General features: G+C 39.0%; 2 protein-coding genes and 2 long non-coding RNA genes across 11 annotated transcripts; 3 read left to right on the top strand and 1 right to left on the bottom strand.

Moving 5' to 3' along the window:
* Window positions 1-38629: 38629 nt before the first annotated feature.
* On the top strand, window positions 38630-57848 carry LOC124381559. The gene is made up of 2 exons (XR_006924868.1): window positions 38630-38825; window positions 57637-57848. It is a non-coding gene; the product is annotated as an uncharacterized LOC124381559 (long non-coding RNA).
* A 731-nt stretch (window positions 57849-58579) lies between these two features.
* tp53bp2a (tumor protein p53 binding protein, 2a) lies at window positions 58580-84447 on the bottom strand. Of its 7 annotated transcripts, none has more exons than XM_046842910.1 (20): window positions 83908-84447; window positions 76534-76681; window positions 74814-74927; window positions 73422-73492; window positions 73225-73326; window positions 72930-73104; window positions 72672-72853; window positions 71896-72060; window positions 69152-69199; window positions 67667-67868; window positions 66167-66217; window positions 65673-65792; window positions 65361-65497; window positions 64359-64728; window positions 63520-64268; window positions 61732-61869; window positions 61467-61600; window positions 61198-61364; window positions 60434-60633; window positions 58580-59475 (listed from the first exon to the last, which is right to left on the bottom strand). In XM_046842910.1, the coding sequence occupies exons 1-20, from the start codon at window positions 83932-83934 to the stop codon at window positions 59434-59436; spliced, it is 3342 nt and encodes a 1113-aa protein (XP_046698866.1). In that variant the 5' UTR covers window positions 83935-84447; the 3' UTR covers window positions 58580-59433. The 7 variants fall into 7 exon arrangements, with proteins under 7 accessions (XP_046698866.1, XP_046698865.1, XP_046698869.1 ...); XM_046842909.1 differs by lacking the exon at window positions 83908-84447 and adding an exon at window positions 83189-83345; XM_046842913.1 differs by lacking the exon at window positions 66167-66217 and having other exon boundaries at window positions 83908-84444.
* Window positions 84448-87905: 3458 nt separating this feature from the next.
* On the top strand, window positions 87906-109725 carry LOC124381563 (exportin-5). 2 transcript variants are annotated; one of them, XM_046843315.1, is made up of 33 exons: window positions 87906-88121; window positions 88831-88952; window positions 89037-89109; window positions 89365-89502; window positions 89626-89808; window positions 91162-91188; window positions 91273-91458; window positions 91997-92073; window positions 92948-93044; window positions 93128-93211; window positions 93286-93411; window positions 93502-93592; window positions 94216-94344; window positions 94805-94920; window positions 95530-95685; window positions 95810-95851; window positions 97026-97115; window positions 97280-97479; window positions 98367-98466; window positions 98715-98896; window positions 100060-100160; window positions 100249-100345; window positions 101248-101384; window positions 101734-101831; window positions 102852-102898; window positions 103631-103734; window positions 103813-103872; window positions 105613-105710; window positions 106543-106650; window positions 106742-106879; window positions 107508-107672; window positions 107802-107867; window positions 109452-109725. In XM_046843315.1, exons 1-33 carry the CDS (start codon window positions 88020-88022, stop codon window positions 109470-109472), a joined length of 3561 nt encoding a protein of 1186 aa, XP_046699271.1. In that variant the 5' UTR covers window positions 87906-88019; the 3' UTR covers window positions 109473-109725. The 2 variants fall into 2 exon arrangements, with proteins under 2 accessions (XP_046699271.1, XP_046699270.1); XM_046843314.1 differs by lacking the exon at window positions 109452-109725 and having other exon boundaries at window positions 87907-88121; window positions 107802-108281.
* A 6949-nt stretch (window positions 109726-116674) lies between these two features.
* Window positions 116675-126435, top strand: LOC124381260. The gene is made up of 3 exons (XR_006924821.1): window positions 116675-116753; window positions 124572-124657; window positions 126052-126435. It is a non-coding gene; the product is annotated as an uncharacterized LOC124381260 (long non-coding RNA).
* Window positions 126436-132421: the final 5986 nt, after the last annotated feature.

The following is a 132421-nucleotide window of genomic DNA, read 5'->3' as shown; positions in this document are numbered from 1 at the left end:
CAACATAAAACGTGCCAAATCAAATATGTTGATCACAAAAGAGAAATTCATACCGGATCGGTCGAGGCCCACACACACCACACGGTTCTGATTCTGATTTTCTAAATGTATCTTTCCCAAGCCAATGTTTTTTAAAAAATGTAACCAATTATTTGATACGAGTTTGCGAGTACAGAAAAACCACAGAACCAGCTAATCAGATAGCCTTTACTTGACCTTCCTATCTCTGCCATGTAATTCCCGGCTGATAGGGTTCCATTTTCTATGGCATAACATTATTAAAACCAGTGCCCGAAAAACGCAAGCCTGGATTCTGCCTTTCAGTAACAGCTGTTGAGATGAGAAAACAAAGTATTTGCATCCAGTATTACATTCACATGGATCATGGAGCTCCATGTGTTGCAAGTGACTAGTTGGCAGAATGCCCAGAAAAATACTTTTTTTGCCTCTACAGGCTGGCTTTTAATGAACAGAGTTAATGTGTTTATCCACCACCTGAAACCAGGCCTCCTCTAGACATAAGAGAGAACTGTTGAACCATGTCTAACAAAATAGGAAAGCGAATGGGTAGGGAAAAGAATTACTTAATTATTCCAGTGGATTAATATGCTATGATTATCACTACAACAGGACACTTTATAATGATTTGCAGGCAATTTATACATACAAACATGCATGTTGTAGCAATCTGAAATACACTATATGGACAAAAGTTTGTGAATACCTGAGCATAAGATTGGTCTGGGTTTATTTGTTGTTTTATTTTATTAGCTGTTATAATAACCTTAACTTAAGATGTTCCACAAATGTTTTGGAGTGTGCTTATTGAAAGTTGTGCTCATTCAGCTAGAATATTAATAGAAATCAAGTACTGATGTAGGGTGAGGAGGCCTGTATAGCTGTATAAGCAGGTCACTCAAGATCTTCCACTCTAATCCATGAAAAGCACAGCTTCATGGAGTTTCTGCAGAGGGACATTGTCATTCGGGAACAGGTTCCTGGTTTAAGTAAAGGGAAAATTTTTCCCACAATGTGGTAACAGTTTGAGGAAGAACCAAATATATATACACAATGTATTATTTCATTGCATCTTCCATATAATAATAATCACTATAAACACACTATTTCTTCAAAAATAGAAACATACTATTTTTTGTTATTTTAGAATAGTTTATTTATCCCACAGATAAATTATTTATTGCATATCTGAGCAATGTTGGAAGCTGTCAGTTTTAATTCTCTGTGCAATAAAAATGAGGACATCAAGATTTTTTTAATTTTATCCATTATGGCAATTAAGAAAGCAAGCAGACTAGCTATACAACTATCGTCTGTGACAGTGCTAATATTGCTGCATAAGTGCAACATATGAATCCAAATATTCACTAAAGAACTGTACAAACAGAATTAGCTAAATCAACTGGTAGACATTTTCAGTAAATGCCTGTGACATCCATAATGATGTACAGTATCAGAATAAATTGTCAGCCAAACCCAAAATGCCCGAGCACCTCCACCCAACAAAACCCCCACATTCAGCCACATTTAAAAACACATATAAAATCAACAAAAATTCAAATCCCTTTTATTGATTTTTTTCTAACGAAACAAGAAAATTGACATTTCACCTTAAGCAAGTTTCTTACTTGACTGATTAACTTTTGCTTTTGGAAAAATATCTTTAAGGAGGTCAAGATAACAAAAAACCGAGTGATAGAAATACTCTATATAGACAAAAGTATTGGAATACCTGCCTTTTCCAGCGATATGTGGTTCTTTCCCAAACTGCAAACAACATTCCTCCAGAACCCAGGTGCTACATACAACAACATAGTGCAACAGTCACAGAAACAGAAAAAACACAGGGCGAAGAACTAGTAGAAAGATCCTCACCACATAAAGTGCATATGTGCAACTGGTGCAAACAGTGCAAAAAGACAGTGCAGGACAGTACAGGACAGTACAGGACAATACACAAAACACAAAATAGCTCCGCCAGTAAACCTGTCCTAACAAAATAAGGTGCACAGTAGCAGAAGAATGTAAACAATATTGTGCAATTAAACATATAGCAGCAACAAAAATAAAGTGAACAGTGGCAAAAATATGTGGACAGAATATTGTGCGAAAGAACAAGTAGCAGTAATCTTTAAAGATGTGCAAAAACGGCATGTAAACATTTTCTGTGGTAATGATCAGTGTGAGTGGTACTGAATGATGGGTGTGCGAAGTGTATGATGTGTGTTGAGACCGGTTTGTGCAGATCAGTCACACAGCTGTGTGTGTGAGTGTGTGCGAGAATTCAGTTTAGTTCTTTGTTGAGGAGCCTGATGGCTTGAGGAAAGAAACTATTGCACAGTCTGGATGTGGCGGCCCGAATGCTTCGGAACCGCTTCCCTGATGGTAGGAGAGTGAAAAGTGTGTGTGAAGGGTATGCGTGCTCGTCCACAATGCTGTTTGCTTTTCGGATGCAGCGTGTGATGTAAATGTATATGATAGAGGGAAGAGAGACTCCGATGATATTCTCAGCTGTCCTCACGATCCTCTGTAGGGTCTTGCGATCCGAGACGGTGCAATTCCCAAACTAGGCAGTGATGCAGCTACTCAGGATGCTCTCAATGGTCCCTCTGTAGAACATGGTCAGGATGGGGGGAGGGAGATGGGCTTTCCTCAGCGTTCTCAGAAAGTAAAGACGCTGCTGGGCTTTTTTGGTGATTGAGCTGGTGTTGAGTGACCAGGTGAGGTTATCCACCAAGTAAACACCAAGGAATTTGGTACTCTTGATGATCTCCACTGAGGATCCATCGATGATCAGTGGCGAATGGTCGCTCTGTGTTCTCCTGAAGTCAACAACCATTTCTTTAGTTTTGTTGATGTTCAGAGACAGATTGTTGGCTCTACACCAGGCTGTTAACCGTTGCACCTCCTCTCTGTATGCTGACTCGTCGTTCTTGCTGATGAGACCCACCACGGTTGTGTCATCGGCGAACTTGATATGATTCGAGCTGTGCATTGCTACACAGTCGTGAGACATCAGAGTGAACAGCAGTGGACTGAGCACACAGCCCTAAGGGGCTCCAGTGCTCAGTGTGGTGGTGCTGGAGATGCTGTTTCCGATCCGGACTGACTGAGGTCTCCCAGTCAGGAAGTCCAGGATCCAGTTACAGAGGGAGGTGTTTAGGCCCAATATGCTCAGCTTCTCAATCGGGTGCTGAGGGACAATCTTGTTAAATGCTGAACTGAAGTCTATGAACAGCATCCTTACATAAGAGTCCTTGTTGACCAGGTGGTTGAGGGCCAGATAAAGGGTTGTAGAGAGAGCATTATCCGTGGAGTGGTTTGGACGATACGCGAACTGCATGTAGTCCAGTGCGGGTGGAAGCTGGGTCTTGATGTGCCTCATGACGAGCCTCTTGAAGCACTTCATCACGATGGGTATGAGTGCAACGGGACGATAGTCATTAAGGCAGGAGACAGTAGACTTCTTCGGCACGGGAATGATGGTCGTTGTCTTGAGTCACGTAGGAACAGTGGCGCTGCTCAGGGAGATGTTGTTCTGCTAGCTGTTGTGCACATTACCTGAGCACTCTGCCAGGAACGTTGTCTGGTCCAGCAGACTTCCGTGGGTTAACTCTGCATAGAGTTTTCCTCACTTCAGCTGCGGTTAGACAGAGCACCTGCTCACTGGGAGGAGGGATGGTCTTCCTCGCCACCATGTTGTTCTGATGGCACGGCACAGTTTGGCCCTTGCTGTTTTCAAGGCCGCCTTGTCCCCTGCTCTGAAGGCGTAGTCTCTTGTTTTTATCAGCGCACGCACCTTGGCGGTCATTCACTACTTCTGGCTGGAGCGTGTAGTGATGGTCTTGGAGATGGTCACGTCATCAATGCACTTGCTGATGTAGCTGGTCACTGTTGACATGTACTCCTCCAAGTTAATGAAATCACCATTGGTTGCAGCTTCCCTGAACATGTCCCAGTCATTGCATTCAAAACAGTCCTGGAGAGCAGACATGGATCCTGCTGGCCAGGTTCTCACTTGTTTTCGAGCTGGTCTTGAACGCCTGCTGAGTGGTCTGTATGTACACTACGAGACAAAACATCAGGATAAGCTTAAAAACCTAAAATATTGAGCAGAAGATACAGAAAGTGGAAGAGTTAAAGATGAAGCTGACATTTCAGCAGACGATTTTTTCACTGGAGCAAAATCACAAAGTAAAGTTGCTTCACCCAACATGCTGCTACAAATTTTAAGGGGCACTCTGGGTTGACACTTGGACAAACCAGTCAAATATATGAGGTATAATGCTCTTGTACAGTCAGATCTGGAAGTGGTTACATGTACAACTTCGGAAGCTCTTATTTAACTTCTAAAGATTTTAAGAGAATCCAGCCAGTCATAAAAGAAAATTAAGCAGACCTCCCAATGCTCACAGCGGATTAATTCTATTAAACTCTAACACATCATAAATTGTAAATGCCCGCAAGCATCATCTGTAACCGGAATAGCACAAGTAAAATTTTCTATTTCTTCCTCATCTCTGGTAGGAAGTGAAATCTGCTGCAGTATCTGGCAGTAAGATCAATGGGGTTGAACACCTGTTCATGTGCTCAGAGTGTAATCAGAGTCGTGATTGCACCAAGGCAGCAGCAGTCCTTGCAAAATCGTGTGTGCCATCCTTTTACCGGACCAGTGGCAAGGAGCTTTTCCTGTTGCAACGAAGTCTGTGTAAATGCTGATGTGTTGGAGCACAAATAAATAGGCTAAGCATTTTCCATTTCTTAATTTGTACATAGAATTTTCAAGCAATTTAAACATTTTTGCAAAGATTTGTTCTTACAACATGCCAGACACAACAATTTGGTACAAAAAAAAGGATCCCAATCACCCCTAGTTCTCCATTCATTGTTGTTAATGTTCTTAGAGAATATTGATGAAAAGCTCTATAATTAAAATAAATTGGATTGTGTATATTAGAGAGGGAGCGAGATCGAGAGAACTGACTGTTGCGCCGGATGGCAAAACTGTCTGTTAGATCTTGTAATCGATACAAATATATGTAAATGTAGTCTCATCACTTTCATTCATGTGAAACATGTCCCAATTCAGCACTGGGGTTCAGAGTGAATTGCTAATCTATTTTGCGAACTCGAGCAGGCTCCTCACCCCCAAGGGTTCCATCTGTCCTTTTGAATGCTCCACCAACCCCTGGGTTTTGCTTATAATCTGACACAACCAGGTGCTCACAAAGACCTTAGTGGAAAAAAAAAGGTTGATAAAATAGGTCTTTAGCAATATATTGTTGGAAGAAGTTACTAAAGGCTTTAGGGCTGTTCTAGTTTGGTTTAATGTTGTATTGCTGTTGTGTGGGATTAATTTCTTTATTTTTACACAGAATTCAATCTGAACAGATCGCCCAATAGTTTAAGCTTTTCTTTTCCCCAAAATTGAATATCCAGTATAACAGAATTTTCATGAGTATATTTACATAGTGGGAAATTGATGTCCCATGTGTCCTCATTTATTTATTCATACCCCAACCACCAGTCTACAGATTTCACGTTACCATACATCTCCAGTGTGTAGTCAGTTTCCATTTCCATAATGAGATTTTTTTTTTTATAATCATTTCTACAATATAGAACTACTTCACTAGTGGACAAACCCTGGAAAAAACCCTGAGTAAAATATGATCTGGATGACTGAAACGGTCAGTGAAAAAAATCACTCAGACCATTTTATTTTCCAAATGCCCTGAGCTGATACCTGCTATGGCCATAAATTTCTGTTCTTGGTTGACAAAAGAGGAACGTGACATGGTGATTGGTTGTGCATTCTGAAATGCTTTTATTCTCATCTTGGTTATAAAAAGTGATAATTTCACTCATCCCATCCCAGAACTAGCCCTCATTTTACTGTTCATGTTTTAGAAAAGGTTTCTGAAACTCTCAAACCATCTCACCTGCTATCAGCAACAATGCCATGGTTAAATTTACTTAGATCACACTTTCTGATGTCTAATGTGAATGTTAACTGAAGTGGCATGATTTTTTTTCTTCATTGCTTTGCTTCCACACAATTAGCTGGTAAGACGATTGCCTGAATCTGCAGATGTGTTTCTAATACAGTAGTAGAGTAGGAGTCAAGTTTTGGATGCTTTTCCCCCATGAAATCACTTAAAAAAAAAAAAAAAAAAAAAAAAAAAAAATATGAATTAACAGATTTCACCTTTGTTTTAAATGTACAAATGAATTATAAAACCAGAAGGCATGCACACAACTTTCTTTTCAAAATTCTATTTCGAAAGATGTACACACATCATAACATCATCATCATCAAGTTGTTGGCCATCTAGATTGTCTCTCTTCCTGATCACAATGCAATCATGATCTTCTGGATGATCTTTAAAAGCTTTAATAATAATTTGGAAAAAAAAAATTATCCATAATAATAAAATAAAAAATCATCACCATCATAATGTAATTCAAAAACCACTACAACAGAGTGAATATAACTTTGTTAATGACACAGATATTACAGATATCTCACTATTGGGGATTTGGCATTAGTAAAAGCCTTGGTGTGCATTATTGTGCTTTTCTGCTAATGGTTATAAACAGTGGTTAGTGAACTTACCTTCATAGCTTTTTTTTGTACTGTGTGCGTATTAGCTGTAGCTTTCATGCCTAAAATCTGATACTGAAGTGAATGTATTCTATGAATTCCATCTTTCTGTACAATTTGATCTGAACTTGCCTCTGACTGAAGTGCACAAAAGTTTGTGGCCTGACCATTGGTATGTGCTTTTAGAACATCTCTTTCCACATTAGTCCTTATTTGCTGTTATATATATTTTCCACTCTACAAAACAAAGAAGAATAAGTGATTAGTGACATGATGCAGTGGCTGATGAGCAGCTGTTCTTCTTTTTGTAATATTAAAAATGTTTTTGAAACTTTGCTATATGTCCCACTACTGCAGTTTCTTATAGTTGTTAGCAGTGCTCAATGACACAATGTGTCTCCATATGGGAAATAGCATTAAATTTTTCCTTGAATGATTAGCGGTATTAATGTTCCCAAGTCTATCTATGTTTCCTTTTAAATTAATTCCTATTTAGTAAACTTTCCTGCTAAAGAGTATCTATAAAGTTTTATCAAATTTACAATCTCATTTGTTATATTTTGAAAATAAATGCTCTATATACTGATAAAAAAAAAATCATTATAATTCAGTTCTTACATTATATGGCTAAACTATGTTAATAAGCTTGTATTTGTTTCTCCATCTGAATAAATAGTCAGTGTAATAATAGGCTATGAGCACTGATTTGCTGTCTTGTCCAGACTTTTCTTTTGTGCCATGCATTTAATGGTGTGCTTGAGAAATAGGTATGGATTTACATTGCTGGTCTGAAAGCAGTATGTGATTGGGAATTAAAGCTGGATTTAATTTATTGCAGAGATCACTCCTTTAAAATATTTGAAATGAGAATAGATTTGAGGTTACCCCTGGCAAGAATGAAAATCACGGTGATTAGTTCAAAATAAAACTGTCTAAGCTCCAAAACACCAGGAGTAATTTGGCTTTTATGTGGAATTCTACATTTATTAAGAATGTGCGTTTGATAAAAGTGCACAAAAAAAGAACATCACTGAGGTTTAAATAAATAATAAATCAGAATCCTATATGCTGTTTAATCAGAAAGGAATTGATGGAGAGGTGTACTCAAGATTTGTTATTTCCTGTAGTAAAATGTTAAATGAATTCAAACTGGACGTGAGTTGCAGACCTAATGCTTTCATCTAGAATCATTTGACCAATTATTCTGTAGATTTTTCAGTCAGAAATCTTGTCATTCAACAATTCAAATTTCTTTGTACACTGTATGGATGGGTCCATTTCAATCAAGTATTGTAGTAGTTCTTTGGATTTTGGTATAAAGTAAAAAATTATTTTTTTTACATATTGCCATGTGTAAGGTGCTGGACAGATGCACTTATAGGTTTAGGCTGGTTTAATTAACATGATGGCAAAATGGCATAAAGGCCACTTTGACCTCCATAAAGATGGAGGTCAAAGTGGCAAATGCAGTGTGTGTGTGTGTGTGTGTGTGTGTGTGTGTGTGTGTGTGTGTGTGTGTGTGTGTGTGAGTGAGTGAGAGAGAGCCCCTGGTGGCCATGTTTGAAGGCTGAAGTGTCTGCTGGGAGACGTCAGATTTGGGATTGCATAGAATACACTTCTATATATTCTCAATTCTGGCCAGTGCTAAATCTTAGCCAGTCTATAATGATTACCATCCTTTAAAGGAATAGGCAAAATTATTATTGTAATATAAAAATGACAGTTTTTGGCAGCTGCAGGAACATTTAAAATCCTTTTACACATTTCCAGATCAATCCCCATTAAAAAATAAAAAAAAATAAATAAAAAAAAACCTTGTAAGAGCAATACATCTCTACAACATTTCTTCATTCACAGATGGAGCAAGCCTGCGTAATGAGATTTGAATGCACTGTATATTGAAAGAAAAAAAAAAGAAGGGAATCCCCATTGAGAATGATGAGCGCTTACAAGGTTATTGTGCTGCATTGAACAAGAGGCCAAGCTGTGATGAGGCAGTCTGTGTGTACGGATGAAGAGATGAAACAGCTGGTGTTGTGAATGAGCCGGCCAGCGGGCTATAAAGAGATGAGAAATTATAAATGTTTGGATAAAAACCCGGCAGTTTTCATTTAGGGATGTCCATTTTTCCTTTTCACTCACACAGCTCATTGAAAGGTAGAGCTTAAATGGCCATTCTGCCACCCTGTCACTTAAAGGAGGTTGAGAAACCAGAGACCAATTTAGATCCCAAGAAGATAAAAATGTCACTCACCGTGGGGCTGCTGGAGCATTTAGAAGAAGAAAAAAAAGGAATTTGAAAAGGTAACAGACAAATGATAGCATGTAGGGGATATAATGACATTTTCTTCACAAGGTATGTTCAATGGCATTCGCTTTGAGACAACCTCCATAATGTCACTATTGTTAATAATCTACATTTAGATTACTGATGGAGAAATAGTCATAAACACCCTTTCCATCCTTTTTTTCAAAAATATAAAATTACAAATAGAGAGTAAACAAGAATCATAATACTTTATTGATCCCATAGGGAAACTGTTGAAATTGTTTAATAAAAACTAATGAAAAATCTAATGAGAGTGAAGCTCTATAAATTTGGGGAGATGGGATTTTAGTGGTTAAGGCATTGGGCTCTGGGTTGGTCAAAGGTTGTGAGTTCCAACCCAAACCACACAAAGCTGCCATTCCTGGCCCCCTGAGTAAGACCCTGAACTCCATAGCTGTTTAACTGTATGAATGAGACAACAATGTCTATAATGTCTAGTAGACTGATACGGGAAGTAGACTGACTGATTTATTTATTTATTTATTTATTTATCTCTTTATTCATTATCAAAAGATCCATTTCCACCAAGTCATATATAAACCAGGTTTATATTTCATGGTACTTTATCATTCACAATTCCATCAATCTTTGGAAGAATCCCCAGACCCCAACAATCCCAACTTGTCATTCATATTTCAATACGATCAACATTGTGTAGTAATGCTTTGCCTTGTGTTCAGTTCATATGTTTTCCTGTTGATTTTGTTGTACTATGTCAACTGATTACATTCACATGACAATTTCAATTTCCTTCTTGTACTATCAATGGCATGCACAGCAATCATTATGGGTGGATGAGTCATTTTGAAAACTTTTTGGCCAATGAACATCTTTTTTTTATAGCAAGGTAGAAAAAAAAATCTGTCTCACACCTGCCTAGATCAGGTTGAACTTTGAGGCCGAGTGCATAAGACCCATCCAGCTATAATCATATATACGGAAAAATAATGATTAGAATCCCCAGTGAGACTGCTGAAAGGGTGTTGTGCTGCACTGAAAAAAGTAGTGATCAGCTAGTCTGTGTCTAGAGCAGTAGAGATTAGGGAATATTTATCTCATTATGGAGGTGAAAAGCAAATGTGCTTTGCAGTAGTGAGAGATAAGAGCAAGTGAGTTTAACTAACTAGTTGTATGATGGGCATGTCACTCAAAATTACACAGTAATTTAGATCCCATGACTTAGTAGTGTAGAGTGTGGAGTCTCCATGGAAAACAAGTGGCTTCACACCTGCATTTCTCTGGCTGCCATGGTTACTTCGAATATTTTTAAGTATCATATTCACAGACTGAAGAAAAATCTTTAAAAAATGCAAAAGAAAACTGGACAGTCACTGAGCTCAAATCATCTCTTTATAAGAATCTACATTAGTTTATACACTGCGTTGCTGCTTACTTACCAAATATATATAATATATTATGGATGTACAGAAATACAATTACATTTACACCCTTTTCCAGAGCGAATGACAGTTAAGAGGCCTTGCTTAAGGGCCCAGCAGGGGGTGGCCCAGAGTCTGAATCGGAAACATTAGCCACTTTACACAGACAGACAGACAGACAGACAGACAGACAGACAGACAGATAGATAGACTTTTTTGTGTGTGTAAATCTAGGGTGTATATATATATATATATATATATATATATATATATATATATATATATATATATATATATATAATACACATACAGGGTTGGACCCAGTGCCTTCAGAACTGCCTTAATCCTTCGTGGCATAGATTCAACAAGGTACTGGAAACATTCCTCAGAGATTTTGGTCCATATTGACGTGATAGCAGTTGCTGCAGATTTGTCGGCTGCACATCCATGATGGGAATCTCCCGTTTCACCACATCCCAAAGGTGCTCTATTGGATTGAGATCTGGTGACTGTGGAGGCAATTTGAGTACAGTGAGCTCATTGTCATGTTTAAGAAACCAGTCTGAGATGATTGGCGCTTTATGACGGCGCGTTATCCTGCTGGAAGTAGCCATCAGAAGATGGCTACTGTGGTACACTGTGGTCATGAAGGGATGGACATGGTCAGCAACAATACTCAGGCAGGCTGTGGCATTGACACGATGCTCAATTGGTACTAATGGGCCCTAAGTGTGCCAAGAAAATATCCCCCACACCTTTACACCACCAACACCAGCCTGAACCGTTGATACAAGGCAGGATGGATCCATGCTTTCATGTTGTTGATGCCAAATTCTGACCCTACCATCCGAATGTCGCAGCAGAAATCGAGACTTGCCAGACCAGCCAACGTTTTTCCAATCTTTTATTATCCAATTTTGTTGAGCCTGTGCAAATTTTAGCCTTAGTTTCCTGTTTTTAGCTGTCGGGGGTGGCACCCGGTGTGGTCTTCTGCTGCTGTAGTCGTGTTGTGCTTTCAGAGATGCTCTTTTGCATACCTTGGTTGTAACGAGTGGTTATTTAAGTTACTGTTGCCTTTCTATCAGCTCGAACCAGTCTGGCCATTCTCCTCTGACCTCTGGCATCAACAAGGCATTTGCACCCACAGAACTGCCGCTGACTGGATATTTTCTCTTTTTCGGACCATTCTCTGTAAACCCTAGAGATGGTTGTGCGTGAAAATCCCAGTAAATCAGCAGTTTCTGAAATACTCAGACCAGCCCGTCTGGCAACAACAACCATGCCGCGTTCAAAATCACTTAAATCACCTTTTTTCCCCATTCTGATGCACAGTTTGAACTGCAGCAGATTGTCTTGACCATGTCTACATGCCTAAATGCATTAAGTTGCTGCCATGTGATTGGCTGATGAGAAATTTGCGTTAACGAGCAGTTGGACAGGTGTACCTAATAAAGTGGCCGGTGAGTATATATAGACACAAACAAACACCTATGGACACCTAACCATAAGATTCGTATGTGCTTCTTGAACATCCCATTTCACATTTAGTTCTCATTTGCTGTTATAATAACCTCCTCTCTTCTGGGAAGATTTTTCAGAGATTTTTGGATTGATTTTGTGGAGATTTAAGCTCATTTAGCCACAAGAGTATTAATCAAGGCAGGCACTGATGTTGAGTGAGGGGGTCTGGGGTGACGAGGTGTGGTGAGAAGGCCTGAGGTGGCAGCATCATAATGTTATTTTTTGTTTATTCCCCTGAAGCAGAGACTGGGCATCTGATTTGGGTTGAGAGAAAGCTGAATGGAGCAAGGTGCAGAGATAGCCTCAATAAAAACCTGTTCCACAGTGCTCAGGACTTCAGTCTGGGCAGAAGGTTGAAATTATTTATATATATGTAAATTTTATATACACATATATATATATATATATATATATATATATACATATATACATATAAATATATATATATATATATATATATATATATATATATATATATATATATATACATACAGTGGAACCGGTTATGTCGATGTCCTAGGGGTCGCCAAAAGCATCGAGGTAACCGATGATCGAGATAAACGAAAATCAAAATGGCGGCAATATATTAACGTGCTTGAAATTTCTTTATGTACATGATGTGCGTTAATAAATGAGAATGTGCATGCACGTTTTTTTGAAGGGTTTTTTACACAACAGCGTTGCCGCGATTTGTTTGATGAAAGCATGCTATAAAAATACATACAGTAAATGTTTATCTGTCAGGAATCCACCTGCCACGCCCCCTTCGGCCCCCTTCGGCGTAGCAGGTGCTTTCTCGGCCGCTTTCTCTGAAGCTCCCGGCTTCAATCGCGCACATATGGTGCTCGTTTAGCATCATCACCAGCTCCTATTTAAACTTCCACACTCTCACTGTCCGTTATTGTTGGTATATGTTGGTTCACGGCGGTCGTTGTTATCGCGCATGCGTATCCCGGTACGTACGACATAACCGATAAAAAATGCTTAGAAAAAGCGAGAATTTGGCGGTTCCACTTCAAAAACGTTGACTTAATAGGGTTGTCGAGTTAACCGAGGGCGAGATAACCGGGTTCCACTGTGTGTATATATATATATATATATATATATATATATATATATATATATATATATATATATATATTCTGTATATAAAATGTATGTACGTATGCACACTCCTGAACAAAATCTTAAGACCAAGGGAAACGTTTTAATATTTGCATTTTGCGCTGGTGGATCATAACCAGGTTGTAAGGACTTCTTTAAATGTCAAAAAAGAGAAAGGAGACAAAAAACAACAAAAAAAAAAAACCAGAGATTGGCAATTTATTGAAAACTGCATTTGAACTCAAACAGGCTGATCAAAAAAGTTAAAGACCATAGCCCAAAAATCCCCACAACACAACTTCTTCTTCTTCTTCTTTCGGCTGCTTCCATTAGGGGTCGCCACAGCGGATCATCCGTCTCCATACCACCCTGTCCTCTACATCTGCCTCTTTCACACCAACTACCTGCATGTCTTCCCTCACCACATCCATGAACCTCCTCCTTGGCCTTCCTCTTTTCCTCCTACCTGGTGGCTCCATCTTCAGCATTCTTCTACCAATATAATTCATGTCCCTTCTCTGCACATGTCCAAACCATCTCAATCTCGCCTCCCTCACCTTGTCACCAAAACATCCTACATGCGCTGTCCCTCTAATAAACTCATTTCTAATCTTGTCCATCCTCGTCACTCCCAACGAAAACCTTAACATCTTCAGTTCTGCTACCTCCAGCTCTGCCTTTTACTCAATGCCACTGTCTCTAATCCATACAACATCGCAGGTCTCACCACAGTCCTATAAACTTTCCCTTTCATTCTTGCAGATACCCTACTATCACAAATCACTCCTGTCACTCTTCTCCACCCACTCCACCCTGCCTGCACTCTTTTCTTTACTTCTCTAACACACTCTCCATTACTTTGCACTGTTGACCCCAGGTACCTGAACTCCTCCACCTTCTTCACCTCTTTTCCTGCAACCGCATCACCCACTGCCCTCCCTCTCATTCACACACATGTACTCTGTCTTACTCCTACTGACTTTCATTCCCCTTCTCTCCAGCGCATATCTCCACCTCTCCAGGCTCTTCTCAACCTGCTCTCTACTCTCACCACAAATCACAATATCATCTGCAAACATCATAGTCCAGGGAGACTCCTGTCTGACCTCGTCCGTCAACCTGTCCATCACCACTGCAAACAGGAAAGGGCTCAGGGCCGATCCTTGATGCAGTCCAACCTTCACCCTGAACCAGTCTGTCGTACCTACTGCACACTTCACTGCCGTCACACTGTCCTCATACATGTCCTGCACCACCCTCACATACTTCTCTGACACACCTGACTTCCTCATACAATACCACAACTCCTCTCTTGGCACTCTGTCGACGCTTTCTAAATCCACAAATCCACAATGCAATTCCTTCTGTCCTTCTCTATACTTCTCCATCAACATCCTCAAAGCAAATAAGGCATCTGTGGTGCTCTTCCTCGGCATGAAACCATACTGTTGCTCACAGATGGTCACCTCTTCTCTCAGCCTGGCTTCCACTACTCTTTCCCATAACTTCATGGTGTGACTGATCAACTTAATTCCCCTGTAGTTACTGCAGGTCTGCACATCTCCTTATGCTTAAAGATCGGTACCAGCACACTCCTTCTCCATTCCTCAGGCATCCTCTCCTTCCAGAATCCTGTTAAACAATCTGGTTAAAAACCCACTGCCATCTCTCCTAAACATCTCCACGCTTCTACCGGTATGTCATCTGGTCCAACCGACTTTCCATTCTTCATCCTCTTAATCGCTGCTCTCACTTCCTCCTTACTAATCCTATCTACATCCTGCTTCACCAACTCCACATCATCCAACCTTCTCTCTGTGATTTTCCTCATTCATCAGCTGCTCAAAATACTCCTCCACCTTCTCAACACACTCTCCTCACTAGTCAACACATTTCCTCTCCATCCTTTATTGCTCTAACTTGCAGTACATCCTTCCCAGCTCGGTCCCTCTGCCTGGCCAATCGGTATAAATCCTTTTCTCCTTCCTTAGTGTCCAACCTCTTATACAGCTCCTCATATGCCTTTTCCTTGGCTTTCGCCACATCCCTTTTACCTGCTGCCTACTTTTCACATCACTCTGTCGATCCCACTTCTGTTTTGCCAACCTCTTTCCCTAATGCTCTCCTGCACTTCCTCATTCCACCACCACGTCTCCTTGTCTTGCTTTCTATTTCCAGATGTCACACCAAGTACTTTTCTAGCTGCCTCCTCATCACTCCTGCAGTAGTTGCCCAATCATCCGCACCTCTTCACCACCACCAAGCCCCTGTCTGACCTCTTCCCTGAACCTCACACTACACTCTTCCTCCTTCAGTTTCCACCATCTTATTCTTCCTTCAATCCTTACTTTCCTCCTCTTCTTCTTCGCCTCCAAAACCATCCTACAGACCACCATCCGATGCTGTCTAGCTACACTGTCCCCGCCAACACCTTACAGTCTCCAATCTCCTTCAGGTTGCATCTCCTGCATAGCACATAGTCCACCTGTGTGCACCTTCCTCCACTCTTATACGCCACCCTATGATCCTCCTTCTTCTTAAAATACGTGTTCACCACTGCCATTTCCATCCTTTTAGCAAAATCTACCACCATCTGCCCTTCCACATTCCTCTCCTTAAAACCATACCTACCCATCACCTCCTCATCACCTCTGTTCCTTCACCTACATGCCCATTAAAGTCTGCCCCAATCACCAATCGTTCTTTCCTAGGTACACCATCTACCACTTCATCTAATTCACTCCAGAATCTTTCCTTTTCCTCCATCTCACAGCCAACTTGTGGAGCATAGGCACTGATGACATTTATCATCATCCTTCAACTTCCACCTTCACGATCATCACCCTATCAGAAACTCTCTTCACCTCCACTACACTCTTACTGTACTCTTCCTTCAGAATCACCCCTACACCATTTCTCTTCCATCCACACCATGATAAAACAGTTTAAACCCACCTCCAATGTTCCTGGCCTTACTCCCTTTCCACTTGGTCTCCTGAACACACAGCATATCTACCTTTCTCCTCTCCATCATATCAGCTATCTCTCTCCCTTTACCCGTCATAGTACCAACATTTAAAGTACCAACCCGAAACTCTACTCTCCTACACTGCTCCTTTTCCTGCCGTCTTTGTAGATGGCTTCCTCCTCTCCTTCTCCTCCTTCGGCCAACAGTAGCCCAATTTCCACCGGTACCCTGTCGGCTAACGATACCTGTGGCGGTCGTTGTTAACCCGGGCCTCGACCGATCCGGTATGAAATTCTCCTTTGTGATCCGCATATTTGATTTGGCACATGTTTTACGCTGGATGCCCTTCCTAACGCAACCCTCCCCATTTACCCGGGCTTGGGACCGGCACTAAGAGTGCACTGGCTTGTGCCCCCCTAATGGCTGGGTTCCCCACAACACAACTAAAAGTATCAAAAAAGGATTCAGTATTAAGTAGCCCCACCGTTCTTGTTCATAACTTAAAACACTCGTTTCGGCATGCTTGCGTTGTGAACTGCAGCATTGTCCTGTTGAAAGTCATTACCACACAGACGAGGGCCCTCAGTCAAGACATAGCCAGCCACCATTTGACACCCCTGTACAACCTGAAGCTACATTTTCCCCATTAATGGAAAACACACCCCAGATCATGATGGAGCCTCCTCCACTCTGCCATGTAGAAAACATCTGCAGTGGGATCTCCTTGTAATGCCAGTGTCAGTGGAAGCAATCAGGACCATCCAGGTTACATTATTTCTCAACCGAGAATAAAACTTTCTTTTATCTTTCAATGTCCCTTGTTTGGTGCTCCCTTGCGAATTCTAAATGGTCAGGTTTGTGGTGTGAAAGAATACATGGCTTTCGAAGACGTTTTTTCTTCTTTAAGTCCTTATTGTGAAAAGAGCAGGAGTGTGTGTAAAAACCCTCCTCAAATTCTCTCTCTAAGCATGAACTTTGCCCCTAAACAGCTTCAGTTAGCAATGGAGTCACGACAAGAAGTTAACAACTCTGCCACAAATCATCAGCAAAGCTATGAATCACAGGACTCTTGCCCAATATCACTGCCAAATCCAACCACGCACCTGTGCATGACACCGGCATCAAGAACTGATAATTACTGCAAAAAAAATATATTAAAATGTTCTACTACGTGTTTGTAGCTCTGCTGTGCTGCTAGGAGTCTTTAACAAATATATTATTTGTCATTGCAAGAGAATACCACTTAATAGATATTGTAATAGATATATGCTAATAGAAACTTGTATCTAAACTCAGCAAACTATTGTTTTATAATCATATTCATAATAAAGTAGTTCCATCAAGAGATTTAAATTAGACCAGAAATAACCCTGTAAATCTCATAATGAACTGCTGGTTGTCAAACTGGAGAGTGAATAAATAAATAACCAAAAAGCAAGGCTTTTTATTGCTAATTAAAAGACCAAGTGGCACCCATCAATATTAAAAGAAGAAACAAAAAGAGCTGTTTAAGGCCATAGAGAATCTGGAGCCCATCCCTGAAACACCCTGCAACAGTTCCCTCAAACCATCAGGCATTTCAACGCACAAAAATGAACTGTACCAAACTCTCTTTCTCACACACACACACACACACACACACACACACACACACACACACACACACACACACACACACACATTTAATCTTTTGTTTTTGATAAAATATTATAAAACATTATCTTATATAATTTAACCAAGCAGGCATTTTATTTAAAATTGTTTTAAAAATGTAAACATTTTCAAATGCTGATCACAAATGTTAATAATAATAAACTGCATTAATAAAAAAATGACAAGCAATTGAATCTTTTGCATATCCTCCCTCTAACTGTACCGAAAGTGAACCGAACCGTGGCTTAAAGACCAAGGTGGCACAATGGCAGAAAGTCCCCCAGTCCAGACGTGCAAATGCTTGTTGCCCCGTGCATGAATACTTATGGACATGATATTTTAAATTTACATTTTTATGATTATGGGGTACTAAGTGTAGATGAATGAGGAAAAAAAAAATTATTTGAACAATTGTAGTGTAAGGCTGCAACATAAAATTGAATATAGTGAAGGTCTGTGCACTTTTTCCTTTTTTTGTGCATTTGTGTGTGTACAAATAATATATATATATATATATATATATATATATATATATATATATATATATATATATATATATATATATATATATACGTATATATATATATATATATATATATATATATATATATATATATATATATATATATATACACACACACACGTATATATATGAGAGAGATGTAAAACACACAAAAAAAAAAGGCAATTCTGACCTCCTTAATAACTATTAAAAGCAAGCAAACTACTAGGAACAGGTAAAACTAACACTGATGAGAAGCAAGTATATTGCTTTCATTTTCTCCCCATGCTAATGATACTTGCTGAACTGCTTAAGGCTTAAAGTGTATAGGATATGTGATTGTCTTATATTGAGTCCGCGAGTTTTGGTGCAAATCTTATTTATCTTTTTTGACAGCACAGAATGCAACAATTCACAAATCTCTTAAATATATATTCTATTCACAATAAGGCAAATAAGCATATCAGATGTTCAATGTGACAATATGTAACATTTTAAAGGGGAAGGAAGTCATTTATCAGATTTACAATTCATTGCATTCTGTTTTTATTTACGTTACACAGTGTACTAACTTTTTTTGGAAATGGGGTTGTACATGTTAATTCATGTGCCTCCAGCATTTATAGCCCATAAACTTATATAAATCTAAACAATAAAAATCTATTTAACATTAAATGTATAAATAAATGTACATAATCAAAATATGAAATATGGCTCTTGGATGGTGTTGGATGTGTGTTGTTAAATGACTGCCATTTACACACAATGTAAACTTAAGGCCCTGTAAACCAAGTGCAGAAATAGAGCCAATTGATTAAGGCAAGTCAAATGACAGTAAAAAAAAAAAAAAAATGTTCACAGTGAAACTATGGGCCAGGTCTATTTAGTGTTTTATTTTAGAATATTGTATTTTGGTTTGTGGAATAATGTCGAAGTTTGACCAAAAAATACCGTCAAAATTTCTGATTCGTATAACAGCATGGGCTGGTTCATTCGAGACAAACTGCAGCTTGTTTGTACAACTACTGGAACATGGTGATAGCAATTCATGGCCAAACCTCAATCATCCCAACAAGGGTTTTTCACTTCTGCACATGATGTAACTGAAAGGCAATCATAAGTTACTACATAATCAGAAAGCTCCGAAGTGCTTCTGCTTTTTAGGAAAAAAGTCAGAGAAAGAAACTCAGCATCTAGTGTCAAAGACATTTTTATATCCTTCAACATCATTAAGCTTATTTGTCATCGGATATGATGACAGACAGCTGTATGGTTTAGTGCTAGAACTTGACAGATGACAAATAATGCAAATATAACAGTTTTTCACAACTGCTAATCATGATTTAAATATAAACGTTTATTTGGCATCTATAATGCAGCTAACATACAACTCTGTGTCATCAGCAAAGCAGAAATGATGCTGATGCAATGTTAAGTCTATCTTAATCCAGTGGTAGCACATATAGGTGTGGCTCTAGAAAAAAAGTGTGGCTCTAGAAAAGAAGATAGTGGAGAACCAGACTTTACTTTTATATGCAGAGACAAATCACTATTAACACCGTTAACATTCTAGTCTTTTCTAGTTTAGAACTGACTCAGTTTATTTAACTTTCTACCTTAATGCAATATTGTAATGATTAGTATGCAAGAGCGCCTCTAAAGTTAAATAATACAAGCAAAGACTTGCCATTTAGATTACTTTAACTATTACTGTTTTAGTCCTGTGATGCGGCCTTTATGAGGAATGGATGTAAATCATGCAGATAAGCAGCTACGTTCAACTTTTAATTTATCTACTACAATTGTTTAAATTGATTTTTTTTTTTATTAATCTACACTTAGTATCCCATAACGGCATTGTATAAACAGAAGGGAATATATGGTCAGGTGTCCACGAGCTTTGTCAGCATATAGATGTTTTTGGTAGGGCTAGCATTTATAGCTAAATATTTGGTTGATTCAATGTCTCAAGTAAACTAAATACACAATAGTTTCATTTATAACATGACATTTTGGCATAAGTATAATCAGATTTTATTTTTTTTTGTCCAACAGAACTATTATCTTCTATAATTCCTCAATAAACATAAGACATTCTATGTAACATGTTTTTTTATCACATAATTTTGATATCAGATAGGTATACGGATTTGTCAGTCAAGTAGGTCGCACAAACCCGAGGTGCACACCTCTGAGGTAGCATTGTGACAGTGTCTGGAATGTAAATGTGCCACTGGCATTCTCCAGCTTATTCCAGAAAGTGATTTAGTGCCTGCATCTACCAGTGGAACCTAATAAGCCAATAATGATGACTGACTGGGCTGCACAGATTCTATTAATAGTGCCTGCTCCCTGAGCGACTATGTGCTTCCACGCTTGGCTGAGCAGGCGAAAAGCTCTGGCTCTGTGACATCACTTTAAACACAAAAAGAATGCCATGCATGTTGCTGAAGATATTGTAAATACTGGCTCAATGGAACAATATAAAATAGAAGCAATGTATGCAGCCCTTTGTATTAAAAAAATAACAAAAAACAGTGCAATCTGGGCTTTTATGGGCTTTTATGAGCTTTTATGAATCCCATTTAAATATAATTAGCACATGTGTATAGCTTCAACTTGCACTATACTCTGTGTATCACCTTAAATACTTGTATATTTGTGTTGTCCTGCATAGTGTGATCATGAGAAGTAAAATTCTTAAAAAAAAAAAAAAAGATATATATATTTTACTGCTATATATATATATATATATATATATATATATATATATATATAAGAATTTTACTGCTTCTATTTTGCCGGTTCCGGTTCCATCATCTAAGCGGAGGGTCGCATCAGCCGCTTAGATGATGACGTATCACTCGGTCGCTCTCGTTGTTCAGTGCAGCAACAACTTAACTTTTTTTTGTAGTTTTATATTTTTATTTCACTAGAAATCTTGAAAAATGTCTCCCATGAAAATCAGTGATGATGCTATGAAAACGAAAGTAAAAAGAATTACCATGGAAACCGAGGAGGTTACGAGCGTGGTGCGTGTCTCACACTCACAATCAACCACTACCACATGAGTAAGCGTTAAATTATGTTTACATTATGGTAATTTGCGGTGTATTTGTTTGTTAAAATAGGCTACAAATACTTTTTAAGTGCAGAAATAAGCAATTGAATGAGATCTCGGAACGCATTAAATCGCTTTTACATTCATTCTTATGAATTATGCTCGTACAATGGGGTTTTACTGTGTATATATATATATATATATATATATATATATATATATATATATATATATATATATATATATATACATATAAAACAAATTCATAAATTATACATATTTATAAAATAACATTTATTCACGACGTCCCTTTACAGTTGTGTTCAAAATTATTCAACCCCCAATGCTGTAAATGGTTTTAGGGAATTTAGTGTACATTTGTAATTGTATTCAGAATGAAATCCTACAAGGACTTCTTAAAGAACCATATGGAACTAAAATGACATCAATTAGTTTTGTAATACAGTAGTAAATGTTTCTTTTGTGAATTCTTCATTGACATAATTATTCAAACCCTTAAAGACTACCACTCTGAAGAACAGAGGTTCAATGAAGTGTTTTCAATCAGGTATTGAAAACACCTGTGGATATCAGGGAGCAGCAATAAAGCCTAATAAGCACCAATTAGGCAGCTTTAAAATGACTGTGATACTCAGCTCCTTCTAGACATTTACTGGTGTGGTTACAAACATGGTCAAGAAAATGGTCCAGGAAGACAAGAGAACAGGTGATTACTCTTCACAGGAAGGGCAATGGCTATAAGAAGATTGCAAAGATGTTAAACATACCAAGAGACACCATAGGAAGCATCATTCGCAAATTCAAGGCAAAGGGCACTGTTGTAACGCTACCTGGTCGTGGCAGAAAGAAGATGCTGACTTCGACTGCTGTGCGCTACCCGAAGCGTAGAGTGGAGAAAAGTCCCCGTGTGACTGCTGAGGAACTGAGAAAAGATTTGTCAGATGTGGGTACTGAAGTTTCTGCTCAGACAATACGGCGCACCCTGCGTAATGAAGGCCTCCATGCCAGAACTCCCAGGCGCACCCCCTTGCTGTCCACAAAGAATAAGAAGAGTCGACTGCAGTATGCCAAAAGTCATGTGGACAAACCACAGAAGTTTTGGGATAGTGTTCTGTGGACTGATGAAACAAAATTAGAACTGTTTGGGCCCATGGATCAACACTATGTTTGGAGGAGGAAGAACAAGGCCTATGAAGAAAAGAACACCTTGCCTACTGTGAAGCATGGCGGGGGGTCAATCATGCTTTGGGGCTGTTTTGCTTCTGCAGGTACTGGGAAGCTTCAGCGTGTGCAAGGTACCATGAATTCTCTTCAGTACCAGGAGATATTGGATGACAATGTGATGCAGTCCGTCACAAACCTGAGGCTTGGAAGTCGTTGGACCTTTCAACAGGACAATGATCCCAAGCATACCTCCAAGTCCACTAGAGCATGGTTGCAGATTAAAGGCTGGAACATTTTGAAGTGGCCATCGCAGTCACCAGACTTAAATCCGATTGAGAACCTCTGGTGGGACTTAAAGAAAGCAGTTGCAGTGCGCAAGCCTAAGAATGTGACTGAACTGGAGGCTTTTGCCCATGATGAATGGGCGAAGATACCCGTAGATCGCTGCAAGACACTTGTGTCAAGCTATGCTTCACGTTTAAAAGCTGTTATAACTGTAAAAGGATGTTGTACTAAGTACTAAGATTGAATGTCACTTGGGGGTTGAATAAAACTGATAATGATGTGAGCTCAGAAAAGACATTTGTGGTTATTTCATTATAAATGTTATGTTATATTTGTCTGACCTACACGTGCCTCTTTGATTTAATTGTAAGCAGGATGACTGAATGATCATAATCAATGTCAAACCGACCAAAACAATCAATTTCAGTGGGGGTTGAATAATTTTGAACACAACTATATATATATATATATATATATATATATATATATATATATATATATATATATATATATATATATACAGGAGTGCAGAATTATTAGGCAAATGAGTATTTTGACCACATCATCCTCGTTATGCATGTTGTCTTACTCCAAGCTGTATAGGCTGGAAAGCCTACTACCAATTAAGCATATTAGGTGATGTGCATCTCTGTAATGAGAAGGTGTGGTCTAATGACATCAACACCCTATATCAGGTGTGCATAATTATTAGGCAACTTCCTTTCCTTTGGCAAAATGGGTCAAAAGAAGGACTTGACAGGCTCAGAAAAGTCAAAAATAGTGAGATATATTGCAGAGGGATGCAGCAGTCTTAAAATAGCCAAGCTTCTGAAGCGTGATCATCGAACAATCAAGCGTTTCATTCAAAATAGTCGACAGGGTCGCAAGAAGCGTGTGGAAAAACCAAGGCGCAAAATAACTGCCCGTGAACTGAGAAAAGTCAAGCGTGCAGCTGCCAAGATGCCACTTGCCACCAGTTTGGCCATATTTCAGAGCTGCAACATCACTGGAGTGCCCAAAAGCACAAGGTGTGCAATACTCAGAGACATGGCCAAGGTAAGAAAGGCAGAAAGTCGACCACCACTGAACAAGACACACAAGCTGAAACGTCAAGACTGGGCCAAGAAATATCTCAAGACTGATTTTTCTAAGGTTTTATGGACTGATGAAATGAGAGTGAGTCTTGATGGGCCAGATGGATGGGCCCGTGGCTGGATTGGTAAAGGGCAGAGAGCTCCAGTCCGACTCAGACGCCAGCAAGGTGGAGGTGGAGTACTGGTTTGGGCTGGTATCATCAAAGATGAGCTTGTGGGGCCTTTTCGGGTTGAGGATGGAGTCAAGCTGAACTCCCAGTCCTACTGCCAGTTTCTGGAAGACACCTTCTTCAAGCAGTGGTACAGGAAGAAGTCTGCATCCTTCAAGAAAAACATGATTTTCATGCAGGACAATGCTCCATCACACACGTCCAAGTACTCCACAGCGTGGCTGGCAAGAAAGGGTATAAAAGAAGAAAATCTAATGATATGGCCTCCTTGTTCACCTGATCTGAACCCCATTGAGAACCTGTGGTCCATCATCAAATGTGCGATTTACAAGGAGGAAAACAGTACACCTCTCTGAACAGTGTCTGGGAGGCTGTGGTTGCTGCTGCACGCAATGTTGATGGTGAACAGATCAAAACACTGACAGAATCCATGGATGGCAGGCTTTTGAGTGTCCTTGCAAAGAAAGGTGGCTATATTGGTCACTGATTTGTTTTTGTTTGGTTTTGAATGTCAGAAATGTATATTTGTGAATGTTGAGATGTTATATTGGTTTCACTGGTAAAAATAAATAATTGAAATGGGTATGAATTTGTTTTTTGTTAAGTTGCCTAATAATTATGCACAGTAATAGTCACCTGCACACACAGATATCCCCCTAAAATAGCTAAAACTAAAAACTACTTCCAAAAATATTCAGCTTTGATATTAATGAGTTTTTTGTGTTCATTGAGAACATGGTTGTTGTTCAAATTAAATCCTCAAATAAAATTAATCCTCAAAAATACAACTTGCCTAATAATTCTGCACTCCCTGTATATATATATATACAGTGGAACCTCGGTTACGAACGCCCCGGCATACGTATAATTCAGGTTATGAATCGCAGTTCATCAAAATTTTTGCCCCTGGTTACGAACAATATATCGGGATACGAACGTCGCTCACCAAAAAATCGCAGGCAAGTTGGTTGTTTTTGCTCTATCCACGCAGCTCGTCACATCAGTTAGCGTCCTGTGTCCCTAGCGAGAGCATCGTGTTACAGAATCGCCTTCTTTCACCTTAGAAATATTGCTAAGATTAGAAATATGATGTCGTTACAGGATGCAGAAAAACTAGTTCATGCTTTTGTTACTTCTAGATTAGACTACTGTAACGCTTTACTGTCTGGGTGTGCGAGTAAGTGCATAAATAAGCTTCAGTTAGTCCAGAATGCAGCAGCAAGGGTCCTCACTAGATCTAGGAAATACGACCACATCACCCCTGTTTTAATTAGTCTACACTGGCTCCCAATCAAATCTCGCATTGATTATAAAATATTACTACTGACGTATAAAGCACTTAACGGTTTCGCACCGCAGTATCTGAGTGAACTTCTGTACCAGTATGATCCTCCACGCCTACTTAGATCAAAAGGTGCTGGCTATCTGTTGGTTCCTCAAATAATGAAGACTACAGCAGGGGGCAGATCTTTCTCTTATAAAGCCCCACAGTTATGGAACAGCCTTCCAATCAGTGTTCGGGACTCAGACACAGTCTCAGTGTTCAAGTCGAGGTTGAAAACTTATTTATTTAGTCAAGCCTTTTATCAGTAGATTTTTCTTAGGTAAAGGAGCAGATCTGGGGGGAGCATGGATATGGAGTGTTTGGTGAACTGGTATATTTGTATGCTGTCGTCCCCTCACATTCACACGTTCACTCAGGTTTGTTGACGGTGGTGTGGTGGGTCGTCTCTTATCCCAGAGATCCCTCATGTCTGTGTTACCTTCTGGTTCTCCCTTTTAGTTATGCTGCCATAGCGAGTCTTGCCGGAGTCCAAACTGCACAGTGACATTAACTTTCATACACCAATAGTTACACTTAATAATCCATATCCTTCTCTTCCCGTCACCCTCTTCTATCTCTCTCTCTCTCTCTCTCTCTCTTTCGGTCGAGTTAAACATGCTCCTGAGGCTCCAGTGACCACTGTTCCTGCCCCTCTCCCCTCCTTGGATCTTCACACTTCTGTGCAGCTCGGGACGGTCTCTCATCAACACCTTGGGTGGTTCCATTTAATTCCGGAGTAGAACGGGTGCTTTGAGGACGGATTGGACTGTAGTTGGTGTCGGTGGTCTGCTGCACTGACTCGGGAGTGCAGTTTGCTTCTGATCGTCATCACTGTACCCCACAACATTGTATATCTGCTTCAAATGGACATTTGGTGCAACCCAGATGAGGATGGGTTCCCTCTTGAGTCTGGTTCCTCTCAAGGTTTCTTCCTTATGCCATCTCGGGGAGTTTTTCCTTGCCACAGTTGCTCATCAGGGACAAACATACTTACAAAGAACATATTTATGTTTAATCACCACATTATCTGTGTAAAGCTGCTTTGAGACAATGTTCATTGTTAAAAGCGCTATACAAATAAAAATGAATTGAATTGAATTGAACTTATCCGCTTGAACTTTTCCCGGCGGCAGCGTAACAACTCGTTAGTTGATGCTCGTGGAATGATGAGATGGCCAACATTAGCCGATGCATAACCACTTTACTTGTTTTTATGAAGATAGATTAGCAGGGTTACAGTCTTTTCCGAAGTACAATACCCATAATGAATTTCACTCTGGACTTCAATACCAACTGATAGTAGCCTTAAAGAAACAGCTCTCATTTTCCCTCTAATGCAACAATTGTCTCAGCGTTCGTGTTAATAACACTGTCTTTAATATTCTATAATATAATATATAATAAGATTTTCCTTCCAAACAATAACTCCTCCCCCTTCTACGAACGTCGTCTCCTGCAGCGAGTCTTCTCAAAGGGAAAGTACCCGGTAAAGATGTTTTCCTCTTTTGTATGTTTTTATGTGGTATGATTTTAATATAACATGTTAAAAGTAAATAATATTAGTGAATATTGGCTTTATTTTTATTTAAGTAATATTTTTGGTTGTCCAGAACGAATTACCGAAGTTTCTGTTCATTATTATGGGGAAATTTCATTGAAAAACCTTTTCAGGTTACGAATAAAGTACCGGAACGAATTAAATTCGTAACCCGAGGTTCCACTGTATATATATATATATATATATATATATATATATATATATATATATATATATATATATATATATATATATATATATATATATATAACTCCACTGAGAAATTATTTTTAATCACTAAACATTTGTTTTACTGATGCGCCAAGTCTCAAATCAAGCACCAAAATCTGCCAAAGTACACATCCAGCAATTAAAACCATCCATGTAGGAACATAGCAAAAGTTCCATTTGGTGTCCTGATGATTTACGTCATTTAAAACACCATAATTACTTTAAAACATTTTGTAAGAGTATTTTGTCTTCATGCTCTATTTTGAGATTGGTTTCACTAATAATAAAAAAAAAAACATTTGCATAAAGCATCCATATTTGCAGATGCCCATGTTGATTAGATTATTAAACACGTGAAAGGTATTAATTTAAGGTACATTTAGAAGGGATAAAAATGTGCAATTAAGTTGCGATTAATCATAAGTTAACTCATGACAATCATGCGATTAATCACGATTAAATATTTTAATCGATTAACAGCCCTAATATATATATACAGTGGTGTAAAAAAGTGTTCGCCCCCTTCCTGATTTCTTATGTTTTTGCATGTTTGTCACACTTTGATATTTTAGATCATCAAACTAATTTAAGTATTAGTAAAAGATAATGCAAGTGAACACAACATGCAGTTTTTAATGAAGGTTTTTATTATTGAGGGAAAACAAAATCCAAAACTACATGTCCCTGTGTGAAAAAAATGTTTGCCCCTAAACCTAATAACTGGTTGGGCCACCCTTAGCAGCAAAAACTGCAATCAAACCTTTGCGATAACTTGCAAAAAGTCTGTTACAGCACTGTGCTTTGGGGGTTTTTCGAGCATGAACCACCTTTTAAGGTCATGCCACAGCATCTCAATAGGATTCAGGTCAGGACTTTGACTAGGCCACTTGCTGGTGTGTTTTGGATCATTGTCCTGCTACAGAACCCAAGTTCGCTTCAGTTGAGGTCAGTTGTCTCGTCAATCCACAGAGTATTTTTGCAAATGTCTTGGTGATCATAAAGGCTTGTTTTAGTTTTGCCAGAAAACATCTTGATGTTCTTTTTGTTCAGCAGCGGTTTACATCTTTGTACTCTGCCAAGCATATCAGTTTTGCCCAGTCTCTTTCTTATGGTGGAGTCATGAACACTGACCTTAACTGAGGCAAGTGAGGCCTGCAGTTCTTTGGATGTTGTTGTGGGGTCTTTTGTGACCTCTTGGATGAGTCATCACTGTGCTCTTGGGGTCATTTTGGTCGGCTGGCCACTTCTGGGAAGGTTCTTTACTGTTCCATGTTTTTGCCATCATAAATAATGGCTCTGTGGTTGGTTTGGAGACCCAAAGTTTTAGAAATGGCTTTATAACTTTTTCCAGACTGATAGATCTCAATTATTTTGTTTCATTTGTTTCTGAATTTCTTTGGATCTCAGCATGATGTCTAGCTTTTGAGGGTCTTTTTGTCTACTTCACTTTGTCAGGCAGATCCTATTTAAAAGATTTCTTGATTGCGAACAGATGTGTTAGTAATCAGGCCTGGGTGTGGCAAGAAAAAATTGAACTCAGGTATGATTAAACCACTTTTTGTGTTAATAAATAAATAATAATAATAATAATAATAATAATAATAAATAAATAAATAATAAATAAATAAATAATAATAATTAATAATACAAACCTTCATTTAAAAACTGCATCTTGTGTTCTTGTGTTATCTTTTACTAATATTTAAATTAGTTTGATGATCTAAAACATTAAAGTGTGACAAACATGCAAAAAAAAAAATAAGGAATTAAAACACTTTTCACACCACTGTGATACACACACACACACACACACAGTGGTGTGAAAAGTGTTTTGATTTCTTATTTTTATATATATATATACATGCATACATATATATGTGTGTGTATATATATATATACACACACACATACACACCACAGTTTTAATTGCATACATATTTCAAGCTAGGACAAGTTATCAGAAATAATGCTTATAAATGATTTAACAAATGACTTTCTCCAACTTCTCAACTGACTACATCACTCACTTGGAACAGAAGCTCCACAAAAAACACCACCTACAGAAATCATTAAACAATGTGTCTGCTTCAAAATCCATTAATCCACCTCATGTGCTCCAGCTACAGGCAGAGCTGTCAACTTGACAAATAGCTATGTGTATAGTTCATAAGGCATGATCTCAGCCTTGAGTGCAGAAGGGAAACACTTCTTCTCTTTAAGAGTGGGCCCTGCATTGGTGGACAGTAATTTGCTCAAAAGGAAACAAATGAATCTTTTGTCTTTTGCTATTTTCAATGCCTGTGATAAAGTGAAGGCAGCTAGATTTTCAGATCTGTTTACTTGAGTATTGTTACCATTTCGGATCGATTTTATTAAATTGTATTAAGGTAATGTATAGTTGTTGGAAAAAGATAAGAAAAGTAAAAAAACATTACCAGATGATACAACCACTATTTTGGCTGTTTCATGTCAGGTCATAGACAATGGGCTGTCTCATTAATTGTCTTTTTTTTTCAGACTGAAAAGGGCACAAGACACAGTACCTTGTAAAAATGAAAGTTAATTACCAGTTAGTGTCTCATGATTCAGATTTCATATAAACAAGAAACTCTAAGTAACAATTCATAAAAATTTGAACTAGATTGGGCAATTGTTGAATCCAAATAAACTTCTTGTTGTTGTTGCCAAAACGATTTACTACTAATAACTTTAACAAGACATATCACCAGCTTTTTAGTATATAATAGATCAACTATTGACAATTTGGCATTATCATTATTAGACATTATATTGATGTATTATTCACAGTGTTCATAAATATGCACAGTCACATCTTGTTACATCCAGAATGAAACACTAAAGAGTATGCAATGGACTAAGACTTTGTTATTCTACGATTCTAAGAGCAGGGAAAGTAGATTCCAGACTCCAAAACCAATGCAAAAAAAAAACATTTTCAACAAGATTTACACAGCCTTTTTTTTTTTTTTTTTTTTTTTACTCTTAATTATGATGTGGAGGTACATGTTCACAGGCTACCTGCTACCAGGGCTTTGATTAAGCAACCAGGACTGCAAAGTAAAGTGTGCATCCGGTGTGATGGCAAATGCCCACTAGACAATGAAAGGCAAGCTTGTCTGTGATATAATCAAAGCAAAATCAGCAGGCAACAGGGAGTTCATGGAAGAGCTAGAAGCAGCATACAATAGCATAGTAATGAGCAGAGATTAGTGGAGCTTATAAGTGAACAATTTTTAATTCCCCGAATATTTTGTAAAAATTAGGTTATGAACAAGAACCTAAAAATGAGCTCATGAGACCAAAAAGTAACCAATGCTAACACTAGGAACATGTTCTGTGTTTGCTGGGTTGGTACATCTGCAACCATGTAACTTAAATTGAAAAGAATTTTATTTCGGAATATTTGAATAATCCTAAGGTTACAGTTAGGTAACAGTGATCTTGTCACTCTCTTTTTTTTCCAGGCCTGCCTGATTGATTGTGCTTCTGATTCACATCATATTAATTGATGGAGTTGTTTCATGTGATAACACTCACTGCTGTTAAAGATGGCTTAACATGCACAGCTTAAAGATTCATGGAGTTGCTAACGACGATGACGATGATGCTATTCATATTCTCACTATTAAAAATGTAAAAAAAAAAAGTGAAGGATAAAGAGGTTAGTGAAGTTTAAAACAATTGATTTTAATCATAATTTATTAATTCAGAGATACAGTAAATAAAACCTCAGAAAATCTCAGGAGTTCACATATGAGTGAAATGATTATTCAGAGGAAAGAAAATTACTTTCACCTGGCAGGGGAGGAGGGTCTTAATTAAAATGGTGAGGAAAGCCATGGCATTTTCCTTTAGTACCAGCTAGAGGGGAAAATCCTGTTTGATATAAGGCAGTCCCACTCAATGTGACCCAGATAGATACATTAAGACCATCTGATTTGCTGTCAGATACATGGCTGTAGATCATAATGAGCTTTGGTTATTTGATTTAACTAAAAATAACAAACTGGCATCAAACCGGATGAAAAGAAGCAATGGATGAAAACAGCGATTGTGCTTCAACATGGGACATTCAAAGTTGCAGCAGACAGTATTTGATTTTCTAATGATATTTTTTTTCTTGAGGCCACCTATCCATTCCCAACCAACCATTTTCACAAAGCTTTTTTTCATCCTATTAATATACTTGAACTTTTTTTTTTTTTTTTAACATGTTCAGCATATTCTTCAAGTAATAGTAACTATTGCACCTTTAAGAGTAACAAGTATAACAACACTTTAGGTCCACAGCCAGCTCATCCCTATACAGTTGTTTATGTTTTTAATTAGTGCTTTTTTAAATTGTTTTTTTTTTTTTTTATATATATATATATATAATTGTTATTTATTTAATGTAACACAAGGACCAGGTGATACAAATGCACAAAACATAAAATAACTTGAAACATGAACAAAGAAACCAAAAACTATATACACAAGTGCTAATCATGGTGAGTGTGAGTGATCAGTGACATGTGACAAAACAAGGCAATAGCTGTGTAACATAGCTGGGTAACATAATCATGAATACTGTTGTCTTTTGAAATGTATTAATTTCCTTATTTATTATTTATGTGCCTGATTTGACTATTTCTTTGGCAGTTATTCATTCATTCATTCATTCCTCATCATTATACAGAATATCTGAAAAAATATTTGACATCCCATTCCATGTTATAATAACCTACTCTCTTGTCGGACAATTTGTGTTCTATAAGCCACAAGGGTGTTACAGGCCTCCTTACATCACCTACACCAGCCTGGGGTGCACACAGTGTTTACACAGTGTCTTCCCAAATGTGTTCACTAGGGATAAGGTCAGAGCTCTATAGCAGACCACTTAATATCTTACACTCCGACCCATGAATATACTGCACACTCACAAGCCTGGACTTTTTTTTTTTAATCTTCCAGTTGTGGTGGAGCCTAGTGTGCCCTCAGATTCTGAATGACAGGAGTGGAACATGATGTAAGTCTTCTACTTTTGTCAGCCATCATCCTGTATCTTTATCTTGTGCATCCTGAAACACATTTTCAGGTCAAAATGTAATTGTTTAAATTATCGTTGCCTTCCTGTCCGCTTCACAGCCATTCTCCTCAAACTGCGCTCAGTTTCCACTCTTAGCATTTACTGCCATTTACAGAATGTTTTGTTTTTTTGTTTGTGTTGAGCACAATTCTATAGTCTATTGTGTGTGAAAATCTCAGGAGATCAGCATTTTCTAAAATCCTCAAACCAGCTCCTCTGGCTCCAACCACCATGTCCCCAGTCACACTTTTCCAAGCTATTGAATTGTAACTGCACAATTTTATGCTTTGTCCTACTGCCACCAGATTGACTAAACCTTTCAAATTTTTATTATAGAGACATAAATTAGAAAGAGAGAGGGGGTGAAAACTGTTAAAAAAAAAAAAAACCTTTGGACCATTTGTTATTTTTGATAGCTCTTGATAGCTCTTTTATATTTAATCACTGGAGGAAGGATGTTTTTCCATTTTAGTGTGATGAAGCATAGAGGACTCCATTTGCCACCTATTTGCAGGTTGAACCTATGAAAAGAAGGAAAAGGAGCAAGAAGAGTTAAAAGCTAGAATCAAGTTTAAGTGAAAGATTTTTTCTTAGCGCATTAACATCTTATCTTTCCGATAATGCATTGGCCATAATGACAGCTAGAAGTAGGATAACAGGGACAGAATTACAATGTTGACATGTTTTCACTTTTTTTCTTTCATTCTCTTGGTTTTGCATGCTAAGACTTCAGTACGATCGGGGGTGGTGGGATTCTTTCTTTTTAAACGAAAGAATACAAAAAACATTTTTTTTTTTTTAGAAGATAGACAGGGTGAAAGTAGAGCTAGTGAGAGAACTATTACAAAAGGGATGCTGACAAATTTTGACAGCATGTTATTACAGCTAAGTGCCAATCAAGAATTAATGGCGCAAGCAAATATGTGCGTGTGCCACTGGTCCTGTTTTTTTTTTTTTCTTTTGCCAGAAGTGGGCCTTCCCAGGTATGTGTAAGAGAAAAACAAAAGAATGTCACCTTGCCGGTGAGAATACAATGAGTAGATTTCAGCATTGCAGCACTGTGAATGCAGATGGTGACAGCCGTTGAAAAACTCCTTTAGCTAATGGCAACAGTGGCAATTATACTCGCATTCATCATTTTCATGGCAAATTGCAAAACATTTCTTCGTCTTCCCTAGTGTTTAAAATACATCATAAATAATATGTCTAATTAATAAACCATTTCAAATGGTCATCATATTCCCAAATAAATATCTAAAATAATAATAAGGCCAGTCATAATTGTGCCAACACTTTATGCATTCGCAGGACAGTTTGACTTATTACTTACTGACTATTGCGAATACACATGATAATGGTGGCGGATGCAAGTGCTGAGTAAGAAGGTTTTAATAACAATAAGGCAAACAAATCCAAAACAGCAGGCAGACATAAAAAAAACGGCCCAAAAATTTTGCGATTGGCAAACAGCGTAGACTACAGCAAATAAGGAACAACAAGGAAGAAATTAGTCAATAAACAAATATAAATTCTATGCATTACTATGCAAACGCATGCACAGATGTGTATATATACAGGCATGAATCAAAAAAGTTAATCTTTCAATCCATCTGACTTTCTACTTATATCATTCTGCCATCTATCTTTTCAAAGTAACTGTTGGTCTTTCTTTGTCTTTTGACTATTCAAACTAACCCCAAGCATATAAAACCTTTTCATACCTTCAGGCCTTCGTCGAGCAAACGTTCAAGTTTGTCATGACAAACTTTTCCTTTTTATTTTATGAATTTTGAACATGACTAATAGTGTCAATCTAGCTTACAGTTTAGTGAAGAACAATGAAGACCAGATTAACTAAATGGAAACACATATGGATTTCGACCCAAACAGTATAACATATGTACAGTATCATAATTCTGCAACCTAATATAATTACAGTAAATTAACAAATTTGTGGACATCTGAACATATGTTCATATGTGATTTTTGAACATCCCATTCCACATATAGTCCCCAATAGCTGCTATAAAAGATGGCACACTTCTGATAATATACCCACCAAAAGTGTTAACAAAATTATATCCTGATGAAAGTGAGGTGAGGAGGTCTGGGGTGCAGTCAGCATTTCAATTCATCCCAGAGGTGTACAATTGGTTTGAGGTCAGAGCCCCTAAGATCTTCCACTCAAACTTATTGCTTTGTGCACAGTGGCAATGACATGGAACAGGTTCAGGTCTCTTAGTTCAAGTGAAGGGAAAAAATTTATATAGAGACACATATAGAGCCTCATCACAGACGACTCTCTGTCTAGCTTTCATGGTCACCAATCTTGTTCTTGGTTAACGCTGTATCTTGTCTGTGCTTCGGTTTTGATTTCCTCTTGTTCATGCTTCCTGTTATTTTGTCTTTGTTTCGGATATTTATACCGTAATTAAAAACATCTGCCCTTGCATTGCCGATCCTCGTTTTGCATGACAGTTAACAAGAGAGTTTGGAGAAGACTCACAAGACTGACACATTCAAGTGGACAGGAAGGCTATAGGTAACACATATAGCCAGTTTTTATACCCATAGTAAGCAAAAAAAAACATGTCAGAATGTACAACATGTAAAAGAGCAAGAGTTACAATGGGCACTGGCTCAACAAACAACCAGTTATATTAAATTTTTTTAACTTAACGTTCGGGGGTTTAGGCCCCTGTATCGCCAAACTGCCACTGTTGGGTCCTTAAGCAAAGCCCTTATCCCTCTCTGGTCCTCGTCCGTCCGTCCTTTCTTTCTTTCTTTGATCCATCGAATGAAAATACCAATTCTTAATATTAAAATATCCAGCAACTGCATCCATGCGTATCCATAGCATGGAACCTTACAACCGCCAACCGTATTAAAATAAATGTACCAGTACAGTGAAACCTGGGGAAAAAAATGGAAAGCTCTGCAATTCATCTACCTTCCCTTATTCAACAGCCTGTACTTATTTCTATTTACAGTGAAATGTATGCAGGAGTCGGAAAGAAAGCAGTGGGTGAACGTACCTTTAAAAAGAAAAATAGGCCGACGTTTGGGTACAAAGAGAGACATTGTGCAACAAGGAGAGACAAAGCTAGTTGAGCTGTCAAATGCAAAGTGGTATTTAAGGTTTTTTTTTTTTTTTTTTTTTTAGATTTAACCGAACATAATCTCCTGTGTGCTCCTGACACCTGTGTAGGTTGGATACAGCAGCGCTGGCACACTATAGTTATCACAGAGCAGAAAAAAAAATGGCTTACATGTTCGGCAAATGAATTTGTATCACACTTTCTTGAACTTAAACAGAAGTCTGGATGTCATCCGTAACAATAGTTTCTATGGTAGGTAAAGAAACTTTTCTAGACATATTTCGAAACGATACGTAAACGCTGCGAAAAAGGGAAGAGGAGCAGGCAGGAGAGAACTAGTGATTGTTGTGCATAAACTATTAGTCCGTTCTGAATGAGTCTTTAATGTGACTCAGAAGAACAAGTCGTCTCATAGAGTGATTTGTTCATTTTTTTCTGGACGCATATAAAATTACGCACAAAATCTTCATAGGTTCTGTACAGGGAATAGAACTGAGTAGTTTCTACGCAGATTGAGAACTAACATGAGCACTGGAATGTAAGATTATGAGTAATGTTCTTTCTACAGTCTTTTACAGTCATTTGTGATTATAAAACTAGGAGTACTGAGCAAATTATAAAATAGCTCAACATTTGCGATCATCATAGATACAACACCAGCTTCTCCATGCCAGAGCCCTAAAACACTCAAGGAGGTCCAGTGTCCAAACTCCACATGAAGTGGGATCCAATTGGCACTGGTACGTCTCTAGATAGTTGGGGATGTTTGCGGAGTCGGCATCTACTTCTTTAAAGGTCCACAATCTTCATAAGGTTGGGATGTGACTGGGGCTGGAGCAACCTCAGGATGCCTCAGGATGGGTAGAGAAAGAGAAGCAGTGGAGAGGATTTAGTGTAGCTGCTGTTCATGATATTAACAGCACAAGTTGATAATGTGCATTTGATCAGATGTACTGGAGCACAAAGTTATAATGTGATGTGTGTTATGTGTAGGCTTTGCTAAAAAGATAAGTTTGTAATCTGCACTTAAACTGGGAGAGTGTGTCTGAGCCACGAATACTGTCGGGAAGACTATTCCAAAGTTTAGGAGCTACATGTGAGAATGCTCTACCACCTTTAGTGGACTTTGCTATTCTAGGAACTACTAGAAGTCTGGAGTTTTAAGATCTCAGGTAGCGTGACGGATTGCAGCGTGTTAGAACACCGGATAGATGATTGGGAGCTAAACCATTTAGTGTTTTGTAGATAAGCAGCGGTATTTTGTAGTCGATTCGAAACTTAACAGGTAGCCAGTGTAGGGATGATAAGATTGGGGATATATGGTCATATGTTCTTGGCCTTGTGAGAACTCTGGCTGCTGCATTCTGGACTAACTGAAGCTTGTAATTTTATTTATTAATTACAACCGCAGACTAAATGTGGATTGTGATTTTCAAAATACACATATGAATCTTATGTTTAGGTGTCTTTAAGCATTTGTATACAATAGAGGTGTCTTTAAGCATTATATAAAATATTTTGTATGTAAAACATAAAGACGCTCTGTAAGTGTTAAAGAGTAAACCTTCTGCTGGAGTGTTAGCTATCATGAAATATCCTGCCCAGTTACTGAAAATAAATCATATTGAACTGCTCTGGATGAACTGGATCACAAGGTCAGAAAGAAATCTCCAACTAGTGAAGATCATCTTCAGCAAGTTCTACAGAGGCATGGCAAAGTATTTCAGCTGAATGTTTAAAGAAACTAACTGTCCGTATGCCAACAATGTGTAAAGGAGTGTTAGACATGCTAAGGGAGGATTTTTTAATGAAAAATAAATGAGAAAATCTGTAAATGTATATATTTGTTTGGTCAAAGTAAATCTTCATACCATTTAATGACCTAGTTTGTCTCAAGTAAACAAAGGAACATGTATGTGTCTCAAAAACACAGACATTGGGGTATGTTTGAGATCTTTATATTTTCAATTAAAATGTAGGTTTTAAAGGATACCCAGTCCAGCTCATTGTTAAATTTTGTGTGCTTGTGGTATGAAATGTTATTTTCTCCCACCGATGTTGTGTGTATCTGTAGGGCATACAAGCTTCTGCAGTTCATATTCACCAATTAGTGTAGTACAGGTCAGCCCTGCAACACCACACAGACCTCCTACACAAAGGCTTGCATACACACACAAACACACACACACACACACACACACCAAAAAAAATCATCAGTTAACCTTTACTTTAACTGTTATCTTTCTGTAGTGAGGGAACTGTTATCTTTCTGTAATGAGGGAAGTGGTTGCATTTCCTGCCAAAATTCATATGCATTTGTATTTATGGATGAAAATGTTTTACTCTTATGGTTTCGTTATCTCAAACAGTAATTAAAAAAATACTAACACTAATCACAAGCAATGCAACGATGTAAGGTTGTTGTAGCTTTCCAAAAAAACACCACCAAACTTTTAGGATTTTGTGGGTAAATAGTTCTAAACAGAAATCCACGGAAACGGTAACAAAATGTTTGTGGTATTTAATAAACCATGAAATGTATAGAACAGAGCATCTAACTATTCTCTATTTAATAGCACATTGTCTAATTGCAGTGGTGGACAGTAACAAAGTAATTGGTTACTCTACTTAAGTAGCCTTTTCAAGCGCATGTCCTTTACTGGAGTATTTCCATTTGGGGAGACTTTAACTTCACTAAATTTTACAGTCAAATATCGTGCTTTTTACTTAGCTACATTTTGCAAAATCAGTATTTCTTTTCATTTATGAGTGGATAAAAACTTAACTGGTAAAACACACAGCAATCTACCAATCAGGGTAAGCAAAAAAAAAAAAAAGATTTAAAAAGTCTCAGAGGGGGAAGTATGTTAAGATATCTTTGATAAATTTAGCTTAGAACAACTTTACTCAGCATTCAAACAGATTTTGCCAATATCATCTAGCATTATTTATAAAGGTTTAATATGTGGTATCTATTTTGGTGGAAGCACAAACATACAGTTCAGCGTCGGTTCAACAGCAAGCAGAATATTTAGAAAGAAACGTCTGATTCTTGCCCATGGCCTTATTTGTGCATTAAGCATTTGTAATTAAGTTGAAAAGAAGGTTTTGGGCTCATGATAATTGTAATAGATATCAATCAGTGTTTGACTCATTATTATAATTCTATTAATAGATCTGTGTGCTGAGAGTAACATTAAAGTCTTTTCACATAAACTGAAATGATAAGGCAAAGAGTCTTGTGACAAAAATTATAATAGGAACATTATAGCTGTAAGAAATCGGACTACTTTGGATACTTAAGGACATCTGAAGGCAAATACTTTTGTACTTTTACTCAAGAAAGTTTTAAAGGGAGCACTTTTACTTTTAGTGGAGCCATATTTTACAGAGCGGATCTCACATTTACTTAAGTACATGGTTTGTATACTTCTTCCACCACAGTCTAAATTTGTTGCAGAGGGGGCATGGTCAAAGAGGGAGCTGGAGGAAACGAGTGGTATGGATCACACACCTGAGGGTAGTTTTACTAATGAGTGTTCTCTGTGGCAGTGAGAAGCAAAGATGAAAATACAAAGGGATCGAAGCCAAGAGAGAGAGTGAGAGAGAAAGAGATGGAAATACAAAGCAGTGTGTATGACTGTGTGTCTATGTGCTTAAAACACTGAGAAATGTAAGTACAAAACCCGGCCTGAGACTATAACAAATGATCAGTGATAGTATTCGGAGTTCTCCATCTCAATTACTGCACACTTTATAAGTTGTTTATTCATTTAATACCACAGCAATTGCCCATATCTGCTGGATTCTTATTTATTATCCTGCAATATAATGTTTATCCATTTATCCGTCAGCCTCTGTTTTTACTCTCTTGATGCTAATAAGTGCAAAAAGTGCATAAAAACAAATGGACACAGAGCATAACCTAAAGCTTTAATATGTAAGTCATAAAAATATGTAAGGGATGATCCACAGATATGAAAACAGAGAATGAAATGGCAAGTGAACTAGCATAGCATATATATATATATGTGTGTGTGTATATGTGTATATGTACACAAGGGATTATTTCGAGACTAGCTCTGTTTACAAAAAAAGTACTGTATATACCTTTATTTACGTATCTATGTTTACACAATATTCCTGCCACTTTTGGAATGTGTCTTGGAAGTCTTCTTTTTGAAGCTCCCCGTGCTCCCTGTGACTGTGATCTGTTGGTGTGTTACTAAACTAGTCTGGAACCTTTTTGATACCACTGCGTGCGTGCGTGTGTGTGCGTGTGTGTCTGTGTGTGTGTATTCATTAAATTTTGCCATGCTAACAGGTAAAGACATGCCACTCTGCATGTTACTTTGTTAAGGGTCAAACTACACAATGTGAAATGAAATGAGGAAACAATTTTGCAAGTATAAAGAGAGAGAGAGAAAGAGAGAGAGAAATGACTTATGCACAATTGAAGTCCTCATTAGGCTATAGTCAGCTTCTCCTGTTTGTCCTCAGATGACCCTAAGAGAGCTGGAAAAGGATGAGATTCCACAATGTGACTCACAGCACAGCAAGGATTGACCACACAGTAATGTACAGGCAGGCAAGACTATAATAAGTTGATTTTTGTTTTGGATCATGCAGAAAAATGCTTTTTTTCTTCTTCTTCTTCTTTCGGCTGCTAGCATTAGGAGTCGCCACAGCAGATCATCCGTCTCCATACCACCCTGTCCTCTACATCTGCCTCTTTCATACCAACTACCTGCATGTCTTCCCTCACCACATCCATGAACCTCCTCCTTGGCCTTCCTCTTTTCATTCTACCTTGTGGCTCCATCCTCAGCATTCTTCTACCAATATAATTCATGTCCCTCCTTTGCACATGTCCAAACCATCTCAATCTCGCCTCCCTCAACTTGTTTCTAAACTCATTTCTAATCTTGTCCATCCTCGTCACTCCCAACGAAAACCTTAACATCTTCAGCTCTGCTACCTCCAGCTCCATCTCCTGTCTTTTACTCAATGCCACTGTCTCTAATCCATACAACATCTCAGGTCTCACCACAGTCCTATAAACTTTCCCTTTCATTCTTGCAGATACCCTACTATCACAAATCACTCCTGTCACTCTTCTCCACCCTCTCCACCCTGCCTGCACTCTTTTCTTTACTTCTCTAACACACTCTCCATTACTTTGCACTGTTGACCCCAGGTACCTGCACTCCTCCACCTTTTCCACCTCTTCTCCCTGCAACCGCACCACTCCACTGCCTCCTCCCTCTCATTCACACACATGTACTCTGTCTTACTCCTACTGACTCTCATTCCCCTCCTCTCCAGGCTCTTCTCAACCTGCTCCCTACTCTCACCACAAATCACAATATCATCTGCAAACATCATAGTCCAGGGAGACTCCTGTCTGACCTCGTCCATCAACCTGTCCATCACCACTGCAAACAGGAAATGCCTCAGGGCCGATCCTTGATGCAGTCCAACCTTCACCCTGAACCAGTCATGCAGAAAAATGCTTTCAGCATCTTAAAATAGAAAGGAGATACATTTAATTTAAATAGGTATAAGAATAAAGAGTAGAAATAATTAAAAAAAAACTAGAAAAATAAGAGTGAAATAGAAATGCAATAAAATAACCAATATATATATATATTTTTACAATAAAAAAAAAAAAAAAATAATCACTTGCACCTATGCACAAACTCAGCTCCATGACGATATGTTTACCATGGGTTCGAGAGAAAGATCTTCAGTAACCTGCTTTATAGCTTCAACCTCATCCCTACAGAACATCTTTGGCATTAACTAGAATGCTGACTGCACTCCAAGCCTTCTCACCCTGACTTTACTAACGTTCTTGTTTTAGAAAAGAGCACAAATCTCCACAAGCACACTCCAAACTTAAGTGGAACATCTACCCAGAAGGGTGGAGGTTATTAGAAATACAAATGAGGACAAATGGTGCATATTGTGTATATACATTTCACCAGCACTCAAAGTCTCACATTTGCCATTCATGGTTGTTGTTATTGTTCATTTTCATTATGTTCATGCTAAGGTTACAGTTTATTAAAATGGTCCCCACATCTCCTCGTATTACCATTATCAATAATGTCAATGGCACAAAAAGGTTGCTTTACATATTTAGCACATTCAAACACCAGAGAAAGAGGATTAAACCTGCACAGCATGAGAGGAGATCATTCACAACTTCACACAGACAGCAACCCGAACACGCGATCAAACAAGGACCCTGTTGGATATCTATGACATATTTATTGCACAACATTGCTTGACCGATTTGCATAATATGACGTGTCTCTGTGCTCAAGTGCCATGACACATCATCCTTCTGTGTCAAGTAGAGCAGAACCAGAGAGGCACTATAAAGAAGAAACAGCAAGAATTTTTTTTTCTCCATTATGTTTTAACAGTTTAAATGATTTATCATTTGGATTTGGACAGTATTAAAATTGCAAAGCAATTCTTCTTGATATAGGTTGTCTCACAAGGTACAACATCACCATGTCTCTCTGATTATGAATCAAGGGTCATGGCCCTTAACTTTATCCGAATGGGGTTCTGTTTCCTTGTCAGGTTATTTTAAATTTTTTACTTTAATATTTAAGATTAAAATAAAAGATGATCTGCACTTGCATCCACCACATATGTAAACAGCATAAACAATTTCATTCACACCCTTATTTACACCTATAGGTAATTAAGAGTATTTGAACCATCTGTTTTTGAAAGGTTGGGGGAAACCAGAGAACCCCATGGAAACCCACCTGGGCAGTAATGCCAGAATGATATAAAATTGGTCACCCTGGATCTGTGATGCTCCACCATGGTGCCCTTTTTTATGATTATCATAATTATTAAAGAGAACAGAGGAAAAAATCTGTCCTGACGATTCTTATATACAGTGATGGGTTTTATTTTTATAGTGAAAAGAAGGTTTTTAAAAGGGGAATCTAACAAGCTAAACATCCAACAAGCAATTTCTTTTCCACTTCTGGAGAGCTTGCAGCTTTTCCTTCGATTTCTTTTGTCAAGCCGTTATTAGTCTAATATATATATATACCAGTGGCAGGCCATGCATTTGGTACCTGGGCCTTCAGTGGGGACTCACCCGACTTAATCCACCTCTTAATACCACCACTATCACGTTGTGATTATAGAAACCATCAATACAATACAAAAATTTCACATATGGAGGGTAAATACCATTTTACTAAAGCAAGAAACCCATTTAACAGACAGCTCCAAACCTCTACACTACAACCGCAAATGTGCCACCTACATTATCTGGAGCAGTTCAGAATCAATATTTGTCTAATAATATGACAAAAACATGAAAAATGTCAGTAAAATCCAAACTACTCACCAGAGATGCATACACATAATTTGCACCACTCCTCAGAGGCGGTAAGCCAATGGTGCCGCTCTTTTACACTGGTCTAGAAGTGGCGAACAAACCCTTTCCCGGGATGAGAAAAGCTAGCTAGCTTCAGTTTCCTCTGTAGGCATAAAAAAAGTCTAACTCAGATTTATTAATGTGTGCAGAGCGCTACACATGTATTCTGGCAAATCGAACTTGGCTGTAACAGTTTCCCTCTTGAAATTGCTAATAGAGACTAAAGTAAAAAAAAAAGCCAGCAGGACAGACTTTGCAGGCCCTGGGCAGATTAGATTGACATGGCAGCACAAATAGGCTGAAATCTGATTTGACAAAAAATTTAACATACACGTACTGGAAGCAGTGCAGCCAAAAGAAACGCTATGAAATAAAGAGAATAAAAACTGTTGGAAATAAATTAATAAAATTTAATAGAACAAATATTAGAATTTATGTTGTAAATGTAGGTCAGTTCTTCTGCCCGCCACTGATAAATACCATTCATTACAAGAGTGAGCTTTCCACTTGACACTTTGCTCCAAATTACTTTTAATTCGTCTCATTTACTAAATATAAATCTGAGAAACAGAGCTGCATCAAACGACTCTGTTAGCACTTCATTACACTGCCATGCACACATTCTCCTGTCTAAAATATTTTAATGTATTTATTTATTAATAAGTGGAAATGTGTCTGACCATTATACTAATGTAAGTGATCCATCGACAACAAAAATTTCAATAATTTGTTTACAGTTCTATTGAATAAACAAAAGTAAAACCCAAGTGATTTCATTCAGCTCTCCCTTTGTCACTAGCTCTATTGGCACTTACCTTCGATCCTTGGCTCCCTCCATAAAGCCCTGTGTAAGGAATTTGGGAGTAATATGTTATAGCAACATTACTTTAGACACAGATTACCTCAGTCATTAAAAACATTATTATTTCATCTGTGATTACATTCCAAAGTGAAGCCTTTTCTATCCTTTTCAGATCTTCAAAAAGGCATCCATTTATTAGCTCCAGGTTAGACTGCTGTAATGCATTGTACATTGGTCTTCCACAATAATCCCTGAACAGGTTTCAATTGGTACAAAATGCTGCTGATTATCTGTTCACTAATACAAGTAGGCCAGAATATATAAACCCGGATTTCACGTCTCTGCACCTGCATCCAGTTAGTTTCAGAATTAATTTTAAAGTTGTTTGTGTATAAGGATTAAAATAATTAAACTTCCAAATACCTTGTTGACTTATTACAGCTCCATTCCTCATCATGCTCCCGAAGATCCTCCCATCAGCTTCTTTCACGTGTACCAAAGACTAAGTACAAAAACAGGCATAATATTATGACCAGCTGCCTAATATTGTGTTGCTCCCCCTTTTGACGCCAAAACAGTTGTGACCCATCGAGCATTACAGCATGAACTTCTTGAGCAGTTTGAGCTACAGGAGCTCGTCTGTTGAATCGGACCACATGGACCAGCCTTCGCTCCCCATGTGCATCAGCATCATTTAGAACAAACCCAAAAAAATTTATTAATAATGACCTTGTCTTCCAGTTTTCAGGTCTCCAAATTCTTGTTTTTCTGTGACAGAAGTAGAAGTAGTATGAGGTCTTTCTGCTGTTGTAACCCATTTGCCTAAAGGTTTAACTTGTTTTCCATTTGGAGATGCTTGTCTGCATACCATGATTGTAAAGAGTGCTTATTTCAGTAACCTTTTTCACATACCAGTCTGGCCATTTTTAAACCAGTCTCTAAATTACTTGTCCTGTGTCATCAATCAAGCATTTTTTTCAGAGCAGCTGGATGTTTTTTTCCCCATAACATTCTGTCTTAACTTTAGATACTGTTGTGTGTGAAAATCCCAGGAGTTTAGCAGCTTTTGAAATACTCAAATCCAACCTGTCTGGCCATTGTCAATCTATATACTAAAGAAATTATTGGCTGACTGGATGATTGCATTAATGAGCAGGTGTAGAGTGCTCATATATATTTTATATTATTGACATTTTCTACATGAAAATCAATAGAAAGGAAACAGGCCTATGAGCCATTCCACCAGTGTATAGGGAGATTATGGATAGTGCTAAGTAATGGCAGCTTTAAGGCAGCCATTGGTGTTTGTTTCCAATCTGTTTATTATTTTTATGCTGGCTTAGCACCATGAGCCATGCGCATTGATCGGAAGAAGAAGCCAGTGATAAAATCAAAAGAGGTGTGGCTATAATCGAGTGAGGAGAAAAAAAGAAAGTACTCATAACAAAGCTGTCAACTATGTTAAAATTCCAGCAAGTCATCCAGCTATGTTTTTCCCCCAAGGATTTATGTCTATCCAGCTCCTGTCTGTGTTGTGTGTGTTTGACTTGAGGCGGTTGTGTTAGTAAGCACCTTAGTCTTCACAGACCATTGAGACAACTTGTTTCAAAGGATTTCATGGATAGTGATAATATTATTCAATATCTATCAAGAAACTGAAGGAAAAAACCTCTCAACAATGAAACTATCAGTTATTTCCCATCCACCTCAGAAGTGCCACCCCCACACACACACACACACACACACACACACACACATATATATTCATTCTGAGTAAACTCTAACTTTTTGTATATGAAAAATCCTGGAAGATCAGAAGTTTCCCGAACTATGAACATGATGTGAACATGATCTACACATTGTCCTTTATCTGCATCTACAAATATGCACTTGTTCCTCTGGTCACAATACATCTCTCTCTCTCACGCTCAGTCTTTATCTTTCTTATACAACATTCTTCTGTGTGCCTGACAATCCTAGTGAAGAAGACATGGATGACAGGGGACAGATTGCCTTCTGCAGCCGACCATGAAATCCCTTTCTGCCGTTCACCCCACCATGGAACCTCAAAGAGATTCTGAACCCCCTGGGTCCTCCAGCACACAACATCCAATTAGAAAAGAAGGCTTTGCTATGCTTTATACAATTTTTCTTTCTTGGCCCTTGTCTTGACTTGCTTTAAGCCCTGTGTTTTGGGAGCAGCAGAGCAAACAGTAATATCTTTTTCTGGTTTAGAAGAAAGGACCAAAGGCTGGTAAACAAGGCTCTCTAACAAAAACACAATTGTCTCATTTCTATGATGTTCAACTAATATCTATATCACAATATACTCAGGCATGTGCCACTGAAAGGTTCTGTACTGTAAACAGCCTGAACATGAAATATAAATTTTTTACTCCACATGTTGCCACAATTACTTGCAGCATTAAAATTTCCCATCATTGAAACTAAGAAGCCCAAACCTGTTTCAGCATGACAAGAAGAATTTAAATTTTCTGCTTAGAACCCTGACCTCAACTCTAGGGAACACCTCTGGGATGAACTAGAGCTCTGACTGAACCCCAGACTAAACCCTCAGTGCACGATCTCAGGCACTATTGCACTCCTATACCAACAAAGATGCAGGTTTTTGAACTAAGTGTTGTTGGTATGCAGGCCGGATGGTCCCTCTCCTCTTTAGTCTGGAGGACACAGCATGGATTTAAAAAACAATTGCAAATTTTCATTCATCTGAGTACAGAACTGCATATCATTGTATGCAGTGATTTAAAAAAAGAATCATACCTGTTTTTAATGCAGTGCCACTTGAGGGCCCAAAGATCTCAAGCATCCAATATCGATTTTCACCACTGTCCCTTGCACACAGAAGTTTTCTTCAGATTCTCTCAATCTTTTTTTGATATTACATAATGTTGATAATGAGATATTTAAAGATATTTAAAATTCTTAGTAATTTCATGTTGAGGAACATTTATTCTAAAATTGTTTCACAATTTGTAGATGCAGTTTTTCACAGATTGGTGAAGCTCTGTCTCTCTACGATACTTAAGATATTTTTTCTTCATGTTCCTGACCTGTTGCTAATTAAGCTAATTAGTTACAAAATGTTCTTTTCTACTTAAAAAACTTTCTTTTCAAGTAACACCTACTTTTTCAGCCTGTTGTTCCCCCTTTCCAAATTTTCCCGATATGTTGCGACTATCAAATTCAAAAGTTTTTTATTTTTTCCAAATTTAAACTTAAAATTAGATTTTTTTTTTTTTTTTTTTTTTTAATGAGATAACTGACTTGTGAGAAGTTATTACATTCCATTTTTATTTAAATGTTACACAGCGTTCCAGCTTTTTGGAATTAGGGCTGCAGTTGGAACTGTTCAGAGATGGTTTGATTTATATGTGGTGCCTAACATAAGAACTGCAGGCCACAAAAAGAGGCTTAAGTACTAAAGGAGTGGGACCATGTACCACTTCAGTGTCATCTCTAAGGGAGAAAATTGTGGCTAATTTTCATGAGAGTTCCTGGCAAAGGATTTATCTCTGGTAATGGCAACTCCAGAAATGATGGAAGAGGCAGAACCTACAGTATACATTTACTGAGCCATGGCTTTTTCTGTTCACATATTGTTAATTACTTTGTGTTCTGTGCAAATTGGTCCTTTCCAGACTCCAGTGTAGACTTTCCTGTCCTATTTAGCTCCAGACTAATAATGCTGCTTCTACTTAAAGGATGGCATAATTAATGGGTGACAGTATTTATTCATGATGAAAGCCAGTGCTGGGAACTGCTTGTTACATTTACAATGACATTTATGGCATGCAGCAGAAGACCTTGTCCAGAGCGATGTTCATGAGCCAGAGTACTTTGAGTCTCAATCAATTAATAAATTTACACTGGTACGCTAGATCACAACTTAAGATAAATCAGTTTACAACTCTGTTGAGAGGATTATTAATATTATTTTATATAATAGCCAGGGACTCTGCAGTTCGGACATCTAGGGGAAGTTAGGGGAACTGAGAGAAGGTGGTACCAGTCGAGCAGTGCTAGAAGATCTCAGGCAACATGATGCAGTGCGAGGAGTAATGAGGTCTCTGAGGTAATCTTCCATCCAAGATTACTTGCGTGCTTGTGAGTTTCTGATCTGTATTATGTGATATATTGTTCATGCCTTGGATATTCACTGGTTTAAAGAAGAAGAAGAAAAAGAAGACAAAGAAGAAGAAGAAAAAGATTACCGGACTCCTGGTTATATGTTGTGTCTCTTCAACTCTTGTCACTGTGAAAAACCTCGGGGGCAGTCAGCATTCCAATTCATCCCAAAGGTTTAGTAAGGTTGATGTCAGAGCTCAATAGCAGGAGATCTTCCACTCCAACCCATGTAAAGCAGATCTTAATGGAGCTGACTTTGTGTAAAGAGCGAATTGATGGAACAGGTTTGCGACTCCTAGTTCAAGTAAAGGGAAAATTTTATTCTTCGACATCCATCAGTTTGGGGAAGAGCCATAAATGGCTGAAAAAGTCAGGTATCCCAATACTTTTGTCCATATAGTGTAGCTGGGGGAATTATGTTGTGCAATCATATTCATGATATTCATACTTTTTTCTTTGGCTCCTCTGAGTGGAGGTAGATGAATGGAGAAATTTTCTCCATGTTTATTTGCTCACTTCTACACCAGTGCAGTTTTGCCATGGTGCCAAAAAACATGTACAGTGTTCCAATTCATCTTAAAGGTGCTCAATAATATTGAGTTCAGAGCTCTATAGCAGGTAATTCAAGATCTTTCACTTTAACCAATGTAAATCATTTGTTCAAAGAGTTTGCTTTTTCACAGGAACATTGTCATGCTGCAACAGGTTTAGGTCTCCAAGTACAGGTGAAAGGAAAAATTAATGTTTATTGTGTATATTTATCTCTGTGGTTTTGGGAATATGCCTGGAAAAGTCAGGTGTCTCAATACTTTAGACCAAAAAGTGTACAACTTTTTCCCTTTAAAAATAAACTGCTATTGGACTTATTGTAGGCATGTGAAGGAAAAAGAATGACATATTAATAGGACATTAAAACATGTTTGAATATTATTACTTTATTATTAAATAACATTCTGCCCACATGATCAAAGTAAAAAATTAGGCAATGTTTTCTGATCGTCCAATGACAGATGCGGCTTAACGGTCAGAACAAAGAAGTCTCTAAACACTAACAGACCTGATTCCTAAATTCTGTATCTTATCCCTCAATCAATGAAGTCCAGGAACCTGTCTGAGGATTAAACCCTGCTCTGAGTGTTGGCCTGACATCAAAAAGTACAAACCGCACCACTGTGGATCTTAATTCTGCAAAGACGGTCAGCATTTTCAGCTTCTTTTACTTTTTATTTTATTGAATTCATGTGCTACAGATTTCTTATGTTGCACTCATTATTTTGCTATTGGCTTCCATTTGTTTCACTATTTATACTTTAGATCTTACACTTTATTCATTGTACAGATCTCTTTACTCCTTTGGATTGTATGACAATGCAAACTTAAATGTACTTAAATGGCCTGCTCAGGAATATATAGAAACCTGGACTGATTTGTTCATTTATTTATATATTTTATATACAATCAGAGACTCCTCACTAATAACAGTTACTGTCAGACTAAGACAAAAAGCTTGGCATAACATGGTAAAACAGACTCAGACTATCTCTAATACCCCTTACCCTCACTCAGTAGCATAAAATATTGAAAGAAATGCATGCTCTTTTTCCCATTTTTTTTGCTGTCCTAAAAGGGAAAAAACAACAGAAACTGTATCATCTTCCACATTGAAGAACACAGGAATCTCTAACCTGACCGTTTAATACTCCAGAATAAAAAGTCCAATCATAACCATATTATATAAAAGTAAAGAAGAGACATGTCACTGGTCATGTTATCAGACTTGGTTTTGTTTGTGTGTATGGGCAGACAGCATAGAAATATATCACATGGCTTTAGCACACAGGTCGGTCATGTTATGATTGTACTAAGTGTCCTCTTGAGCTTGATTGTGAAACAATTTCCAGTGTAAATGTAAAGAGCAGCATGCCCTACAGTACCTGTTAAGTTTGGAAATACCTAGTCATTTGATAAATTTTGAGAGACATATACGTACATGTCCTGTTTGTTTCTATTTAACAAATTAGGTCATTTAACAGCCTGAATATGTACTTTGCCCAAACAAATATATAAATGTACAGAATTTGCACTTTATTTTCCATTGAAAAATCTTTGTTTGGCATGAATAACACAAAAAAAAAAAATAATAAAATTGTTTCGCCAAAAACATTCAGCTGAAATACTTTGCTATGCCTCTTGTACAACTTGACAAAGTTGATCTCCACTAGTTGGAGTTTTCATGTGTTATCTATTTAATCTCAGAGCAGTTCAATAGGATTTAGGTACAGTGACTGGGCAGAATATTAAATGAGAGATTACACTCCAGCTGACTGTTTACTCTCTAAATAACACAGAGCTCAGATGTACGCTTCGGGTTATTGTCTTGTTTATGGTGAAGTCACTCCCAATGAGCCGCAGTCCAGGTGAAATTGCTTGGTGTTGAAGTATGGAATAGTAGCCATATTGGTTCAGTTTTCCTTTAACCTGGAATAAGTCTTCAATCTTCCCTGCTCCAAAACAACCCCAAGTGTCCACCTCCATGTTTGACTGTGGGGGTGAGACAGTCTGCTATCATCTCTCCTGTTATCTGTCTTAAAGAAGTTCTTCTGTTTGAATCAAAAATTTTACATTTGGACTTATCTGTCTATAGAACTTCCACTGTCCAATACTTGTGTGTTTTTGCCTTTTACATAGTTTGTCAGTTTTTTAAGTTGGAAACTTTGTCTCTTATGTGTTTTTAAAATACACATGCATGTTCCTTTCTTAAAATGCAACAAACACTGTAATTGAGAGCCCTATAGGTACATTTCACACTGTTCACGTAATGTAAAAAAAACAAAAACAAGCAGGACATAGTTAATGTTTGTGTGAGCAAAGTGGCACTGAACATTGAAAGATTTTCACTTGGCTAGAAAATGCGTCTGGAGATCGGGGGTGTGATTTCATTGACATAAAATAAAGTAAAACACTCTTTCTTTGTATTTAAGAAACTGCTAATCTTCGCATACAGTATAATGTAGAAACATCTTGTTGATGACAGAAATCAGAGGAGTGACCAGACTGATTCTGTCAGGATTTGGATCCTGTTTTTATCCACTAGAGGCCTCAATGTCCCCCTTTGCTGCTTTCCCTTAATTATAATTAGCATACATTGTTATTACTGCCATCTGTATCCAACTTTCCTGATAAAAATAAGCATACAATTATGTATACTCAGGGACAAACTTATAGTGAGAAACTGGTAGGGACAAATTCATGAATTTAACAGGAGCATCTTAGAGATGCAGAATGTCTGAAATAAAGATGCTCAGAGGCTAAAAACTGCAAAAAACTGCATCTACAAATTGCGGAACAATTTCAGAATAATGTTCCTCAACATAGAATTGCGAACTCTTTCACAACATCTATTACAACATCTACAGTACATAATATCATTAAAAGATATGGAGAAATATCTGTGCACACCGGGACAAGGGCAAAAATCTATTTTGGATGCTTATGATCTTCGGGCCTTTAGGTAGCACTTCATTAAAAACAGGCATGATGAGAAACCCCTCCAGAAACCATTGTCTATAAACACAGTCTGTCATGTCATCCACAACCACCCAGCTAGAACCAATCCTGTCTCTCTTTTTAACAAGGTGTTTCCACCCACAGATCTTTAGGTAGCATTTTGCAACCTTCAACCTTCAGTGCACTTATGTAACTATGAAATGTCTGGGTTTTTTGCTCGAATTGTTTAATGGTTTATATGTTTCACTAGAGTTTTGTGAAGATTTGTGCTCATTTTTTATATATAACGCATGTAATTATGCATCTTTATGTAGTTGGCTTTGTGCACAGGGGCATTGTCATGCTGGAACAGGTTTGGATCTCCTAGTTCTCCTGAGGGGAAACTGTCTTGCTAGCACATCCAAAGACATCTTATACAATTGTGTGTCTTCAACTTTGTGCTAACAGTTTGGGAAAGCACCAAATACGGCTGGAAAAGTCAGGTCCCAATACTTTATTCCACAGGATATTGTGTATAATCAAGAAAGTGATGACTCCTTAGCACTTTCAGTGTACAACAGATTTTTGACTGTAGATACTTTGTAGACATGTATAGATGTGAGTTGAGAGATTTAAAAAACATTTGCAGGACCACTGAACGTTTGGTTTACTCCTAAAAAAAACAACTCGTGTCAGTTATTTTATATTGTGGATCGGCAGCAGCGCATGATTGGACATTGGCTAATTAATATTTGTGCACACAGCAACAAGATACAACTTTTGATGTATTGCCTAAGAGTGTGAACATTTGAATATTTAACAGGACCGCCCTCATTGAGAGGCAACTCCATGTTTCGCTGTCGTCGTTGTTAATAAGCTGTCTGAACGCCTACCCGGCGGTTAGCTAGCTGCAGGAAATAATGCAACATCCCATTAATTTGCTTGCTCAGTCCTCATTAAAGAGAACAGGCATACAGATGGGAGAAAGCCAGCGAAAAAAGGTCCAGTGCCACATTTTCATTAGTTCCTGAGGGCAGTGATGAGAAATACATCGTGTGCAGTTTATTGAGTCGTGCTGAATTGTTTATGTCCGGTTTCTTATTAACAGTGGTGAAAAACTTTATCAGCACTTTCTTATTTTTGGATTGAAAAATGATTAGGACAAGAAATCAAACTTTTAGTCGAGATTCACTGGAATTGTCTATTCTGATTGGTCAGAAGGGTTTTTAAAATTTGCATAGAACGTTTCTTATGTTTATATTTACATTGACATTAACATTTGTTTTTATATAATACAAGTAATTGATTTGAATTCCCAATTTTTTTGTTACACATTAAGACACACACACACACACACACACACACACATTGTGATGTGCAGTGACAGAAAAAAAGAAATCTGCTTTCACTTGCATATACACTACATAGGCAAAAGTTTGTGGACGGTTCGTATGTGATTTCTAATCATCCCATTCTACGTAGGGGTAGAAAAGTCTGGTGTCCCAATACTTTTGTCCTTATACAAAAAAATGGAAAGCAAAAAAATGTAAAATAGTACCACACTGCTGACTTGTGGATCAAACCAGTAATGCATTTCTTTCCCATGAAAAGTGTCGCAAGGCAATGAATTTGGTTTATAGAATGATTATCCACTTACAGACACGTTCAGATCAAAAATCAACAATTAAAATTAACTACTGATCGACTGTAATTGATATAAACAGTCTACTACAATGGCTTAGGACTGCAATTGCTTGAACAATTATGCATTTAAAGACCCATCACTGAACACTAAACCTCAACAATAATGCAACTAATTAATAGGCATTCAGGGCTACCCAGATGAGGATGAGTTCCCTTTTACATCTGGTTCCTCTGTGTGTGTATGTATGTATATATATATATATATATATATATATATATATATATATATATATATATATATATATATAAATAATGAGAAGAACTTTAATGTTATTTAGTGTTTTCACCTGAACAAAACATCATTAGATAGATAGATAGATAGATAGATAGATAGATAGATAGATAGATAGATAGATAGATATAAAAATAACTACTTCCAATATTATTGGATCCTACAAGAAGTCAAAAACAAAGAAGGGGAAATTTCCATGTCCAAGGTATGAAAACTTCCAATTCTCAGAACGTCTCTTTTTAAGTAGTCTACAATTTAAAAGTGACAATTATTTAAGTTATATTTGTATACAAATCGTACTTATTCGATAACAATGCTCCCTGTTTTATCACTGTGTCAATGTAATTGCAGTAAGGTGTGAATTATTTCCCCAGCAGGGGGCGTCAAACTCCTCCTCGTTTCCATCGCAATGCAGCACCTAAACACATTCATGATACTTTACATACGGAAACCCAATCGTGTTCTGCTTTATCTTATAACAGATTAGCAGCGATAAATCAGAGAGCAAGTATGTGAAAAGCATGACCACAAAATAGAGTGAATTGTTCTCTCACCTTTTTCCTTTTTTTTGACAATCAGACAAAAATGCAGCTGGACCAGTCAGCATGAAAGAGACATTCCAATACCTGTGAGTGTTACCAAGAGCTGACACTGGAGACTGAAATCTTAAAGAATGATTAGAACGCCGCTTTTGAATCTGTTTCTAAGTTTCTGGCTTTATTACAAGAGGCACATTAACATTATCCTGTAATTTATCTTCTAGCCTCGACTATGGCTCTGCTCATTAATCAACACCTTCTGATCAATCAGAATTGAGAACTCTGCAGCACTGGGGTATGAGGAGATTCAAGTACGTGAGACCTACATATCGATTCACAAAGGAGGGCTGCTAGGAGAGAGAACATTGTGTAATGAGAGTGCGAGGAAGCACATAAAACACGATTGAAAGAGATGAAAATGAATTGCTGGAAGGTAAAATGACGAGGCATTACCCTGACCTACGGCCTGCATCCTCGACCTACGTTAAAAACGGCGGGCCGTTTATGAGTAAACAACCAAGGTGTTCGCTCATTAGTGCGTTTTAACCCGGGTGTTTATTTAAGACACAGCTTACAGGCAACGTTGATTCCATCAAGAAAGTCAAGAAGCTTTTATTGTCATTTTAACCATATATACAGTTGTGTTCAAAATTATTCAACCCCCACTGAAATTGATTGTTTTGGTCGGTTTGACATTGATTATGATCATTCAGTCATCCTGCTTACAATTAAATCAAAGAGGCACGTGTAGGTCAGACAAATATAACAACATTTATAATGAAATAAACACAAATGTCTTTTCTGAGCTCACATCATTATCAGTTTTATTCAACCCCCAAGTGACATTCAATCTTATAACTGTAAAAGGATGTTGTACTAAGTACTAACAGCTTTTAAACGTGAAGCATAGCTTGACACAAGTGTCTTGCAGCGATCTACGGGTATCTTCGCCCATTCATCATGGGCAAAAGCCTCCAGTTCAGTCACATTCTTAGGCTTGCGCACTGCAACTGCTTTCTTTAAGTCCCACCAGAGGTTCTCAATCGGATTTAAGTCTGGTGACTGCGATGGCCACTTCAAAATGTTCCAGCCTTTAATCTGCAACCATGCTCTAGTGGACTTGGAGGTATGCTTGGGATCATTGTCCTGTTGAAAGGTCCAACGTCTTCCAAGCCTCAGGTTTGTGACGGACTGCATCACATTGTCATCCAATATCTCCTGGTACTGAAGAGAATTCATGGTACCTTGCACACGCTGAAGCTTCCCAGTACCTGCAGAAGCAAAACAGCCCCAAAGCATGATTGACCCCCCGCCATGCTTCACAGTAGGCAAGGTGTTCTTTTCTTCATAGGCCTTGTTCTTCCTCCTCCAAACATAGCGTTGATCCATGGGCCCAAACAGTTCTAATTTTGTTTCATCAGTCCACAGAACACTATCCCAAAACTTCTGTGGTTTGTCCACATGACTTTTGGCATACTGCAGTCGACTCTTCTTATTCTTTGGGGACAGCAAGGGGGTGCGCCTGGGAGTTCTGGCATGGAGGCCTTCATTACGCAGGGTGCGCCGTGTCGTCTGAGCAGAAACTTCAGTACCCACATCTGACAAATCTTTTCTCAGTTCCTCAGCAGTCACACGGGACTTTTCTCCACTCTACGCTTCAGGTAGCGCACAGCAGTCGAAGTCAGCATCTTCTTTCTGCCACGACCAGGTAGCGTTTCAACAGTGCCCTTTGCCTTGAATTTGCGAATGATGCTTCCTATGGTGTCTCTTGGTATGTTTAACATCTTTGCAATCTTCTTATAGCCATTGCCCTTCCTGTGAAGAGTAATCACCTGTTCTCTTGTCTTCCTGGACCATTCTCTTGACCTCACCATGTTTGTAACCACACCAGTAAATGTCTAGAAGGAGCTGAGTATCACAGTCATTTTAAAGCTGCCTAATTGGTGCTTATTAGGCTTTATTGCTGCTCCCTGATATCCACAGGTGTTTTCAATACCTGATTGAAAACACTTCATTGAACCTCTGTTCTTCAGAGTGGTAGTCTTTAAGGGGTTGAATAATTATGTCAATGAAGAATTCACAAAAGAAACATTTACTACTGTATTACAAAACTAATTGATGTCATTTTAGTTGCATATGGTTCTTTAAGAAGTCCTTGTAGGATTTCATTCTGAATACAATTACAAATGTACACTAAATTCCCTAAAACCATTTACAGCATTGGGGGTTGAATAATTTTGAACACAACTGTAGCTGACGAAGTACACACTGAAATTAGTTTCTCCAGAACCCTGGTGCTACACAAAACAACGTAGAACATCATAACAGAACACAGAGCTAAGGACTAAAGTAAGTTGTCCTCACCACATAAATTGCATCGTGTGCAACTTGGTGCAAACAGTGCAAGACAAATCTCTCTGTGGCAGATTTCCTACATTGTACATATGGTTAATACTATCTTCTTCTCCTTCTTTTGGCTTCTCCCATTAGGGGTCGCCACAGCGGATCATCCGTCTCCATACCCCCCTGTCCTCTACATCTGCCTCTTTCAACCCAACTACCTGCATGTCTTCCCTCACATCCATAAACCTTCTCCTTGGTCTTCCTCTTTTCCTCCTTCCTGGTGGCTCCATCCTCAGCATTCTCCTACCGATATACCCCATGTCCCTCCTCTGCACATGTCCAAACCATCTCAATCGCTTCTCTCTCACTTTGTTCCCAAAACGTCCTACATGCGCTGTCCCTCTAATAAGCTTGTTTCTAATCCTGTCCATCGTCTTCACTCCCAACGAAAACCTCAACATCTTCAGCTCTGCTACCTCTAGCTCCACCTCCTTTCTTCTCAATGCCACTGTCTCTAAACCATACAACATCTCAGGTCTCACCACAGTCCTATAAACTGTCCATTTAACTCATGCAGATACTCTTCTATCACAAATCACTCCTGCTATCACTCTTCTCCACCCACTCCACCCTGCCTGCACTCTTTTCTTCACTTCTCTAACACACTCTCCATTACAATATGGTTAATAATATAAAATAATAATACTAAGTTATATGTTTTCTTCAACATTGCACAACATGCTTTTCTGCTTACCATGCTGGTAAAGAGTGGTTGTTGGACTCGACAATAGCTTTCAGTCCTCTTTAACGGGCTCTTCCCCCCTGCGGTACTGCTGCTCAGCGGATGTTTTTTGTTTTCCGCACCATTCCGTGCTAACTTCAGTGACAGCCGTGTGAAAACTCACAGCCATGACTGAATTACTCAAACCAACCCACAACCATGCACATTTTTGTATCGTTCTGGTCTGCATAATGTTATATATTGTGCTGCTGCCACATGACTGGCTGGTGTACAGGTTCTGCATATGATCAATCAGATGTTAAATAATAATGATCTCTAAATGTGTTCTGCAAGAGCACATCCTTGTCAGGGACATTTATTATAAAGAACGTTTAGCTTTCCTGCCATCTGGTTCATATTTTAGAGCTGTGGTCTGTTACTGCCAGATGGTTGAGTCCGGTTCCTTTCAAGGTTTCTTTCTCAGCCCACCTAAGAGTTTTTCCACCTTATCCAATGTACGATATATTTGGTTGCACTTTGTGGCGGGGACTTGCTTTGATCCTTAGCTCTGTGTTCTTGTAGCTCTATTTTGATTAATGTAGTGCACCAGGGTTCTAAAGAAACGTCATCTCGTACTGCGTCAGCTACTGTATATATGGTTAAAATGACAAGAAAAGCTTCTTGACTTGAATTTATCTGAAATGGTTTTATACTACCTGCATTATTTATCTTTCAGAACACATTTCAATAAGGAAGACCTCACATGTATAAGAAATCTGTATTTCATTTAGTGTCCGCTTCATTTCTTTATTCATTCTTATTTTTTAATTTCTTGCAGTCATCATTTTTTCTGCCCTCCACTCGAAACCCGGCGCTCATCCATGCACACGCTGCCGCATACATACATTATGTACTAAACAAGGTGGTATTAAAACTAGTTTGTAACAAGCCAACAGATGGCAGCACAAAGCTGCACACACAATTACAGGGAGCACCGACCTTCATAAGTCACTGTGCCAAGAATATTGTCCTTAAAACGATGAGTTTCTAGCAGGAAACAACCTAATCTCACCCGCACCCATTCTACTCGGCAGATTTGGCTCCTGCGGACTTCACCCTCCTCCTGAAGATAAAGATCCAGTTTAAATCGCAGAAGGCACCTGACACACTTAGAAAAGAAGACTTCCAGGACACATTCCAGAAGTGGCAGGAACGCTGGGAGCGCTGTATTACTATGCAATGGGGACTATTTTAAACGTGATGGTATAAAAACGTAGATAAATAAAAAACTTTCTTGTAAACAGAACTAGTCTCGAAACTTTTGATATCACCTTGTATAGTTTATACAGTACGATACTGTAAATTGTGCTGTTTTGCTATATTATGTACTGTAATTTGTTGAATTATTGACTACCCCAATACTGATCACCATTCTTTAAGACCCCTGGGTAGACTAGACCATGTTTTAGACTTACCATATTTTTAAGTTACAATGGGGGCAGCATAACCTCTGTACTATACATGTACATATTACATACTTTTCTATTACTCATTACATCTGCACTATTTTTATCTATGTATCTTTATATCATTACTGTACATTCTGCCCAACATTTCATTCATTTGTGTATATAACCTGTGTGTATATTTATTTATATAGACTGTTTATTCGACTTGCTAACTTCTAATTACTCTTCAATGCCATAGCCTTAAGAACCATTTCTGTACTTCTTAATGATGTCCACACATCTCTGCACTGTTACTGCCTTTATATTTATTCACTGTACATATGCTTACATATTTCTCACTTGCTGTAAATATGCCATATGTTTATCTGCACTTTTGCACGATAGCTACATTTTGCACTTCTGGTAGATGCCAAACTGCATTTCGTTGCTGTGTACCTGTACAATGCAATGATCTATCACGCATCCCCATCGTACCTGTAATTTAAACCTATAGATGGCGCACTTTCATATACAAAAAAACAAAAACAAACACCAAACAAGCTCTTAAATGATGAGAATTAGAAGGGTGTAGTGTTTAAAGTGTTGTAATTGTTGAAGTTACACATGACATGGAGATGAAAAATTAGGCACAATAAATACAGTTGCTTTGACATATGTAACATTTTGGAATATATATATAACTGATATGCAAAAACGTTTGAGACAGTTGAAGAAAAATGCTGATTAAGTAACTGAAGAACAATGTGTTCAAAACCTAAAGAGCAAATTCGGATTACATGTTGTACAAAAGAGGATTTTTAACAGAATGGGCAGAATTATTGTGTCACATTTGCTTCAACTTGAGGCCAAAAAAAAAAAGAACCAAAAAAATACTGACATGCGGTAATAGCACTCCCTCTGAGTTCTTATTAACCAAAGTTGAAGAGCTTCAGTGAACAAACCTAGAGCCCTTGGAAGTGAACTCACGTCTCCATTGATGTGGAGATTTTTTTCATTAACTACTCTATTTAATCACTGTTACACGGAGGAGGACAAAAAAAAAACCTAGGAAGCTTATCCACAGCACTTACACAGTGTATTGATTTGGTAAATGAAAAGGATTCTGAGCCCTGTGTGTGTGTGTGTGCGTGCATGTATGTATATATAAAACTATATTTCAAACAATGTAGTGAAAAAGATTCCACAAGATCTACACACAAAAAAAAGAAAAAGATGAAAACCACAGAATAGAAAAAGTGCAGTGTCTGCAGCGAGGGAAAAAAAAAATCCTTCATGGTTTTGGTCTCTTCATTCGATTCGGAGTCTTGAACCAGCATCTGTGTTGTGTGTGTGTGTGTGTGTGAGCGCTCATGTGTTTGTTAGTATGTTTCCCCACTGATGTCCTACAGATTCATGCAGGTTCCTCCTCCATTCCTGGGCCAATTACGCCAAACTCCTTTGTCGTGGCTTTATTCTTGGATATAGCTGTTGAAGGAAGGGGGGGGGATACTTTGTTACTGAGGAAACACCTATACAGTGGACATTGTCTTAAAGCAGCTTTACACAGAACAGAACAGGAATAGTGATGCCTCTGACAACAATTGTTTACAGTAAAGAAAAAAGGCTGGGAAAGGTTAGAAAAATAATAAAAACAGGTTAGAAAGCCAGGTTTTAGTTATACAAATATAAAACTAAGAAGAAGTGTCACAGTTCAGCAAAAATATGTTTCGTGGAAATTGGATTGCATTTTCTCCTGATAATAAAAATGTATGAGTTTTGAATGTCCCATCCGGCATCATGTATAAATAACTTGATCCCAGTGATGATGTTTTTATTTCAAATAGTGAGGTGTTTCCCTTTATTTCCTGTTTTTCCCTTTTAAGAATGAATCTCATTTACATAATGGTCAAGACATTCAAACTTAAATCCTTAAATCGTTACCCAATTGTGGTTATTTCGCTTTTCTTGGTTCTACATTATATTGTCAGAGACGTTTAAAGTCGACCAATTTGAGACCAAAGACAGTCTGCAAAACTTATCAGAAATGTACAATGACCAACTCACAGTGCGACAATAACAAATGCGACCTTAAATGATGACATGTATCTGGGATTACAATAAGGAAGAAAATCATGGGGCATTAGAGGCCTTGCTTCTTTTATTTGTGTGTTTCTCAAGCTTCTCTTTTCCCTTGCTGTGACCGAGTTCATGTTAAGTTTTTATTCGCTCGTAAATAAATAGATTTCACAAAATGTAGTTGAGTAAAAAGTAAGTAAAAAAACATATTTCTCTTAAAAATGTTACAGAAAGTTACAGTAAAATGGGGAAAAAAAAGCTTTCTATATCATTGTCGTACAGTCGTGTGTGTTTGATACATGATCTGTAATGAACGTATAAGTTTGCTACACCAAGTAGATTTTGGTGGTTGCCTTTGGAGACTCACCCCGAGTAAGTTCCTGGGAATGTATCCTTCCTTGTCTCCCATGCGTGCCCACCACCACTCGATCTCGTCCTCGTCCTCTCTCCTCACCACAGTCATGCAGTCTCCCTCTTTAAACTGCAGCTCGTCGTCTTCGCCGCTCGCGTAGTCCCACAGCGCGTACACCACACCACGGTTCATGATGCCCATTTTCTCCTGCACTCCTGTAGAACCGGATTCAGGCATAACATTATGAACACCTGCCTAATACTGTGTTGGACCCCCTTTTGCTGCTAAAACAGTTCAGACCCATTGAGCATTAACAGCATGAACTTCTTGAGCAGTTTGAGCTACAGGAGTTCATCTGTTGGATCGGACCACACGGACCAGCCTTCGCTCCCCATATGAATCAGCCTCGGCTGCTCATGACCCTTTTGCCGGTTCACCACTGTTCCTTCTTTAGAGCACTTTTGAGAGATACTGACCACTGCAGACCAGAAACATCCCACAAGAGCTGCAGTTTTGGAGATGCTCTGACCCGGTCGTCTATACGTCTCACAATTTGTCAAACTCGGGTAAATCCTTACATCCATTTTTCCTGCTACTAAAACGTCAACTTTGAGGACAAAATGTTCACTCGCTGCCTAATAAATATATTCACCCACTAACATGTGCCATGATTAAAAGGTAATAAGTGTTCTTCAATTTACCGCTCATAAAGTTATAAGTCAGTGTGTGTGTGTATATATATATATATATATATATTATATATGCTCTGGCATACACACCATAGAGGAACTGCGAGCACTGGGTGTAGCCTTCCTCCAACTCCTCGCACTTATCCGCGGCCGTCTGGAGGTCGCTGTAGGTGGCGGCAAACACGGCTGCTCCGGACTCCACCAGGAACTTGCACACCTGGACGTTATTACAGGACGCGGCGCAGTGCAGCGGAGTCCTGGTGCAGGGACACAGCATTGATAAAAGGTTAGATCTGTTTACTGAATGCATAAATGTACAAGTCCTGCATATTAGAAGAAGTTCTTGCTCCTGAACTCACCAGCCGTCGCTGTCAGCAGCGTTGACGTTGACTCCGAACTGTACGAGGAATTTGACGATCTCTGTGTGACCGGCGCAGACGGCGTTGTGTAGGGCTGTGATCCCTTCGTCATTGGGCAGACTGGGGTCTTCCACCTGCACGCCAAAACCCCACAAACCCCCCTCCGGTTTTACTTTTTATTTATATATATTTATAAAAAACTAACTCCGTAATAAACCCGGTGTCATTTGAAGTTTATTGAAGCAAGAAAAAGACCGTAACGAACCTCGTAGATGATTCGCTGCACCAGATCGTACTCTCCCTCCAGAGAAGAGTCCAGAAGCAAAGCCAAGGGGTTGAATTTCACCCTCATGCTATGGTCGATGCGTTCCGATCCATCCTTGCGCAAATTTGTCCGCTTGCCCTATTAAAAAAAAAAAAAAAAAAAAAGCAGCCGTTTAGCTGATGTTTATCGCACTGGAACATCTGACATTTTGCTGGAAGTACTCGGTTTCTCTGCGAGGATATCCATCAGTGTATAAACCGGTTTGGTTCCTGCATCTCGTGATGACTGATTTCGCTTTAATGAGATTGCACAAGCCGATTAGACCTTTTTTTCCTCCCTACTCGAATAAAGAACTCTTTGAGTAATGAATACAGAAGCACAATAAGAACTGGGCCATTATTTTTTTTTATTTGCTTCAGATCTTATTTGAACTTAAGCGAGCTTAATTTAAGGAGCTTCTGCAGCAGAACGCAGCTCTTGTGATTTATACGCATGAACAAGGCCGCTTACGCAAATTCGGCACGAGTGCAGCAGATTAAAGGGCAATAAATAGAACGTTCTCTATTTTTGAACAAAACAGACTCTGTGCTGGGATTACATCTGTAGCCAAGGGCAAGGTTAGTCACCCTTACTTACAGTGAGGCCAAAAGGGGGAAATCAGATTCCATGTGGGGTGTTTTTGCAAAACCTTAATGCCATGCAAGAAGAAGAAAAAACTAATATTTCTCTTACAGCTGAAAATGAAAAACACAAACTTTTTCCATCTTTTCACTAATTAAGGAGATGACTGAACTGATGCTGATGTCAGCTGAAACATAGCAAATCGCACCATTAAAGGATACTGGATGACTCATTAACAGGATGTTTGGTTGAAAAAGTCCGATTCCAAGGTCACGTGTACAGCCAGCATTTCACAAAGCTCTCTACATTTAACCTACTGGTCACCTCGGTTGAACTCAGAACTGATACTTATCGATAGCGTTATCGATATTTTGGTGCAAAAATAAATGATGTGAAATGATGGTCAAATGTTGAAAATGTCAAGATATTTTATTACTGCTGAACTTAAGTACCGCAGTTGACAAACGCCGCTAAGAAACAGAAAAAGGCACATTTTAAAAAGTATAAAAAAGCCCTCCAAATAAATAAGAATAAAAAATTCAAAAAGAGAGAGAGAGATTTCCTCAGCATACCCCAGCACGAACATATCTGAATGTAAAGTTTGACCAGATAGCAATAACTAACTGTACTTTCTTAAAATGTTTTTTAAATAGATGCTGGATCAAAACAAACAACACTTAAAATAACACTGAACTTTATGTTTAGAAAAAGTTAAAAATAAAAAATTATAAATAATAAAAAACGGTACTGATTTATGAAAATCCCAAGGGTTTTAATCCCTATTTTTATATTTATAGTTATACTTTATACTTTTATTATACTTTTTATACTTAATAAGAATACATTAATATTCTATTTCTATTTACATGTTAGACAGTTGCCAAAAGCATTTCACTACATGTTTTACATTCTGTATGAATGTGTGTGACATAAAAAAAAAAATTATTTAAAAAATGTAATAAATATAAATGTCAATTATATTAATAAATATAATTACATAATAAAGTTTAAATAATAAATAATATAACGCTCTCCGTGCAGCGTGCTGTCTTGCATGTTAAAACAAACAGCCTGTGGCATCAGTGATTCCCCTCTAGCGGACCAGAAGGCAACTTTATTTTAAAATCAATGCATTCAAAAAGCATTCTGGGACTTATGTGTACTCACTGGTGGTAGAGGAACCTGTCCCATGACCTCTGGTGGCTTCATGTTTAATGTGTCATCCCCCAGAGCTTCCTGCTCAGCACCGCTTGGATAAGGAGGAGGAGGATAGGGAGGGAACTCCTCTACATAACTTTCAGCAGGCAACGGGAGCTGCTCTTCGACCTCAGGAGGAGGAGGCGGTGGGATTAGGAGAGCGTCTTCGGGGCGAGGAGCAGGGTGAGACGGCGGCGGGGGCGGTATGAAGTCCTCGCCGTCGATTTTCAGGACGTGTATAGGTGGCAGCGGGTCAGTAAGCGGCTGCTCGGGGGATTCGGGTTCTGATGGCTCTGTGTTGACCGGATCGGGTGATGCGCTCTTTTCTTCTGCAGGTCTGGGAGGACTGACTGTGGTTTCCATGGCAGCCAGCGTGGTTTTCTGGTAGAGAAGTTTCTGCATGTTAGGACCCGCAGGACCTTCAGGTTCGGTGATGGAGCTGCGCTTTTTAAGAGGCCTCGGAGCATTGCAGAGCTTCTTGCGCAGCGCCTCGAGGTCCATGTCACTCTGGTTGCGGTAGGGGTTGGAGATGAAGGGCAGCAGCTTGGTGGGGCTAAGCGGGCGCGGGATTCGTTCGGTCTCCTGGTTCTCGGGAGCCGGAGCGCCGTTCGTGCCTTGGTCGGTCTCCATTTCGGGGACATTCGGACGCTCCATGTAGGGGTTGTCCATTTGCGGTGACTGGGATTGCTGGCCTGTGGGGATCACTGGTTTCCCGTACACTAACGAGAAATAAAAAAAACAAAGCGTACCCGATGAGTCAAGTTACAAACTAACAATTTGAATACTAACACACGTAAAATTCAACTCACTGCTGACAAAGTTGTAGCGGTTGTGGGACCGGTTCAGCGCTCCCTGAATGCCTTGCTGAATGCCTTTGCTTACTGCTGGCTGCTTTGTGTACATGGAGTAGATGGAGCTGGCTGCCACTGTCTGAGGTTTCTGGATAGAGGGCTCCTTGGGCTCCGGGGTAAAAGGTCGAACAGTGGCAGCCGGTGGGGTTTCCTGTTTGGATGGGAGTGGAAGTGTGTTGCTCTGAGTGGGTGGAAGAGGTGTGCGCTGCTGCTGGCCGCTCAGTTTGCCCTTGCCTGGAAAGGTGCCCGCATTTGGGAAGGGCAGATTGACCTGTCGAGGTTTGCTTGGAACGGGAGGGGGAACTTTAACCGGGTTTTTGGCAGCATTCTGCTTACGAGGGGGGGAAAAAAAAAACCTAGGTTAAATATACATGCTATAAATGTTAACAAAAAAAATTAAAAGTGTGTATTAGGGGTGTAACACGTATTTATACCGAACCGTGCATGTGTAACAGTTACAATCTTAGGTTCCCTCACAAAAATTAAGTGGCAGACAATGACAATAATGGCAGGGGTATAAAAACTAGAGTTAGCGCAGTGTCACTGTGGCTAATCGCGCCGTACCAGAAATACGATTTGTAGTGCGTCGTTTTATGCGTGCGCAAAATCGCTTCCACTTCCTGTGCTGTTTCCGACAGTCTAACAATATGAAATCTTGTGTTTTATGTCAAACTTTAAGAATTTCTGTCGAAAGGACGAAAAAACTTTACAATTGCACATATCGAGGGAGTGAATGACTGAAAGGAATGAAGAAATTTTTTAAGTATGCTGGAATAAGTACAACAGATCTTTAAAAAATTTTATATTAAATCTAACACACACACACACACACACACACACACACACACACATCTGTATGAATTGAAAACCGAAGTACGCACCAAACCGGGTATTTTGGCTACCGTTACACCCCCTCTAGTGTGTACTAAGCTTGTGCTGAAATTTCCACAAATTGCTAACCTGGGCGTCTCTCGCAAGGTCCTCACTGCTCTGGTTCTTGCGTAGGGAGGCTGTGGACTGTTCACTGGATTCAAACATGGAGATCGGGCGCTTTCGGTCCTGCTGTCCTCTTTTCAACACGTCTGTGTCGTCTGGAGCTGCAGGACAGGAGGACACATTAATATTCAGGTCATGGCTGGACTCAGTAGAACATTGTGAACATGTTTATACCACTAAGTAAAGTCTTACGTTATCAGCTGACATTTCAGGGTAAAATTGGCTGCTTTTCAGCATTTTATTCAGTGGGACAGATTAAACACTGCGAATGATCACCTTGCTCTTGAGGCGCTTGGCTTGGCAGTCGTGGTAAAGTGGAGGAAGCATGGCTGGTGGTAGAACCTGTGGGAGATGAGCTCCAATCAGACACTTTAGGTGCCTTTGACGTCGGAAGACCTGAAAAAAACAAAAAAGGTGCTCGACTTATTTTTTTAAAATAATAAATGAATGATATTAACCATCACTCAGAACTGCACAGGATTCACTCTCGGTAACAAATTTCCCGATCAGCAAAGCATTTAATCAAAGGCGACCTAGAAGGCGCTTTAATTAATCAGTTGCGATCGTGTGATTGTAGACTAAGCAGTGAGAGTTCAGAAAAGATTAGCATTCCTGAGAAGTCGGGATGTGCTTTCACACGGAAAAAACTAAAGAAATCTTTTTCTAGAGCCGTGTGTAAAACCTCATCTTGGGTTTCGTCACACCTGCACACAAACATGCTCGTCTTTGTCACGCAAACAAACAACCAACTCTGCACAACGGCTGTGTACCTTTTCTCTTCGCCCGCAGTTCTTTCAGCGGCTTAAGCAAGAACGTTTCTTCTATTAAAGAAACAAAAAAATGAAAAATGCAAACAATACTAAACATGGCAGTAATACGATCCAATCAGATCACAACAAATAAACCGCAGACACGAACACAAAGCTGCTTACGGGAGACAAAATCGCCCTGGCGTTATACCAAGTGCTTTGAAATTTCAACAGTCTTCACAAAAGGGTGAAAGGAAACTCCTGCTAATGCGATACAGAACAACTAAAGACCAACATTACAGGGAGGATTAGATGGAAGACCTAAATAAAAAAAACGATGGCTATAAACACGTTTATAGTCAAAGTATTAATAAATTTAACTGGCGATATTAATATAGGTTTTCCATTGAGTGTCCTACAAGAAAGAAGCGAACCTACTGCAGTAAAAATACACTCTATGGACTAAAGTTTGGACACGTGAGCAGAAGTGTTTTTTGAATATCCTGTTCCACATTTAGTCCCCATTTGCTGCTATAATAATAATAATAATAATAATAATAATAATAATAATAATAATAATAAGCTCCACTCCTCTGGAAGATGTTCCACTGCATTTTTAAGTGTGGAGATTTGTTCTCAATCGGCTACAAGAATATTAGTAAAGTAAACTGATGTAGGTGAAGGTGAGGAGGTCTGGGGTGCAGACAGGAGATTTTCCACTCCAAACCCATGTGTATTATAGTGCTTAAAAACAGGTTTGGGTCTCTATTTAAAAAGGGGACATTTTTTTATATATACAATTGTGTGCCTAAAATTATGTAGTAACATTGTGGGGGAAAAACCAACAATAAAAAACCCCCCACATATTTCAGTCAGGTCAGGTGTCCTAATACCTTTGCCCATATTGTGGTGCTCTACTGCTGTCTAATGCCTGTATTTGAGAAATTCAAGTTTGCCACCTGCTTTATTGCCCTCCACTCTTTATATATAAATCATTCATTCTAAGTAGGTGTAGTATGAGGAAGGGGCAGTTACCGCTTTCCTCCAAGTGGCCTCTGTTGCTCTGTAATGCTGCAAGAACAGAAGTTAGGTCTAATCTAACGGCTCTCACAGGAAGCACATGTTGGCTTTCACCTGCCCTTTGTTGGGCGATGTTGTGAGGTGTTGGAAAGTAAGAGAGAATCGGGAGGGTGAGAGAATCGATGAGAGAATGTTCACTGCATCACAGCACACTAGTGACTAAAGGGTGCTACCTTCTGAGCTGAGAACCACAGCAAAACCGTGCTGCGGCAGTGTCCCAGGACTCTCATCTCCTGTGGCAAATGCAAACTAAACCTCAAAGTCACAGGAGACCACACACACACACACAAACTTTCCTATTTCTCTGAGTGCCTAATGTTCCTATTGTACTAGTAAAAAGCAGCGTTGGCATTGCTTATAGAAATCCTCATTTGCTGCCCTTCGGAAGCTAAAGCACACGTAATGCTTTTCATGCCAGCGAGTGAAATGCGCGTGCTGTACCTGTGCCAGGTTTGGCCGGTGCCGACACCGTGCCGGTACTCCTGTCCTGATGTGGCAGTGTGGCTGCGCCCTCGGGGTAGACGGGCTTCACCAGATCCTGTCTGGCTGGACCGCGTGGCATGGTGGACGACTGGATGTACGGCCCCACGGCAGCCACACGAGACTGACCTCCTGATTGAGGGGGCTGTCCATCAGAAGACACCTGAAGGAGAGTGGTGGTTATTATTCAAATGTCATTTCTATCCTCGCCTCCACAGTATTACTAATTCAAGGCAAAACAAATGAACGCATTCAATAACGTCGAACGCAAAGCCACTATAATAAGGCTGGAAAGAAATGGCAAGAATAAGCAAAAGGGAATAACTGGATGTTATGGATTAAAATACACAGGACTGATTTTCACTTTGCACATCGTAACTCAAAAAATCCTAATATGTCCCTTATAAACAATTCTAGTCATGTGGGTTTATTATCTTTGGCGCTGTGGGAAAATGGCGATAACTGATTGCAAAGAAATGCTTTAAAAGGGAAAAAAAAAATCTAAATAAAACAGATGAATAACCACTTGCCGGTCCAAAAAAACTCACACAGATGCCTGGACATCTAAATGAACTGCCTAGATGTACATTTTACCCTCTGACAAATCAAAATGCGAAGGGGGAAAAAAACGCAACTGAAAATAAGCAGCACTGGCGGACGTTAAAAAAATAAAATAAATAAATCAAATCGAAACGAAACGAAAGCATCGCGTAAATCCAAACAGGGATGACTAGGGTTGCAAAGTAGCGAAAATGTCTGGTAAATTTCCTGAAACTTTCCATTGGAACTTGGGAAATATTCTAAGATGGATACTTGATAAGAATTTATGAGAATGAATTCAAATTATTGGGAGGTTTATACAAACTGTATCTTATTCTAACAAATATAACCATTTTGTTTGAATTTTCTTTATATACAGACATTTTTTACTTCAAGCATAAGAGACTTCTTTCAAATAAAACAGTAATGTGTCCATATTTGGACCAGTACTGTACTTTGTATGATAACAGAAAACTAGCCCTATAAACTGTCAAAGAAATAGTGCTAAGTTACATTTAACATATCTGATTTACTGACTGGCTACAGTATAAACACATATTTGTATTTTCTAGTTAAACTTGACATAGAAATAAATATATTTCCTCAAGTAATATCAAATCTTACTTGAACTGATGTAATCTTCAGACTCAAATGTGCTTCAACATTCCTGTGGACCTTCAGTAAGTGTGCTGTGTGTATGTGATTGATGTAAAGAAATTCTAAAGAAATTGCAATTAAATCTGGTTGTTTTACCCAAAATTCCCTGTTATTGGTGATCCTACAATCCTTCTATTAATTCCCATGGAAAGTTTCCAGTCATGAAAATTCCCAGAATTTTGCAGCCCTGAGGATGACTGGCATGGACGAAACCGACTAACAAAGTCCCAAATAGTACTGTAGCTTTACCTTGGGTTGGGTATCTTTTGAAGCCTTTTCCTTAACGGGGAAGCCATTCTTAAATGGAAACAAGAACAAAACAACTATCAGCACATTCAAAAGGCGAGTACACTTTTGCCTAGTGGTTAACAGGAAGACGATCCCGTTCCTCACAGCACCGGGAATGCGAGCGAATTTCGTTTTAGTCGGACAGGAATGAGAGTTTAAGGAGGGGGGGGGGGTCATACTCAGAAAGATCCCACTGAATCCTGGACCACCACAGGTGCCTGGTAGCGCCACCGCATGTTACTTGGCAGTAATTAAAGACTTAAACATCATCCCTTTGTGTTAGTTTAGTTAATATTCTGTGCAGAGCCGTGCTCGAAACCAAGCGTGTGGGGGGGTGGATTATTATTCCATCTACAACCTTCTTTATATAATCGTACAGAGGAAAGGATTGATAAAGAACTGAATTTTAGTACAAGAGAAAAACATTCACGGGTTCTCCATTTCATGCCCTTTTTTTCATTCTATAGGAATTAGGGGAGGAAACATTGTATTAGTAAAAATCCTTATTGCAGGATTTGCCCGTGGTACCGCAAACATCACCGAAACACCACAGAGAAGCCCAGACGTTTTGGTAAACACAAACCCGAAGAACATTGACAAAATGAAAATGCAACCACCAGGGGGCGCTTTGTGCCGTAACGCATGGTGATAAGAGTATGGAGCTGGAATCTACTCCACGTTTGGGAGTAACATTATTCCTTTCATCAGCTAATATACTGGAAGGTACACTCTATGGACAAAAGTTTGTGGACACCTGAGCAGAAGATTGTGCTCCAACATTGTCATAAAAGTTTGGAGAAAGAAAGAAAAAAAAAAAAAAAACACTCAAGGCTAGAAAAGTCAACTGTCCCAATACTTTTGCCCATATAGTGTATAACAGGAAGGAAAAAAAATATCCAGATATCCAGGTAACCTCTAGAGGAGGAAAAAACAATTATTAATAATGCAAATAAAATTCACGTGTGTGTGTGTGTGTGTGTGTGTGTGCGCAACACAGAGTCATTTCTATTCACAGCAATTAATCCAGCAAGATTTCAGCCTGTTAAATTGGTTCCATCTCAAAAATAAAATCTGTAGCTGCCACAGAGTTTAAGGCTTTTTAAGACCCTTTTAAAAGAAAAAGGCACACACAAATACGCTGTTAGCGGCTTAACCGAGCCCTAAATTCATTTTCTTAAAGCCGAGTATCGCTAAACTTGCACTTCCGCATAGCTGAAAAATCTAATCTGACAGCGATCCGCACCAATAACAGAAAGCTGATTGGCTGTTGCATGTCGGCCTCACTGGTAGTCGTAATACAGCGAATTATATTTGGAGTTGCACAAGAAAAAAGTACAAGACCACGAAAACAAACAAATACCTTCTGAAGTGCCTCGGGGGCTCTTCAATGAGCGTTAGAGGTTGTGTTACGTGAACATCGAAGAATTAGGACCCGTTTATAATTATTTAGGACAGAGATCAGCAACTTTCTGACTTTTTAAAGACCTAAAAAAATGTTACATTTTTAAGACTTGGCAGAAACCCTGCTCACTGGATTACCAGCACAGTCTTTTTACTGAATACACGTCATTAAATGATGCGGACAATCGGCCAATAGAAATAGAGCATCCGTCTTGGCCCCCTACCGACAAAACATCCCTTATCCTCTCATATCTCCGAAAAACTGCAAACAAAAGAGACACTCTGTGCGAGAACTGCTTAATTGTCGAATGAAAACTGAGGTGTTCATCGGATTCATCTGCATCACGTGAGATTTCTACGTCTCTTTAAGCCCCAGTGTGTTTAACATTACATCAAGAAAGCACATTCAGGAGTTTGGACACCTGACTTTTCTATACGTAATTGGTTCTTACCGCATGATGTCTTTCTGAGGCTTTTCCGTTCCTTTTCCCCTCTTCGCATCTCCAATTAATAGACAACTTCTATTCAGGGTTCCTACACATTTTACTTTTCACCATATTTAACTTAAGAAAGAATGATTTTAAATTCCAAATATAACGTTACGGTAAAATCACCGATATGCACCAGATTTGCACGTGTTCAATCGAACAGTGACCCACGCGGGTTCCGGGGGACCACAGTAAACGAGAAAGTGTCTAGCGTTTTTGATAGCAACTTTTGTGAAACGACCGAAAAAGAAAGTGCAAATCGGTTTTTACAAAAACATCGTTTTTAAATGTATCCAGAATACCATAGACGTAGCCTTAGTTTTAGAAAAAAAATTATAAATAATAATAAATAAATATATATATATATATATATATATATACAAATTCTCAGAACTCTATATTTTAGAAAACTGAATCGAATATTCTAATAAATATTTTTCACTACTTACTGTTCTCCTCTCCCCCCCACTACAAATCCAGACTTGAATATCGCTCAAATCAAATTCCATACATTATCTTACTTTCCAAAATGCGTAGGAACCCTGTGTTTTGATACACCGTTACCGATAAACTGCTTTTATCTTCCAAATAAAAAAATAAAATACATAAGAAAAAAAAACGTCAGGAGAGGTTCTCCGATATCACGACGCATCCTCTCAAATACGAACCCAGATTACGAGCGGCACATTTCGTGATGTTTTAATGCTCCGTGTAAAATCTGCACTGCTGCTTTATGAGTCCCGTTATCCTCACTGATGATCATTTCCTATACTCGGGGACGTCCCCTGTCTCGTGCGTGATCCCTACAGTACTCACTGGAAGATTCTCTTTCTGCTGCAGCGCCGCTTTCTTCTTCCAAAGACGATCGCGGAGTTCGCTGACACGCTTGTCCATGTTGGCCACCTCCTGGTTCTTCTTGTTCAGGTTCTCCCTCTGCTGCTGCAGTTTCGTGTTCTGCTCCTGATTCATGTTGTTCCTCAGCTGATTAGGAAAAAAAATGGGTGAAATTATAATAAACAAACAACCGTGCTTAATACTGACAAATACTACAGTTTATCGAACCGTTAACTGAGAACGTAACATGCTGCTCGAATGCTGCACGAACTTCGATCGAGTCTGTGGTTCTATAGCTTCATGTGGCTTCAGGAGTTTGGACGCCTGACTTTTCCAGCCGTATTGGAATGTGGTTCTTACCACAAATGCATCTGTTGTCTTTTGGTGCGGAAGCATGAATTTTTTTCCTTCATGTGAACTTGAGACCTAAACCTGTTCAAGCATGCCAATGCTTCTGGGCACAAAGCCAGATGGTTTATATGGGTTAGATGGGAAGATCTTCTGCTAGAGCGCTCAACCCTATCGAACATCTACGGGATGAACCTACATCAGCACAAAGTGGCTGAATAAGCTCAAATCTCCACACGCACTAAAATCTAGTGGAACATCTTCTCAGAGGAGTGGAGATTTTAAGAGTAAACGGGGGCTAAATGTGGAAAATGATCTCCGAAAGCACAGACAAATCTTATGGTCAGGTGTCCAAAAACTTTTGTATAGTGTATAGTGTGTAATGTGTGTCTGATGTTCGAGTTCCGCACCTGTAGCTCTCTGTAGAGACGGTCGAGCTCCGCCACGGCGCTCTGATTGTCGTGCACGGCGTCCATCTTGCCGTTCTTTAGCATCTCCAGCTGCCTGCTGAGCTCCTCGACTTTGGACACCGCCACCACGAGCTCGCGCTGCTTCTGCTGCAGCAGGTTGTTCATCTGCTCGATCTCTTCCACTGCAAACGTACAAACAACATTCAGAAAACTACAACTTCAAACCTTCTTTGAGGGACGTCGACCACGAGCGCTCACCCAGTTTTCCGTTGCTGATGCGCTTCTGCTCCACCTGGCCCTTGAGGGCGCGCACTTTCTTCAGCCGAGCCTCCTGTTTATCCACGTTCTCCCTGAGGCGCTGTAACTTTTCCTGCTCTGAAACCTGCTGCTGCTTCATCTGGTCTTGCTGCTTCAGGTAGCGCAGACGCTGCTCCTGTACGCCACGACAAGACATGATCACATCGCGAGAACCCTTTTAGGTGCCTCCTAACTGTCATATCTACAACGTTCTCACAAGCTATTATATGATCCTACATTTCTAAACTTTATCTACCTTCGACGACAGGAGTTGTTGCTGCGCATCGATTTGTTGCTGCTGTCGGGTCGCCATCTCCTGCAGCTCAGCGAGAGTCATGTCCATGCGTGGAGCAGCCACCTGCAAAGCGGCAAATAAACAGTTTCCTTCCTACACCACTGGTTTTCTTCCTTATTGCGCAAGTAGATCAAATGAAACTCGAGTCATCCACTCACCCCGTTCTCCATCCTTCGATCTGGGGGTCCTTTAACGCCGTTCCTCCGCTGATCCATCCCCCTGGCATTGCCTGGAAAACATTTAGGTAATACATTATATATGTGAACAAAGGATTGGGACATCTGACTTTCCCAGAAACTTTTACCACAAATTTTCCCTTCGCTTCTACTAGGAGACCCAAAAACTGTGAGGATGGGCTGTGAGGATATGAAGGAAAAAAAAAAAAAAACGGTTTCAATTAAAGCTGGGGTCACAAGCAGGTTAGAAAAACAGTCGACTCCAAATTAGCACCTGGCCCGGTTAAAACAAAGGATGCTGTGTAGTAAAATGACTGGCGATGTGCCACGCATCTAGCATGGCTCTCATAAACAGTCACTGCTCATTAAAAAAAATTGGTCATGGGAGCAATGAGTCCAATCACGATCCGGTCACTGTGCAAGTTTGGCATTTACATAAAGCTACTTTTACAGCTGACTGGATCGAGGGAACAGAAAAAGATTAGACTGGGATGGGGGGAAATGCAAGCAACATAACTTAGCCAAACACAAGAGCTGCAGTTTTGTGGACGTTCTAACCCGGTTGTCTAGACGTCTCACAATTTGTCAAACTCAAATCCTTACGCTCACCCATTTTTCCTGCTTCTAACACGTCCTCTTGCTGCCTAATAGATAAATCCACCCACTAACAGGAGCCATGATGAAGAGATAATCAGTGTTCTTCTCTTCAGCGCTCAAATAATTCCTAATCGGTGTACAGTTTATTCAGAAGAATCATTTCTCAAACACTTTATTTCATGTACACCATATAGACACCTGCCTTTTCCAGCCATATGTGGTTCTCCCTTAATCTGTTGGAGGCACACAGTTGTATATCTCTGGATGTCGTAGCAAAATATTTTCCCTAAGAGACCCAAAACTGCACAAAGCCAGTTCCATGAAGATATGCTTTACATAAGTCGGAGTGGAAGATCTCCTGCTATAGAGCTGTGACCTTAACCCTATCTAACACCTATAGGATGTGTTGGAACTCAAATCTCCACCAGAAGAGAACATGAGAACATCTTTCCAGAAGAGTGGAGGTTATAGAACAGCAAATGGGGACTAAAGGTGGAATGGGAGGTGTAAAAAGCCCATTCGAATGGTCAGGTGTCCACAAACTTCTTGTCCGTACAGTGCATTTGATTTCCTTGTTAAAAAAAAAAAATTATTCGGTGCTTGTGATTCAGTGCTTTAGCTAAGATCAGACTAAAGCACCTGGCAGTAACCTTAAAGCGTCAACCGAGAAACCAATCACGCCGAAGCCACCTCGTTTCCGCACAGATGAACCGTTCCCGTGACGCTTTTCCTGATAAACTCGCCCGTTCTGCCTCGTCGCTGCTTGACGGTACTCACCTGGCTCGCGGCCCGGGGTTCTTTCGTGCCGCAGGAAGAAGCGGACCTCTGATTTGCGTGAGCCCCAGCGCTGTAGTAGCTCCAGCATCCTCTCGTTCTCGCCCACAGTTCGCTCTGCGCACACACACACACACACACACACACCCCAGAGTCCGATCAGCTAACGCCAATAACCCCAGCATGCGAGGACAGCAGTGAGGGAGTGCTGACACGCACTGCTGCTGCGCTGAACTGCTGAGGAGACACACTCAGGAACATGATCTGACGAGTCACGATGGATTCTACTCAACTATTAATCCTGAACCTGACAACGTAGAACATCTTAAAGACTTTTAGATGACGAATGTGTACTCGTTTCAGCAGTGTGTTAGAGCCGTTTCATTGGCCAGTGTAAATTATAACGTATCCCACGATGTAGGAACGTTTATATTATAGGACTGATTATCAGATCTGACGATGCATTTCCTGTTTATCTCAGCGCGTGATTTTAACTGGCTGCTGGCCATGATTAGTCGCAAATGTGTGTGCGGTTTAACTGATTTCCCTTAAATGAAAAAAGAAGGATAGATTTGTTTCCATCCTCTAAGTATCTTTACTTTTTTAGGATATTTTCATTGTGGGAGACTTTATTTTACACAATTTTTCAGGAAAAACCTGCCCTTCTTCACTACCTTGAAGCCAAAACTGGATGAAATGAGAAGCTGTGGTCAGAATGTGTGTGTGTGTGTGTGTGTGTGTGTGTGTGTGTGTGTGTGTGTGTGTTTGGAGTGAGGGTCCTTTGTGCCTCTCTGAGAAGAGAACAATGAACTGCATCAATAATTCAAATCGAGCTCTTATAGATCAGCACATATACGTTTAATACTCCAGTCCATTCGAAAACAAGAATTTCTTCACAGGATCGTGAACGAAAAAAATGCTCATTAAAGCTAAAAAATCAATTCAACCTTGCTGGAAAAGATGCTGGACCCCCACACAGAATAGAAAGATTCACATGTCCACAGTGGTCGTTCAGGTACCTGCACAATAACGCGCTCGACAAAACAGTGTCTAATTATCGTTATCCTGAATACGGTAAATACGAAAAAAAAAAAATAATTGTCTAGTATATATATATACACAATTCAAAAAGTAGACAAAATCTATGACTTTGTCCTCCGCTTGTAGACCATCGGCACAAATGCTGCAGAACCGCTTCGGCTCGACTGACCGCGATTCCACTTTCCGCTCATCTTCCCACATTAGTCATTAACTCGGAGACGGGTTTATTCAAAGCCCGGATCGCTCGGCTTTCTGCGTAAACGACTGTACAATAACAAACGGCGCATGAAAAAACGGCTCGCTCCGATCCACGCTCCGAAGTGCCTTTCCTGGTACTTGAAAACGCTCGAAGGCCCTAGCCGTGCTTGAAGGTGCGTAACCATGGCAACGGTCCACAGCCGAAACCTCGTGTCTTCGAGAACTGAATGAGAACACAATGCCCCGTTTCCAGGAAGCCCTGCTCCCATTACTCATTTGAATCGCTCGTTTACATAAATCCGAAGAGCGCTTCGGTTTAGTTTGTTATTCGAACATATTCGTACGCCTTGAAGAATCCGGAGAACTTTGTTCAGATTTCTTTTTAATACAAAATACTTTGGGGGGGAAAACAAAAAAAAAATCCTTTGATTGAATAAATGTCATTCTCTGGACCCATAGTTTTCTGAGAACGAAATTCTCCTACCTGATCCTCGCCACATCTCCGTCAAGTGGCAGTCCACCTCGCCTGGCTCCTTGCAGAGCTCCACCACATCCCAGCACACCGTCTCAGGGGTTATGGGCACCTCGGTGAAATGCTGGTCGTTGTTGCTGAGGTATACGGTCAAGAACATCTGCCGAGAGATGGAGACGGCGGGTCAAGCGTACGTACAAATGTATGCGTAAGGGATATTTTGCGGTTTCGATGCACGGCGTGGAGGCGAATAACGGCCCGCCGCATTTGAAGGGTGTAAACCCCCCTCTAGCTGTGGATGACCTCAATTACACCAGCATCAAGTACGAGCTGGTTGTTGATGTTTGTGTGGCGAAAATCACTGAATAGAGAAATACCGGTTTATTTTCATTAGTATGGTTATTTAAGGGTCTAGAATCGTGCTGCTCTAAATCATACACAGAGATGAAGATGGAGGAATCGTACCTAGAGATAAAGTAGTGCCACATTCTAACTAAATGAGGTGTAATAAATAGTTATTAGAATGAAAGAAAGAAAAACTTTGAAGAACACTAGGAAGAACATAATGACCACAATTAGATCTGGGATCTTATGGAGTAATGGATGTAGGAACGATGGGCCCCTGAAGTTTTGGATTCCACCTACTGCAGTTTCAGGGACCGTTTAAACAAGCGATTAAGAAGACGATATTCAATAGACGGAATCACTTTGGGAACGGTAAGCGGTCCCTTTTCCGCAAAGTAAAAGTCACCTCATTGGGCCGTCCTGAGATCGAAAAACCCGAGTTCTCCTCGTCTTGAGCTTCATCTAATGAGCTCCTCTCAAAAACAAACTGTTAATAAAGTCCTGGGCTTTGCCTGGCCAACTCTGTACACAAACGCTACATCCTGTAATTGAGATGCACAGCGACAGATGTTTCTCATGGGATGTTTCGAGGCTTGAACAAAGGAGGCAGCGAGGGAGCGAGTAAGCAAACGAGCGAGAGAGAGAGAGTGAACATGTAATTACACTGGATGGATGGAGGCTGTGCTGTTCCAAATCGCTCAGCACTAACTTAATGATCCGAAGACTCCGCACAGGAGAGAAAAAAAGAACAAGTGGGCATGGGGACAGATGTGACCTTCGGTCTTTGCCAAAAAACTGATGATTTCTTTTTTTTTTTTTTATGCTCGATATTACCTTGTCGTTAGTATTACATTTTGCGTTGTGTTGACTTCTTGGTAAGCAAGGACCCAGAGGCCGAGGCAGGAGCCCTGGCGTATGTTATCATTGTGCTCAGTTGCACCCTTTTGTTTTTAAACAAATATGAAAGAATGCAAAAACAAATCTCAACCGGGGACCGGATATTTGTAGTCGATGGACACCACATACAGAGACTAAAGCATTGGGGCGTAAACGTTTTCAGGCATTTCGATGTGGATGAGCAACTTTTGGGAAAATACAAAAAAAAACAACAAAAAAAAAAAGTGGGGACGCGGAGCCTAAAACTGATCCTGATTGGTGTAGATGCAGACTAGAAAATGAGTGAAATTGCGACCGGAAAATGCGGTTTTCAAATTGATCCGTTTTGGAGAGCGTTTTTAAAAAGCCATGTTTTCATCGACCAAAATTGCGAGAAAGAAGAGAAAAATACACATTTCCAAACGAAATCGTATTAGTGTGCTCATGGCCAAGACCAGGATGCGAGAGTGCATCTTTGAAGCAATAGTTAAAAGCCTCAGTATCCCCAGCTGCACTCAATATCCAGTTGATATCCAGATGAAAGCTAACCACAGCTAGACAAAAGCTTCGTATCGTCTCCCACTATGGGGGATTTGACAGACGTGTGCCGTCACACATCTCCCCTTTGTTTCTCCCCAACAAATGCATTTTAAAGGATACATTTGGAGGAAGTCCTTCAGCTGCCTTCAGTGTCGCATCAAAAAATGTGTTTAATATTTAGTCCTTCATAAACACTTTAAACAGCTTTCAGTAAATTTCAGAAGGAAAAAAATTCTAAGCAGGACCGTAAAAAGAAGGAACATTATACAAGTACGCGATTTCGAGATGGGAACTTGTTTATTCGGCGTCACGTGACGCTACACCGTGTGCTATTTACTCTATGAGGTAATGCATCGTGCGGATGCCTCGAGCTAATTAGCCCACGAGTGACGCAACAAGCAGAGGTGTGTTTCGGTGTACGCACGGTACTAGGCAACAGCCAGTAGAAATCAGCCTCAGGAGGTTCGAACCTGTTCTTGCAGTCGAACAACGTCCGAGGTGAAGACGAGGTGCGTTACGACTGCAAACTTGCGAACCCCACACTTCCTCATTGACGCTCTTGTCCCTGAATGAACACTTATATCCCTACGGACACTGCGCCGAAACTTACTAGAAAGCTTATCTGGAAAAGTAAAAACGAAAGAAAGAAAAAAATAGAACAACAAACAAACAAACAAACAAATAAATAAACGTCCGAATACTTTTGAGTCACACGGAGTTAACATGTAAATTTACACGAGCGGCTGAATTGCCGGAAGATGGGATGTTTGAGTCACGCCCACAGATTAAACAGACGACAAGAGATACCAGGACTCCTAGTGTTCAATGGAAACAGAGGATGAAGCCTCAGGGCAAAAATAATGGCACCCCCCCCTCGGTAATGGGCATTCATTTCCTATACTCCGTTTGGCTGAAAGCCGTGGGGACTTTTTTTTATGTGTTTAACTTAAACAAAAACAGTCATCGTGAAAACCGGTTTTGATGCAGGGTTTGTTTTGTTTTGTTTTCCCCCCTAAAACAGAAGAAATTTCCTAAAATGTAGTCGAGCCTTAGCATGCTGAACAAGCAGACGTGATTGTATCTGATTTCCCCGTCACACACGTTCTCTTTTTTCAGCTCTCTGGGTCGATTTCGTTCGTTTATGATCGGATCAGTGCAGAGAGCGGACGGGGCGCGTGAGCCTGGGGTGGTGGCGTGTATATGGTTGAACGTGATGTTTTCGGGTTACGGATGACATGATGGAATAATCAGCTGACTCGTCCAATCGATACTACTTTGATAGACTTTCTGATTCCGGAAAAAGGATAGACGTGGACTCCGAATGCAGCCGGATGTTCCTTCAAGCTTCCTCCACAAGCGTGGTCAGCGTGGGCACTCTGGAGCTACACAGCTCAATACACCTCCAGCTGTGATGCGGTGTGTTCGGACACCTTTTGATCATTTGGTCACCCTGCGAGACCTGCAGTTTTGGAGATCCTTAAACTGTCATCTAGCGTCACAATTTAGCTCGAGTAAATTCAGCTAAGGTCCTAAAACTTGCCCATTTTTCCCTGCTTCCAACACATCGACTTCACAAACAACAGACTGTTCTTGTTTTCTCTCTTTTGCTAATTGAAAGACAATCAATGGCACCTCGATGGACCACATGCAATGTATTGTTGTAGAACTTTGATGCTTCCTCACCTCAAACTGGTTTGTCTCCTACAAACACCTCGCCTTATACACCCTTTATAAAACGACTTAGACCTCTATAAACCCCTATGAGCAAACCCTATTACACCACTAATACATGAACTCAGCCATTCTAATATATTTTTAATACAATTATACTTTTTAATGACTTCCAATGTAAGGAAACAATTAAACAACGACAACTTCATGATTTATCGTGATCGGTTCAGTCATCTGACTTAAGCCAAAAGTACCTTTTGTACACCATTTCACCAGGTTTTATAATTGCTGACGCATCTTCCAATGATAAAGCAGGACTTTAGTAGCACCAGGACTCAGAGTAACAGTAGAAACGTTCTTCACAGCCATGAGGACAAATAAGTCACAATTTCAAAGCAAACGAGATACTACGAATAACACCTACGCAAACACAAGTGTGGAAATAAAACTGCTATCAACCAGAAATCTGGATGTAAATATAACATTACAGAGCCTGTACAAGAAACTGGAAACACCTAGTTTTTATGGTTTTTAAGACATATGCATGTTCCTTTTATTTAAATGCAACAAACTAAATCAAAAGCAAAAAACATGCAAGAATTGGTCAGCGAATGACTGGAAAAAAAGAACCATTAAGTCAGAAAGAAATTTCCAACTAGTGAAGATCATCAAGTTTTATATGAGGTATCGCAAAGTATTGTAGCTGAAAGTTTGAAGAAACGAACTGTTTGGTTGCCAAGAAGCTGTTATTCATGCGAAGGGAGGATTTGTTTAATGAAAATCAAGTGGACAGACATTGTTCAACATTGTTCAGACAGATGGAGTCTGTTGCGTAAAAACAGAAAGAAGATGTATGTCTGTCTAAAGCCATAAAAAAAACTACCTGCTGTATTTTCAACATTTTTAAGCTTAAGCTTTTTGTTTTTTATTATTTAATGGCAAATATTTTTTTTTGACTGACCTTAAGTTAACTGACCCAAATTTTCCCTATAATGAAAAAAATAGTAATATAAATAAATCCAAACAATAAGAGGTACATTGTTTAATTTCCCTTCTCCTTGCTGTTGTGTCCTCTGGTTGCTCAAACTTCAATATATCCAGCGTCCGTCTAATCACGAGACATCGCCACACCATTTCAATAGGCAAATTATTACCTGAACTCATGACCTCTTGTGGGCCTGTACAGAGGGAAGACGTCTCCAAAAAAACAGAGCTTGTCTTATCAGAGTTCAGCAGGAGCGTGCAAGCACAATACGTGTGATGAAAACAATGTGTTCGACTGAACCCCGACACATGCTTGTGATGCAGACAAGCACGTGAGATCGGTCAAAACACGTGTTCACAAATGCATTAGGAACGCAGGTAAACAAAGAGCCATCTGGTCTCCTGGGGCAGAGAGAAAACACACTGATGGTTCTTGCCTTTTCCATCTGCAGGGACGTATGCCATTCTAGACTTTTACTCTTCACAAATTATCACGTGGGAACGTCAGATATTGTGAAGTAGGAGCACAAGACAAAGTTTTTTTAATGCATTTTTCATATTTCCTTTTGTATCCCCCTGCCTCGCCTTTCGTGTTTCATGGATTTACGAAATAAAACAGCACCTGATATGGACTAAAGTACACTGACTTTTCCAGCCTTCACCAAGCTTTACCACAAAGTTGGAGGCACACAAATGTATGAACATTTTCCCTACACTTGTGACCCAAAACTTGTTACCCTGTTCCAGCATTACAATGCCCCTGTGAACAAATCCAGCTCCATGAAGTTATGGTTTCCATGGGTTGGAGTGGAAAATCTTGATTGGTCCAGAGCTTTAGAGTGCTGACCTCAATCATATTGAGCACCATTGGGATGAATTGGAACACTGACTGCACCCCAGGCCTTCTCACCCTGACCTCACTTCTGTGGCTGAATGAGCACAGATCTCCACAACCACACTTCAAAAATCTAGTGTAACATCTTCCCAGCGGAGTAGAGGTTATTATAGGTCGCTCCTACACTTTGCTCTTGCACACAACCAAATGGATGATGAATTGGATTCAGGGAAGTCAACACAGTGTCATTCTGATAAAGTATCCAGTGGGTGGGTTTTATTGGAAGTGTGGCCTTACATTTGTCCATCATCTTTCCAGTCTCTGAATTACATTCGACATGAGACCAAAAACCAGAACATTGGCAAAACTTTTTTTGTTTGTTTGTTTGCATAACCAAACTTTTGGTAAACATTTCACAGCAACCATGAGCAAGAAAAGTGAGCCAATCCATTCGTGGAACATGTAACAAGTCTACATGCAAGTCTTCATTTGCATTGTTTGATATTAAATCTTTCCCGAAGAGGAACTACAAGTGTCACTCGGTAAGAGAAGCACCACTGCAAGAGGAAGTGCTGCATCCCACAGGAAAGGGAAAATATATATGTATGTATATATATTATATATATATACACATATACTTGTTTATAATTGGATGAGCCTTCTGTCAATCATTTGACCACACTCTACAGGTCACCATGGATCCTTGAGGCCTGAGATTCATGAACATAAGAGCTGACTGGGGGATGGGAGCAAAACTGGAGAAGAACAATGGAGGTCTGAGGGCGTTCGTGACCAGATCGAAAAGCTGGAACTAATAAAAAAAAGGTCACTCATTACGTTGGGTTGCAATTCATAGATGTGTTTATAGAGGATTGTACAGTGCAGCAGCAACAACAAGGGGTCCAAGCACTGGTTCCAGTTTTTACAACACAAGTTTTTCAATCATTCGAAAATATGAACCTCTTATCCACATGTTTCTTTGCTGCTGCTGTTTTCCTGCTTTTCAATGCTAAGAAGCCTTTAGAGCCAAAGTCTTATTCTAGCTCAGGTTCGGCTCAGATGCTCGGAAGGGAACCGACCCGGCCATCGGGGTTTGCACAAGCACAAGATCACATTAGTATGAACATGGCCTCAGTGTCAGTCCCAGGTAAAGATAAATAAATAAAAAATCCAAGAAACTGGATTAGGAAGGGAATTTTGCCATAAATCCTGTGGCAAATCAAATGTGCGGATCAATTCAATTAATTTTTATTAGTAATTCGCTTTTTACAATTGTCTCAAAGCAGCTTTTTTAATCAATGATCTACTCAAAGAATCAATGATCTGCTGTAGCGAGCTCTAAGGAGGACACTGGAAAGTAAAAAGAAATTTAAATGTGTGGAAAGTGTCTAGAATTAATATCTAGCGATGCTCTACCTTTCCCCACATCAGTACAGTCACCAACACCTGTGTGCTCATCCACTGAATTGGAAGAAGTCCAGCGCATGGTTCCTGTTCCTGTTTTCAGGAGCAAAAATCCAAAAACAACAACCCACTGCGCATTAAAGTTCAGCCGAGCCTTTCAGATACTCCAAGAACTTTTTGACGAAAGCCGATCTCGTTATTGAGAAAATAAATATTTGATAACGAGCTCCGTTACAGTAAGTAAAGCACTCATGCTCTACATACGGAAAGGAAAAGCGTGACCTTCCCAGCGTGAGTCATTACGCATCTTTGTACAAGTTTCGGTCAAACAAGTGAATCAAAAAGGCACATTGTGTACAAGCCTTTCATGTTTCAATGATTAGTTTCTCACTGATCCCGCCCCCTTTTGATCCCAAAGCCCCGCCCACATCGTGTTTGCCTTTATGATTGACATGCGGCCCATCCAAACAAAAACACCTGCACGATCCGGACCGGAAGTCAGCTTTCCAAAACTGGTTTTCTCAGCAACTTGTGAAAAAAACCATTACATCATTATTAGTATTATTATATTTACATAATGCTAAACATATTTGGCAGGTTATTTATCATTTATCAAAAAAATTGCATATTGTACCTTTAAACTAAGTATCCGGAAATATAATCACAAGAAAACAATTATATATTATATTAATTATATATATAAAAAGTTATAATATATATTGGTGACTTACCGGCATCATTTTGGCTTCGTATCTCATTCGTATCGACTTTTATTTCCTAGATTTTGACGCCAGTCTGCTGTACAGAGTAGTGAAGGAAATTCACTTGTCCTGAAAATAAATGAATTCTGACTTTGTAGAAAAAAATATATACATATAAAAATATATTCTAGGTGAAAAAATAGGTGGTGGAAAAAGTCAGGAATGTCCTTCTCTCTCTCGGAGGAGGAGGAGACCTGTTGCAGGGAAGGGGGTCGGGTATCGGCGGGCGGTCGGTAGGTCTCAGGCCTGGATCAGAGTAAAGTTCCGCTTTCACTCCCTGGTTTCTACACCAGTGAGCTCCCGCACGGACAAAGTTTCCCAGCACTTCCTACTACCTCGTCTGCTGTCCAAAAAAATAACGCTTTCTCCCCTGCGATGAATATCCCAGGGACGATCCACTTTCCGGCTGTTGGTGTAGTTTCACTGTTTTCGGGACATTTCCCCCCCCAGCAGTGAAGAAGGAGGAGGAGGAGGAGAAGAAGAAGAAGGAGGAGCGCCAGGTTTCCATATCACGCAGAGGCGGAGCCACGCCCACACTGACGCGCTCATCCCGTTGGAATTTAATCCCCGCCCACTGACGAGGCGATCCGGGGCTGCGCGCTCCAGACCGCATCAGGCACGCAGCGCGTGTGGACTGCGTCACGTGACAAGGGCGGCGCGCGCACTGCTGCGGTACCGTTTCCGTGTTTTAGTAACATATAACATACTGGGACACGTCGTTCTTTCTCCATAACATACTGGGACACGTCGTTCATTCTCCATAACATCCTGGGACACGTCATATTTTCTATATAACATACTGGGACACGTCGTTCTTTCTCCATAACATACTGGGACACGTCATATTTCCTATATAACATACTGGGACACGTCGTTCATTCTCCATAACATACTGGGACAAGTTCTTTCTCCGTAACATACTGGGACAAGTTCTTTCTCCGTAACATACTGGGACACGTCATATTTCCTATATAACATACTGGGACACGTCGTTCATTCTCCATAACATACTGGGACAAGTTCTTTCTCCGTAACATACTGGGACAAGTTCTTTCTCCGTTACATACTGGGACACGTCATATTTCCTATATTACATACTGGGGCACGTTGTTCATTCTCCAAAACATACTGGGACACGTCGTTCATTCTCTATAACATACTGGGACACGTAGTTTTTTCTCCATAACATACTGGGACATGTCGTTCATTCTCTATAACATACAGGGACACGTAGTTTTTTCTCCATAACATACTGGGACATGTCGTTCATTCTCTATAAAATACTGGGACACGTCATTCTTTCTCTATAACATACTGGGACACGTCATATTTCATAGATAGATAGATAGATAGATAGATAGATAGATAGATAGATAGATAGATAGATAGATAGATAGATAGATAGATAGATAGATAGATAGATAGATAGATAGATAGATAGATAGATAGATAGATAGATAGATAGATAGATAGATGGTTGAATGGATGGATGGATGGATGGACTGCTCTGTATTCCTGCTCTCTCACATGTTCATGCTGTGCTCTGACAGGGTCGGAGTTGTTGCTCCTGCAAGCCTTCTATGCTTTGACTTTTGGAGAGTAACGGTATGGGAATGCACAGCTACAAGATCTGCAGGCTGAAGCTGAATAAATGGGCCAAAGTACTGCTGGATAATTAAAGAGAAGCTCACGCTGGGCATGAAGATCATCCCGTGGCCTTCAGTCCTTTCACTGTGAGCTTTAGGACCAGCTTTTATACACCATGGCTGGGGTTCACACACTACACCAGTCTGCAGTGCATCATTGCAGAGCGAGAACTATTATTATCCATTCATTCACATAAAAACAATTGAATCTAATAAACTAATTAAATAATTACACAAATATATTATAATGAAAATATTGTATCAAATGTACATATATTACAATACATGTAAGGGTAAAGTGTAAATTAATAAACCATTAATAAATAAAATGTAAATGTATAAATAATATATAATAAACATTTTATGAATCAAACAACAAAACAAACAAATGTTAAATATAGAAATAAATATATGTGTATTATACTACATTTAGGGTTTATTTTTTAATAACAAAAAATATTTGTTTAATATCGAAGTAACAGGAGTGTAAGTGTATATATATATATATATATATATATATATATATATATATATATATATATGTGTGTGTGTGTGTGTGTGTGTGTGTGTGTGTGTGTGTTTGTGTGTGAGAGAGAGAAAATTGCTGTTTTTTAATACACAATAAACATGAATTATATTATCTTAATTTAACATCAAATAAAAATATAAACATTACTGTTAATACTAATCATAATACAAATAAAGAGACAAAATATTCACAAATAGTTATAAAGATAATGTTTTGATGTTTTTCCAGATCAACATATTATTATGAATAATACGAATTTTTAATATATTTGTAAGTAAAATAAAATTTGTCACAACCAAATATAAAACATTTATGAATGAAGACAGAGTGTGTGTGTGTGTGTGTGTGTGTGTGTGTGTGTGTGTGTGTGTGTGTGTGTGTGTGTGTGTGGAGCACGTGCGCCACCATGCGGTAACCGCTAAAAACCTATTTTTCTATTCCTCAGTCTTCGACAGTAAACAGAAAAAAAAGTATTGGGACACCAGACTTATACAGCAATATGTAACTAAATATAACTAAAAAAAAGTTGGAGGTACACAATAGTATAAGACGTCTGTGGATGTGTTAGAATGATTCTTCTCCCTTCACCCTTCACAAAGCCAGCTTCATGAAGACATGCTTTACATGAGATTACAGTCTTCTTCCTCATTCGGCTTCTTCCATTAGGGGTCGCCACAGCGGATCATCCATCTCCATACCCCCCTGTCCTCTACATCTGCCTCTTTCACCCCAACTACCTGCATGTCTTCCCTCACCACATCCATAAACCTCCTCCTTGGTCTTCCTCTTTTCCTCCTTCCTGGTGGCTCCATCCTCAAAATTCTCTTACCGATATACCCCATATCCCTCCTCTTCGCATGTCCAAACCATCTCAATCGCGCCTCCCTCACCTTGTCTCCAAAACATCCTACATGTTCTGTCCCTGCAATAAACTCATTTCTAATCCTGTCCATCCTCGTCACTCCCAACGAAAACCTCACCATCTTCAGCTCTGCTACCTCCAGCTCCACCTCCTGTCTTTTACTCAATGCCACTGTCTCTAAACCATACAACATCTCAGGTCTCACCACAGTCCTGTAAACTTTCCCTTTCACAGATACTCTTCTATCACAAATCACTCCTGCTATCACTCTACCCACTCCACCCTGCCTGCACTCTTTTCTTTACACTCTTCATTACTTTACACTGTTGACCCCAGGTACCTGAACTCCTCCACCTTCTCCACCTCTTCTCCCTGCAACCACACCACTCCACTGCCCTCCCTCTCATTCACACACATGTATTCTGTCTTACTCCTACTGACTTTCATTCCACTTCTCTCCAGCGTGTACCTCCACCTCTCCAGGCTCTTCTCAACCTGCTCCCTACTCTTAACACAAAGCACAATATCATCCGCAAACATCATAGTCCACAGCGACTCCTGTCTGACCTCCTCCGTCAACCTGTCCATCACCACTGCAAACAGGAAAGGGCTCAGAGCCGATCCTTGTTGCAGTCCAACCTCCACATTAAACACTGGTTTACAGTCAGTGGATGACTTTATTTAAGCCTGAATGAGAAAAAAATCTGCTCAAAAAGGAGTTTATTATAACTGCAAATAAGAAACTAAATGTGGAATTATCTATCTATCTATCTATCTATCTATCTATCTATCTATCTATCTATCTATCTATCTATCTATCTATTCATTCAATCATAATGGCGTCTATCTATCTATCTATCTATCTATCTATCTATCTATCTATCTATCTATCTATCCAATCATAATGGCGGCGCACACAGAGAACTCCATTTCCCATGATTCCGCGGGGGGTCGCCGCAGCTGCATGCACACTGTTGCACGGCAGCTCGGTCAGAGCGCTGGGTTAAAGCGCGTGCAGCTAGGCGGATAAGCGCGGGGATCAGGCATGGCCGAGTCAGTGGGCGCGATGTGCGAGCAGCTCGTCAAGGCTGTGACCGTCATGATGGACGCGGAATCCAATCAGCGGTACCGCCTGGAGGCTCTGAAGGTACCAGAGAAGAGGAGGAGAAGCCATTAGCTCTAATGTTAAAAGCGTCTTGCTATCCGGCGAGCTGAAGGCTTCTGAGCCGCTGTCTGGACAAAGCTAACTAAGATTAATTAGGCACAGCTCGTCGAATAAAATGGAATGAAAAAATTATATATACACGTGTTATTTTTTTAATAATAACGGTGTATTACAGCGTTATACCGTTTCACCGACCTATCGCTCCTCAGCTACGCAGCTAACTGAGCGGATTTATGACTGTACAACACGTTTTGTTAGCTATCTCCAGCTCTGCCTGTGGGCGCGTCCTAAACGGAATATTTCTCCCTCCCCCAGTGCACTATTATACCGACAGAAAGGGCAATACATGCGACCTACGAAGTGCACTTCAATTAAAACCTGTGGCCGTTTGGGTTACGGCCTGGGCTTGCCCGCTCCGCTGTATGGTAGAGGTGGTACGATTTGAGATCTTCCCGATATGATTCTCTCGTGTAAAAATATCACGGTTTCACGGTGTTCATCAATGTTTTAAAACAAAACAAAAAAGTCAAATTAATATTTATTATAACATTTTTGTGGCAAAAATGTTTGAGACGAAAAAAAAAACATTCCGTAAAAAAAAAAAAAGAGAAAATTTTTGTGTGTGTTAAATTGTGGAACGATATTCTGGAAGCACTGTTCCATTGCAGGGAATCTTGTTTTGTGTTTTCAGTTTTGCGAGGAATTCAAGGAAAAATGTCCTTATTGCATACCATGTGGCCTTCAGCTAGCAGACAAATCGCAGCCGGCGGTGGTGAGACATTTTGGTCTACAAATTCTGGAGCACGTTATCAAGTAAGACTTTAAATCTGCACCGTGGAGCGAAGATCTGTGTTTAGGTAAATAAGCCGACGTCATGTTCGATTGTTGTGTCACCAGGTTTCAGTGGAACAACATGGAACAGCACGAGAAAGTTCATTTGAAAGACTGCGCCATGGAGATGCTGACTAACGTGAGTGATACGACAACGTCTAAGCAAAACTGTTCAGCTAGTAATAATATTATGGGTATAACCATTATGTTTATTATGGGTTCAAGCAACACGCTCTGCTCCAGAGGGGCTGTATCCTCGCTGCCTCTGCTTTGTATAACTTTTCCCAACCATTGCACAATCTGGCAACCTTGTTGTTGCGACGTCTTTATGAGCCCCGTTCCCCGGTAGACGTGCTGGAGTTTTATATCCGATGTCTTGCGTGTGTTTCCTCAGGGAACGTTTCCCATCTTGGAGGAGGAGAGTCACATTAAAGACGCTCTGTCGAGGATTGTTGTGGAGATGATCAAGAGAGAGTGGCCTCAGCAGTGGCCAGATATGCTGAAAGAGATGGAAACGCTCACTACCTTCGGGGTACTCGATAGATTATTTTTTTGAACAGCGGTTCACGATGCTGTTCCTCCAAAAAATAAAAAATACAACGTCGACGTGTGAACTTTTCCGCTCTTGAACAAATTTTTTTTTGTCACATATCAGGACACTCAGACTGAGCTGGTGATGCTGATCCTGCTGCGGCTGGCCGAGGACGTGATCACGTTCCAGACTCTTCCTCAGCAGAGGCGCAGAGACATCCAGCACACGCTGACGCAGAACATGGACGGCATCTTCAGTTTCCTTCTGAACATCCTGCAGCAGCACGTCGACGAGTACAGGAAACTGGTACGGGTTCAGTCTAGCGCTATAGTCCAGCTAAACGGGTCTAGCGGTTCCTGAACTTCTTCCTCTGATTGCAAAAGAAGCGCACGTCAACAAAGTTTAATCACTTTTTTTTGTGAGGGTCGACTCAAAACAGTAAACACCATAAACACCACCATTTTCACCACAAAACTGAAAACACGCAACTACTTTTAGATGCATAATATGAGTTTGATGTCCAGAAATTAGTTTATTAATGATGGGTGGCTGGATAGATGGATAGATGGATGGGTGGATAAATAGATGGATGGATGGATGGGTGGATAAATAGATGGATGGATGGGTGAATAGATAGATAGATGGATGGGTGGATAGATTGATGGATGGATGGATGGATGGATTAATAGATTGATGGGTGGATGGATGGATGAATAGATGGATGGGTGGATAAATAGATGGATGGGTGGATAGATGGATGGGTGGATAGATGGATTGATTGATAGATGGATGGATGGATGGATGGATAGATAGATGGGTGGATGGATAGATGGATGGATGGATGGATGGGTGGATGGGTGGATGAATAGATTGATGGGTGGATGGATGGATGAATAGATTGATGGGTGGATGGATGGATGAATCGATTGATGGGTGGATGGATGGATTGATTGATGGGTGGATGGATGGATAAATAGATTGATGGGTGGATGGATGGATGAATCGATTGATGGGTGGATGGATGGATTGATTGATGGGTGGATGGATGGATAAATAGATTGATGGGTGGATGGATGGATGAATCGATTGATGGGTGGATGGATGGATTGATGAATGGATAGACGGACGGACGGAAACAAAATTGCGCCTTCCAACCAGGAAACATCAAAATATTTTATGTAAATAATCTTCTAAACAATTATACAATTCCTAACTTTTTATTCAGCGTGCATCTCCTAGTGCTTATAGTATTCACACAGCTAGCTGGACGACACAACGGGTCTTAAATAACACTACACACTGTTCACCTGTAGGGGTCACTATTACAACATTATGCAACTCCAATATAATTTTCAAGTTACTTCTACACAAAATATTTAATAAACACTTTAACTTTCCATAAAGTAAATAATTGAAATATTCAGACTGAACACACTCAGGTTTTTTGAACGCGAGCTGCCGCAACAGCCGGATTTATAACCAGAATATCGATGCAGTTTGTGTCTGTAAGAATACAATGGCGGCTGATAGCAGGGTGTAACACATGCCCAGAATTTATTTCACCTTCTAACTTGTCTGCATTTAGTAGAAATGAGACTTAACTCAAGTTTGTCCATTTATTCTTCCTCAACTTTTAAATCATTTTTTTTTCCCCCTCAGAAAATAAATCCAGGACAGGAGTTAAAGGTAAACCCAGACTCTCTCATCACTGATTCATCAATTACAGAGGAACAATTACGTTTGGAATAAAATGATTTGCACTTTTATCAGGCCAAAGCTCACTGTCGAGTCAGCGTGACCACCCTGAACACTCTGGCCGGCTACATCGACTGGGTCGCCCTGGTTCACATCACAAACAACAGCTGTCATTTACTGGAGATCCTCTGCCTTCTTCTGAGTGAACCAGAGCTTCGGCTGGAGGCTGCTGAGTGTTTGCTCATTGCAGTCAGCAGGAAAGTGAGTGGCTCCATTGTCTCCTGAGACAAGATCAGAAACACCTCACCTGTATAGTGTAAAGTTTTGTTCCATAGTAAAATTCGAAATGACCACCTGAGGCAAAGCATGAAAACGGTGTAGCGCAGACCATCCAGTAATAGAGAGAAAAGGGAAACAATGACTGATTCATTTATTATTAATATTATGATGAATCATTTATTTAATAAAACATCCTGCAGACCATGAAAGTCAATAAAATGTAAATAAATGAGTTATTTGGGGACGTCAGTGGTTAAGGGCTCTGGGTTACGGATCAGAAGTTTGGGGAGTTCAAGCCCTGGTAAAGCCCAGCTGCCACCCTTTAGTAATTAGAGAACGAGTGCAAGAGAGAGCGAGAGAGATCCGATTTATTTAAAACAGGAGAAACCAGGAACTAGCATTCAGCCAATCAGAATAGAGTATTCATTCACGCCATGGTGTGATGTATGTTAACTGTTTGTTGTCGTTTTTTTTTTTTTTAATTAATTAATTGCTTTTGTTTTTTTGTTTTGTTTTCCAGGGGAAACTGGAAGACAGGAAGCCCTTCATGGTGCTCTTTAAAGACGTGGCCATGCACTACATTCTTTCGGCCGCCCAGTAAGTCCTCATTTACGACATTAAAATCCATGTCAACTAGGGGGCGTGACTACGGTACACAAAACTCACGGTTCCTCGGTTTTTAAGTCAAGAAATGCAAAACATAAAATTGCTTCTTTTTAATTTATTTATTTTTTATTAACAGTTTATTATTATTAATATTTGTGAACATCAGCAGTTTACATATTTAAAACAGTGTTCAATAAATTGCCTGCTTGATTCAAATAAAAAAAATTATATCTAAAAATGAAACAGAAGAAATTAAATGAATGCAATTCTTTTATTTTATTTTATTTATTAAATAATTACAATAAATGGATTTAAATAATTTTAATCTATTTATTTTAAGTCGTTAACGTTAGTCAGACCCCATTTGTGTAATGCAGATTATAGTGTATAAACACTGATCTCGGTGTTAAGAAGTGAGTGTATTTTGTATTTTTTTAATTTTCTTACATTTTTTTTACATTTAATATTTAATTTTCTGTAATTTAATGTTCTACTTATTTTAGTATACTTATTTATTATATATACTTATTTACTGTCATTCTTTATTCATTCACTCCCTCGATATGTGAAAGTTTCAGGATTTTCTCCTTTTAAGAAAATTCTTGAATCTGGACACAAAACGAAAAAGAATCCATATCGCTAAACCTTTGTAAAAACTATGACAGGAAGTGGCAGCCGTTTCGCACGTGTGTGAGGGAACTCGGATTGTAACTATTTTCCGCGTGTACAGTTCCACCCCTAATAAGCACCACAGATCGAGCACATAATAGAGCCGTTCCACGTAAAAGACATCAGCATTGGGATTGTCTTCAATATGCTGCAATTTATTGATTTGATCAATGAACCGTTATCGTTCTCGCCGCAGGTCAGCGGAAGTGGGGCTCAGCGAGACGAGATACACTTTCCTGAAGAGGTTATGTCAAGTGCTCTGTGCTCTTGGCAGTCAGCTCTGTGCCTTGGTGGTAAGCATGTCCTTTATATGACCTCGCATGGTTTCCAATATGTATGTATAGCATTAACATGGGAACTGATGATCATGCCGTAGGGCTCGCCTGCAGAAGTAGAGGTTCCAGCCAACCTGAGTAAATACTTGGAAGCATTCCTGGCCTTCACTACTCACCCCAGTCAGGTAAAAACCACACCGCGCCTCCACACGCTTTCGAGCCGAACCGACTCGTGGATCTAATTGTGCTGTGCGAACAGTTCCTCAGATCTTGCACTCAGACCACCTGGGGAAACATGTTCAGACATGAGGTTTTATCGAAGGAGCCCGTTATTACACAGATGACGGTTAAATATTTAAATGCGACCATGACCAACCTCGTGAAGGTGAGTGGAAACCGAAAATCAATCCTCCAGCTCTTCATTTCCAAAAAGTCTTCTGTGGCGTAACGATTCATGTTTTTGTCCGTTTCGCAGACGGGATTCCCGTCGAAGAACGACAGCCCGACTTGCGATTACGCCCGCGTGGACTTCGACAGCGACGAGGACTTCAACGCTTTCTTTCACTGTAAGAGGATTTCGCGGGGGGGTGTTGGTGCAGTAGGGACACACACAGTATTCAGATATATTTTAAAAATTATTTAAGTATTTAATACTGTATATATGTAGTAGCTCTGGATTTTACAAAAATTTTAATAGTTTAAATCGTTTTCAGCCGTTTTCCGAAAGTCCCTCGTCCTCACTGTAACGTCTGGAAACGCTCGTGTCCCTGTTCGGCTTCGACAAGCACCTTTTCCGCCTGCTGTTTATTTACTTTCCGGGTTTCTGAAACGTTGCGACGACGAAAAGCGAATAAAATAGATATAAATATATCTACACCCAATTACTAGCTGTGAGGTTGTTACCCTGTGAGGCAGAAGTTTCCATGACAGTTAACACGTGGAAAACATCAGAGATTTTGATTCTGACACACTTTCGGAGATTGTACTGTAACGCGCGTAATGCTTGCTCATCATTCCAGATGTTAAATATGGTCTTAAAAATCTTTAGGGAAGTCTGTATATTTGAGTCTGGAAAAGTCTAGAGTTTTGCAATGAAAAATATGTAGGAACCCTGTTTTCAGCTGTAGATAATGATCTACAGATTAAATGGTGCTCTTTTTAATGAAGGAAACAATCTTTTCTCTGACAGCTTTCCGGGCCCAGCAGGGTGACGTTATTCGTCATTCCTGTAAGATCGCGCCCCTTGAAGCCTTCCAGATTGCTGCCGAATGGTTAAAGTATCAGATCAACTCGCCCTCTAACAGCGGAAACGCTCTGTGTGAGTTTCAAACCCTGCTTGTGGGGTAATTGTTGCAATTTATTGCAATTTTGAGTCCAGCATGTGACTTATATGTTGGTATTTATTTATTTATTGATGTATTTATCATGATCAGTTTTATAATAGATTTCAGAGAAGTAAAGACAAGAAGGTCTCCATAAGTTGCATAATGATTGATCAGGCATGATATAGGGAAAGCTTGGTCTGTTTTAAGTCAGATCAGAATTTGTTATTAGCTCAAGCGATTTTTTTACTTCTTCAATGAATTAGAATTTTCATTTAAAGATGATTCAAATGTTGCTTAAATTGACGTATCGAGACTTTTCATAATTTCGCCACTCAGGTACATTGTCGTTGCCTCTACGGCAGAATAATTAAGAGACAATGTTGTCCGGCCACACGATGCTTCGCCTGAGGACATATACAGAGAAACTAATCCATGATCTTGTCTTGTACAAAGCTAAACCAGGTGAAGGGACGTGCTCGACGTTTTCGCCCACCGCTGTGCAGTGGGAGGCCATGACCTTTTTCACAGAGAGTGTGATGGGCCAACTTTTCAAAGTCCTGGAGAAAGAGGTAACACTTTCATCTCCAATTAATTGACACACCATCATGAACATTTCTAATCGCTTTAATTGTGGCTTGTGTTATGGAATAATTAGGGGTCCAAGAATCATTGATATATTTTTTTCTCCCTAGGGGAATTAGGTTTTATAGTCATAATTGTTTTGGAACCATGTGTCCAAAGTTTCAAATCTTTGGGTTTCCTGGGTCCAGGAAAGTTCAGGACAGTTGATGGATTTTTAAAAGAAAATTCAGAATAAGTCTCTCAAAAGATGTAGGTTAATTATATCCCACTGCCACCTACTGGTCATCTACTTTCACACACTATTTGGACAAAAGTTTGTGGACACCTGATCATAAGATTGGTCCTTTTTGAGCATCCAAATCCACCTGCTGTTTTTACAAGAGTGGCCTCTAGGGGCGAATCACAGACGCCATGTGCTGTTTGTATACTTTTTTTTTATCCAGTATCCATTTTAAAATCTATCAGTCTGGACACCGATAGCTAGGTTGGATCATACTTGCCGATAATCGGTTAATCAACCGATCATCATGAATGAAACTACAAATCACTATTGAATCCCTTTTAAAGTCATGATTCCTGCTTACCCAACCTCCTAGAAGTTGCCTGTCGATCAAGGCATGGAGCTGCTACAAGCCGTAGTGAGCTACGAGACGCGAGATCCTGTCGTTTTGTCCTGCGTACTCACCAACCTGTCCACCTTCTTCCCCTTTGTCTTGCATCGCCCAGAACTTCTACCACAAGTGTTCTTTAAGGTAAGACCATTCCTTGTGCTTCAGTGCTTTCAAAAGCACTTCACCCATTTATACTGATGCCCAAAGTATATTTCTTCCTATTATTTACACATTTTAATTTTTTTTTCTTCTTCATTAATTAAAGCTGTTTCCTGCCATCACATTCGAAGTGGTAGAAGAAAGCAAGGTAAGAGTTTTGTTTGACTTACTGGCCAATATCCAATTCATCTTACAGTATTTACATGATTTCCTAAATCTGACTGTATACTACTGACTGTCTGTCTGTATACCATGACACACTATTTTTATGCTGATTATCACAGTGTACTTAGTGTGTACAGTGTGTATTACTAAATAAAAGAAGCCCTGTATAGTAGAGGATGACCAATTCAGCGGTTTTGCCGATTGACACCAATGGGAAATTTCCATGGGAAATAACAGGAATATATGGGAATGAATAGGAATGAATTGGGAATTTTCCAAATTGCAGGTTCGCCAATACCAGGGAACTTAAATGCAGTTGAAAAAAAAATCTTGCAGGTTGATTTTCTTCAAAAGAACCAGATTTAATGCAGTTTCAGTAGAATTTTTACCTGCACCTTTATCAATCACATGCACACAGCACACTTACTGCGGGGCCACTGAGGCCCCGCCCCTACCTGCACTGTGCTTTCCTCCATAACATAACACACACATCAGTTCATGTATCCAGCACACAAAATAATGTCAAAAATTGTCCATCGTGGCAAGTATTCACGTAAATTACATAAATATTATATACATTTGTTTAAAACGTCCTTGTGCTGTGTGTAAGCTATTGTACATATACTAACAAATGTCAAAAGTAATTTTCTTTTAAATCTGTATTAATATGCATGCATGTCTGCTTATGACCTAAACAAAACGTTTAGTCATAAACCTAAATTTCGAATACATTCCCATAAATTTTTGTAAATTCCTGGAATATTTCCAAAATTCCCCCAGATGTTTCTGGAAAGTTACCGCAAATTTTGCAACCCTAGTTGCTGGAACTATCGGCAAAAATCCATGTCGAGGCGAGAAGCATTTCGAATGCATGTCTTATTTTCCTCATTCTTTTATGAAATATATATATATATATATATATATATATATATATATATATATATATATATATATATATATATATATATATATATATATATATATATATAGAGAGAGAGAGAGAGAGAGAGAGAGAGAGAGAGAGAGAGAGAGAGAGAGTGTATATATATGTGTGTGTGTGTGTAGGTGTGTGTGTGTGTATATAAAGTCAAGAAATAAATTGTTAAAAAGGGGTCCGAATGTGTGATGCATACACTTAACGACATGCTGAATTTCAGGCTCCTCGAACCCGAGCGGTGAAGAACGTCAGAAGACACGCCTGCTCCTCCATCATCAAGATGTGTCGAGATTATCCAGAGTTTATCCTGGTGTGTATCATGGACGTGTAGCCAAACTGGATCATTTTGCTGATAATACAAGCTTTTATATTTTTTCATTATATTCCTCTTTTAAAAACAGTGAGAATATTTAGGGAGATCAATGCGACGAGAAATAAAACGCTACGACTTAACAGCGTATTTGTTCTATATAGCCATCCTTTGACCTGCTCTACACTCGCGTGAAGGAGCTGTTCATCAACGAGCTGCTGCTAACCCAGATGGAGAAGTGTGCACTCATGGAGGCGCTGGTGCTGATCAGCAACCAGTTTAAGGACTACAGCAAGCAGAAGGCCTTCTTAGTGGAGCTCATGGGCGCCGTGACGGCACGCTGGCTCTCGGAGGAGATGCGCAGGTGCAATATAGAAATACATTGGTTTGCATACACTATATTGAAAAAATTTATGGGGACACGTGGACGTGTGGTATGGTATGTGCTTTCTGAGCATCGCATTCCACAGTTAGTCCTTATTTGCTCTTATAAATCCCTCCACTCTCCTGGGAAGATGTTCCACTAGATTTTGGAGGGTGCTTATGGATATTAGTGTTCATCAGCTACAAGGGTGTTAGTAAAGACAGGTACTGATTGAAGCCTGGGGTGCAGTCAAGAGTTCACATTTATCCCAGTAGGGTTAAGATCAGAGCTTTACAGCAGGAGATCTTCCACTCTAACCCATATAAAGCAGACCGTTTTGTGTACAGGGGCGTTGCCCTGCTGGAACAGGTTTTGGTTTCGAGTGAACGCAAAATTAGTACATAGCATCTAAAGACATCCTGTACAATTGAATACCTCCAGCTTTGTGGTAACAGTTTGCAGAAGAACCACATATGGCAGGAAATGTCAGGTGTCCCAATACTTTTGGCAAGTGTTTGTTTTTAGCTTTTTTACATTTTCAAGTTGCAACCTAAGCAGAATGCATTAAAGGTTCCTCATTGTCATGACTCTCTGGAGCAGAGGTGTGGTTTTGAAAATGATTCTTCAGCATTGAAAGTCTCACAGAGCTCCAAAAAATCCATTATTTCGAACATCATGGCACAACCTCTACTGTTGTAGGCTGTCCACCACAACTTACCAATTATTAAAGGATGCAAAACATAATGATTTAACCTTATTCTTGAATTAATTTGTGCTTTTATCTATGACAATCAAAAATTGGTTCCAGGATATGAATTTTTATTTATTAATATTTAGTGTTGAGTTCATTTTTTATAATTTTTTTATTTATTGACTCTTCGGCGCAGCGTATTATCAGATCCAGCCAGCTTCATTACGTTTATTGGCGCCGATCAGGTCAACCCTCAACCCGGCACTGAGGATCAGATGGGAATCAACAGGTCAAGGGTAAATACATTGCCTCAGTATTATATTCTGAGTAATACTTTTTTAAGATTATATGATTCCTAAATTAATGTAGAAAACTGTATTGTGAGGTAATTTGAAGTGTATCTTTTTTATTATTGTAATTGGTTTATACTGTAGCTTTATATTTGTGGTTCCTGTATTGTCCTGAGGTAATTAATATTTTTTACTAACCATTACACTTTGGATTTCCATTCCAAAGGGACTAACTGAAGGTTTTTCATGTGCAGATTAGTTTTTGTGTGTATACCATCCTGGGCGTGGTGAAGCGAGCACACTGTCCTACGGATGTCGAGGAAGCCAAAGCCGGGGGTTTTGTAGTGGGCTACACTCCAGCTGGAGCACCGATCTACAGAAACCCTGCCTCAGAGCCCCTCCTGGCTCTGCTTCCAAATCTGCTCACCCTCATCAGGTACGATGTCATCTGCTGATCAGAAATTGATGATGATCTTGATTTGTAGGTGTCCGGTTGATTTTAACACCAAATGGGCAAAAGCTAACAAGCAGCTGTCAATTATTTTAGTAACCGAGTATTGTTGTACCGATTATTCCGTCAATTAATCGAGTATTCAGGTAAGACGTATTTGAAGTATAAGAAGTTTTCTTTATTAAAGAGCTACACTAATTATATAAAAGAAAAAATAAGGCAGGTCTCTTAAAATGAACAGGTAACTGTTTTTTCTATGTGTTTTTTATTTTATTTACATTTTTATTGCTGAAACTGCAATCTGTGAAAACTAAACCCATTAAGTACATTTAATTTCCATATTATATCCAAATACAAATATATAAATAAGAATATATACGTCAATAAACAGTAAACGCAATGTATAATGTTTTCTTTGTTTCAGTTTAAAATAACAAGCTTTGGAAACTAAACAAAATTCTTGTTTGTGATTGGCCCGAATCAAGATACCGATGCATTTTCTAGAACAGCAGCACAGACAGTAGTTTCAGACGCCAGTTTTATACCAATGCGCTTGTCCTTATACATTGTTGTTAGATGTTTATGTAACTAGAACAGTGTATCTCTGGTAGAGGTTGACCAATTCATCGATTTCACGGTTAATCAACATACATAGTTTTTCCGGGTTGCATAATACAGTACGAGAGCAGCCTCTAGAGGTGAATCATTAATGCCATGCCACATGCTGTTTATTTGAGGAGCCTTAAACAATTGTCAATTGTTTTTAATTATTTTGAGTGTTTGGTTTTTTTTGTTTGTTTCAGTTTGAATGCATGTTTATTTTATTTAATGTTTATTAATACAAGTCATATTTATATTTAGTAGCACATTTTCATGATTCAGTGCTTTGTTAGATTTTTTTTTGTTTTGTTTTTAAATGAAGTATCCTTTTAAAAAACATTCTGTTGCTTAATCGGTTATCAGCGATCCAACCAAGCCATCGGTATCTGAAAATATAACTTTTGGTCAAATTAAATTCAAATCTATCAGTCAACTCTGTAGGCATTCGAACGGTTACTATTCCATGCTCAAATCACCTGAAATCATTGATACGAGTGCCATTTATTGCATAAAGTTAACTCCAGTGACTTACCGAATTCTTCTTTCAGGACCCACAACAGCTTATTTCTACCAGAGAATCTAGCTCGACTCAGCGAGACCTTCAGCCGAGTCTATGATGTCATGGACGTGGAGAAGAATCTCATTTTAGGTACATGGGTGCTGCCTAAGTGATAATGTTGATTTATAGATGTTGTTTTAAATATAATTTCATAAAGGTTTTTGCCGTTTTCACAAAGGAATCACTCAGCCGCTGCTGGACATGTACGACTCTCCAGTGTATAGAAGCTCACTAGAGCGGTTACAAGGCTTCTTCTGCACCCTCTACGACAACTGGTAAGAAAATCTGAACATGCATCCTCACACTAATAGTTTTTTATTTCAAAAGTGCCTTCTGCTCTGTTTGGTGTGTGTGTGTGTGTGTGTGTGTGTGTGTGTGTGTGTGTGTGTGTGTGTGTGTGTGTGTGTGTGTGTGTGTGTGTGTGTGTGTGTGTAAAAAAGAAAGCATGTGCATGTGAGACAATGAAAGTTCTGTATTGTTTAAAGATTTACAATCACAGTCTTAATATCATCCAAATGAGGATGAGGTTCCCTTTTGAGTCTGGTTCCTCTTAAGGTTTCTTCCTCATAACATGGAGTTTTTCCTTGCCTTTAACTGTTAAATTCTGTAAATCTGTTTTGAGACAATGTCTGTTGTGAAAAGCGCTATGGAAATAAACTTGACTTGAAAGAAAGTATAAGGTAGAGATGAAACAAGTAACTGAGATGTGACATGGAGAGATAGAGCCAGAAAGTGTGATGAGAGAGATGGAGAGTTGAAGCTAGAAAGTTTAAGGTGGAGAGAAAGAAATAAAGTGAGATGGAAAGCAATAAAGTGTTAGATGGATAGAGAGAGTGAGATGGAACGTGAGTGTGTGAGAGAGAGTGAGATGGAAAGTGAGTGTGAGAGAATAAGTGTAAGAAAAAGTGTGAGATGGATAGAGAAAGAGCGAGATGAGGAGAATGCGAGAGAAAGTGTGTGAGAGTGAGTGAGTAAGTGAGGAAGGAAGGAAGGAAGGAATGGTTGAAAGGTTAAAAATAATGCATCGGTTGAGGCGTTTATGTAAAGCCGCTGTAAAAGATTTCCTCAGTAGAAAATCAGAGGAGAAGGTGAACAGGGGATCCAGTTTTTAAATCCAGTCACGACATCTCTTTATTATCCTCAGTCTCACTCTTCTTCTTCTCTCCCTCTCTCCCAGTTACCATGTGCTCGGTCACGCCGGCCCGGCCCTGCTGCAGGACTTTTATACCATAGAGGGTCTGGCCGAACAGTTGGCCGGCTCGGCCTTCCTCCACCTGGAGCACGTTCCTGACCATAGACTTCGCCCTATGCTTCATATCCTTTAAGACCTCAAATGTCATTTCAACATCGATGTTCTGCACCTTCATCTTTAAACACAGTAACTTTACTAGAAGTCAACATTGTAGGATGAGGAGGGGATGCAGTCAGCGTTCACGTTCATCCCAAAGGTTTCATGTTTAGATTTGAATCTGTCAGTAAAAAATTTATATTTAAGATTCAATAAAAGGGAAACATTTAAGGCTTTAAAATTTTAAAAGTACACCTTATTTATTAACAATCATCTACAGTTAAAGAGTCTTTATGAACCGACTCATGTTTTAGTGATTATAATGCTGCTATAACACTCACTCTGGGGTTTCGCCTTAACGGAATCCGTGATCACGGGTGTTCATGAAACCGCTGGTCACGTCCTGTCCTCCCGAATATTACGAGACTCTTCTCTGTCCACTGCTCCGCCTTCTGTTGTGTCATCTGCTGCAGGTAAAACTTCGAAACAAATTAGATTTTTTACACACACATTTATGCAGAGTACCAAATGTAGTGTAGTGCTTGTAATGACTGTCCAACATGTAAAAAAAAAAGTATATATAAAGTATAACTATAAATAAGTCTAATATTTTTTTATTTTATATATACAGTGCAACCTCGATACTCGCGGAGTTACGTTGTATGACACAATCACAAGGTTTTGATGGTTCCTTTTTCAAGGGGAATTGTACATGTACTGTACTGTAAATTCAACAAAAATTGTGAATTACTTGTCAAATGTTTTATTTACTACTTTGAATGAATAATACAATAATAGAATAGTTTTTCGAACATTTTAATGTAATTTATTAGTACAAGTTTGGAAATGTTACTCCAAACTTTCGAGCCACTCGCAGCTTCTATATATAATATTATTATTAATATTTGTTACAAAAATGTAAAAATGTTCAAATCTAAATTGTAAATTTTAAGACCCAAGTCTTCAATTCGCTGTTTTTGGTCTTAAAATGGTTAGAACCAGTCTTATGTCCATGTAACGCATTCTAAATAATAATTCACTGTATTACGACAACAAATGTGACCAGCACTCAACAGCCAATCAGCTTTTATGTTGCTGGTGCGTATGTTTGTCGGATTTTACCACAGACGTAAAACAGATTAGATTTTTTAGCTACAGGGCAAGTGCAAGTTTGCCGATACTTGATTTTGACTAAATTCAGGGCTCGATTAAGGCCAGTCACTAACAGCGTATTTGTGTGTGCATTTTTGATGATGTCCGATAGAATTAAATTCTTAATGGTCTTAAAAAGTTCTTAAAAAGTCGTAAATTTGATTTTGTAAAACCTGCAGAAACCCTGCTTCCTTAATTCCTTCTTTTTGTTTTCTCTGACGGACTGCAAAAGTAAAACATGAAGAGAATATTATAGTTGATGACTCAAAAGAATCGGACATTGATACTAAAAAAAATTAGCAATCCTGTTAAGAATTCAATGTTTGTGTTGCCGGTTACAGAGACTGAACCTCCGCTGGCAGATCATCAACCAGAGGACGAGCGTATGGTGAGCGACTGCGTTCCTTGATATCCGTCTTGAAGATCCGCTACACATTTTATCATCAATAAAAAAAAAAAAGTCAATTAAATATAAATCAGGAACTACTGACGGTTGTCATGTTGTCGTTCCTTTATTAAGACCCCTGCAAGCCCTATTTTCAAATATACGACTGTATATTAGGCATTTTCAATGTATATACACAATATGGACAAAAGTGTTACATTTCCCCTTCACATGAACTTTGAGACCCAAAACTTGCAGAAGATATAGTTTACATGGGTTGGAGTGGAAGATCTTGAGTGGCCTGCTATAGAGCCCTGACCTCAACATCTTTGGGATGAATTGGATCTCTGACTGCACACCAGTCCTCCTGATACACTGATACCTGACGCTACTAATTGGTTAAATGAGTGCAAATCTTTACAAGCACACTCCAAAATCTGGTGAAATGTCTTCCCAGAATAGTGGAGGATATTTTAACTGCTGCTGCTTCTTTTTCCGGCTGCTCCGTTAGGGGGTCGCCACAGTGGATCATCCATCTCCAAACTACTGTTCTCTATCCAAACTATCTGCCTTCTTTAAACCAAGGAGGTTATTATAACAGCTAATAGGCACTAAATGTGGAATGGGATGTTCAGAAAGTACATACCCATTGTATAGTCAGGTGTCCACAAACCTTTTTCTATATAGTGTATGCGTCGGTCATTAAGAGAGAATTTTTTTTTTTTTTTTTCCCAGTGGGCCGGATGACGACGAGGCTTATGAGGAGAATCAGGTGTCTCAGGAAATGCTGGAAGATCGGCTAGTGCGCTTGGTCACGCGAGAGGTCATGGATCTCCTCAGTAAGTTGTTTGTTTGTTTGTTTGTTTGTTTGTTTAAATACACAACACCACACCTGAACTGAATTCTTGTTTCGACAGGTGTTTCGTGCATATCGAGAAAGCTGCCGGAATCAGGAGCAAACCGAGAAGATGCTGATGGTGAGCTCATCCAAAATTCCTCATCTAATGCATTGAGACATGTAATGTGTTGACTTGATTTTCACTAAAGCAGGAAGTCAGGGCGGGGCCTAACCAGTCGCTCCTCCTCCGTTTTGCCATAACGAAGAGTGTTCAGCTCTCCTCACAGACCCCGCTAAGCCATAATTTGACAGTTAGTACTGTGGGCTATTGGGTGCACCTGTGGAGGTCATTGTAGTCGTGTTGGAGACAGGACACTGCAGATTCTAGTAAGAATTCGATTGGACAGAAACGCTGACGTGTAGAACGAGGCCATCAAAACTGTTGCTGTGTATCAGCGGTAAAGTGAGAATGTACATTTTGAATACATATCTTTTTTAAATTGAAATTGTCCCCTTGTTTTGGAACACGCCAGTGTATGGACAAAAGTATTGGGACACCTGACTTTTCCAGCCATATGTGGTTTTTCCTCAAACTGTTACCACAAAGTTTAAAGACACAATTGTATATGGTGTCTTTGGATGTGGCGGCATGAAATTTTCCTTCGCTTGAACTAGGAGACCCAAACCTGTTCCATCATGACAATACCCCTGTGCACAAAGCTCCATTATGAGATGCTTTGCATGAAATGGAATGTAAGATCTTGAGGAACCTGCTATAGAGCTCCTGGATGGATTGGAACGCTCACTGCACCCCAGGCCTCTTCACCTCACCTACATCAGGACCTTTGGCCAATAAACCTGATTCTGATTCTACCTGACTTTACTAAAACCCTTGTAGCTGAATAAACACAAATCTCCACAAACACACTCCAAAATCTAGTGGAACATTTTCCCAGAGGAATAAAAGTTTTGTTAACCTAAAGCCAAATTATATGTAAAAGTAAAGTGTTATCTTTATAAAGAATGTCAGTATCTGCCTCTAATCTACATTGTAGGTCTACAGTGGTGTTCCATTCTTGAACTTAATTGGTCAGAAGTTTTTTTTATTTTATTATTTTTTTTTTAAGACAGTAGCTTTGTTTGTATACTTGTAAGGCCCCATGAACCCCAAGGTTACATGCATATGTTACTGCAATGTTACTGCAACAAAGCAGTAATGTAAGAAAGATAAAGCGTGAGGTTTTTCTAGCAGTAAACTCAGTTAAATGGTCATCTTAAAAATATAACATGCACAATAGTGTAAGAGACTTCCCTAATGTATTGCCAGGGTTTCTTTAAATTTTGGACGCATCCTGTGCGTCATTAGTTTTTTCCCCCAGAAGCCTTTTCCGATTGATCCATTTTAGAGAGCGTTTTCAAAAAGCTACATTTCCGTCGACTAAAAAAAAAAACGTCTGCGCGGACAGAAGTGTTTTCAAAAGTAAAACCCATGGAAAACATCAGAAATCGTAACGTATTTCATAGTTTGAATTTAAAATCATTATTTCAGATGTTGAATAAAGTTTAATAAATCTTTACAGAAGATTGTATATTTGAGTCTGGAAAAGACTGGAGTTTTGTGATCGATCCATTTTTTTTCTGCGTTAAAAAAAAGGTTTCTTTGTAAATGCTGTTGCATTCCAGCCATTAGTATTCACTAGCTGTGTTATTTTATCATATTGAGCTGATGTTTTTTGGATTTTTAGATTTAGCTAGTAAGCATAGCGTCAAGTTTGCTGATTTTATCCATGAGAAGTGTAGCTGTAGACCTGTGTATATCAGGGCAAGAGAAGAAAATGCAAAAAAAAAAAAAAGGTCTCTCTCTCTTTCTCTTAAAAAGGGGATGAGGAAATGATGGCAACCGATTCCACTCCGCTGAACACATCACATACTTCAGATGAGCTCACAGAACTGGGCAAGTGTCTCCTTAAACATGAGGTAAATTTAATCTCTATTATTTTGAAGTTTTGGGTTCTCAACTTTTTTATTTATCTGACCAAGTAAACAGTATTTATGCATTGGGCTCTAAACGTGTAAGAGAAATAGATAAAATCTATACAATCAAATGAAAATTTTTTCAAAGGGACATTGAAATCTTATGCTCAGGTGTCCACAAACCGCAAAACTCGATTTATGAAGAGAGAATGTAGATTTTGAATGCATATCTTTTTGAAATCCGATTTTTCTCCTTGTTCTGGAGCACACTATTGGATAGATAACTTTATCGGATTTGACACACTGTATGGACAAATATAGTGGACTTTTCCATCCGTATGCGGTTCTTCTCCAAAACATTTTAAGACGGAGAAGTCGGTGAAACTCGACGCCAGAAAAAGTTCAAGTTATATTTGTCGCATGTACAGATGTCAGTGACTGTTTGTGCAAAATACAGCAAATATGAAATATTAAACAATATATAAAGAGGAGAAAAAAAAAATAATGAGGCGTTTGAAAGTTATAATTATTTACAAGTGGGTGCAGAAGTGTCTGTGTTTACATATATTTACATATTTACATATGACATTAGCATGAGGTATTGTTTTATAGAAATATGGAAGATAACTAATAGAATGATATATTGGGGGTGCAAAATAATAGGCAAAGATCTGTAGTGTAGATATAAGATTCTTGGCACAATTCTTAATTCTCAGAACTTTTAATACTATTGCACTTTACTTCCACACTACGTATATCATATGTCTTCTGAAACTTTATTTTATTTATTTATTTTTTTAAATATTATAACATTTATCATTCGACCCATCTTCAGGACGTCTACATGAATCTGCTGGCGATCTCATTTAACTCTCTGTCATGGAGAGACACCAGTAACTGTCAGCGAGCCGCTACGCTTATCTGCTGGACATTGCTCAGACAGGTACCAAATACGACTGCCAGCTCCTCATCATAACTCCAAGACCCGAGGATTTTTTATCTTATTTGTTGTTGTCGTCGTCATTTTTCCACAGGTTGTAGGTTCAAATTTGCTCCCGGATGCCGTGACGTGGCTGTACACCAGAGTGCTGAGCGGCCTGCAGATGCACGGCCAGCACGAGGGCTGCAACGCCGCACTAACGCAGCTCGCCCTGCTCATCTACGATGCTCTGGTACTTTCTGTTTTCATATCAGTCCAGGGTTTCTGTGAGGTCTAAAAGTCAACTTTATTTCCATAGTGTTTTTCACAACAGACATTGTCTCAAAGCAGCTTTAAAGAATTTAACAGTTAAGGTGAGGGATGTGTATTTATCCCTGATAAACAGCCATGGTGACTGTGGCAAGGAAAAACTCCCTTAGATGTTATGAGGAAGAAACCTTGACAATTGTGTAGGACGTCTTTGGTTGCAATAAAATAAAATTCTTTTGAATTGAGCAGAGTCACAAACCTGTTCCAGCACGACAATGCCCCTGTGCACAAAGCCAGCTCTGTAAAGATATGCTCTGGGTGTGTCAGATTGGAAGATCTCCTGCTTTCGAACTCTGACCTCAACTCTATTAAACATCTTTGGGATGAATTGGAACGCTGACCGCACCCTATGTCAGTACCCCGAGTTAAATGAACACAGATCTACACAAGCACATTCAAAAAATCTCAGAACATCTCTTCTGAGAAGAGAGGAGATTGATTTAACGGCAAACGTGAACAGTTCAAAAACGCATAAAATCTCATGCTCAGGTGTCCACAAACCTTTGTTTATAAAGTGTATAAGATGGATGCTTTTCCCCTTTCTACCACAGCGGCCTCAATACGCAGAGCTGCGTTCCATCATGAACCAGATCCCCAACATCCAGCCTGACCTGCTCGAGCAGTTCGATCAAAAAACCATCAACCCCGCGTTGCAGAAAATCGGCGAAAAAAAGAGAAAAGACCAGTTTAAGAAGCTCATCGCAGGAGCTGTGGGGGTAAGACTAACACTGGCCACAAGGGGGGGGAAATTCCTTTTTTTTTTCTTTTCTTTTTTTTTTTTTTTACTGTACATAATCAAGACAGACTTCTTTCTTATCTTTTTAATGTTTCTTCCACTCGAACAGAAACCTCTCGGGCAGCAGTTTAAGAAGGAGGTCCACATACGGAACCTTCCCTCTCTCTTTAAGAAGGTGAAACCTAACAAAGACGTGGTGGCAAACAGCGAGAACACCGGATTGGTCGCTCTCTTTTCACCTGAACACGACGATCATTAGGGATAGTTTTGTTTTGTTTTTTACCTTAATTGAACACTTTATTACATCCTGCCCTACAAGCTGGGTGATATAACTTTTTTTTTTTTTTTTTTTTTTCTCCCATAAATTGGATTATGAATTGTTTTATGTTGAACCACATAGGAATTAAAGGGATGTTTAAGGAGAAGCAAGGGAAAAAGTTCAAGAGCGACATTCCATCCTATTCATTCACTAGAACTTTTTTTTCCAGTGAAACACTAACGGCAGCGAGTTGTTATTGTACAGGAGGCAGTATGTAAAATGTGTCGTGTTTCTATTTGGATGTTTTTAATAAATGTAGATTTAAAGGTCCATTAGTGCAAATTTTAAATGTTTTACTTTACCTTTTGATCTGAGGTTTATACGATCACACTGTACCTCTCTTTTATACGCCCGTCAGGAATAACATGAGCGGTGAAGTGAAGAACACCGATTAACTCTTCATCATGGCACCTGTTAGTGGGTGGGATTTACAGTATTAGGCAGCAAGTGAACATTTTACCTTCAAAGTTGATGTGTGTGGATTGTCTTTGGATGTGGAAGCATGGCATTTTCCTTTCACTTCAAAGAGGAGATCTAAACCAGCATTACAGTGTGCACAAATCTATCTCCATGGAAATTTGTATTCATGGATTTGACTGGAAGATCTTGAGTGGCCTGCTATAGAGCTCTGACCTCAACCCTAACATCTTTCGGATGAATTGCATCCCAGGCCTTCTCACCTCACCATGAGTCAGTACCCGTCTCTGTGCACGAACGAGCAAAATCTTTACAAACACACTCCAAAATCTAGTGGAACATCTTCCCAGAAGAGTGGATGGAATCATAAGAGCAAATTGGGACTAAATGTGGAATGCGATGCTCAAAAAGCACATACCGTAACAAAGCTAATGTTCACATCAAACAATTAGGTGCATACGTAATCATACAGAATACGACATGCGGGGAAATGCTTATGAACACCCTGTTACATAAAATGGAATAACAATTTTTTTTTCTATATTAAAGTCGCAAAATAAAAATAGAATATATATGTAGAACAAAGAGAAATAGAATGTCATTATTTCAATAGAAATAATAATAGTTTTATATTTGTAGCAGAATTTGCACCAGTGGAGGCAGATGGTGTCCAATTGAATATATGTTGAAGTGCAAAAGTTTGTGGACATGTGATGGTGAGATTCATGGGGTTTTTGAACACCCACATTCCACAGTCCTTTTGGAGTGGTCAGAGCTCATTAGCAGACCACTCAAGATCTTCCTCTCAAATCCATGTAAAGCATATCTTAATAGAGCTGGCTTTGTGCACAGGGGCATTTTCAAGCTGGGACACGTTTAAGTCTCCTAGTTTGAGTGAAGGGAACATTTAACTGCTACCACATCCAGAGACGTCCTATACAATTGTGTGCGTCCAGCCTTGTGGGGAAGAACCACATATGGCTGAAAAAGTCAGGTGTCCTGATGCTTTTTTTTTCTATTTAGGTGCAGGATGTTGCTATGTGAGTCCAAGCTCTAGTTTCTTGTTCCTGGTCCTTGGTATTTCCCTGTTTGAAAGCTTAAATTGCTTGCGGCAAGAATCTTCTTCTCGTTGGACAAATTGACCAGAACATATTGCCAAGCAACTGTTTCTTCAGGCGAAATTGGCCACAACCGCCCGGAACCCACAAACGTGCAGCAGCTGATTCTGACCTCAATCATTGTATCGAATGATGAAGGTCATTGACTCAAAAACTAATAAAGATCATTCTTATATTTATCATTGCTAGTCGGTCTACTTACTTTTGAGCCTCTGAAAACTGATAATCAGTTAAACCCCTCGAGTTCAAGTTTAAAAATCCAATTGCTCCACTTAAACGTCTATGGAAAATAATGGAACTTGTGTTGCTGTCCAAATACTTATGGTCGGTGGCCGTGCTTATATCTGTGCTCGAGCTCACAAGTCCTCAAAGTAAACACTGTCTGTCTGGTTGAAAACAATAATAGACAGATAAATGCAAAATAGTAAAGAAAAAGAAAGAGAGAAAGAAAGAGGTAAAACTGGACAGGAAATAAAAAGGAAGAAATGCGTGATTGAAAAGAAAGAAAGGAAGGATGAAAGAAAGTAAGAAAAGTAGGCATGGAAATAATGAAAGAGAAGAAAAGCAAGGGGAAAAGAAGCACAAAAAGGAAGTGGAAATGCATGACAGGAAAGAAAAATTGAAGAAGAAATGCATGACCGAGAGGAAAGAAAGGCAGAGAAGAAATGCACAACAGGGGAAAAAAAGGAAGAGCCAAAAAACAGGGCATAGGGAAAAAGAATCAAAGAGAAGGAAAGCAATTTAGGAAAAAAAAAGGAAAGAAGAAAAGGGAAATCTGAGAGCAGTTAAATGAAGCTTAATTAAACACCAGCACTGATGAGGGTTTCTGTATTTAAGTATTGCTGTTCTGTTACTTTCTCTCAGTAACTCATTGAGCACTTGTTGGGAATTGGACCTGGTGTTTTGGACATATCGCTGTGCGCTAGTTAAAAATTAGCCTGTGCGCAGGAGTCCAACACTAGCATGTTATACAAACACGTCCACATGCTGAGATTAGCTGTGATTAGACCACGGCATCATCAGAGACATTTCACCTGCTTGCTTTCACACCAGGACTGAAGGAAACCTTCAGGAAAGTGTTCAGTTTTTAACGTGTTTTACGCTAATGCTCAGTTGTTCCAACATTCAACAAAGAAATTGCAAAGAATTGAACCGCAATGTTATACACAAACGCAGGTGTATTACTAAAGGGAGAGAAAAAAAGGTCTTTGTTTTGATGGATATTTGAAGGCGTAACCTGTACATTTATGAGACAATGTATTAATTTTGAATTGTCACATAAATAACCCAGAATTCTACCAAGGAATTAGGAAAAAATATATATATTTTATAAAAAACATTTCGCAAGCATTCATATATGTAATGCGTTTTGGGTTTTTTTCCTGCTTATGAGAACATTGATTATTTTTGTTTAATTTTCTTTTCTTTTTTTTAACCTAGTCATGTATGGTTTTTAAGAGAAATGTGCCTGTTCCTTTTGTTTGTTTGCAATAATCTAGATCATTTAATGGCAAGAAGACTCACTTCGACCATACAAATATATAAATTTTCAGATGTTATACTTCATATACCAAAAAAAAATATCATTCCTCAGCATAAATAACAGCTTTACACACTTTTGTCATCCTGACAGTTTGTTTCTCCAAACATTCAGATGAAACACTCAGGTAAAACTCTCCAAAGATGATCTTCACTAGTTTGAGGTTTCTTTCTGGCCTTGTGATCCAGTTTATCGCAGAGCAGTTCAATATGATTTGGGTGTGGTGACTGGGCAGGATATAGGCTTTGGACGTACGCTTCGGCTTATCTTCTTGCTGTATGTTGAAGTCTCTTATAATGAGCCGCAGTCAAGATGGAATTGTATGGTGTTGAAGAATGGAATAGTTGCCATGAATAAATATCCAACCTTCCCTTATTCAAAACAAGCCCAACCTCGATGTTTGACTATGGGTGTGAAACAGTCTGCTAACAACATCTCTCCTGTTCTCCATCTTACTGAAGTTCTTCAGTTATAGACAAAAAAGGTCAAATTTGTCCACAGAACATTCTTCCACTTATTCACTGTAAAATTCTTGGTTGTTTTGCCTTTTACAGAATGCCTTGCATAAAAACAAAAGAAGCATGTATGTGTCTTAAAAATCATAAAAGTTAAGGTGTTTTTTTAAGTAATTTTGACAGGCGCAGTATGCTAGCGTCCAACTGACATAAAGGTAAGAGGAACTAAAATAACTGCTCTGTAGAACCATTGTGAGCAGAAAAGCCTCTCAGAACTTTTAGAATTAGAATGCCATAGGCTTAGAATGCAGTTGAGTGTATGTCAAAAAACTTTTGGCTGATTATGAACAATAGATCAAACCTATAGATCTCTCATGGCTATCTACCTGCTAACTAGTGACTGTCAATGTTGGATGCTAATTTCGAGTACGTAGATTTTAGCAAGACAGCCCTTGTTTGTGATTTGGACATAGCACAGTCTACCGCTTATTTTATGATAATGATTGTTCTTCGAGACAATTTGACTGATATTCTGAGTGAATAAGATTAGCCTGTATATCTGCCTCATTAGCCCACTGCCAAAAATTTAGCCAGATTCTTGCTAGTAAATGATAAATCAGTTAAGACAGCAGAATTTGCTAGTTATCTACAAATATAATTAGTACATTTAAAACTGGTGGTGTTTTTCAGCAATTTGTAAAGTATCTTAGATGGCTTTTTCCCTTGCATGCCCTTTCTTGGTCTGCTTCATGCTGTCTACATTGCTACTTTTTCACAATTTTTAGAAGCTGTGGTGCTGAGGTGAATAATGACCAATCGCATTTCTGGAACCCAATCACGGTCGACTCTATAGACCACACAGCAGGATTTGAATGCAGTAGACAAAAAAACAAGGCCAAATCCATCTCCAAACAAACCAAGCGCTAACAAATCTCCCAATTACCAGTATTAAAAGTAGCCCTACGTGAACATCTGTCTCTGCCGATTAAAAATAAAAATAACTTCCCCATGAACATATATGGCACACTATTATGTGGTGCTAAATGTTCTATACTGATTTGCCCCCTCAGGAAAAATGCCCCCAACTACACCATTGCTTGTACCATCTGTGTGGGTGCACTGTTAAGGATGTACCATTAGTACAGCAGTCCAGTGTCTGACTAAAACACCTTTTGGGAATTTTACCTGGTGTTTTAGATATATCGCTGTGTGCTAGTTAAAAATTAGCCGGTGCGCAGTAATTACATGCTGGAATAACACTGCTGCTATAGACAAGTATGTTATCCAAACAAGTCTGCATGGAGGTTAGCGGAGATTAGCGGTCATCAAGGACATTTTGCCTGCTACATTGTACAGCGGGACTGAGAGGAAACACGTGAAATAAAGCCGTGATGGGCTTTAGCTCTTGATAATGCTCATTTCTTTCTGGCTTTGGATTATGCACCTTAATCTAAATTTTCACGAATGACAATAGTATTCTCAGTGCAATAATAATAATAAACATAATAATAATTAGTTACATGTGCAAAATCTTTGATTGTAGACTAACTTTTCTGCCATTTTATTTTATTTTTATTTTTTTTTACTGCTGCTACAAATTCCATTTCATGCTGCTACACATTTCATTTCTCCTAATATATATACCTTAATATGTGTTTATTTTTTTACTTTTACTTTAAGCTTTACTTAGATTTTGTTTTAAACTGAGAGCAACTGCAACCAAACAATTTCCCTATGGGATCAATAGTGTTCTGATTCTGAATATTCAGTTCAATGCAATAGACTTTCATTTAAATATAAAATGAATTCAGATGCTCAGAATCATACGATCAGAATCAGAATCATACAATACGAGTTGCTCACACGATCCTGTCCACACAGTTACGCTCTCTGACTCTATGGTAACAGTGATGGATAGTAATGAAGTAAATGTAATTTGTTACTGTACTTAAGTAGCTTTTTCATGTATCTGTCCTTTACTGAAGTATTTCCATTAGGGGAGACTTTACCTCCATTATATTTTAAAGTTAAATATATTTAGCGAAATCAGTCATTCCTTTTCATTTATAAACAGATAAAAACTTGTTGGCAAACCACCAATCAGGGTCAAGCGTACGCTGTGTTTTAAACTTGTTTTGATTTTCGCTTGGTGGTATGTACTTATTACAAACATACAGTTCAACAGCAAGTGGAACATTTAAAGAAAAATAAACGATGGAAAAAAATCCCTCACTCAAACTTGCCACAACACCCGTGGCGATTTTTCTGAAGTAGTATTAATATTTAAATTTAAGATATTATCAGTTTTTCCAAATAAATGCAAGTTGATTAAGCAAAATGCTGTCTTGTGATACTGATAAATGATACTAGGAACATTATAGCTGTAAGAAATCATAGTACTTTGGGTACTTAAGTACATTTAAATGCAAATATGTATGTATTTTAATTCAAGTGAACAAGGCATATTTTACAGTGTGTAATTCTACTTTAACTCATCTACAGGATTTGTATACTTCCGCCAGTGTACATTATTCGGTGGTAAAAGGAATTATTTCAAATAACACCAGATGAGGTGTTGACACCAATGACTCAGGTGTTAGAAAGTTCATGATTGTTGAGGTAGTGAGAGAAAGAAACCGGTCAGAAATTCTTCAAACTGCAAATTATTTTGTGCTGAAGTTCCAGTGCCTCATCTACTGACCATCGTCTGGTGCGAAACTAGTAGGAGTTTCTGTCCTTCAGATCTTCCACTCTACAACATGTGACAAGAACTTCATCAAAACCAGACACAGTAAGCCGTTTATTTTCTAAGTCCATACTGGAAATTTGGAGGTAAAAAAAATAGTTTTGCCTTATTAAAATCGTTTTCAATGTCATACTTTCCACCACCCACTGCACCCAGGCTGTATTACTAATCAGGGCAACAGATGGCTGGATTCTCGGTGTCTGTCTTTGTCCTGAGCTTTAGCGGGGTGCAGTCAGGTGTCCTAATGGCTCTGCTCAAGGCCCAAAATGTATCCGTGCCACAACCCACATGGTCTTCTGCATGTCTTACCCCCTGCCCCCACTTACTCTATACATGCCTGATAACCTTCCTTGTTCGCTGTCCGAGCTCTGCCTCCCTCCCACCTGGTGCTGTTTACCAATGCAAGGACATGGCTTAGCCTGTACAAGGTTAAAGTGGTTGTCTGTCTGTGTGTCCAAAAATGCTAATATATATTTCTATCATTTTTTATGATTGATACAACAGTTAATGTTTCAGTCTACGTTCACAATACAGCTTCTTTTTTTCCTGCTCCCCCCCAGAAATGCCCAGCATGCACAGCAGTAGGATTCTCCTATTTTCTTCCAATTTTGCTGCAATCCGTATTACTCTTTTAGCAAATATAGTGAATAACAGATATCCGATGAACGTCACCAGATCTAGGAACACGTACCAAAGTGGCTTGGATCAAATTCGATTTCCAAGCAATCCTGAAAAGCATGTTACGATTGACTTATATAGAAATTCAGATTAGTGGACATATCCATGTGTACAATTATTTGCCAAAAGTTTGGGGACACCTGGTCTTAAGTATGGTATGTACATCGCATTCCACATTTAGTCCCAATTTTCTCTTATAATTCCCTTCACTGTTCTGGGAAGATGTTCCTCTAGATTGTGGAGTGTGTTTGTGGACATTTGTGTTTGTCAGCCACAAGGGTGTTAGTGAAGACATGTACTGATGTAGGCAAGGAGAACTGGGGTGCGGCCATCATTTCAAATCATCCCGAAGGTGTTTAATAGGGATGAGATCAGAGCTCTATAGCAGGCCACTCAAAATCTTACTCTCCAAACCATGTAAAGCAGTTCTTCATGGGACTCACTTTGTGCACAGAAGCATTGCCATGCTTAAACAGGTTTGGGTTTCCAAGTTCAAATGAACGAAAAACTTTATTACACCGGATCCAGAGATGTCCTCTGGATCCGGTGGATGGGTTGCCTTTTGAGTCTGGTTCCTCTCAAGGTTTCTTCCTCATAACATCTAAAGGGAGTTTTTGCTTGCCACAGTCACCATGGCTGCGCATCAGGGATAAATACACATCATTCACCTTAACTGTTAAATTCTGTAAAGCTTAAAAAAAAACTTGACTACAATTTTGTGCCTCCAGCTTAGTGGTAACAGTTTGGAAAAGAACCACATATGGCAGGAAATATAGTGTAAATGGTATAAAATGTATACACGTCTAGACAATTACAACAATTTTGTCATGACATTAATCTGTTAGACACACCCCCATTCCCTTTTCCATCATCCAATTTGCTTGGCTTTGCTTTAAAAGCAACAATCTGTGAGGTTCACTGGATATCTGTTCTGTTTAAATATTGAGCACTAAGTCTGGATTTCGTTTGTATACAATTTCGGCTCTTATTACAATTGTTTTGGTAAGAATATAAAATTACAGTTTCTTAGAAAAGATAACGAGAGAGAGAGAGAGAGAGAGAGAGAGAGAGAGAGAGAGATCAATGCTCGCAATGACAGCATGCTGATTTATACACACCCCTATCCGAGTTCGAAAGATTGAAAGGACTGCAGGTAGAGAGGAAAATGCAGCTGGTATTCCTTCTCTCTCTCTCTCTCTCTCTCTCTCTCTCTCTCTCTCTCTCTCTCTCTCTCTATCTCTCTCTGTTCATAGCTGTGACTTTAAGGCCTGTGAGACATAAACAGGGAAGACAGTGAATAGACCACTAACACACACACACACACACACACACACACACACACACACACACACACACTAGGAGCCTGGCAGCAGAGACACTCCAACATATGTCTGTCTCCAGCAGATTAATGGCATTGTATTAATATTAACATGGTGTAGTGAGGAGAAGTGGGCGGAGTGTGTGTGTGTGTGTGTGTGTGTGTGTGTGTGTGTGTCTGTGTGTGTGTGTGTGTGTGTGCGCTCACATGGAAAGGGTAAGGGACATGGCTGGAGCATTAACCAGGCAGTTTTTCTTCTGCTTTTTTTTTTAATACCCCTCCTCTCCACCCTGTCCAAAAGGGGGCGTTTCAGTCTCCTTCAATCTGTCTCAGACCGGACAGCAGAAAACAACAGGACACACATCCTCTCTCTCTCTCTCTCTCTCACACACACACACACACACACACACACACACACACACACACAAACATACACACCCAGATTGCTCCAGGAAAGATGCTCCAACCAGGTACTTCACTCTTCTCTTTTTCTTTCCTTCTATCTTCCTTTACTTTAGCGGGACGGGGCTCTGAGTTTATAGCTGTGTTTACACTCCCGTTCTGTTTACCAGGACCAGGACAGATGCTAGAGTGATATACAGTTATATATAGAGCACCATCCAGATGGGTGATATGTGGCGTGGGGTTTTAAACCGTCAGAGATTGTAAATCCTGATATTTTATCTGTCCTGTATTCATGAGAGAGCCGAAAGACTGATCTATGCCTGGCCTGGTCCTCAGGTCTCGGTCAGTTTGTGAATGTTATTACTGATTGTTCAGTATTATTTTTTTCTTTGCTTTACGCTGTCTATCAGAGCTGCTCATGTATGTGCTCATTCAGCTTAATTCGCTTGTGAAATATTCATTTTATCGCACTGAATACTTTCCACAATGACTCACCTTTGAACTGATGCATCATCCGTTATAAAGTGTATCACCGATTCTTCTGGTTACTGAGCTTCTCCATGATCTCCAAGAAGTGTATAATTTCAGTAATTTTATTTATATATATATATATATATATATATATATATATACTAGAGCATTTAAGGATTTGTCATTATGAATGCATCAAACTTAATTGAAGAATGAGTCCAATCTGGCTGTGTTTTATTGCATGCAAGTGTTTGATCTGACATTTTCAGTCGTTTGTTGATTTTCAACAAATTTTATCATCCTCCCGAAAGCATAATTCACACAAATCCTGTGTAACTTAGTGTATTAGTACTATTGTATCGTTCAATATTTCAGTAAAAATTTCACATTATACGGTATATTACTTAGAAAAAATAAAATATCACCTAAAATAATTTACACCTAAAATCATTTATATATGTTATGCTCTGAAACTTAACATGAGTACTGTTACTTTTTGGGTCATCACTTTAAAACAAATGCAAGCACACTATACATGAAAAAAATTTATAGTTTGTGGACACTGTTCTGGGAAGATGTTTCACTCAATTTTCTAGTGTGCTTTTGGAGATTTGTGCTCGTTCACCCAGTTAGTAGGGTGAGGTGCCAGCCAGATGTAGGTGAGGTGAGGAGGTCTGGAGTGCAGTCAGCGTTCACATTCTTCCCAAAGGTGTTCAATAGGGTTGAGGTCAGAGCTCGAAAGCAGGAGATCTTCCCCTCCAAACCATGTACAGCATATCTTTATAGAGTCTTTGTGTACAAGGGCATTGTCATGTTAGAACAGGTTTCACAAACCGATCTTATGGTCGGGTGTCCACAAACATTTGTTTATATAGTGTATGTCAGTGATAATCCATAACTAGTTACGTGCACAACTAGTTTTAATGCATGATGCAGATTTTCTAATAATCCCCTGATGGAATCATCAAAACGGTGTAATTAACACATTGCTGTGGATTATTTTGCTTCATTCCACAGTATTTTGACTGCAATTTAAAATTGTCAATAATTTGAGATATACACACCAATAACACTCAATATATACTCAATATACTCAATAACACGCCACATAAACCCAGGAGTCATCAGTCAAAGTCTACGTGCCTCCAGAAGGTGCATCAGCATATTGACCGCCATCAGGACATCAGGGTCCTAGTTGGTAAATTACAATTCTCTCTCACCGAAGGCCAAAAACGACAAGAAGATAATGACTTTTGCCTTTAGTGCACATTTTTTTCAAGTTTTTGTGTGGCAATTACCAATGTTGAAAGTTTTATACAATTGAATTGAAAATCAAATTTGACACTTTCGGAAGGTTTTTAATTTTCTATCTATCTATCTATCTATCTATCTATCTATCTATCTATCTATCTATCTATCTGTCTGTCTGTCTGTCTGTCTGTCTGTCTGTCTGTCTGTCTGTCTGTCTGTCTGTCTGTCTGTCTGTCTGTACTATGTAAAAGTAGAGGGAGGAGAAGGTAGTTGTAGTAGTTTTAGAAGTATTGCTATTATTAATATTACTACTATTATTATTCATAAATTTATTATGAAAAATATAATTATGGAACATTATCAGCAACAAAATATATATTGTTTCTTATAACACTGTTTATAATAATTTCAAACAGATGTCAGGATCAATGTTTTGTAAAGTGAAATGCTAAAAATTGTTTGAGAAAAAAAAGTATATTAACCCCAAGCAAAAATTTCATACCTCGACATGGTTCTAAAAAAATATATTTCTAAACCCTTTTAGCTATGCAAAGAGTCAGGATCTAGAGAAAGTATATATCGATACAATATTTATTTCGTATATAACGTTGCTTTTAACACTGCTATTGTTCAGAGTTGAAAAGCCCAATGTGAGAAAATACCGAATACTGAAATGATGTTGTCATGACACTTCTAAAGGTTAAAAAGACAGCCGAAATGAAGAATTAGATTATCTGAAATATCACCTGGAATGATTTCATTAAGAGTAATACCTCCATTTCACACAGCTGAGCTGAAACATTGTGTCGTAGTGTAGGCCGGGCCTCTGTCTTCACGCTCGGGCTGCTGGTGTGGTGTGTGTCAGCAGAGTCGGGATGCTGTGAGCGGCAGTAAGAAGAAAGACTTTGTCAGGGCCTTAGTGAAGACAAATAGCAGACAGCGAGAAAAACGGACAGGGAAAGAAAGGGTAAGCGCTGTGGCATGGTACAGGGGTGTGTAATGGCACTGTGAGAAATGTAAATGTTGCTCGCTCAGCTATTACACAGACAGAAACCATCAATCAGCAAAGGGTCATCCTGTCCCCTTCTCCCTCTCCCTCTCCTCTCTCTCTCTCTCTCTCTCTCTCTCTCTCTATCCATCTATCTATCTCTCTCTCTAGAGAGTTTGTTTGTCAAGGAATACAAACAAGCTTCCAGACAACTTAGTATATCTAATATAATGTATATAACAATGCAAATTGAAAAAAAAATTTAATAAAAAAAATTAAGTAAATGTTAATTTAATTAATTGATATTAATATCAAAAATAAAAATCTGATTAGTCAGAAAGTGTTGATTCATTTTCCAGAAAAGTTGTACTGTTTGTACCTCAAATAAGAGGTTTATATACATTTATTCTTTGAACACGTTATCATTTCTATAGTAACAGCTCATGCGCAGATGCCTGGATGAGCTACGTGTTTTTCCTAGTTGCTTTGAAACGTTTTCTCGAATCATCCATAATATTTGCAAATTAGTGAGTGCATTTCACAAAAAAATGTGTACAAACAGCACAACACATTGGATTTTTTTGCAAAAACCTGTACTTTTCTCAAAATCCTCAGTTCATCTCTCAAAAGTAAGTATTTGTGTTAATGAACATCTCATTGCCCTCAGAATGACATGTTCACTTGTGTTGTCAGTATGACAGCACACAGTTTCAGTATTTCTTGATATAAACTGCGGTTTGATCAGAAAATGACAAAGTTGAATTTCTTTTGTGTGGCATCTGTGAATTTCAACAGGACAAATTAATTTATTTGATTGCATATTTGATTTATATTGATTGCAAGAGACTTGTATTTCTTAGTGAAAGTCTCTGTTTCGCTCTGTCGTCAATTGAAGGTTCACTAGATTCACCTTCGACCTGTTTTAGAGAACTATTTGAGCATTGGTTGATCTGATGCTGTACACTCGCCTTCATTAGTGACATTCAAGGTTCATCTGCACAATTCATCAATTCACATTTACAAAAAAAGATTAACATTATACTGGTTTTCAGGTGAAACCAGTATAATATATTTTGATCAACATGAACATAAACAACTGATAATAAAGGAAACAGCAGACACTTGAAACAATTGATAAAATAAATGTACCAAAGCATTCGCAATTTGTTCAAAGCGAGAAATTTCATGATGTGCACAAAAGACTACATGATGCGGAGGTTGAACAGGAAGTTATGAGAATCTCATTTCTGATCTGAGAAACGTTTCAAAGCAACGGTACATTCAGAATGTTATGAAAGATTCTCATTACAATATCCTATCATATCATAGCAATAACTCGCTATACACTGGGACCGGCATGGATCATCAAACACAAGGAAAAGGTCAGAGATCTCAGAACCGGCCTTTCATTTGCACTGACTATAGATTCCTCATTTGAATGATGACCAATTGGCTGAGTGAAATTTTTCAGCCGTTGCCAAATAATTCCACTAAACCGTATGCAATGAAGTGGATTACAGTTTTTCTCAGTTGCTTTGGAGCATTTTCACAAATCATCCTTAATATTTGCAAAACCAGTAAGTGCATTTCTCAAAACAATGTGTACAAAAAGCACAAAACATTGGATTTCTTGCCTTTGCTTTTTTTAATCCTTAGTTCATCTCTCAAAAGTAAGTATTTGTGTTAATGAACATCTCATTCCTATAAAAATGACATGTTAATTCATGTTGTCAGTATGACGCTGCACAGTTTCAGTATTTCTTGGTGTAAACTACGGTTTGATTAAAAATGCACAAAGTTGAATTTCTTCTGTGTGGCATCTATGAATTTCAACAGCACAAATGTATTAATTTAATTGCATATTTGATTTGTATTGTTTGAAAAAGACTGGACAGGATTCACCTTGGCTTTACTGTACTAGTGTTCGTTCCTTCATTTCTTGGTCGTTCATCTATTTTTAGAAATTGTAAATTTTTTTTCTCTTTCTATACTTGCTTGCCAATTGAAGGCTTTACCTTTGAACTGTTTTAAAAAACTAGTTGATCATTGGTTGATCTGATGCCATACACTCGCCTTCATTAGTGACAAATTTCATCTGATCATCAGTTCATCAATTCAAAAAACATTTACAAAAAAAGTGCTTTGGAGCACTTCTCTGAATCATCCTTAATATTTGCAAAACCAGTAAGTGCATTTCTCAAAACAATATGTACAAACAGCACAATACATTGGATTTCTTGCAAAAGCCTGAACTTTTCTCAAAATCCTCAGTTCATCTCTCAAAAGTAAGTATTTGTGTCAATGAACATCTCATCCCTTTGTCATTGTTCACAAACAAGATCATAAAAATGTTTAGTCGTGTTGTCAGTATGACACTGCACAGTTTCAGTATTACTTGATATTACTATGGTTTAAGTTACAATAATTAAAAATTACCAATTTTATTTCCTTCTGTTTGGTATAAATGAATTTTAGCAGCACAAATTTATTTATTTGATTGCATGTTTGATTTATATTGATTGTAGGAGACCAGACAGGATTCAGACATTTACTGTACTATACAAGTGTTCGTTCGTTTCTTGGTTGTTCATCCATTTTCAGAAATTGTAATACTGTGTTTTGCTCTGTTTGAAGGCTCACAAGATTCAGATTTGACCTGTTTTATAGAACTAGTTGATCATTGGTTGATCTGATGTCATACACTCGACTTCATTAGTGAGTTTCATCTGCACAATTAATCAATTCCAGTCCCATTTACCAAAAAAAGTTTAATAGAAATATAGATGACAGATGATGACAACTGGTTTAACCATTTTGCATTCAATGACTCATGCAATGATCTGATGCTGAGATGTTTTGGGGCTATTTAGTTGAAGGTAAAATATATTTTGATCAACATGAACATAAACAACTGATAATGTAGAAAAGCAGGACAATTGTACACAATCGATTAAATGAATGTACTAAAGCATTCGTAAATTCGCAAAAGCAACAAGAATTGTTTTTATGATGTGTGCAAGTGACTAAATGACGTGGAGGTTGAACAAGTAGTTGAATTTAATTTCTGATCTTAGAAACGCTTCAAAGCAAATGAAAAAAAATTTAAATCAATGTGCAAAAGCATTCGCAATTTGAACAAAGCAACGAGAAAATGCTTTTATGATGTGCACAAAAGATTCAATGATGTAGAGGTTGGACAAGTAGTTTTGAGAATTTCATTTCTGATCTGAGAAACGCTCCAAAGCAACAGAGAAAAACTAATATCCCAGAGCCTCCACGTGTTCCTGGAACAATAAAGCACAATGCACAGTACAACAATTATAATATTTAGGCAAAGAATCGAACAAATATTCATAACACCTTTTCCATAATGCTTCTTTCAGTGATAAATAATAAATAATAAAGTATTTTTCTGAAAAATAATCAACATTCATCATAGAGAAAAAGATTTGTTGTTGCTTTAGGTTTTGCTACTGTATATTGATATGATAGTGTATAATTGAAACTATTTTTTTTTTTTTATTGATGCGTAGCGTCTGGGGCAAACAACTATGTGTCTCTTTACAAAGTAACTCCAGTGCAATAACAATCTTCAGAATTCTTTCCCCAAAATCCACTGAGATACTGTTTTTTTTTAAATCCAGCACCCTTCCCATCCCCGCTTTTATTCCCAATTTCTCTCTCATACCGAACAAGTACAAGTATAATACACCACCCCATGCGATCCGGACCGTTTTATAATTCAAGATGGCGGGGCTTTTGTTACTGTGCTTCTTTGAAAAGTACAGTTCAATTGATAAAATGTAAAAGATTTTTTACTTCAGAGACCCAGACAGAGTCTAAAGGGATTGTTGCTTCAAAAATCAGTTGAAATATGAACACATGCAAAAAATTATTTAAAAAAAAATTTTTGTGGGTTCATTTAAGGACTACAAAAAGTGACAGAGCCCATTGATGAGGCACAATAGAATTTAGGGGGATTTGGGGAGATTTAGCTATCAAGCCAGTAAACAATAGGGCTTTTGCAACAGACTGTCCGAACATCTGCACAGCTCCAACGGTCCTTTTCTCCTCGCTGACTCGATATATTAATCGGCTCTCTCTTGATGGCTGTAACCTACGCCGCACACACACAAACACGTCGCTCTGAGCTATTTATACACTAATCATTTTAGGATAATAACTTTCCAAAATGTATTGCTTATTCTTTACGTGCTTTATAATATTAGATTTTTCATTACAATAACTTCTAAAGTTTTAGTCTGTCCTGTCAAATTAAACAATTCATCAATCAACGAATATCATTTTGGATGGCTTTTGGATTTCCAGCAAAAAAAAGAAGGTTTTTCTCTATATTTAAAAAGGTTCAGTATATATCTACTGTATAATCTACATTACAAAAGTATTGGGACACCTGACTTTTCCAGCCATATGTGTTTTTAACTCAAACTGTTCCTACAAATTTGGAGACACACATTGGATTTGGTGGCATAAAATTTCCATTCACTTAAACTTGAAGTTTTTAATCTGTTCCATCACGACAGTGCCTCTGTACACAAAGCCAGCTTTACATGGGTTGGACTGGAAGATCTTAAATTCTTTGCTGTGGAGTCCTGACCTCAACCCTACTGAACACCTTTGGGATGAATGTGAACACTGGCTTCCCTCAGGCTTACTCACATCATCTACATCAGTACCTGACTTTACTGACACCTTTGTGGCTAAACGAGCACAAATCTCCACAAACACACTTCAAAATCTAGTGGAACTCATTTCACTGTGCACTGCGTCAGCTATGTATGATAAAAACGACAATAAAAGCTTCTTGACTTGACACTACTTATATGAATAGTGGTGCTCGCAAAAAAACCATACCTTTACTTTTTGTGACCTGCAATGAAACAGAACATAAAATTCTGAAGATCACATTGTATATTGTCAGGTACAACCAAGGTTTATTGTTAAATTCGGTGTATTCTTGTATCCATGTACATGCCCATGTCCGTGAAACCCTGTAACTGAAAAGAAAAAATGCACAACCAGATAGTAACGAAAGTTGGCAAACCTAAAAACAGAACAAATTTCTCTGTTTTTACGTGACTTATTCATAAATAAAGCGACGTGTGTGTATCTATTGACCGGCAGTCTGAGCAAAATCTGATGTTTTCGACAGATGGCATTTACCGTTTGTGCCATGCTGGGCTCAGCAGGACATAAAGCTTAAGAGGTTAGAGCTGTCAAAAAGACTCTGCGCATAGAGTGAGTAACAAAGTGCACACTGCCAGTGTGCTCCTTTTCATCTATCTATCTATCTATCTATCTATCTATCTATCTATCTATCTATCTATCTATCTATCTATCTATCTATCTATCTATCTATCTATCTATCTATCTATCTATCGATAATATATAAACTATATTGCAAAAGGTTTGTAGACACATGGTCAGTATGGTATGTGGTTTTTAAACATCACATTCAGTCATATTTTACTCCTATAATTACCTCCATTCTTCTGGGAAGATGTTCCACTAGATTTTGGAGTGTGTCTGTGGAGTTTTTTGCTCATTCAGACACAAGTCAAGTCAAGTCAAGTGGCTTTTATTGTCATTTTTACTATACACAGTGGTACACAGTACACAGTAAAACGAAACAACGTTCCTCCGAAACCCTGGTGCTACACTAAACAACAAAACAACATAAAGTGCATCGAGTGCAGCCTGGTGCAAACAGTGCAAACAAAAGAACAGTACAGACAGACAGAGTGCAGACAGACAACACAAGACAAGACAAAAGACAAAAACCAAGTATAGCGCCGACTAGTAAACCTACTGTATACTTAAATATACAGTACTGTGTGAGGAGAAATGTAAAAACTATACCCAGGAGAAAGTACAACAGAACAGAGCAATGTAGTGCAAAAAAACAGCAGCAAGGAGGTGCAAAGACAGCATGTAAACATTATACTGTAGTATAAAAGGTGCAAAAACAGCATGTAAACATTTTACTGAATACAAGGTGCGAGTATAAATAATAATAAATATATAAATGGTGGTGGAGTGGATCGAGATGAGTGATGATTGTGGGTTTTAGTAAACTCAGGTAGTGATGTAGATGCAGTGAGGAGGCCTGGGGTGCAGTCAGTGTTCAAATTTATCCCAAAATCTATGTTCAATAGGTTCACTATATTTTCATGAAGCTAGCTTTATGCACAGGGGCACGTACAGGGGCAACCCAGGCCTCCTCACTGCACCTACATCAGTACCTGACTTTACCAAAACCCCTGTGGCTGAATGAGTACAAATCTCCACAAGCACACTCCAAAATCTAGTGGAACATCTTCCTATAAAGGTGAAGGTTGTTGTAACAGCTAATGAGAATTAAATGTAGGATGGGATGCTCAAAAAGGACATACAAATCTTATGGTCTGGTGTCCACAAACTTTTGTCAATATAGTGTATTTGTAGTGAACTTAATAGGTTGTACTGACATTATTCCCAAAGTAGCCACAGGATGGAGCTGTAGTTTAGGCCAAGATTTATTAAATATGTATTCAGAATATTTCTAGCAGTTATGCAGTTGTTAAGAAAGAAACAACAAACAAACGGTTCTGTGAGATGCGTATATAATTTTATCTCCCATTTTTTTGAGACAGGAAAAAGACAAGATGACCTTTAGGGCCTGCATCAAGCTTGAGGACACGCTCCAACCACGAGGCAATTGTTCACCAATCAATATCTCCATCTAAAACCGAGGAAATTATTCAAATTGCATTTACATTAATGATTTTCTTTTTTTCATGGTAATTTAGGTGAGCAGATGTTTCATGGTAGGCATGCATGGAATTGATTTATCCTGAAGAGTTCATCTCATGTCTTGTCAAAATGGCATTATTGATTTCATTGAATTAGTAGCCTGAAACCTGGAATTCAATAGCTTTTAAACCTCTGACTGACAGTTGTGATTCTGCATCATTAGCATTTTATATCAAATGTCAGTTCTTTACTGTTCTAACCATACAGCTCTTTACGCATCATATATTACATTCCATCACATATTTTAGTTATAGAATAAGAATAAACAATATAGTAGAGTCATGTGGTTATTATTATTATTTTTTTTTAGCCTTTACGATTTTTTGATTACAATTATGCTTTTCTGTTTACCACAGCTGTAAAGAGGGTTTGCAGAGTTAACATCAACTACAACCTTTTTATTTCTATTGAGTGGGAAATATTTGAGGCTGGTCTGAAGTTTTCTGGGCAAAATCTCTTTGTTGTTATGTAACTATACATACAACGCTCTATGTCTTCCTGACTTCTTGGTACCCTTAGAGTCTTCAGCATAAAGTTAGGTGATGTAGCTTTTTTTTTTTTTTTGTCAATTTGAATGTCAGACCCCTACATTTGTCTCTATAAGTTTACCCTAAATGAGCAAGCCAGTGGAGACAGTGGCAGGGAAAATCTTCCATGAGAAGGTATGAGGACAAATTCTTGAGAGGAGCCAGACACAAAGGGAACCTATTCTCATCCGGGTGACACCTAATGTCCATTCGTTACTGTTTTTTTGTACTTGGTTTGACAATAAATGAGAATGCCTAGCCTTGCATTTGTATTAGGGACAGACTGCATAATCTCTGCAGGCAACTGTGTTTGTGATGTTGTGCCACACATTCACCTGGAAGAGATTGTACAGTCAGTCTGCATTTTCTTTCACATGAGAAGAAACATGATCCAGGATCGGCAGGCACTAGAATGCTTAACATGCTTGGGTTAAAGCGCTACCCATTTCTATATACGAGTGGTTGTCTAGTGTTTTTCCTGAATGACAGAGAAAGGAGGCCATGCTGCTCAATTGCAATTTTGAAAAGGTCCACCAGCAGTCTGTAGTTAGTCTAGTACTCCCAGCACTACTTAGTAGAATCTGTGTCTGTTAAAGTATAAGTATAAGGTAACGCTTATTTCTATATGCATTATAATAACCGCCACTCTTCTGGAAAAAGGTTCCACTAGATTTTGGAGTGTGCTTGTGGAGATTTCTGCTCATTCAGCCACAAGAGTGTTAGTAAAGTCAGGTACTGATGTAGGTGAGGATTTGGGTGCACTTAGTGTTCCAAATAATCTCAAATGTGTTTAATAGAGTTGATGTCAGAGCTTTATAGCAGAAGAGCTTCCACTCGAAGCCACGTAAAGTGTATCTTTATGAAGCTGGCTTTGTATCACAACCCAAAGGCATAAATTATAATTGATTGTACAATGGAGGTACAGTTGTGTGCCTCCAACTTTGGGCAAGAGCCACTTATGGTTGGAAGAATCAGATGTCCCAATATTATTGTTCATAGAGTGTAACAGCTCTGCACAAATCCACATGTACTGTAGATCGTGAGAATACATAAAGAGGAAACATTACTAGACTCATAAGAACTTTTCAGGTTGATACATGGAGAACTTGTTTTCACATCCAAGTGAATCAGTACTCAGTCACTTCATTTAATTGTAAGTATGTTGGAGACAAGTGTCCTGGGATGAACAAAGCATAGTCGTTATGATTTTAGGAGCACTTTTTAGGTCTGAATCTACAGAATATCATTAAGATTATCCACTGAAAGGTGAGCCTTGAGCATAATATATTTGCCTGGTAAGCTACACTATATGTGACCAAATGTATACACCTGATCAATCACATCTCTATTTCTATCTCAGTCTAGTTTTGGTGGCTCTTTTCCTTGTATAATAAGCTCCACCCTCCTGGAAGACCTTCCACTAGATGTTGGGGCATGGCTCAACCAAGTCAGGGCTCTACAGCAGACCACTCAAAAACCAGACACCAGACTTGGCAAACTGTGACTTAATGGAGCTCGCTGTGTTCTCAGGAAAAGTATCATACTGAGACAGGTTTGGGCCTGTTAGTTCCAGTGAAGGGAAATGGTAACGCTTCAAAGGCATTCTATACAATTGTGTGCTTTCAAGAGTTTTTGGTATGACGGTCAGTTATCACATAATTTTGGCCATGTAGTGAATTAGCACAAGTTTATGACTCTTCTAGTAACTTTACTCACTGTACCGGGGTCACATTTTGTCTGTTAATGTTTACTGTCTCACACAGTGGTGGACAGTAATGAAGTAAATGCATATCTGTACTTTACTGAAGTATTTCCATTTGGAGAGACTTTACTTAAAAATGTTTTCCTACTTCTACTCAAGACTGCTAAATCAGTCGTTCCTTTTTATTTGAGTGTATAAAAATTGAACTGGTCAAGCGACTAATCAGGATAGAGCTGCTTCCATCTAATTAGCTACTCGCTACAACATTTGTGGCCTTATTTGCATGATTTTGTTTATTAAGTAGTTGAAAAGAAGATTTTCGACTTATGATCATTTTAATAGATATCAATCAGTGTTTGACTTATTAATAGACTCCAAGAGTAACATTAGAGTCTTTTCACAAACTGAGTTGATTAAGCAAAAAAAATTATAGAAACATTACAAGTATAATAAATCAAAGTACTTTGGATACTTAAGTACATTTAAAGGCAAATACTTTTGTATTTTTACTCAAGTGAAAGTATAAAGGGAGCACTTTTACTCTTACTGAAATCATATTTTACCAGTGTATCTCTAGTTTAACTCAAGTACATGGTTTGTGGACTTCGTCCGCCACTGCTTCCACATTATTTGTGGTGTGGAAGCCACTGCTCCCCAAGGCTGTACCACTTAAATGTCAAATGCTGCACAAATTGTATTAAACATAGATCGTGAGTCATACATCAACACCAAAAAGTGGAGGAAACTCCAAATAAGTCCATCAGTCCGAAGATCCAACAATAAGTAGCATCCTGCTACAGAGAGATCAGTCTTTAGAGTAGAACCTGTGAGACAAAGCAGTATGCACACAAAATTAACAATACTTTTGTGATACTAAGGACCCCAGACACAGATGGCAGGGTAAATGACTGCAAAATCACATTACATGCCAACAACAGTGACCCCTGTCTCCCTGACATGTTCCGAACAACACACAAGTATGCAAGTCCACGCCCAACCCCCGAGGAGCAGGTGCTACAGCTGATATTAGGAGGACACTACCCATGGAAAGTTGTAGGCCTGGATAACATACCAGGGAGCCTGTGTTGACCAGGTGGCAGGTGTCCTCACAGTCATGCTGTGGTCCCTGTAAGCTTCAAAAAGACCACTATTGAGGTGTCTCAATGATTACTGCCCAGTAGCACTGACTCCCATCATAAAGTGCTTTGAGCGTCTAGTCAAGACGCACATTCACTCTGCTCTGCCTACCTTACTGGATCCACTTCAATTTGCATACTGTTACAACTGCTCCACCGACGACTCTATCTCCTAAACCCTGCACTCTGGTCTCTTACATCTGAACACAAAGGACACATATGTCAGAATGCTGTTTGTTTACTCCGGCTGAGAATTCAATACATGTATCCCTCAGCAACTGGAAGGAAAACTCTCTCTACTGGGACTCAACACTCCACTCTGCAACTGGATTCTAGACTTCCTGACAGAGAGATCACAGTCAGTCCGCATCGGCAGCAGAACATCAGGAGCCATCGCACTGAACACAGGTGCCCCCAAAGGCTGTGTGCTCAGCCCACTGCTGTTCACTCTTCAGACCCACGACTGCACAGCAAATCCAACCTCATCATCAACTTTGCTGATGACACGGCAGCAGTGGGCCTCATCAGCAATGACAATAAAACACCATACAGAGGAGGTGGAACTTCAGGAAAGGGTTGGGTGGCCACCTTCCCCTGTTCATCAGTGGCTCAGTAGTGGAGAGAGTCAGTAGTACCAAGTTTCTTGGTGTACACATCTCTGATGACCTCACCTGGACTACCAACACCAACTCCACTGTGTAGAAGGCCCAACAACGTATTCACTTTCTAAGGAGGCTGAAGAGAGCCAGCCTCCTACCACCAATACTTACCACCCTCTACAGAGGAACTGTGGCGAGCGTCTTGGCCAGCTGCATCACTGTCCGGTTCGAAAACTGCAAAAGCCTCAGAACGCAAGACCCTACAGCGCATTATGAGTGCAGCTAAAATGATCCTCGATGTCTCCCTCCCCTCTATCCCGAACATTTTAAATACACTCTGCATATGCAGAGCCTTTACCATTGTGAAGGATCCCTCTCACCCCTCCCACAGACTTTTAAGACCCTGCTATCAGGCCGGAGGTTCCGAAGCATCAGAACCCATACTACAAGGTTCTGCAACCGTTTCTCCCCCAAGCTGTCAGAGCCCTAAACACCCTGGAGCCACCCATGACCTTGCCTCCTCCTCCTCCTCCTTAAATGTGCAATATGGATTTTAATGGACATAACATGGACATTAACACACACTCGCATTTAGTCGCTTTACTGTGCATCAAAAATGCACATTAGACACTGTAGCACATTGCAACACACTGGACACACACTTTACTTAACTCTGTTCTTACGTTACTTACATTTCAACCTCATATTTATCACATCTACCTCGTATTCATCTCACCTTAACTCTGCTATTTTTAATGTTTACTGCTGTTTTACTCTCCATGCACCTTGGTCTGTAGAAATTGCATTTTGTCCTTCTGTATACTGTGTATATGGAAGAATGACAATTAAACTTGAGTTGAGTAGAGTTTAGATGAAGTAGTAAAGAAGAAGAAAATTAGTCCCTTTGGTTCAGGTCCTCTTTGACCCTGTGCTGCCAAAAACTTCTGGGAACTAATGTGACAGTAAAACTTTTACAAGGCTACATGTACCTTGACTGTGCTCTCAGTCTGATCTCAGAGGAGTCTATGAGCAGTTTAAACATCTTTCACAATAGGTGCTGGGATTGGGCTAAACATGGTTGCTTGTCGGCCGTGTAAAGGTGAATTCAAAAACGTATTAATTTAAAGTCAATGTCATTGTGGTTGCATAAACGTATTGCTCTAGCGGTCTTTCCATTCACTTGTTTGTTGCTCTTTTTATGTTTTTCATGTTAGCATGGAAGGATCGATGATTGAAAAGAAAAGAAAAGAAAAGAAAAGAAAAGAAAAGAAAAGAAAAGAAAAGAAAAGAAAAGAATAAAACTGTAGGGAGTCAAGAGCTTTCAGATGCTGATGATACTGCATCAGGAACTGATTGGATGTTGCAGAAAGACCATCAGTCCTTGATGCATTGCCTTCAGCATCGAAAGAGACACCATCCATGAAAGAACGTAAAGGACATATTTTGCCTGCAGTCCTTTCTGTCCACCATCAAAGATAATCGACGTAAGCTATATGCATGAAGCTGACTTGAAAATAAAATTATGATATGTAAAATTGTGCAGGTGGGTTGATTTCTTTTCTTTCAAAACACCACATGATTGATAGCTCATGGTCTACGTACTTTTCATCTGTTTGTATATTACATTTGATTAATTAATTTATTATATTTGAAATGACAGCTTATTGGAAAAAATTCTGAACAACGTTTTATTTTGGAAAATTCTCTCCTCCACATCTGTCTATGACTCACTCTTGATGCATGTCATGATGCCTCGGTCACATGTCTTACCTCTATCCACTACCTTCTTTAAGGGGCTGCTCCAGCCGCTAACACATAATACATTACCGCTAAATTCAAACCCCCAAGTGAGCAAAATCAACAAAAAACAACACAGTGGATTCATGTTTGTTATTATATTTGGAAACTACCAGTTTTTACGCCGGTCGTATTATATTTTTTGTTGTATTTATTCGCCACACCTTAAAGGCCGGTCCGTGAAAATATTGTCAGACAATAAACCGGTCCATGGCGCAAAAATGGTTGGGGACCAAGAATCTACAGGGTATAAGTACTAGATGTGATTTGTATCTTTTTGCACCAAATGAAGCTGCTCCACATGTAGGTTAATTAGCATCTTGCCGTATGCCAGGTGTTTGACATCAGTTAAGGACATGGCTGCAGATTGCTTTACTATTTTGTCTTTTATTTTTCGACCGACTTGTTTGATTTGTGTTTCATTCTGGCATGTTGTGTTGCAGGTTGTT

Source organism: Silurus meridionalis, chromosome 28 (assembly GCF_014805685.1).
Source record: "Silurus meridionalis isolate SWU-2019-XX chromosome 28, ASM1480568v1, whole genome shotgun sequence".
In the NCBI taxonomy this organism is placed as follows: Eukaryota; Metazoa; Chordata; class Actinopteri; order Siluriformes; family Siluridae; genus Silurus; species Silurus meridionalis.
Note: the sequence above shows the minus strand (reverse complement) of the source record. Positions and strands in the feature narration are given on the sequence as shown.

Excerpts from the sequence above, each read along its gene's own strand:
- LOC124381563 (XM_046843314.1), top strand. The coding sequence starts at position 88,020 with ATGGCCGAGTCAGTGGGCGCGATGTGCGAGCAGCTCGTCAAGGCTGTG. Across the intron at positions 92,074-92,947 it reads TACATTCTTTCGGCCGCCCA|GTCAGCGGAAGTGGGGCTCA; the intron begins GTAAGTCCTCAT and ends TTCTCGCCGCAG. Across the intron at positions 95,852-97,025 it reads AAGTGGTAGAAGAAAGCAAG|GCTCCTCGAACCCGAGCGGT; the intron begins GTAAGAGTTTTG and ends GCTGAATTTCAG.
- tp53bp2a (XM_046842909.1), bottom strand. The coding sequence starts at position 83,230 with ATGAGCACACAGGTGTTGGTGACTGTACTGATGTGGGGAAAG. Across the intron at positions 65,498-65,672 it reads CCAAGCGCCTCAAGAGCAAG|CTCCAGACGACACAGACGTG; the intron begins GTGATCATTCGC and ends CCTGTCCTGCAG. Across the intron at positions 64,269-64,358 it reads CCGCTACAACTTTGTCAGCA|TGTACGGGAAACCAGTGATC; the intron begins GTGAGTTGAATT and ends ATTTCTCGTTAG.